The sequence below is a fragment of the Aulostomus chinensis genome, chromosome 4 (genome assembly GCF_037954235.1).
Source record: "Aulostomus chinensis isolate RoL2024-O1b breed Wild chromosome 4, RoL_Achi_v1.0, whole genome shotgun sequence".
In the NCBI taxonomy this organism is placed as follows: domain Eukaryota; kingdom Metazoa; phylum Chordata; class Actinopteri; order Syngnathiformes; family Aulostomidae; genus Aulostomus; species Aulostomus chinensis.
Genome location: NC_141323.1, coordinates 20,495,900 through 20,640,078, shown reverse-complemented (window position 1 = coordinate 20,640,078; position 144,179 = coordinate 20,495,900). Strand labels below are relative to the sequence as shown.

At 42.2% G+C, this 144,179-nt stretch overlaps 4 protein-coding genes and 1 long non-coding RNA gene across 12 annotated transcripts in view; 1 reads left to right on the top strand and 4 right to left on the bottom strand.

Annotated features, from left to right (window-relative positions):
* The window catches only part of LOC147262968 (uncharacterized), a 355,221-nt gene extending 338,890 nt beyond the window's left edge, over positions 1 to 16,331 (bottom strand). Inside the window, exons 1-4 of one of the 2 annotated variants that reach the window (XR_015112609.1) lie at positions 16,115 to 16,331; positions 13,962 to 14,074; positions 13,073 to 13,221; positions 11,870 to 12,214 (exon numbers count right to left, since the gene is read on the bottom strand). This is a non-coding gene — a long non-coding RNA (uncharacterized LOC147262968). Of the gene's footprint in view, positions 1 to 11,869; positions 12,215 to 13,072; positions 13,222 to 13,961; positions 14,075 to 15,787; positions 15,812 to 16,114 lie in introns of those variants that run through there. The other variant, XR_015112610.1, reaches the window with a different exon arrangement.
* Positions 16,332 to 28,871: 12,540 nt separating this feature from the next.
* On the bottom strand, positions 28,872 to 33,381 carry LOC147262967 (short transmembrane mitochondrial protein 1). Its single transcript, XM_086202302.1, has 3 exons — positions 33,224 to 33,381; positions 32,900 to 32,953; positions 28,872 to 30,433 (listed from the first exon to the last, which is right to left on the bottom strand). Exons 1-3 carry the CDS (start codon positions 33,236 to 33,238, stop codon positions 30,362 to 30,364), a joined length of 141 nt encoding a protein of 46 aa, XP_086058428.1. The 5' UTR covers positions 33,239 to 33,381; the 3' UTR covers positions 28,872 to 30,361.
* Positions 33,382 to 33,484: 103 nt separating this feature from the next.
* On the top strand, positions 33,485 to 44,881 carry LOC147262966 (dynamin-1-like protein). Of its 2 annotated transcripts, XM_086202300.1 has the most exons (19): positions 33,485 to 33,723; positions 34,115 to 34,256; positions 34,505 to 34,551; positions 34,637 to 34,708; positions 37,510 to 37,596; positions 37,972 to 38,134; positions 38,246 to 38,366; positions 39,197 to 39,328; positions 39,656 to 39,862; positions 40,048 to 40,168; positions 40,291 to 40,446; positions 41,081 to 41,170; positions 41,281 to 41,373; positions 42,274 to 42,327; positions 42,444 to 42,515; positions 43,067 to 43,198; positions 43,282 to 43,391; positions 43,838 to 43,997; positions 44,085 to 44,881. In XM_086202300.1, exons 1-19 carry the CDS (start codon positions 33,622 to 33,624, stop codon positions 44,139 to 44,141), a joined length of 2,118 nt encoding a protein of 705 aa, XP_086058426.1. In that variant the 5' UTR covers positions 33,485 to 33,621; the 3' UTR covers positions 44,142 to 44,881. The 2 variants fall into 2 exon arrangements, with proteins under 2 accessions (XP_086058426.1, XP_086058427.1); XM_086202301.1 differs by lacking the exon at positions 42,444 to 42,515 and having other exon boundaries at positions 33,486 to 33,723.
* A 45-nt stretch (positions 44,882 to 44,926) lies between these two features.
* On the bottom strand, positions 44,927 to 79,005 carry LOC147262965 (troponin T, fast skeletal muscle isoforms-like). 2 transcript variants are annotated; one of them, XM_086202298.1, is made up of 15 exons: positions 78,626 to 79,005; positions 69,233 to 69,283; positions 68,769 to 69,115; positions 67,001 to 67,063; positions 66,547 to 66,567; positions 64,982 to 65,044; positions 64,655 to 64,676; positions 64,502 to 64,562; positions 62,736 to 62,852; positions 62,565 to 62,642; positions 50,827 to 50,940; positions 50,629 to 50,741; positions 50,446 to 50,536; positions 46,644 to 46,681; positions 44,927 to 45,079 (listed from the first exon to the last, which is right to left on the bottom strand). In XM_086202298.1, exons 3-15 carry the CDS (start codon positions 68,941 to 68,943, stop codon positions 45,040 to 45,042), a joined length of 996 nt encoding a protein of 331 aa, XP_086058424.1. In that variant the 5' UTR covers positions 68,944 to 69,115; positions 69,233 to 69,283; positions 78,626 to 79,005; the 3' UTR covers positions 44,927 to 45,039. The 2 variants fall into 2 exon arrangements, with proteins under 2 accessions (XP_086058424.1, XP_086058425.1); XM_086202299.1 differs by lacking the exon at positions 66,547 to 66,567 and having other exon boundaries at positions 78,626 to 79,004.
* A 3,194-nt stretch (positions 79,006 to 82,199) lies between these two features.
* cald1a (caldesmon 1a) lies at positions 82,200 to 138,437 on the bottom strand. 5 transcript variants are annotated; one of them, XR_015112509.1, is made up of 18 exons: positions 138,280 to 138,437; positions 113,286 to 113,371; positions 105,444 to 105,578; positions 102,786 to 103,212; positions 102,672 to 102,704; positions 102,480 to 102,584; positions 102,089 to 102,112; positions 100,601 to 100,713; positions 99,034 to 99,301; positions 97,032 to 97,169; positions 93,275 to 93,318; positions 92,987 to 93,062; positions 92,209 to 92,349; positions 91,907 to 92,002; positions 89,585 to 89,653; positions 89,355 to 89,406; positions 88,329 to 88,365; positions 82,200 to 84,192 (listed from the first exon to the last, which is right to left on the bottom strand). XR_015112509.1 is itself a non-coding variant. In XM_086202293.1 (17 exons), the coding sequence occupies exons 2-17, from the start codon at positions 113,360 to 113,362 to the stop codon at positions 84,179 to 84,181; spliced, it is 1,797 nt and encodes a 598-aa protein (XP_086058419.1). In that variant the 5' UTR covers positions 113,363 to 113,371; positions 138,280 to 138,437; the 3' UTR covers positions 82,200 to 84,178. The 5 variants fall into 5 exon arrangements, 4 of the variants coding, with proteins under 4 accessions (XP_086058419.1, XP_086058420.1, XP_086058422.1 ...); XM_086202293.1 differs by lacking the exon at positions 89,355 to 89,406; XM_086202294.1 differs by lacking the exons at positions 89,355 to 89,406; positions 102,089 to 102,112 and having other exon boundaries at positions 82,201 to 84,192.
* Positions 138,438 to 144,179: the final 5,742 nt, after the last annotated feature.

The following is a 144,179-nucleotide window of genomic DNA, read 5'->3' as shown; positions in this document are numbered from 1 at the left end:
CGGAGAAGGAGTGGAGCCTCACCTGGGATTGCATATGTGGCACGGCGTCCTGCCTCCGCACAATATGCTCAACCACAACTTTCTGAATATCCGGGGGGTTCAGGTCACTTAATGAAATGGATGGAGCTCTCCTTCCATTAGTGAGAGGGACAGAGTCGGTGGCACCATTGCTGCTTGGTGGGACATCTGGAGAGGGAGTGTGAGGCTGAAGCTCTTTGGGAGCAGGGGGAGACAAGACAGTGGTCTCAACATGTGGAGGAGGGAAACTTTCACTCGTGGGTTGCATGGTCTCAACGTCCTCCCCAATCTGAGTCATCATCTCTTTCAACACTTCTTCATATTCTTTGCCACTCATTTTAGCGAGCTGCTTGAGCTCAGCTAAGTAGGTCTTGGTCACACTACCTCCAACTTTGGTAGCATACACGCTACTGAGTGCCTTCACTTCATAGACAACAGTAGGGTCACCTTGCACTACGCACCTGTACGGTAACTGTGGTTCTAAGGCTTCCAACGCAGAACCGCTGGAATACTCAACGATCAGGTTTTGGTACAATTCGGATCGAGAATCATCAACGGAGAGGATCCTTTCAACTTTACCATACTCTTTCAGAAAACCAATGATCTGCTCATCTTGCTCAGTTACCTCAAGTATGCCACTAACAATAACTGCATTGAGAATTTTGACACCAGACTTTTGTATAAAATCCATACTGACTATTACCTCAATGTTGATGCTCAATTAAAATGGCCCCTGGCTAGCTCGCCAATTCTGTAACCACCTTAACAGGATCAAAGTGAGCTACAGTAATTTAAGAAATGTTTCTATCTCTGACAACGATCAAAAGATTCCAAACTTGTGAGAAGCCACGATGGAAGAGCAACAACAAGGAGTGACACAGATGTAAATTGAGCAATAGCTCATGTATTAATTTTGCAATACACCCTGTTGTACAGATTGTATGAAACAAAATAAAAAAACAAACAACCTAGTGTGCACACTTAATAAACAAAACAAACACTTCGTTGGGGCCCATAAAGTTCTGTGGTAGATGCGTGTGTGTTGTATCTGTTTGATGTCGACTCGTCCTCTCCGAGATCCGCTCCGCAGGCATATCCCACTGCTCAGATGACTTGGATCCTCAGTCGTTCCGTCCACCTTTTAAAACCTGACCGTTGGTCTGTCTGCCTGTATAAGGCTGAGATCGCAGTTCCTGAGCCCCGCCGCGGCTCTCCGCGTGGTGCTTGATTAGCCTCTCCCTGTCCGCCAGTCCTGAGTGCCGGACGTCCGTCCGGAGAGCAGTCCGCCCTCTCCTTCGCTCACAGATGAACACCGGTCCTTTCTCACTCTCGTTCGCTTTCCGCGTTTTTCCCGGACTTGTGGCCGCTCCACTTGTCGTGCCGAGGTCGGAAAAAGTGCGCCCGTGGTCTGCCTTCACCATGCAGACCCAGCACAGTTTCTGATTGGCCGCTCGGACTGAGATCTCGCGTGCGCTGCGCGATGCGTTCAAGTGTGGTGGGATTTCCACACTTCCCCGATGCAACCTGTGATTCTCTCTCAGTATTGTTAACCAGGTTACACCAGTTTTTAAAATCCCACATTTCTAAATCAGAGACCTCAACTGGAATCTCTGGTTTACACAAGTGAACTTGTGATGGGAGGGTTGTCAGTTCAATCATCAGGAGAGGAAGGAAGAAGGAGTGTAAATGAATCTGATAGGCTATTATTGGGGTTAAACTCTGTGAGCTTTTATTTTCTTAAGGCCTTTTTTAGTAGAGGCTCCTAACATGTAGGAATCATTCAAAACTTTGAAGCGCCAAGTTGGAATGAGAACAAGGTCTTCTGTCATTGATCTGTTTGATGCCATGTTCTGTGTTTTGGGTGGGTTTTTTGTATCTGTGTGTTGAGGTAAAGGCTATGCTGACATCAGTCAAGTCAAGTCACTTTTATTTGTATTGAGCCAAATCACTACAAAAGTTATCTCATGACACTTAATAAGTAGAGCAGGTCCAGTACCAAACTTCTTCATTGAATCTACACCCAACAATTCTCCATCAGCAGGCACAAAAGCAGTGACAAAAGCCTTCCTTTTAACAGGCAGGAACGTCGAGCAGATCCAGGCTCAACAGGAACGGCCTTCTGCTTTGAATAGCAGGGGGAAAGAGAGCAGGAGAGCGGGACAAGACAGAAAAGGGAGGAAGACAGATAAACAGAAGGAAAGAGAGGGACAGAGATAAAGACAGAGAAAGTGGAAGAGACTGATGGACAGATTGGGACGGGGACTAAAAAGAGTTCTGTGGAAATACAACTTGATGTTCGGCTTCAATTCCATACGACAGGACGAGGTTGAGGGTGTGACTGAGACAGTGAGTGGGCTCACCTGCAGACTGATGGAAACCAATGGAGTCTAAAACCATGAGCTTTGGTCACATCTGTTTCTCAGTCTTGTTAGCTTCTCTACCTCATCACATGAGCACACTATGGGTGAACATGACTAATTTTTGTGATTCATTGTTTTGTAGATTGTTCATGTTGCACATCTGACGTTTAAAATTTGTGTTTTTATTAAGAACTGATTTCATTTCATTTATCTGTCTTTTAGCTCTGAAGGGTTTTTTCTGAAGACAAGAATGAAACAGAGAGACAGTAAATTATGTTAAAATACAACTGAAAGCTGAACAGATTAAAAAGCTACTGGAAACATCAGTACACTTCACCTTTGTCTCACCAGGATTGAGCTACAAGCAGCACTGCTGCCTCCCTCACTACCACCACCATGGGGCCCTTGAGCAAGGCCCTCAGTGGCTGTACTGAGCAGCTTGTTTTATGTTTTTGTGAACATTATCAGTGATGCTGCAAATGTGAGTCACTCAGGGAGTTTCCTCTGGTTAAATAAAGGTTAAAAAACCGAATATCATCATTGTCAAATAACAGAGGAATATTTGTGTTCATGTAAACAGCCAAAGTCAACTTGTCCTGGATCTCAGTCACATGACTGTTAGTGTCAATGATGTTACCTGAGCAGGTGATTTCCTGGATGGTGAAACCAGGAGAGTTCCATGATCTCACACACTCCTTCAGTGTTGATGGAGACTGAACACACTCAGAGTTGATGAACCACATGAGTCGTTCTGAGGACTTGTCTCTCTGCTGTGTTGAGACAGCAGAACCACAGTCCAGCCGTCTACATATCACAGCTGTTTCCTTCAGGGTCCAGGACCCGTCTGTCTTTGCTGCTCTCCACTCTCCCAGGTGTTTCACCTCCAGTCTACCAGCACAGTGGTTTGCTCCTCCCACCAACCTGACATCATCAGCATCTGAGCAGAGACAAGAGGATCATTAATACATGAATATGTAACAGGACGGAGGTGGACCTGAACCAAAGCTCCACCTGAGCAGAGACAAGAGGATCATGAATACAAGAATATGCAAAAGGACGGAGGTGGACCTGAACCAAAGCTCCACCTGAGCAGAGACAAGAGCATCATTAATACATGAATATGCAACAGGACGGAGGAGGACATGAACCAAAGCTCCACCTGAGCAGATGAGTCCAACTGATTTGCCAGGTGAGCAGGTGTTTCCAGACCCTGAGCGTCCACAGTCCAGGAGGGAAGATTCATGGCCCTCACACAGGAACACCTGAGTCCAGAATGGAGACTCTGCTGGTCCAAAAAGTCCCCCCTTTTGGACTGAAGGTGTCCCACATCTCAGCTCTCCACACAGCACCTCTGCATCCTGCATGTCAAAGTCCTCTTCACACACCGAGGACCATAGCTGGTTAGATTTCACCTCCAGTCTTCCAGAGCAAAGGTCCGACCCGTCCACCAGCCTGACAGACTCTGAAAAAGACAACAAGAGGCAGATTCATGATGAGAATGAATTCATGTTAACATGAACTCACCTGTTCATGCCTCTGACATGTTAACTAGCAAACCCTGGAAATGAGACAGGAAAACACAGATTTCCAAGGAATTTAACCTGAGAGTGAGAAGGAAAATATAGAATTGCAAGGAATTTATCCTCTTTGAAATAATTCATGTGATTATTGAAGCTGGGAATCATGATTCCTGCTCGTTCCTCCCTAAACCATCTAATATCCCACATGTGGATACCAGAGAACACAACTGGAATCTCTAGTTTACGTTATCATCACCACCATTTTCAGATCCTAGCAGTGGCAGCCTAAAGCAGTGATTCTCAAACTGTGGAAAACCCAAATATCTTTTGGAAAGTTAAACAAGTCAAAATTGTTTTGAAACAATGAATACTATCGAAAAAATAGCAAACAATTTTGAAAGAAAATACGTATCTATATCAATCAAGGATGGTTCCAAGTCTGCTTTCAGACAGGAGGTGGAGCAGCTGGTCCACTGGGGCAGTCTGAACCACCTGGAGCTGAACCTGCTCAAGAATGTGGAGATGACAGTGGACTTCAGGAGAAGCCCACCCACACTCTCCCCCCTCACCATCCTCAACAACACAGTGTCTCCTGAGGACATGTTCAAGTTTCCGGGAACAACAATCTCCCAGAACCTGAAGTCCACCTCCAAAATGGACACTGTCCAGAAAAAAAGCTCAGCAGAGGTTGGACTTCCTGTGACAGCTCAGGAAGTTGAACCTGCCACAGGAGCTGCTGATCATCTTCTATACTGCAGTCATTCAGTCTGTCCTGTTCACAGCCATCACTCTGGTTTGGATCGGCCACCAAACAAGACAGGATCAGACAGCAACTAACAATCGGGTCAGCAGAGAGAATCATGGGGGCCGACCTACCTGTCATCCAGGACCTTTATCGGTCCAGGGTCAGGAAACGGACAGGCACCATCTCTGCTGACCCATCACACCCCAGTCACAAACTGTTTGATCCCCTCCCCTCTGGAAGATGCTACAGAGCCCTGGATGCTGAGACCACCAGGCTAAAAACAGTTTCTACCCTCAGGCTTTCAGTCTGATGAACGGGAAATAGTCAGAGTGTCAGGAAATAAAAACAAACATCTGCTACACCAGTAGCTCAATAGCAGGTGATCTGACAGGAGGGAACTGCAAATCACTACAATGGTGATGAAGGAAAAGTCGGCCCTGGCGTTGTTCAGTGTGAAAACCCTGGAAGAGATCGTCATGAGGCCACAGCTCCTGGAGGAGCTGAATGATTCCCAACTCCTGTGTTGTCCTGAGGATGAACTCACGTCACTGCTGCTCGCCTCCACAGAAGAACCAGAGCCAGCGTTTCCCTGATTGATGCTAAGATACATTCTGATGTGTGTGATTCTACAACTGTCTGGTGTGCATCTCAGTCAAACAGCAACAGTGTGTTGGCCTACCTGTGCTGGACCCTGAGCAGCACACACTGGGTCTTCTATTGGAACCTGTGCTCAGTGTGTATTGCTATTAAAGATGATTCCAACAGAGGCTCCAGCTGACTGCTGCATCAGAGCACTGATACCAAAGACACTGCCCAGCTCCTTACTTTCAAATATTCTCAAACACTATTCATAATATAATTTACTGTATTTCATCAGGGATCAATGCATCATTTATAGCAGTAATTGGCAACAAGTGGATCTTTTCACTGGAACCTCAGAGTTCACCAGATTGACACACACACTTGAAAACAAGTTCAGATTCATAAAATATTCCAGTGTTTCGTGTTTCTCTATGGTTGTCTGATGGTTGGCCTCTGACTCACTCTGACTCTGAGAAAACATGCTGTCCACCTCTGATGCAGCTGAACAGAGGCGCTATGACACTGTTCCATGGTCATCATGGAGGTACTTGCTTCAAGAGTTAGACAACCACTGGCCTGAAGGACAGAGAAGTGAACTTGAAACTAAAAGGTTGTTGGTTCAATCCTAAGGACTGGTAGGAGGAAGCAGCCACACTCATTAACACCACCAAGATGCCCTCGAGCAAGGCTCTCAGAGGTGGTACTGAGCAGCTGCTGTTCTATGACTGTGAATGTGATCAGGGTGCTCCTGCAAATGTGAGTCACTCTCAGTGAGTTTCCTTGGACTAAATAAAGGCAAAAAATAAAAACACTGGAGTTTTGTGAATATTTGTGTGCATGTTAAAAAAACAAAGTCACTTGTACTGGATCACAGTAACATGACTGCATTACTGTGTACCAAATCACATACTTCCATACTGCATATGTAAAATTTTCAAACTGAGTATTCTAAGCAAAGTATGTACTCAATCGCGCAGTGCGTGTGTTTCGAGGGTGCAGTGCTGTCCCAAACCACATCCTGCCATGCGGTGCACTCTTCAGAAATGATGACGTGATGTCTTCTTCTTCTACACAGATTTGTGACTGGCGAGCACCGCATCAGCATCAGCTAATTACCACCTCCTTTTGCCTGTGCTTGTTTGTCAATTTCTGAAGCAGTAAAAAAGCAAAATGGAGGGTCATCGCACATTGTTACACCACAATAGGCACCAACAACACGATGTCCTCCTTCTACTGGCTGAAGAAGCAACGGTCTGTAGAGTTTAATTGTGTGATTTATTTAGCACAACATTTTGGTGACAAGTGATTTTATCTTTTCAAACCCGTGTCCACACAGAATTTCCTACTTGTCCCTGTTATTTCATGTAAAGATGACTCTATACAAGTCAGTGTTGGCCGACTCTCACCACAGCAAGTGTCCACAGTTGCACACTCAAAATCTTAACTGATTGGAGTACGTCATCCGGGAACTTTTGCTTTCTCAATTTTTGAAAACTATCCATACATTTTTCCATTTTGAGTTGAGTAGACTTAAAATTTTAAGTATGAAGCACAGAAGTATGCAATTGAGGAGTCTTCTGGCGAGATGGTTAAAAAAAAATTGTTATGTTATTGTCAGAAAAAGAGGAATATTTGTGTTCATGTAAACAGCCAAAGTCAACTTGTCCTGGATCTCAGTCACATGACTGTTAGTGTCAATAATGTTACCTGAGCAGGTGATTTCCTGGATGGTGGAACCAGGAGAGTTCCATGATCTCACACACTCCTTCAGTGTTGATGTAGACTGAACACACTCAGATTTGATGAACCACATGAGTCGTTCTGAGGACTCGTCTCTCTCCTGTGTTGAGACAGCAGAACCACAGTCCAGCCATCTACATATCACAGCTGTTTCCTTCAGGCTCCAGGACCCGTCTGTCTCTGCTGCTCTCCACTCTCCCAGGCGTTTCACCTCCAGTCGACCAGCACAGTGGTTTGCTCCTCCCACCAACCTGACATCATCAGCATCTGAGCAGAGACAAGAGGATCATTAATACATGAATATGTAACAGGACAGAGGAGGACCTGAACCAAAGCTCCACCTGAGCAGAGACAAGAGGATCATTAATACATGAATATGCAACAGGACGGAGGAGGACCTGAACCACAGCTCCACCTGAGCAGATGAGTCCAACTGATCTGCCAGGTGAGCAGGTGTTTCCAGACCCTGAGCGTCCACAGTCCAGGAGGGAAGATTCATGGCCCTCACACTGGAACACCTGAGCCCAGAATGGAGACTCTGCTGGTCCAAAAAGTCCAACCTCTAATTGGCTTTCCTGGATGAGTTTTACATTTTACTTTCTACTGCTCACTGCAGGTCCAGTCAAGTGAGAGCACTTTTCCTTCACCTGCCTCAGCATTTTGGGACTCAAAAGTACTGCAATTGGAGGAGGGTGGAGCCGACAGGGAGGGAGAAGAAAATGTGCTTAAGAAGCAGCTAAATACATAAAAACTGATGCTACATTTCCAGGCAGCACCTCTGGTTTGAAGTAAACATACTAGCTTTCTTTATATGTGATCTAACCTCATGTACACAGCAAGTTAATGGTGTGATTCTCATGACACTCCTGCCTTAACTGTATAATACAACATTATTCCACATTTATACTTGGATTCATCTGCACGTTCCAGTTGATTTGCACTTCTGGTTGGATGCTAGCTGCATGTCAGTACTTGTACTCTGAACAATGACAAATTTGAATCTATAATTGATGTTTAATATACATCATCGAGGCTATTTGTACATATTCAGTGGAAAATGTTTTTATTGCACCAGGTGAACAAGTGCACCTCCTAAAATTACGAGTGTATATTAGGCCTGTCACAGTAACACGTTATGTTAGTTGATGTATCCCATCAATTTCGTACCTCTTATCTTGTTAAGGGTGCCGGGGGACTGGAGCCTATCACAGCAGCCTTCCTGTGAGAGGCCAGGTTCAACCTGGACAGGTCACCAATCCGTCACAGGGCCAACACATAGAGACAGACAACCATTCACACTCACAGTCACACCTACAGTCAATTTAGAGTATCAATCAGCCTCGTCCCCTCTTGATGTCTTTGGACTGTGGGAGGAAGCTGGAGTACCAGAGAGAACCCACACAGACACAGGGAGAACATGCAGACTCCACACAGAAAGATCCTGTGCTCAAGTTTGGGCTCAAACCTGGAACCTTTTCGCTGTGAGGCAACAGTGCTGACCACTGCACAACCATGTCTCCCAGGATATATTATCCAAGAATTATTTTGATTTATGATATGATTATTGACATTTTAACAATTTTACCACTTCAATAATTATGTACCACCTAATAAATCAAGTGCACACTTTATCTTTGTTCCTGTCATGACTTGAGCTTGGACGAGAACCCAAAGCCACGACTCCCAGGCAAGGTGCCAGATGAAGAAAGTTTATTACTAAAGTACAAATCAAAACCACTCTTATGAGGAAAAAAGCCTAAACTACAAAAACTCAAACTCACTCTACAGAGGAGAACCTGACTAGACAAAGTAACAAAGAAACTCAAAGTTAGATCAGGTAAGGAGCATGGCATGGAAAACAAAACCTGACTAGACAAAGATTCAACAAAAACACAAACTTGATGAGGCATTAAATGACGTAGCACGTTTGGAACTGACGGAAAAGACAAACTGAAACTGAAATTCCAGACTGGAGTACCAAGACTCTGAGAGGGTCATATTCACTCAGACCTGGATCAACAACTGTGTCATGATGAGTTTCCAGGACCTTTTCAATTACGGTGCTATGAGCCAACTTAAAGGAAATAGAAGGGAGCTGTGCCCCCCCTCCCCCCTCCCTCAGTGGAGGAGGAGAGGAGCAGGAGACCTGTCACAGGAGAGGAGAGGTGCTGGTGACCAGTAAACCTGCCTCAGTGGTCTTTTCTGGTGTCAAATGCTCACACGTACACACAATTATCACAGTTACTGAGGACAGAAAAATGATGGAGGTCGTACTGGAGAAGAGTTCAAACTGGAGCCAGGAGGCAACGACCATTCCATCATCCATCTTCCAGCATTCCCCTCCAGCACTCACTATCACCCAGAAGTCCATCCTGTTAGACTGGAAACCTCCAAACAACCTCAACATCCTACAGTGGAAGAAGCTGCTGATGAGCAGAAATCCCTGGAAAAATGTCTGCATCCATCAACCATGAAACCACCAACTTCAGTAAAACCTGGTCCACTACCATCAATAAATGAACCTGACCTCCAACCCTCAAAGTGACATTGAACACACAAACACCCAACACATTCAACACACACACACACACACACACACACACACACACACACACACACACACACACACACACACACACACGAGCTCCATTCACCCTTTATTCTTTTTAAAATGCCTTTATTTGTTCATACATTTATTGTTTTCATTACAATATCATAATTATATTATATTTGATATTATTGTTGCTGTATTAGAAACATTTCTACTGATCGTGGTGATAACAACAAAAGCATTGAAAAGGATACCATTGATTCTGAATAATACAGAATTACTGCATGATGAAATTATTATTATTGTTATTATTATTAATACTCTCACTCAATCAATATTTTGTTCTATTTTATTATTAATAATGTATCATTTCAGACATTATAACTATGTTCTGGTCTCTTTCTCCTCGTCCACTTGCTTGTTTATATATTTTTTGACAGTAGAAATGCTACAAATCCTGTTTGATGAATCACTACAAGTGGAGGAGGAAAAAATAGGAACAGCAAACCAGAGATGAACAATTTATCCTCATTCACCATTATTATTACCAAACACAAGTTATTAATGAAATGTGACACTTCTCTCTCATTATTATTATTATTATTATCATTATTATTATTATCACTGTTTTTGTGGCATCACTGTTTTCTGGTTCTCATCACTACTCTTGCTATTATTGTTCTGGCATTTACAATGTTGTTAATGATGACATCACCTTTATATTAATATCACAACTATGGTTATTGTTTTTCTTATTATGGTGATAGTCATTAATTACATATTTCTACTCTTTGTCTCCTATGTGTTTGTTTATTCTTTGCTGTACAAAATGATTGTGGAATTATATTTTATTGATATTTCTGTATGATAGAAACCAGAGGTTCTCAATTACAAATGTTAAAAGGCCTTAAAGTAGGATTTATTTCTCTACCCATTCATTTATTCTATTTCTTTTTTCAATGATCTTCTTCAGATGTCATTCATCAGCCTACCATGATAGATATTCATCATTCATTATTAATATGATTTAGATACAAAGATAATGAACACAACACACACACCATCAATTTACACACAACACTGACACAATATCATTCTCTCATTATTAATGAATTATTGATTTGTTGAAATTATTTTTAGTTTATTTCTTTTTTATTCATTTTATTTTATTTAATATTCAATATTAATTTGTATTTCATTCAATAATCAAAAAATATATTCATAATTATTGATTATTATAATTTTGACCAAATCGCTCCTCAATGCACAACATTGGCAAAAAAGTCTTTTCTGGTTCTGACCCCCCCTCCCCACACACACACGCACACACACACACACACACACACACACAATTTCTGCAAATGTGGCTTCAGTTTCTTTGATTCTAGTTTCTTATTTCATGGTTCAGTTGTTGACACTCGGTCTTTTCTCAGCGTTCCTGTTATCTTGTCTCTCCTGCTTCATGTAAATTAAAAGAATATTTTTCAAGTTGATCTGAAACTAAGCTGAGACTAGTTAGACTGTGGAGGACCGACACTCTCTGGGTTTAGCAGCAGCTCAGCCACCTCATGTGATTGAACTACTGTGTTTGTACCAGCACACTACAACTGGAGAACAGTCCATTTATTTGACTTCTTGACATACGGAACACAGAACATCAGAGCAGTTGAGGGCCGACTGGAGCAAACAGTGAGGGAGTCAATCCAGAAATGCAGCTGCTGCCTCCAGGACATGAGCCAGTTGATTTGAGCCGTTTCAAACACACGTCTATCTGAACCATGCAGATCAACAACACCTCCAACAGGAAGCCTACCTGAGCTCCACAGCACCAGCAGCACCAGCAGCACCAGCAGCACCCTGCCATCCATGTCCAGTGTCAAGCTCCTCCGATCGTCTGCTACTAGTTTCTTCACTCTTATTTCCTCATCAGGACTCTTAAGTGCAGCTTTTCATGTCCGTGTCAACAGCTCCTGATGTGCTGAAGTGATACAAAGATAAAGCTGAGGGTCGGACACGTCATCCACATCAGAGTTGCGACACTCATGATCTTCTGATCAGATGAGCAGTTTCCTCTCCTTCACTGCTGCAGACGCATCAGATTGTCAGCACCACATCTCCTGTTTCCTGATGTAAAACAACACCTACTTCATAAAACAAGCCTGACCAACTTAACACATTTCATGTCAACTGCATTTAACAACACAGAGATGTTTTGTTAAATCCTACTAGAGGTGAATCTCATCCATGATTCTCCAGACATTTTTTAGGACCTCTGACAGTTTCAGCATCTGAGGAGGCAGACGACAGCGTGTCTGAAACAGAGGGTTTCAAAGTGAAGTCCTCAGATAAATTAGCTGAGTTTCACTGGACTGCTAACGAAGGTCAGAGGAGAGAGAGAGAGAGAGAGAGAGAGAGAGAGAGAGAGAGAGAGAACAAGCAGTGTACATAAGAATGAAATTTCATTCCAGAGGCAAAAACACAACACTGCACAACAAAACAGTGAACCCTCCTGAGCTCAGGATGAAAGCAAGCTTTTCCCAGGCATTTCATAAAAGTAAAATCTGACAAAATCTCTGATCTGACTTTTAAATCCATTTATTAAAATGACACTTTTACTGACTTCAGGTGATTTCCTTGCTGTCGTTACTTCTCATTTTTAGGGAGTTTCTTGATCGTCACTCAGGACTTCATCCCCCATCTTTGTGAAGGAAACAGGAAAAAAAGACTGAAAACTGACACACATTCCTGGAATATTAATCACAAACCTGCCAGAGGAATCATGAATAGAACAGACAGGAAAAAAGTTAATTCACTTTAATGATAGTTCTGAGTGTCAACTCACTGATCCTGGATCAGATTTGAGTTTAAAGGATAAAAGCAACTGGACTTGCTTGAATGTCTTGAAGAGGCTTCATCATCCAGGTACTTCTTATCTTGTAGTAACTGCAGTACTTCAACCTTTAACTTGGTCATGTTCACACATTGTCACCACATATTTCAAAGCAGGGAAACTGAACTGGTGATTTCAGGCCTGTTAAAAGAACCCTGCAAGTGAATGTGTTGGTCAGACCAGCAGATTGAGGGCCAAGTGTTTCCATGTATTTCTGTGTGAGAAGCAGCGTTGCACCACAGGCTTGTATTTTTGTGTCAAATCTACAAATCTTTGTTCAGCCGTAGAAGCAGGAGGAAGGGGAGGACATTGGGTGAAAGTGAGAGTCAGAGGCTGATAGAGAGCAGGGGGGAGGCCGGTGGAGACAAACCACTATCATGAGACGTTTATCAGCACAGACGTGCAGCATTTAGAGAGACGACCAGATAGAAACCTGTTTTTGCTCTTAACTTGCTTTTGCTGGTCTACAATGTTAGAGAGAAGAGAGAGAAATCCACAACACTGGACCGGGCTGATACCAGCGGAACCAGAGCTCCGCTCCTCCAGCCTAAAATTAACTTGAGGTCACTCGGTGCATTTTGCTGCTTCCTAACTTGATCTTTTGAAACACATCAGCTTCATCAGGAGAGTGAACAAGAAATGAAATGGTCTCCCTACAAGAGTCACCTTCAAGCTGCTGAGGCAACATGGCTGCTGATCTCTGGTCCTTTTGCTTGAAGCACCGTTGCTTCCTTGACCGGCTGTTTTACTGCACTCCTGGACTTTGTCTGATAGAACAGAAATATTCAGCCCCCTTTTCCATCATAGAAGCGCTCCTGTTAAAGTTCAACAAAAATACAAAGGACAACAGTGAAACAAAAACACTGATAAAGAAGAAGGTTTACTATTTTTGAATTTGTGTCCCATCCTATGAATCCAACTCATTGTCAAACTGGCATTTTCATTGACTGATGGTTTTAATGACTGTTATTTTGTATTTTCATATCTGCTTTGATGACCGAGTTGAACATTGTAGCAGACTTAAAAATATGAATCAAGGTACTACAGCATTACATCACATTACATTAGACAGTAACAAAGTTATCAAACCAAATATTACAATATTGACAACTCCAGTTTTTCAGAGGGAACTCTTAAATATTCAGTCTTGTAAAGTAAAACCCCAAAGTTCTAGAATGTAAAACTGCTGACATCATCATCTCCAGGTTTTTCAATCTACTTGAAGACAAAGTGATGAGGTTTGTGTGAGTGGAGATGGTGTTGAATGATCTAAAGGAGACAAATCTAGAAACAGACATGTTTGTGAAACTCCATTTTTATGGCTGCGTCCATTTTGTTATTTTTCCACAAAGTAGTTCAAATCATTGAGAGTTCATTTTCAGTCTTTCAAGTAACCTGTATTTAATAACTGAACATGTTACAGAAATGTGACCCAACTCTGTCACTGCAGTCCAGATTTCATTAACATGTCAAGTTAAGCTGCATCAGAGAAAATGTGTTTCTGACTGTTTGTTCACAGCAAAGCTTCATAATGACCCCTGCCTTCATCACCTACGTCTGGATTGGCCTCCAGGAGTTCAAGGAGGACGTCTTCCTCCACTGCTGCCTCAGTCTCATCAAAAATGTCAAGTTCAGCTGCGCTGGGAATCCACAACTGTTTTTTTTTAACTACAGGAAGAAAGCATTTAACAAGATAAAGCTGGATTAAGTTTCAAAATGTTTCAAATGAAGAACTGCTTCAAGCAGCCTTCAATATGCTAGATAAGCTAATATCTAAATTTATATGGCAGAATAAGAGACCAAGGGTGAGACTTAAAATGCTCACTCTTGGGAAAAATAGGGGTGGACTCAGCCTCCCCAATATAAAATACTATTTTTGGGCAGCGCAACTAACAGCAGTGGTGGCTTGGATTAATAATGACATGGAGACAGGATGGGTAAACATAGAGCAGAATTCACTGCCAACTATACCTCTATCCACTTTAGTGTTCCTGAGCAAGCAATTTCAGAACAGGTTGGAAATCAAAAATATGTGGGTGAAACACACTTTAAAAGTATGGTCGACAGTCCAAAAGAGAATTAGAGGGAAAGCCGTCCTTTCACGGGCTATGCAGATTGCTGGAAATCCGGATTTCCCCCCCTCAACAACGGATATCACTTTTAAGAGATGGGCAGACAGAGATTTAAGGGTCATTGATCAGTTGTTTTGTGACAATGTTCTACAGCCATTCTCATATCTCCAAGACAAATTCTTTTTACCCCAAAGTGATATGTTCCGTTATTTCCAGACTAGGCATTATATCACAAGTCATAAAGATTGGAATACAATTAAGATAGCTCCATCAAACATAGAAACTTACTTCATTAATATAACTAAACATAAACTACCCAATAAGAAGCATGTGTCCCATCTATATAGAAAGCTGTTATTGGATACACCAGATAATACTTTTCATATCAGGGCTAAGTGGGAACTGGAGTTGAATATTATAATTGAGGATGGAGAGTGGGAAACAATATGCAACGGTTGTCATAGGGGTATAAATAGTAATATACGGAAGGAATTTGATTGGAAGATGAAGATAAGGTTCTTTAAGACGCCTCTAGTGGTCTCCAGATTTGTAGACAACCCAGCAGCAATGTACTGCTGGAGAGAATGTGGAACTATTGGGGACCACTCACATATATTTTGGGACTGTCCAATCTTGTTTCCATTTTGGAAAGGGATAAAAGGAGAGATAGACAAAATTTTGGGAATTGATCTACTATTCACCCCAAGTCAGTTTCTTTTTGACTTAACTCCGGAAAGTGTGTATACCAGAGATCAAAAGTATCTTTTACACATACTCTTGATGATTGCTCGGAAAATTGTGACCATAAACTGGATGAACATACAACCACCCTCAGTTACACAATGGAAACAGAGGCTAAGGGAGGTTCATGAGATGGAGGCTTTAACTGCTCAGCTACAATTAAGGTCTGATGTTTTTGTGAGGAGATGGCTACCTGTAGCAAGATATCTCTCCAACTGAGAGGAACCCCATATCACGTAGTACTGCCTCAGCTATCCATGTATGTACTTATTTTATCTATGTATTTTTTTCTCACTTGCATTTTTTTATTTCCAGAGCCCCAGTATGGTGTTGATTTGTTTTTGTCTTTTTTTTTCTCTTTTCTTGTACTACCATGTCCTACATATATTGTGAAACTGTCAAGGATTGTTCTGTATTGTGTCTTTTTCATGTTTAACAAAAATAAAGTTAAAAAAAAGAAAAAAAAAAGAACTGCTTCAGCAGCTTTTAATCCCCACAATAAATGCAAAATGTACCATTGCAGTAACTTGTTCACAGTTACATCATGAATTTGCATCTTGTCCATTACCAATATTAGTGGATAATAAAAAACTTTCTCATTCAAGTTGAAACCTGCAAGAGGCAGCAGACAAGGTCAAATTATTTTGACACATGAAACTAAACAACAATAAGGTGCATACTGCCCTCTACTGACTAAAGCTGATAATGCTACTATGAACTCTCAGGAAAAGAGAAGCACAAATTAAACAAAATAATACAGGACATTCACCCCCCCCCCCACCCCCTCCAAAAAAAAGAAATTCAACAAAAAATGTCCTTAAATAGTGAAGTTTCATCAAACCTTGTGTCTGTATGTTGTGATAGTATTTTATACACAAAATGAGAGTAAACTCACCTCCATGTTTGATGCAGTACAGAAAAAGAACGTAGTTCCCTTTATTCTCCTGCCATTAAAGTTCATAAACTAGCAAGAATGTTAGGTAGCATTAGCATTAACTTCAGCTAAAGTCTACCAGCTTCAGGTGCCTTTAACAATCGCCTTCCTCGCTACTTAAGGCTTTATACGCGGCGTATATAAAGTTTTAGAACCTGTAGAAGTTTATATACTTCGTTTTTTTCTTTTTAAACCGAATATTCCAGGCACTGCGTTTTCCTCTGGACACCGCGAATCTTAGAAAACAGCGCGTGAAGATGGAGAGTGAAACTCAGCTCAGAGTTCCTGCGCGTGACTGCTGAAATAGCCCCGCCCCCTGAGCTGCACTGAGGCGGTAGAACAACACCCGAATTAACACCATGGAACTACAAACCATTTAAACCTGCTTTGAAGTCATTCAAAAAGACATTTTCTGACCCTTGACGTCACGCAGCCCCCCCTCCACGTCCAAATCTCATCAAACTAGTCTCAGTCGTTTGGGCTGTCAAAAGAAACGTTGGGGCGACTTTGTTTTTAAAGTTATTCTATATTTGAAAAGATATTTATATTTTTACAAAAGACAGTACTTTAACTTGAACTTACCTTGTTTCATGATATGAACTTCATTGTAAACAGCTCAGTGATGGCTTCATATTTAATAGAAGTAACCAATGTTTAATATCATTTATTGTGAAGCAATGAGTGAAAGTGGAGTGTTGAAATTGTCTGACAGGAATCTTTATGAGATCCTTGTTTCTGTGGGGAACATATAGTAGGAGGTACGTAAACAGTCTGCACTGTCTGTCAACTGTTGAGAAAGTAGTGCTTTATTACTCCTGGTGCTCTGCAACAAACCTCATCTGTCAGAGGTGAGACACCAGCACCCAATATTACACATTTCTTTGCTAAAGCACAAGATTGCACGTTAAATGGTTAAAATAGAACAATGTCTGAAACTGTCATTCACCTTAAATGTGGGCATCATTATAACCATATACAGGACACAGAGCATGGAAGAAAAGATGAGGACAAGTCTCTGCTACAGTCAGTGGGAATTCATCAGGAATAAATTTGTTTTCAGATAAAACAAGGACAACAGCTGTTATAATGATGGTCACATGATTTAAAAGATTAAAAACAACTCTCTGTATCAATGTGAGATAGAGTTACATAAATGAATAGAACATTACTCACTGACTGAAAATTGAAAAAGCACCAGACTTTGGTCCAGAGCTTGGTTCTAACGTAACTTGACAGCACTTTTTTGTCCGCTTTTCTTTCTTCTTCTTGCAATCAACACTGCCCAGAGTTGATTTGAGGAAATAACACTCACACATTTGATGAAGTTTGGTCAGACGGTGCAGACACACACAAGTTGAAACTTGTAAAGTATTTGAGACAGAAAATGACAGAAAGCTGTAGCTGTGTTCTGGTTCTGCGTGTGAACACTTCGGCCCCTAAAGGTAGCGTCTGCTCCTGCTGACTCAGGGCAACATTGAAGAATGTGGATGCCCCTGATAGAGGAGCAGGTCATGATGATGCCAGATGAACTTGCTGAGCAGAACAGTTTCCAGTCCCACTTGTCTGGCTTGTTGGCAGTGGATTGGTGGAGAGAGCAGCCCTGGTTCTTCAATGAGCAACCATGACCTCATGCACACTGAGCTGATGGTATCTGATGGTATCTGATGGTATCTGATGGTATCTGATGGTATCTGATGGTATCTGGTGGTATCTGATGGTATCTGATGGTATCTGATGGTATCTGGTGGTATCTGATGGTATCTGGTGGTATCTGATGGTATCTGATGGTATCTGATGGTATCTGATGGTATCTGGTGATATCTGGTGGTATCTGATGGTATCTGATGGTATCTGATGGTATCTGGTGGTATCTGATGGTATCTGGTGGTATCTGATGGTATCTGATGGTATCTGATGGTATCTGATGGTATCTGGTGGTATCTGATGGTATCTGATGGTATCTGATGGTATCTGGTGGTATCTGATGGTATCTGATGCTGACTACTTCATTGACATGTGGTCAAAATGTCTTGTGTTTCCTGAAATTAACTGAGTGCTGCTCAGTAAAGTAGACATGACTTGAGATTCTATTCCTGGTTGGTCCATTTCAACATTCTTATCCTTCCTAGCATTGGAGATAAAGTATCAGTCAGGGCTGTACTTGATTAGTACTGCATATAGTACACATCAGTCACTGCCATTACACAGTGGAATGGAAGTTGAAATACTGTTTACCAGCAAGCTGAAAACTGTTGTGGTATTTGACAATTCTATTGTTTCTGAATGAAAATCATGTGAAGGAGAATCATGGAGACATCCTAAAAATGGCTGAGGTCTGCTGAGCTGCAGCAGGTCTCAATGCATTTCTTTGTAGACACAAATTGTCTTTGATCTCTCAGTGAGACAAAGACATAGAAGCTCAAACCTCAGCCTCCAGGAGGCCGTGATCCTATAGTGGTCAGTACTCTGTGTTGTGGCTGCAGCAACCCTGGTTTGAATCCGGGTCACGGCAGCAACATGAATACTGACTAGTATTTGTTGTTAAACTGGACAGTTTGTCTGTTGAAGCTCTCTCAGACACTCCTTTATTCATCCTACCTTCAGGCCCAGCAGCATCATAGTGAATGTGTCTGACTAGGATGATCAGTTGTTTTTAAGATGGCGCTGTTCTTTTCTTTCTCAGTCTGATGAAGAGCTTGTGTGCAGCAAACGTCTCTCACTCTGATCTCTTCATGCTGTAGAACATGGAAGCCCTGGCCTGACGACCTCAGTCAGTAGAGCATGAGACTCTTAATCTCAGGGTGGTGGCTTCAAGCCCCACGTTTACATTCATCTTCAAATCTCTTAGCGTGTTCTCTGTAGGAATTAAATTAACAGATACTGTAGATTAGAAGTATTAGTCTCAGAAAGCATTTTGTCAATCACGTGAGCCTCTGTGACCATCTCCTGACCTCAAGGAACAAATGTACCACAGTACCAGACAGGATGAATTGGCGGAAGTGAGGAGCAGCTGATGAACAGGTGATACAGTCGTTGCTGGGATGGGGAAACCATCTGCCCTTTGTTGTTGAATGGTATAAAGGTTGAGACATTGTAAAGATCGGCAGAGAACACTCAGCAGTCTTCTCTCCATGCTGCATGTATTAAAGAGACTCGATTCATCACACCGAGTCTGTAATTCTTCAGAGAATTAGCAACTCTCAATGATCTACAAGGAGAATTTCCCTTACATCTCTCACTTAAACCAGCTGTGGCAGCTTTCATCGTGTGATTTATTTTGAAATATAAATATGGAACAGAACCATTGGAATAAGATGTCAGGACATTTGAAGGAATGTAAATCTCCTGTTGAAATGTTGCAGTGTGCAGCTGAGGCTCTCTGGCAGTGGCACAAGGAGCCACAATGACAGAACCTGGACCCTCCTGGAGGAGAACCACAGGTGAGGGCCTTCTTGGCTCCAGATTGATGGAAATCAAGTGTCTGAGGCTGTCAGCAGCCATGAAGTTGATCTGGTTGGGCACTGGTATTTTTTCTTGCTGCAGCTCAGGAGTGATTCAGGAGAAGAGTTTCAGAACAGCCAAGGTTGGGACTGGAATTTTCAAATTTCCCCTGGAACCAGACAACCTTGGAGGTAAAACCTCCAATCATAGCCACTCAGATGCAGCAGCAGAAAGAAGCTGTCATCTACCCTGACAGTCAGAGCATCAAGTCAAGAAAACATCAACCATCTTGTAGTTCCAAACCTTCACCTGTCAGATTCAGCTACTTTTTATTGTGGGACTTGAAATTTGAACACAATGAAATTTGGACAAGGAGTTTTCCTTCAAGTCCAAACATCATCGTCCAGCCTCCAACCAGAGGTCCATCAGTTATCATGGGAGCCACATGTGGAGTCTGGGTTCTTTTCTAGAATGTGACGGCAATGACAGTCCTGCCAAGTGACTTCACTGACATGAATGGATGACTTCAGTCACATGACTGGATGACTTCAGTCACCTGACTGGATGACAGTGTAGATTCCAATGTAGAGGTTGGGGAAATAGTCTCTGAGAATCCAGCTTGAACCAACGCCCTCCTTGTTCTTCAAAAACCCAAACAGCGACCATCAGTCTCCCTCCAATCCTGTACTTGGGTTCAATGTTGCTGTTCCATTTTGCAGCAGTAGGTGTCGCTGTGATCCCAGGTTCAGTTCAAGAGTCCCAACTCCAGCTCATGTTGGTGACCTCAGTGGCAGGGGAAAATGGCGCTTCAGTGGATCATGTGGATCAACTCATGTCTGTCCTCACTGCTCCACAGGTCTGTCAAATGTTCTGTAAAATAGTTTGACCACAGCAGAGATGCTAGATTAGGAGTTGATGGGAGTTGTTGCAGATACCAGTGTCCAAAGTCCAGGCTTGGATTTATTACAGTTTTCGGGTGTCTATTCCCCACACACAACTGCAGTCCCCATAGCCCCACCCTTCCCACGACAATGCTTCTTCCTCTTGCTTCTTCAACTCTGTCACATTTTTGCTTAAACGAGTCATAAAAATAATAATTTAATGAAACGGATAAAATCAATTTTGAGAGGAAAGCAGACAAAGGAACAGACATATTCTTTTGTTCATTCTTCCCCGATAATGAAGGCACTTTGAATGATTCATGTATTCCATTATTTGTTTCTCAGTAACGTTCTTCTTTTTAGTTGTACGTTGTATGCAGGAGGACAGTCGGAGTGATGTCAGTTACTACATCCTCCAGACACTTGTCGTCCATGGTGCTGTTGAGGATCCAGTCCATGTCTCCATCTTTGTCGAAGGCCATGAGATTTTGCCAGGGTGCAACAGTACTGCGAAAGCCTGCTCACTGCTCACGGGACTGATTCATGCCCTTTACCTGGCATACCCTCCCACTTTGCACTCCACTTTTGAGGTCTTCCAAAAACTCTTGCTGGAGCTGGATGAATTTAAACTGTCCCCAAAAGTAAACACCTGGAAGTTTAAGTTACTTTCCTAAATGCATGTCTTGACTTTGTCATCCGAGAGGAGAAAAATGCGGCATCATGCATGGACCAAAAAAGACCAAGAATCAGCACTAAGTTCCAGTTCTTCTTGGTTTACTAGTGGGAAGTTGCCTGTCATAAATGTTTTCTCATTTTTGGTCAAATAAGGTATCTGTTAGAGTAAAGATGTTATTCTTCATCCATAATGTTAGACACCTTAAGCTGTTCATTTTTTATTTCATTTCATTCATGTTTTAATTGCATTCTTAAAAGTGCACTAGTCTAGAGGACTGGTTTAAATGTTGAAATTGCACTGTTTCAGAGTGAAGGTTTGTTCGATTTCAATTGCGTATTTGAGAAGTGACTTTGTTACCAGATCTATGTTGGATGCGGTGTAAAATGTGTAGTACTGTGTATTTGCTGTCCCCAGTCATACCAAACTTTAAGTGGTATGATGCAAATCTGGATATTTTTCTTTAAAAAAATATACTTCATCTTATTTTAAATACAGTACCTTCTGCTGAAGATAGATCTTTAATTTACTGTCACTTTTTCTATCAATGCAGTACCTGTACATTCTTTTTTTTCTCCATTTAAATAGGAGTATATACAAGCTTAAGAGGCTGTTTGTATCCTATCCTCCCCAAGTTGTTTTGAGCATGTTTGTGTGTTAAACGTTCCTGGATATCTGAGTATTATATTTCTGTAATGAATGTTGAGACTCTGTTTCAGAGGGTTGCAAGTTTTTCGCTGGATAGTATTGGGACATCTGCACAATCTAATGCTATTGAAAGTGTCCCTAATATTTTGCCACAATAGTGTATATTGGATGTGGTGTATACTGTGTAATACTGTCTGTTTGTTCTTCCAGCCCCCAGGTGGGGTTCACCCTGGGGACCTCCATCACAGGGCCAACACATAGAGACAGACAACCATTCACACTCACAGTCACACCTACAGTCAATTTAGAGTATCAATCAGCCTCGTCCCCTCTTGATGTCTTTGGACTGTGGGAGGAAGCTGGAGTACCAGAGAGAACCCACACAGGAACAGGGAGAACATGCAGACTCCACACTGAAAGATCCCGTGCTGGAGCTGTGACTCGAACCCTGAACCTTCTTGCTGTGAGGCGACAGTGCTGACCACTGCACCACCGTGCCGCCTTCTGATTGTTCAGTTTATGTCAGTCATGGCTATGTTAAATTTGTAGCTGCCCCATAAAAGATTGGGCGTTTCAGTCCACTACAGTAGTGGATTTACTGTGACGGTACTTAAACACGTTAATTGCATTGTAATTTAGTCGTGTGATATGTGATAAATATGCATTAAATGCATAGAGTAAATTCATTCGGTAACATTTATCAAAAGAAAACTGGCAATGATAACGTAATTTTAGTGAGTAATGTGATGCAATGCAAGCAAGTAAATTAAAAAAAAATTGATATTGCAGCATTAAATTTTACTTAAACCATTTGAGTGATAATGATCTCTCTCATTAATTATAACTAATAAGTGAGATTGTTATCAGAATGTTAGCATCTACAGTTCTGTCAACTCAGAATATCGGAGACATGACAGGAGATCACTGCCATGACTGACTTGCATTTCTTTACTTGTCAATAAGTGAGATATTTATCAGCACACGCAGCACGACATGCACCAATGCAAAATAGCAGCGTAGAGCAGTGTGAGGGAATCCACGATCACCGGCAGGTTTGGAAGGGCTGGACTACTACGTGAAGAGAACAGCACAATATCAGCAGTAACTTCGCCTCGCGGTGGTGCAGTGGTCAGCATTGTTGCCTCACAGCAAGAAGGTTCCAGGTTCCAGTCCCGGCTCGGGCACGGGGATCTTCCCGTGTGAGTCTCCATGTTCTCCCCGTGCCTGTGTGGGTTCTCTCTGGTACTCCAGCTTCCTCCCACAGTCCAAAGACATCAAGAGGGGACGAGGCTGATTGATACTCTAAATTGACTGTAGGTATGAATGTGAGTGTGAATGGTTGTCTGTCTCTATGTGTTGGCCCTGTGATGGACTGGTGACCTGTCCAGGGTGAACCCCACCTCTCACCCGTTGACGCTGGGATAGGCTCCAGCCCCCCCCCCCCCCCGCGACCCTTAATGTAGGAATAAGCGGAAGAAGATGGATGGATGGAACTTTGCCTTGAGATGAGGTGACATTGAGAGTGACACTGAAAAGGTGTGACGGAGATGTTCTGAGACTCTTCAAGCCCCCCCCCCCCCCCCGCGACCCTTAACAGGAACAAGAGGAAGACGATGGATGGATGTCAGTCAGAGAGCGCTGTGAACCGTTGTACGACTCCACAGGATTTCTCTGTCAACCCAAAAACCTGACCTGCATTTACATCACAGGTTTAGTTACTATTCTGCTTATCTTATTTCTGAATGCAATGCAGTCAGTTATATGCTCTCTTTAAAGTTGTACCACATTATCCCAGATAATAACATCTTAATAACACCGGATGTATTTTCTCAACATTATGACAAGCATGTTATTTTCTAGGCTCAACATCTCAATTCAATCTTGATGACATTAGAATTCTTTTGTTCCAACAGAATACAATCATTATATGAACAAATTAAGAATATTAAACATGAAACTGTGAATGAACCTGTTCCAGCTTAACCCATATTTAAATAAGAATACGGCACACTGCTTACTAACATTTAATAACATGACCTTAAATGTGTATTTTCCCTTTATTTTACCCTTTCAAGTAGTGGTTATCTCACCATGTAGGGAGAACAAGTTTTTAACAAGTTCTTCATTATAACATGAAATCATTTGTACAACATACTATTTTTTTTAAATCAATATTACTGCACTCAAAGAAATAGAACATAAGATATAATAAAATAATGTCAACCGGTCCCACAAAACTGTTTTATTTGAATTTGAAGAATGTTGGATGACCAAAATTTCAGCAAATACTTTTCATGTACTACTACATCCTATACTTGTGTTGAATTTGCATAGTGCTATTATAGTGAATCTACTCGACATTATTAGGTCGAATTTATTAATCATTACGTTGAATTTATTAAATGTCATTGCATTAAATGTACCTGACACTGTTACACTTAATTTACCAATCATCATTATGTGGAATATACTATGAACCTTTTAAAGCCTACACCTTCCTCAGCTGCATAGGGCAGGATATCAGTGGCAATCATTTCCATGATTAGTTTGTCAATCCTCCTCATCAGGGGTCCACTCTGTGGTCCTATCAAACGCTTGTGCGAGCGTGGGCTGAGTCTGGGACAACCCTGTCTGTGCCTCCTTGCACTGTGAATTCAGATGCAGATACACCTCACTGTGTTTGGTTCGAAAGGTGTTGCCATAGGTTTGTCGTGTTTTTTTTCCCCCTTCCTCTGTGTGGTTGATCCCCGCCTTACAGAAGCAGCACGAATATTACGAACTGCTTCACCAGAAGCATCCTTGGTGAAGTGGAACCACGCCTTGAATCCTACACCTACACCTTGCTACGCTCACTTTCCTTTGACCTCTGTAGAAAAGAGAGCGAGAGAGAACAGTGAGACACAAGACATTAAATATGCATTGTTTAAAATTATCTGTATAGTTACATGGGCCATTTTCGAACTAGTAGCCTACATTTAGCATTTTCCTTAGCTGTGTTTCTGTTTACATGGCTTACACTACACCCCTGGCTATTTATTTATTTATTCTCTTATTGTTATTCAGACTGTAGCTGTGAGTCTGGGACTATTTTGTCAACCTCCCACACTCACACACATGATCGTCTACGAACAGCCTAAAGAAATATAATAAAAAAAATAAATAAAAATAAACCTAACTTGTGTCATAATTTCAATATCAACTCCACTCTAAGGCGTATCAGTTTATTTCACAAACTTGTTTATTTACCTCTGAGGCGGACACAGTCTCCTCCGTGAGCCCCTGCCGCTGCCTGCCCCACTCCAGGCACTCTGCTGTGCTTTGAGGTGGTTAGTGAGTTTGACATGAAGTTGGTGCACCCTCCACTGGACAAATAGAGTAATGTCGGGTAGGGGGATCCTTTCAAAGTGAAACCATGTCTTATTCCCTGCATTTTATTCCTGAAAAAAATCGGTGATTATCGGCCAGTTTAGGCCGATTACCGATTATTCTCAAACGAGTTGTAATTGACCGATTTCCTCTGCCGGCTGATGAAACAGTCGGGCCCTAATCTATGCAATGACAGGAGATCATTGACATGACTGGATTCCATTCCTTTGCTAATTTATAAGTGAGATCATTATCAGAATGTTAGCATTTAAAGTTCTGTCAATTCAGAATATCTGCTCGTCCCTTCCGAGATGGCAGCCTCTGTCTCTGTGTTGTGTTTGGATCAGTGAGAATTATTCGCTTTCATAGTTTTTTTTTTTGGTGCCTCGTGGTCTTTTAAACTCTTAAAACTGCTCCTTTTTTATCCCTGAAGTTCGTCAATCGATCAAACTACGGGATTCTTCAGCTGATCTCTGCCTGCTTCTGCCTTCCTGCAGCTCACCTGCTGCCGGGCGTCTCACCTCGTCCGTCCTGACCTGCCCACTCTCTGTCTGCCTGCCTGCTCGTCTGCCTGCTTGCTGGTGCTTGGACCAGGTACCCCCCATAGCCACTACATCCCTCTCCCCTTTGCCTCTGCTCTCTCTCTCTCTCTCTCTCTTGCGCGCGCACACACACACACACACACACACACACACACACACACACACACACACACACACACACACACACACCACATTAACTTTTCGTTTTCCCAGACACATCGCTGGACTGTACAACGTGGATGATGCGGTTCGCTGTTGCGCTGCTTATTACTCTGACTTTGCTGAACTGTGGGTTTAGCGGCCGTCGTTGGATGAGTGTGTCCGAGGAGGCGCACTCCCCACCGCTCGTCCCTGGTCCACAAACTGGCGTCTTGCGTGGCGTTATGGAAGCTCCAAATCAACTTGTGACTTTTCCCACAGCGCAACTGTCTACTATCGGAATATGTCAGTGTGCACTCCATTCTATGCTCTGACTAAAATGGCTAAACTACGTAGCATGATAGTGTTGACGCTGTTGCTATCTGGTAATGTTCTACCGAACCCTGGTCCTGACGTGATTCAGACGCCTTCTGATTTCAATGCGAGATCTGGCTTCAGTATCATTCTCTTAAATGTCCGTAGTCTTTTGCCAAAAATAGATTTTGTTAGAATTTGGGCACAGACAACTGATGCTGATGTAATTCTACTTTCTGAGACTTGGTTAAACAAATCTATATGTGATTCTGATATTTCAGTCCATGGTTACAACCGAAGTGGTATTGATCGTCCTAAACGTGGTGGTGGCATTGCTACCTATATTTAATCGAAATATCCCACAAAAGTCACAATCAATACCAAAACAGCAAGAAAAGATTGCTTTACAAATTGAATTTTCTAAAGGGTGCAATATCACAGTTGTTGGGTGCTATAGGCCTCCCTCTGCTGTTAAGGAAACTCTTTGTTCAGTATCAGATTTTCTCTCCAGAATAGCTGACACTGAACCGGGATTGGTTGGTGACCTTAACCGGGATTGGTTATCTCCTGCCTCGGACGAAATTAAATCGCATTGTAATTCAATGAACGTGACGCAATTATTAAACTCCCCTACTCGTCCAAACCCAAAATGTCCTCAGAAATCGACACGAACTGACCTGTTTTTGACGAGTAAGCCACAAAAATACACCGTGACTGGCATTTTTGCAAATGACATGAGCGACCATTGCGTTATTGGGGTTGTCATGGATACAAAAATTCCTAAATCGAAACCTCGTTATTTTACTAAATGCGACACAAAGCACTTTTGCGTCCTGGGATTCTGGCATGACCTGTATCTAAGTGATTGGAGCAGGGTCTCCCTCATACCTGACGTTGAATTCGCTTGGAGTCTCTTTCAGGATGCGTTCCTGTCTATCATTGATAAACACGCTCCCTACAGGAAATATAGGGTCAAGGGTAGGGACAATCGGTGGTTTTCTCATGAGTTGTCAAATCTTATACGTGAAAGAAAAAGCAACTTGGGCCAAAGCAAGGAAGATTAATTCTGACGCTCTATGGGCCAGATTCAGATGTCTAAGGAACGAATGTACTGCCTTAGTAAAAAAGGCCAAATCTAGTTTTTATCTTGCCCTCACAGCAGAAAGTTTAAGTAATCCACGGAAATTTTTTGAAATAACCTGACCTTCTCTCCTCAGTGACCCTTTGTATAGCCCCGCCTCCCCCTGCCTCCTTGCTTCGACTCTTATCTCCTTCTGGCCTTGTTTCACTGTTTGTTTTTTTTCTCTGTACCACGTCGCTTTGTTCGTTCTTGTCTGATTTTGTGTTATTTTGCTTGTTTTAGATGTTGCCATTTTGGCCAGGTCTCGCTCGAAAAAAGAGACCAACTGATCTCAAGTGACTACCTGGTAAAATAAAGGCTAAATAAATAAATAAATATCTGTGACTTGACAGGAGATCAGTGACATGACTGGATTCCATTTCTTTGCTAATTTAAAAGTGATTTCATTATCAATATCTTATAATAAATCAAACTCATATGTGTTACTAACATTTTCTCTTCTGGATCCTTCGGGCTCCCCTCATCCCAGATCCCAGGTGCTGCAGAAGGAGCCTACAGACCTGAAGAGGCTCAAGCTGCCACCCGTAGCTCCACCTGCTCACGTCCCCGTCTGTCCATCAGTCTCTCCCCTTTCTCTCTCTCTTTATCTCTGTCCCTCTCTTTCCTTCTGCATATCTGTCTTCCTCCATTATCTGTCTTTGTCTCTGCCCCGCTCTCCTGCTCTTTCCCCCCCCAACTGGCCAAAGCAGAAGGCCGTCTCTGGGGCTCCCATGCCCTGGGTGCCTCCCCCAATTTTAACTACATTCTAGTCATCCTCATCATCACCTCTACACTCCCACGCACAACACGCACCCTGCACCCATGTTGGGATGGGGGGCAACTGGGGCGGGGATTGGGTCCATTGCTACTCCTGTTGCTAACTGTACCACGGCAGGCCTGGAGGCCTGACCTGTGTTCTCAGGATGGGTGGTCTGCTTCCCAATATGGTGGTTGGGCTGGGGTTGGTCGCAGGCCTTGCCGTTGTGCAGTGGACCCCTTGCTGGCGGTTTTACTTGGCCTGAGGTGCCCTGGACTACATCCGCATCTATGGAGCGCTCAGCCCCTGTATGGGTGGAGGAAGATGAGGGTATGATTAATAAATCATACCCAATCCTGGAAGCGGGTGCCTTTGGCTCACCCCGGCGGACGGGCTTGGGTCTCTCAAGTGAGTGGGGGGGTCCCTTTCCTAACCTTCTAAAGCCGCTGAGCCCGTGCGTTCTGCTCATCTAAGCGCGTTCTCATCAGACAGTCTGACGCTGCCGGTGAACGCCTCGCCGCTGCACTGCTTGGAAGGTGTGGTAAGTGCAGACAAAGCAAGTGACGAAACAGTGGCCTATCTGGTAGACAAAGAAATCCTGGTGCATAGATGGACTCCTGCTGTGACTGATGCTGACTCTAGTGTCTATCAGATTGTTGTGCCTTTTGAGTATTGGCAACATGTGATGTCAATTGCTCATGAAAGTCAACGCTCAGGTCATTTGGGGATAAAAAAAAAAACCTACTGGTTGATCCTAAAACATTTCTTCTGGCCTGGATGAAATGTTATCTTTAAGAAAATACCCACGGACACACAAACTGAAAGCTTCACAGTCGATGGAAGGCACTCGCTGCTTTATTTCTTCTTTTCATCCTGCATGAAATGCAATTCTAAAAAAAAAGAAAAAAGAGCCTTTTTTTTGATGACCCATGAATTTGCAATACATTTTCACACACTGGGTGGTTAATTTATGTCGGACAAAGTGCCAGATATGATATGAATCCTTTTTTTAAATTTGGAGTTAGGTGTCTTGCTAATGACAGAGATGTTCCTGGGGTCCATATTGGAGATCTTAGAGAACTGAGGGCTTCTCTATGGTGTTAAGTTCACTTGAACATAGTTCTATTCTAGTGATGTGAGCCCAGCAACTGTGGAGAATGTCTATGAGGCCTCCCTCAAGGGCCTGAGCCCCAAAGGGGCAAAAACCCTATGACATCCATTGTTTCTTTCTTCTGTCTTTCTTGCTCTTCCATTTTAGACCTTAATTTGACGCCCTAGACATGCTCAAAAACTCACCAAATTTTGCACAGACATCAGGTCCGGTGAAAAATTCGATAAAATGTAAAAAATAACCCCCTAAGAACCAAAATGTTCTCCACAGCGCCACCTAGGTATCTAAAGAGGGGTGCTGCAGCCCGTAGGAATGTCATAGAGACATTGAAACTAAACTCAGTTGTCTCATCAAGAGATACCAATCATACGCTGACACCCCTGACCTCCAACAGGAAGTCCACAATATTCACATGAAAGTATGACTTTGCACCAAATTTTTGACCCCGAACAAACGCTACCTCCTCTTAGGGCATTCATGGTATCACCTTCAGACTTGAACACATGACTTATGACACTACTGAACAAAAGTTGGTAAAAACTTTGTAATAACTCAATCAGTTTAGATTCTATAAGCCCCGAAGGTTGCCGTGCCACATTGCACCTTGCAATTTAAACCAATGGGGAGGCCGTCTCTGGACATCTACTCTGTGTCAAACTGAGGCTTCTGACATTTAAACTATAAGTCTGACCACTTTCCAACCCGTTTCAATGGATTCGGGACAAATTGTCCGACTAAAGTGTAAATTCTCATGTAAGATTTGCAGCTTTAATTATGTGTGATGCTTGTTCTTCCACATATTCATACAGGAGCAGTGGGACAAGATGCAGCGGAAAATTAATAGTTTAAAAGACTTTCAGTTTATTATCAGGAACTGCTGTTGTGCGGAACAATCCAACAAATTGTGCGACCAATGTGGAGATGAATATCCTGGGCAAGTTAAAAAACATTATAGAAAAGGCTAGTAATGTGATACTTGACTTGAGAGTGCAAGGTTCATATTCGTCCAATCTAAACCCTCTTATGAAAAAGGCCACACCGAGAACATGCCTACAAAAGTAAGAGGAAAAAACAAATGCCGTCCTAGGAACTGTAAATATTCTCAAATATTTTATATGATCAGTAATTTCATCAAATGTACACATTTTTTTTTTAACTCTAAATAAATAGCTTTTCTGTAGAGTCTGTTATTTCTTGCGACTTGGTGACACTCTGCTCACTCTGGGGGCTTCTTCTTGGCCTCCACATCTTTCTTGAAGGCTTCGATTTTCTTGGCTATGTTGGGAACCTAAAAAGGGACAAGGTGGATTAGTACAATCTGGTACACTTAGCTATACTAATACTGTGTACCATGATGATAGCACCATGATGATAGTCATGAAGTTTATACGAGTTCAATTTTGTTGTGCGGGGCTGTCAAGTTTTGAACAGAGTTCAAAGTGAGCTTTTGATAGCGGCGGTGGGAGTTTTGGCGGGGACGGTGGCCTCATCTGATAAAGAACAGAAATTCTTACAAACACATTTATTGTATTCTTAATGAAGAGGGGAGTGTGTGTGTGTGCATCTGTAAGCGATCAGTGTTTTTGGATAAAATATAAGGAAACAGCCTGGGTAAATGGTTTCAAGATGCAGAAGACCTGCCTATTATTAATAGGCGCAAATTTCCTAACAAAACAGGGGCCAGAAGAGCTGCTGAAATGAGCTAGCAGTCATTTAACCGTCAACTAACATACCAGCTGCCTCTACACACACTGTATATTCACTAGCAATCAATGACAACTGACTGTATCGTAGGATATGGTTAAGGGGCTGAAAGGAAAATCCCACCCCTTGAGTTCAGAAGGCCCTCCCTACGACGCGCCAGCTAATCGAATAACATTTAGCTACTGAACAGCCAATCATAACATAGCATTGCTGTATTTGAGCAACATTTAGATATTCCGTTACAGTCTATAGAGTCTATCCCAGCGTCTACAGGCGAGAGGTGGGGTTCACCCTGGACAGGTCACCAGTCCATCGCAGGGCCAACACATAGAGACAGACAACCATTCACACTCACAGTCACACCTACAGTCAATTTAGAGTATCAATCAGCCTCGTCCTCTCTTGATGTCTTTGGACTGTGGGAGGAAGCCGGGGTACCAGAGTGAACCCAAGGAACCCGGAACCTTCTTGCTGTGAGGCGACAGTGCTAACCACTGCACCACCGTGCCACCTGAGAGCAATCATAATCATGCTTAATACTTCAATGTTGTTGAAACGGGGGCTTTACTGACCTCTCGAAATTCAGTGTAAGGAGCGGGGCGTCTGTCTTTCAGGTGTTTTGTCAAGTTGCTAGTGCTACTTGACTTTGTCACCATTGTCTTATAGCAGTGCCTGCAAACAGGCCTGTTGATATCTATGACCTCCCCCTGACTGTTTGCCACATGAGCGAAATACTTCAATACCGCGCTTTTGCTTTTGATATTTGATGAAAAGTGGTCACGAAGGTCCAGCAGCAGCACTCGCCATGTTTCGCCAGCTCTGTCCTACACACACTGAGCTTCTATTAAGGGGAGGAGCAAAGAGGTAGTCTGTGTGTGTGGCGGTGCTGAGTGAAGCTGTGCGTCAACTGCAGGCTAAGATGGCACCGTTGGTATCGATACTTTTCAAATGAGTATCTTATCCAAATACTAATTTTTAGTATCAAATACTATATGGGTATCAGTACTTTTGACAACCCTCATAACTATAGATATTCATGGCAATTTTTTCTTCCACAGTCAAACAAAGCGAAGAAGGAGCTCAAATTACCATCAACCCATGCATAATCAGGATCCTCTTAGTAGTAGAGCAAAATGATGGATGCTGCTTTTTTGTTTTTGTTTTTTTTGCAGGGTTCTACCTCCGGTCCCCACTTCAACATAGTAAGTTGCTATGACACACCTTCACACTGGTTGTCAACCAAAATAAAACCGACAGCAGGAGAAGACGACATACGCGCTAAGTGCCAAGGGACAACATTCTGTTGTTGCATTCTTACTCAACGACCCTTCATTCAATCAACTTCAAAATTAGCGTGTCCATTTCTGGTGCCTTGAACAAGTGCAGTGACAAGTTTGAAGTCTTGGGTCTAAGGGGGGTGGGAGATAACAGTCAAAACTAGAAAATCCCCCCCAGGGAATTTTGAGATGGGCCTGTGACCTGGCGCATCCACCTCATGGTGCAATCACAGAACAATGGCAGACATCACTTTTAATAAGCCTGTAATGCTTGCGGTCTTCATAGGTCGTACTTCAGGCATCACCCGACCAAAAACCCATAATGGGCATTAACATGCAAACACTCAGCAACGCAAGTGGTGAAGGGGCGAGGTCTTGTGTCCTGCATCAAATGCAAAGTACACAAATTAATGTACAGCATTAGAAAGGGAAGAGCTGCTGGGACCTTCTGCTGTTCAAAATTCTGTCTGTGAGGTTGAAATGGCGTTATGTTTGATTGTATGGCTCCGATGAAAAGGTTCAGAGAAAATACTAGAGGAATTGCAGCCTCTCTGTCACTCTAGCAACACGTGCATTTAATTTGTACATCTCATGAAATGTTTCAGGACCTAATGTGCGTGCCAAATTTGGTGTGTTGGGGGAAAGAAAGAAAGAAAGACAAAGAGAGAAAGAATAAAGACAGGAAGAACAGATCCAATTCGGTCTTCGCCTCCTTTAGGGCTCAGGCCCTAATTCCATTGTTTGACACACATCAATACATCTGAAAAACTCACATCGTAATTTTGGGCGAGGTACATCCCCACCACATTACCCAAGGTGAATCCAGCCTGGAACACAAACGAATGGAATTTAGGGCTGACATAAAGACAAATGGGTAGCTGATACCGGTCGTTCTTAAGGGAATGTTTATTCCCGAGACATTTGATCGATAGCAAAATTCATCATGAAGCGTTTGGGTGGTTTACAGTGAAGTTTGACTGTTCCGACTAAGCCCTAAAATTTGTTCGAATTTATGCTGCCAGCGAGGTATAATGCTAATGCTCAGCTGGCTTCACCGACAGACAAATTGAATACGACAAATGTCAATTTTAACTCACCAGAAACTGCAGCATGGTGACGAAGCCTCGGCAGCAGAAAATTAACTCGGTGACATAAACTCAGTACGTAAAATTAAAGGTGAAAGTTTGCGAATCAACCGAGCTTGCTACACTTCCCTGAAACAGTTCGGACTTGTCATCAACATTGCAAGTGCGCATGCGCCAGATTATCCGCGAGGAACTGCTCTATCGCGTTATTTCCAGAGCACATCGAGTGTAGTGCTGACATTAACATAACCTGCAGTCGTCCCCGTTAAAGAACTACAACTCCCAGCGGCGTGATAGACCTCGAGCGTTCAACGTGTGTCGTTGCAATGGTGGTGCCTTTGGGACGTTGAATGACTTTGGCTCCATCAGAATAATAGCTGCTGGATTGAATTTGATCACAAACCGCTACCATGGAGGCTCTCATTCCTGTTATAAACAAGCTCCAGGATGTGTTCAACACAGTCGGCGCGGATATTATTCAGCTACCCCAGATAGCAGTGGTGGGGACGCAGGTAAAGAGCTCGAATGGGTCTTGATGCTCGATGTAAATAACCTTGCTTTATTGCAGTGAATCGAAAAATAACGAGAAAATGTATGAGTGCGTATAGCTTGCAGACGATGGTATTACGTTTTTATTCATCCAGATTTATACAAACAGTCGGCAAATCTTTTAAAAATAGAAATCCTTGTGTATATATACACTGAAGCGTGCCTAGCAGTAATACAATCTTTTTTGAAAATCTTTAATTAGGCCTATCTAATAACTCCATTTCAACTAAACCAGTTAATTGCTATGGTTACAAGAATAAAATAAAAATTAAGGGTCCCAGCATTAATCCACCTGGCGAGGTGGTCAAAGCTAATGTGTGAAAATGTGCAATTATTTGTATTGTGTGACTCCAGAGCAGTGGGAAGAGCTCTGTGCTGGAGAGCCTGGTGGGCCGAGACCTGTTACCCCGTGGGACTGGCATTGTAACCAGGCGACCTCTCATCCTGCAGCTTGTCCACATAGATCCGGGAGATACAAGGAAAAATGAAGATGGTGGTAGGCACCACAAACCTTTGTACAGATGAATTGTGCTCATCTACTAGACTTGGTGTTCTAGTTTTGCTCTGCCCTCACTATAACACTGTTGTTCACGCTGCTTTATTTCCCAGATATAATATTATCGTCCATGTGTGGTCGGGCTTTAATATGAGCCATGACCCTCCTTCTCAGATTAGTCGTCACTGCTGTTTTCTTCCTTTGAGAGCACAGAGAGGTGACCTGAAAAGTTTTCTCCTGTTGCACAGGAAGAGAAGGTGAAGAGTGGGGAAAGTTTCTGCACACCAAAACCAAGGTAAGAATTTGTATGATACGCGTTATTTAATGTAAGTCACAATAATGGTCCTTCGGCATGCTTAGATGTTGTTGTTTTTTTCCAGATCTACACAGACTTTGACGAAATAAGGCAAGAAATTGAAACTGAAACAGAGCGAGTGTCAGGGAATAACAAGGTGAGCGTTTCCCACTGAGGGATAAAGAATATCTTAAGAGGGAATTCAGAGCTAAATGTAAACATCGAATCGTTACGTATTTACAAGTTAGTGCAGCTTGTGGTGTAATGTCTTCTGTTTTCCTTTTCCCAGTTAGAAGTGTGGCTGTAAATTTCAGACTAGCAGCGGACAAACGAAGGCTTAGTGACTAACATGCTATATACAGAGAGTTGAAATTCATAATTCCACATTCTAATTCTGTGGCGGTGTGGCCTGGAGGTAGAGTGGCTGTCTAGCAACCGAAGGGTCGCTGGTTTGATTCACATTTCCTCTGGTGACCATGGCGGAGTATCCTGGAGTAAAACACTAAACCTCCAATTGTTCCTTATGCTCCTGTGACAAGGGCGGCGCAGTGGTGCAGTGGTCAGCGCTGTCGCCGCAACATCAAGGTTCTGGGTTCAAGTCCCGGCTCGGGCGTGGGATCTTTGTGTGTGGAGTGTGCGTGGGTTCTCTCTGTGCCTGCGTGGGTTCTCTCGGGGTACTCCAGGTGTCCAAAGACATGTAATTGGGGACGAGGCTGATTGATACTCAAGAGCAGTGGTTCTCAAACTTTTTTCAGTGATGAACCCCCTTTGAAATATTTCTTTGTCAGGTACCCCCTGACGCGCGCAAAACATTTTTTTGGTAGAAAATAAAGAGGTAAAGTGCTGTGCCATCAGTGTCAGATTTATTAAAGTTAAACAACTAATAGCAATGATTTGCTAGCGTTGGCTAATTGCTCCCCGCAAAAAAACCCCACAGTGCCTTGGGTGCCTACTTGCGGTACTTCGTCAGCTCTGGTTTCGCCTTCCTTTTCTCGAGTTTCTCTGTATTTTCAGCCGCATTGCTGCTGCTCTTTAGCCACATCTCCATCGTTGCAGTGCGTCGTCATGGCAACGGCAGGTTATTGACAAGTGACACTGGATCAATGGGTCAAACTAACTTGGTTTTGGGAGAGTCTGTTTTTTTTTAAGGATATTAAAATTGAATGCTGAATATAAAATTCAGTGTATGAACATACATTTGTATTTTATCAAACTTTTTCTAATATAACTATTTCTCAAGACTTAATTATTATTAGGATTACTGCTTTTTTAAAAATATATATATTTTTGTAAAGCTTCACGTACCCCCTGGAGTACCTCCACGTACCCCCAGGGGTACACGTACCCCCATTTGAGAACCAGTGCTCTAAATTGACTGTAGGCGTGGCTGTAAATATTTTGGCCCTGCGATAGACTGGCGACCTGTCCAGGGTGAACCCCGCCTCTCGCCCGTAGACGCCCAAAGTCAGCTGGGATAGGCTCCCATTGAAATGTATTAGTTGAATCTAAAGAAGACTTATGCAGGATAACACAACGATCCTCTTCTAAATCCAGTAACAGAAAAATCAGCTTTTACCCCTTTAGGATTGCATTGGGGTATTCTGAGAGGTATTTTTACTATTTAGTCATCTCTTGACAAGATATTTTGATTCCATAAACCTCAATGGTTAAAATAAACAAAGAAGAATTGTACTGAGGGGTGGCATCGCTCTGAGGTAGCGTGGTTCAATCCTCACTCCCCCTGGTGACCATGTGGAATATTCCTTGAGATCGATTGCTCCTTAGGGCTCTGCGATGGACCGGTGACCTGTCCAGGGTGTAGACTTCAGCACTCCCATACACACACACACACACACACACACAGCCCTTACTGTACAAGCGATATAGAAAATAAATGAATTGATGGAAGGGAGAGTGTACTGTGGCAAAATGAGTTCAAACTTGGGATGTAAACCCCTCATTTTGATGAAACACAATTTATTAATTAAGTTGTACGTATCCCCTACACACACACACACACACACACACACACACACACACGGATTACTCATGAGCTGTGTCCTTGCGGACAACAAATGACTGCAAAACATAGTTTCAATTCATTTCATTCATTTTCTTCCGCTTATTCCTTTCTAGTAAGGGTCGCGGGGGGCTGGAGCCTATCCCAGCTGACATTGGTTGAGGGGCGGGGTTCTTCCTGGACGTGTCACCAGTCCATCGCAGGGCCAACATAGAGACAGACAACCATTCACACTCACAGTCACACCTACGGTCAATTTAGAGTATCTATCAGCCTCGTCCTCTCTTGATGTCTTTGGACTGTGGGAGGAAGCTGGAGTACCAGAGAGAACCCACACAGGAACAGGGAGAACATGCAGACTCCACACAGAAAGATCCTGTGCTGGAGCCAGGACTCAAACCCAGAACCTTCTTGCTGTGAGGCGACAGTGCTGACCACTGCACCACCGTGCAGCCTCAATTCATTTCACTTCAGTAAAATTATCTTTGCCTTTTGCTGTGGATGTTTTCTTGTTGTACTCAATCCCTTAAGATCAGCGCGGCTGGCTGACTTGAGTGTCTATCTCTGAATGCATTGTTCGTATGTCAGTCTTCAGTTTGGTCGGCTGCTTGTACTGTAAAGCACTTTGTATTTCAGTTTATTTGGATGAAAGGGTGCTACCGCACCATTCTTGGACGCTGACAAAGTTAAAGACTCGATTGTAACATCAATCATACAAACAGGCCATAAACTGAACCTGACGGACTCCCAACAACAGCAGCAGCGACGGCGGCACCGAGGGAATTGAAATATTTCTCTAAATAATGTCATTCCCGTCGACGGGCGATAGTGTGATAAAACCTTAACAAAAAAAAAACTAAAGATTAGTTTTGAGCAAATTCTTTTCAAACGGCTGACAAACACACCGTGCGTGTTTGTTGTCTCTCGTCCCTCTGCAGGGGATCAGCGATGAACCCATCCATCTGAAAATATTTTCCCCTCACGTTGTTAATCTCACACTGGTGGATCTGCCGGGAATCACGAAGGTAACCCACACTGTCCTTCCATCATCCCGAGATGAGCCTTTGATTCTCTCACCTCTGATGAGGTCTGTCATATAGCACTTAAAAGAACCAGCTAGCGTTAGAAACAAAAAAAAAACAACCAGATTTGCCGGATATTCCCGGCCGATGGGGCTCGTATCTGAATTTGGTCAATGTTTTTATGTCGCTGGTGACCGTGGGGGATTATTGACTTGATCTCGATGCATTTAAACAATCCTCCGTTAAGCGCGCTTTAATCGCGGCTTCATTAGCCCCCCCTCCTTTGTTTGACTCACTGAAATCCCTGAGTGTTGTTGTGACAAGGAACAGAAGGGAAAGATGATGCGTCTTTACTTTGACTGGTCTTGTTTCCTTCAGGTGCCCGTGGGTGATCAGCCCAAGGACATCGAGGTTCAGATCAGAGACCTAATTCTCAAACACATCTCCAACCCCAACTGTATTATCTTAGCCGTCACCGCAGCTAACACAGACATGGCCACTTCAGAGGCCCTCAAGGTGGCCCGGGAGGTCGACCCCGACGGTAAAAGAGTCTGAGAACGTTCTAGGCGTATTTCACAAAATCCGGTGTGACAAAAACTATTGGTAGATGACGCGGGTGCGCGGTTGTTAAGACGCACTTCATCGTCACCAGGGAGGAGGACGTTGGCTGTGGTGACCAAGCTGGACCTGATGGATGCCGGCACGGACGCCATGGATGTGTTGATGGGACGGGTCATTCCTGTGAAACTAGGCCTCATCGGAGTCGTCAACAGGTCTGCGTTAATTCTATTCACAGTGCGCGCTGTCATGTAATTGTAACGCTAGCAGTGACAAGTGTGCATGAATACATCTTTAATACCGGATGAAAAGGCTGACGTGTAACACGTAGCATGTACTGTGTAGTACAACGCTCTCTGCTCTCATCACTCATTCACTCAGTCAACCAGCCAATCAGAGGGAGGTTTTTTTTTCCCGCCAATGGGATCCGCTGCCAATTCAACGCGAACCTTTAGCTGCTGAAAACATTAGGATATTGTTCAGTCAAAGGATGGCTTACCAAAACTCCAAAAGTACTTGAAAGTATGTGAAAGCCCAACTGAGATTCACTGCGCTTTTAAAGTAAATTTTATCGGCTTGTTGTTTTGCCTTAGCAGGGCTGTATTTCCTTCTTTGGGTTTTATTCCTGCCCGACCTCACCGATGCAAACAACCCAAACAACAAAAACATGGAAATACAGGCAGTTACCACGACACGTCTAGAGGCCCAGAAGAGACGACTGAGCCGGATTCATTTTTTTATGTCTATATTTTTCATTAAGAAGCATGTGCCAAGCCATGGAAGCTAACATCTACAGGACACGCTAAGGAGTTTCGTTTTAAAAGCTTAAGATGACCGAGCCATTAGAATTAAGGCATTTTGAGGGTTTCAGATGCAGTACCTTGGGGTTTCCTCGCATTTTTGTGACGAACTAAACTTCCGTTCATCGACATCAGATTATTAAAAAGGGGTAGTTCCATGCCGTGCTATTTGACGAAAACAACGATGTACATAAATCTATCTCCTGCCGATCGCTGAATCATGAATATTTTACTTGAACTTTTAGAAGCCAGCTGGACATCAACAACAAAAAGTCTGTCGCTGATGCGATTCGTGACGAATACGCTTTCCTGCAGAAGAAATATCCGTCTCTGGCCAACAGAAATGGAACCAAATACCTGGCCAGAACCCTCAACAGGTACAAGTATTCACCACCATCACGACATATGAAAGCCTCCTTATCCTACTGTTGTAAATTACTTTAAGATACAGTAAACTACTTTGCAGCAGGTGCTTTGACAGTAGAAAGAAGAGAAATATATGTAAAAGGAAAAAATAAGATGTGATTGATTATCAAAACATGTTACGATGATGACGTGTGTGTGACAGAGTGTGTGCCGTGTCAACAAAGTCGACGTCAGTACCTGCTTAGCTAATACAAAATGACATTTTGCTTGACAAAACCCCAAATTTGACATATCTGCATGATCACATGACCCGTTGCCCTTTACGATCATAACGCCAGGTTACTGATGCATCACATCCGGGACTGTCTTCCTGAGCTCAAGACGCGCATCAATGTCCTGGCAGCCCAGTACCAGTCTCTGCTCAGCAGCTACGGCGAACCGGTGGATGACCAGAGTGCCACCTTGCTCCAGCTCATCACGAAGTTCGCGACGGAGTATTGCAACACCATTGAGGGCACGGCGAAGTACATCGAGACGGCAGAACTGTGAGTTTCAGCGCGTAGCTACGTGGCGGTAGTCTTGAGCCCGCGACATTCAGCTGGCGTCATCGTTTTGCTGCGATGCAGCTTGCGAGTTTAGGCACGCACAGCTCCTGTGAGGGAGAAGCTGACAGGAGGCTGCGCCAGAGGGTTCAGATTGCAGCTCATATTCCCCTGCCATTCTCCTCCAGGTGCGGCGGAGCTAGAATTTGTTACATATTCCATGAGACCTTTGGCAGAACGTTGGAGTCTGTGGATCCCCTGGGAGGTCTCAGCACCATAGATATTCTGACAGCCATAAGGAACGCAACGGTAAGTCATTAATGGGATCCAACATTGTCACCGTGATCTTGAGTCACTTTTATCTCATGCTCACTGAACCTGAATTGTTAACCTGAACACCCCCCCCCCCCACACACACACACACACACCAGGGCCCGCGTCCATCTCTGTTTGTGCCTGAGGTTTCCTTTGAGCTGTTGGTGAAGAAGCAGGTTAAACGCCTGGAGGAGCCCAGTTTACGCTGTGTGGAGCTGGTCCACGAGGAGATGCAGAGGATCATCCAGCACTGCAGCAACTACAGCACACAGGTTTCTCCGCTCTGCTTACATGTCCTTTGGTGCTCCATGCCGTGTGGATGTGCAGAAGGATTCATTACGACGACGGAGGATTGGGGCCACAGTAAAAAAAAAAAAAACGACGCAAAAAAAACGGAAACTTCAACATTAAAGTAGTAAAACTACGAGTTTAATCTCGTACGTTTACGAGAAAAATGTCGTAATTTTATAAACTCGTAAAATTAGGAGATTTAAATCGTAAAATGTTTGAGAAAAAGTCATAAATGCACGAGAAAAAAGTCGTAATTTTATAAACTCGTAAATTTACGAGATTAAACTCGTAACTTCAGGAGAAAAAACTCGTAGTTTTACGACTTTAACCTCGAAGTTTCCGTGTTTTTTTGTTGTTGCTGTTGTTTTTTTACTGTGGCCCTAACCCTCTGTCGTATATTACTACCTCAGTTAGTAAACGTTTCTTATTTTTTTCATTTTTCTGTCAGCATGATTATGCGTAAATATACTGCTCTCTTGCTCCACAGAAATACGACACACTAGGGTCCGATCATTGCTGCTTGTAGCTTCATGAGGGTCCAAGGATGAAAGTTCTAAGGACCGAAAGTCTGCCTTGCTCAGAGGGTTCTCTGGTTGATGTCGTTTTGTCTTACAGGAGCTGCAGAGGTTCCCTAAGCTGCATGAGGCCATAGTGGAAGTGGTCACCTCCCTCCTGAGGAAGAGGCTGCCCATCACTAATGAAATGGTACCCTCACATTCATCTCCCTTTTTCGCGTTCATCATCTTATGTTCATCTCTTTTGGGAGAACTTCATTGGAATACAATGTCTGAAGTAGTCCTCTTTTCCCGTTGCAGGTCCATAACTTGGTTGCTATTGAGCTGGCCTACATCAACACAAAGCATCCGGACTTTGCAGACGCCTGTGGGGTCATGAATAATAATATAGAGGTTGGTACCCACCGCATATTACTGTAAAATAAAGAGAGTTTTGTTGCTGAATTGACAGGATATTTACAGTGTATATTCTCGCATATGATTCATAACGGGGATTTGATTGAGCTCATAAAATGTTGAATTCCACTGCATCTTGATGTATGGACACGTAAATGCTGGTGTTTTCTAAAAGCGGTGCAAAACAAGAAATAATTATAAATAGACTAAATAATTACATAGGTATTGTTCAGTGCAGTGGTCAGCACTGTGGCCTCACAGCAAGAAGGTTCCAGATTCGAGCCCCAGCTGTGTGAGTCTCCATGTTCTCCCTGTTCCTGTGTGGGTTCTCTCTGGTACTCCAGCTTCCTCCCACAGTCCAAAGACATCAAGAGGGGACGAGGCTGATTGATACTCTAAATTGACTGTAGGTGTGACTGTGAGTGTGAATGGTTGTCTGTCTGTATGTGTTGGCCCTGTGATGGACTGGTGACCCGTCCAGGGTGAACCCCGCCTCTACGTACCATAAACAAAGCTTACAGCGCTCGACGAGGCAATGCCTAAATTAAGTGCTCTTTAAAAGTGCTAAATTAAAAGTGCCTGTAACACCGTGGTAGGCCTAAAGGTGCAGTAACGTCTGTTTAAAATATAACCAGCCTACCAGAAACCGCCAGTCACACCGTTGTATCAGCTGCAGGGTTCAAAGCAGGGGAAAAAGTAGCGGCTTACAGTCCGGAAATTACTGTACTCATAATTTCAAAATTAAAGTCGAAATGATGTCACAATCATTACGCTTTTGTCTGTGTACCCTGGGGTACAGCATTTTTTTCATTGTCCGTCATCATTTGATTTCCAGTCCTTTATTCCTAGACTTTCAAGTCCTACTGGTTTTTGTTTCAAGTGTTTTTGTGCTTATAGGAGCAAAGAAGGAACAGGATGCGGGAGCTGCCCACCGCTGTGCCCAGGGATAAGGTAACAGAACTCTCTGCCGACACGTCACGTCAACTGCAACCTCCTTCCCTGTTTTCCCCTCTCTCAGTACTTCTTTTTCCTGTCTCTCTACATTCCTGCTCTCATATTCCTGCTAGTCTGTCGGCAAAGGCTCGGCTGTGGTTTCTGGCGAGCCCCATGCGTCTGGAGCAGACGTGGAAGGTGCCAAGGTGGGCACATAGGCAGCTTGCTGGCTGCGGGACCGGTGCGGGGAATGGAGTGGATGAAGTGGCATGGTTTGCTGGCATGCTCTCCGATCTTTGTCCGCTGACATCATGCACCTCCTCAGTTTGTGTGCACTAACGAGCATTGTGTTTCCTCCGGTTTCTCATTTCCAAAGCTGGTCCACCTGTCTGCCAGAAACCGACCTCTCCAGCCCGTCTGTTTTCGTCTCTGTTTTCCTGTCGTTTTTCTGCTTCACTTTTACTACGTGCTGTCTAGCTACTGTGCATCAGCAGTTTACAATTTCCATGAGCAGAGGAAGGGCGGTCCTCTTAGGTCGCTCATATAATAAATATGCTGCATTACTCATATCTAACCTCCTTATAATTACCCTGAATATCCTGATTGTACCGCATTACCCAGCCCCCCCAGCTCTCCTTTCCCTACGAACCTGAAGCAAACGCTGCTCTCCTCTTGGTGCTCTGGCTGGTTTAATAAAGCTTCAGAACTCTTCATGTTCTAGTAATTTTGCTTGGTCGGTCATGTTTCTGCTCTCCAGGCTGCAGCAGGAGGGCCTCAGGGTGAACAGGACGGCACAGGGACCTGGAGGGGGATGCTGAAGAGAGGAGAGGAAGCCCCTGGCTCAGGACCCGGGAGCCCCCTTAAAGGAGCTGTCAACCTACTTGATGTGGTAGATCATCTTTCGCATATCAGTGTGACCTGTTTTTGTTTTATCGAGGCGACGATCATAATGTTGTCTGTCCTTACCTGAAGCCGGTGCCGGTTGCCAGGAAGCTGTCGTCCCGTGAGCAGCGGGACTGTGAGGTTATCGAGCGTCTCATCAAGTCGTATTTCCTTATTGTCCGCAAGAACATTCAGGACAGGTTGGGGGCTTTTTCTTTTATTGTGAATACGAATTACCTGTTGTTTATTCTTCTGTCTCAGGAGATTGAATGTCATAATGGACCGGACATGATCACTTTTGCTGTACTGAGAGCAGGCAGCACTTGGAAAAGGGAGTCAGTATTAATAACTATGACCTCCACATGATTGAAATCCTGAGGCTGTACCTCAAGTGAAAATTGAGTAATAGCTCGATAGACAAAAAAAACAGTAAACAGACATTCTCAACTAACACCCTAGTTTTTTTCTTCCACCATTACTGAGTCCTGCTCGACCCTCTGGTGCTCATCATACCTCTTATTTAACATAAATAAATATGTGGCCCCAGAGCCCCTTGGTTTGGGGGCCAACACAACAGCCAGGCCTTCTTGCTGCCTTGTTCTTACCCATCTGTTCAGCTCGGTTCCTCCCCTTCTGTCTGCCACAGTGTGCCAAAGGCGGTGATGCACTTCCTGGTGAACCACGTGAAGGACAGTCTTCAGAGTGAGCTGGTTGGCCAGCTGTATAAATCCGGCCTCCTCAATGACCTGCTGACTGAGTCAGAGGATATGGCCCAGCGGCGCAAGGAGGCTGCCGACATGCTACAGGTAGAAGAGTCCCACCCCCGAGGGTCTGACTCATACCCCTTAAGAAATGGAAATTCACACCAATTTATTTATGTTTTTGCTCCACAGGCCTTGCAGAAAGCCAGCCAGGTGATTGCTGAAATCAGGGAAACCCATCTGTGGTGAAATATCAACAAACTCTTCACGCCTAATGGAACAACACTCGATGCCTACGTCCGAACTTTGATTTACTGGATTTGAACTGTCGGGGGTACCTGCCCAAATGCAAGTGTCCTATTAGCTCATGGCTACCTGAAAGTCAGCGTAGTTTCATTTCAAACTGCTGCCATAAAAATGCTCGGTGTGGAAACACACACAGCATCATTTCCGATACTGTTAAACGTGAGGCTTTAGAGGCGGCTTTTAGAGCAAATTACTTATCATTTCTGACAGAAAGCGGTCAACCGGCAGGAGGGCGGACTTCAGCACAACATGAAAATTAACATTTTGATGCCCTATTGGCAGCTCCACAAGCAATCCCGCAAATATTTCGGCTTAAGGCTACATCGTGCGAAAGCAATTACCCACCCTTTGAGCTGTCATGTCAGAAATCGTAGGGCCTCAAACGTTAGAACATAGTAGCACTTGCTTCTGAATTTAGATGGATTCCTACCCTGGCATGATCCCATGTACATAGACCATCGCTTTAAAGTATGCACTATTTTCTTCACAGAAGGTCCAGACACTGTAAAGCCGAACCTTTATTTATTAATGTGTTATTAAACTGTGTGGGTACTGTCATGAGCACTGTTCATCTAACTGTTTACATATCACAGCTTTCATGTGGAATTTACGGTGTTCTCTGTGTATGTTTCCCATAAGAGAAAATAAAGAGGCATTGTATTGCCACCTGATGATTTCGGGCTCATTTGCATAGAGTTTACAAAGAGGCAATGACACATACAGGCATCAAACATCTCTTTATTGATTGTGTGGACGATTTGCCGTTGCAGCTCTTTGAAGCGTAAGCGCGACTGCTCATTTTTCCACCGTATCCCTGAGGACGAGCCGCTGATGATCCTGTTTATCTCACCCTGCCCTTGGCCTTGCCCCTTCCTTTGGCACTGTTGGGTTAGAGACAACGAGACAATTTTAGTTCAGTATGTATGTGTGCTTTTACGGATTGTGGGCGGCATGGCTCAGAGGTAGAGTGGCTGTCTGGCAACTGAAGGGTCGCTAGTTCGATCCGCACCTCCCCCCCGCCCCACGTGACCATGTCGAAGTGTCCTTGAGCAAGATATCAAACCCATACTTGCTCCTGATGAGTAGGGTGGCACTTTGCATGGCAGCCTCCACCATCAGTGTGTGAGTGTGTGTGTGAATGAGAGGACACTGTAAGGCGCTTTGTGTGCCCGCTAAGGTAGAGAGGCTAAAAAATTAGTCTATTTACCATAAACATGGGGACATTTACATTTCTTTTAGGCTACAAAATTGATCTCAACCTGGTTTAAAAAAAAAAAAAAAGACAAAACCTTTATTTTATTCTTTTTTTCTCCTGCTTTTTGTGTCATGTCCTGCATGGTGGTTATTAAAAGCTGCCCCTTTACTCAGACATTATTGTCTTGAGGAGCAAATAAAGAGGTTATCTGTAATGTAGCACAAATTAAACATCACTTCAAACTCTAAAGTTACTTTAAAATAAGTTATTGCTTTTCCTGGATCCATGCATTGATACTTCAAATAAAAAAAAAAAAGAGAGATTTTCTTTTTTAAATTTCTGAGGTCCAGACTTCTACTTAGCTGCTTCTTCAGTGAGCTCCTTATATGCTGTTTACATGGATAAAATATAAGACACTAGAGTCGGTGACATCATCCATTCAACCAACTTCCTGCCCAATTTTCCAGATTTTCATAAATGTTGCCATGAAGAAGTAGAACAAGTATGTTCGCATTATAACCAGTACAGTTATCAATATAAAAATGGCTCCCCCCCCCCCCCCACAACGCATATGTGCTAACAATCCTTCAGAAAAGTGCAACAGAAATCAAAGAGGGTGAGCTTGGAGGGAGGGATGAACCAATCCTGAGTCATCATGCTGTGAGGGGTGTTGACACATGACACGCGGTAAATGGGAGACAATGAAGACGGAGTTCTTTCAGCTACAATCTTACCTTTGTACTCATTCACCAATGAAGTCTGACTCACCCTGTTCATCTACCAGACATTTAACTTTAAAAGAACATAGGAACTTACCGGTTGGTATAAAGTCAACAGATGTTTTGCCACTTAACTTTTCAAAACAATGTCCATGGCTGAGACTAACAGGTGAAAATCATTATTTTTACTTGTTTGCAACCATAGGAAATTGGTTATGTTTGTGCCTGCGATAGTCTGGGCTTACAGCTCACTTGGTGAAGACTGGAGAAACGTTACGTACTTTGTATGTGGTAAGATGATGGGACTTAAAAGACCTTGGATGTAGGAGGCAATACTACACCAAAATAAAAAAAAATGTAATTAATGAAAGAAACTATCAGCTCGTTGAAGAGAGCCAGGAAAGGGTTCTCAAGACTCTTTAAGTGAAGAATAAAATGAGATGGAGCCATTTCCCCATTAAAAGCAAGCTTAATGATATATTAGCTGTTTTCATGAAAATAAAAACATTCTCCTCAACGGTGATGACTTACCTCTGGTGGACCTGAACACGAGCCAGGAGCTGATTGATCTGCGGGGGACAAACATGGAGGATCGGCTAAGCACAGACACCAGAGGTACCAAAGAGTGGACTTTGCAGTCCTGAAGAGGGACTCTGAAGGCCGGGTTCGAGCTGATAATTCATGTTGATGTGTTGGGCTTGGTAGGGTATGTCCAAGCGGTTTTCAGGCAAGAGGCAGGGTTCACCCTGGACAGGTCGCCAGTCCATCGCAGGACCAACACATAGAGACAGACAACCATTCACACTCACAGTCACACCTACGGTCAATTTAGAGTATCAATCAGCCTCGTCCTCTCTTGATGTCTTTGGACTGTGGGAGGAAGCTGGAGTACCAGAGAGAACCCACACAGGAACAGGGAGAACATGCAGACTCCACACAGAAAGATCCTGTGCCCGAGCCGGGATTAGAACCCGGAACCTTCCTGCTGTGAGGCGACAGCAGCTAACCACTGCACCACAGTGCCGCCTTTACACGGGACGATCCTCGTCCCAAATTAAGGCCATTCCTGGTACTGACTGCAGCCTAATAACCATCAGACGAAGCCCTGTGAAGGAAGGGCTTAAAAAAAACATCTTCAAAGGCCACGTCTCTTTTAACGCCACAAAAATGCCCGTTTGGACTTTGCAAGGGAGCACCAAACATGGGACATTCAAAGGTGGAAGAAAGTCATATTCTCTGACAAGAAAAAACTGACCCTTGATTGTCCTGATGGCTTCCAATGCATGGCATGACAAGGAGATGCCACCTGAGATGTTTTCTACGCGGCACAATGGAGGGGGCGCCATCATGATCTGTGGTGCTTTTTCCTTCAATGGAACAATGGAGCTCCAGGTTGTGCAAGGGAGTCAAACAGCAGCTGGCTATGTGGAGATGTTGCAGCGGGCATCCCTCATGACCGAAGGCCCTCGTCTGTGTGGTAAATGACTGGGTTTTTCAGCAGGACAACGCTACAATTCACAATGCCCGTCTGACCAAGAAGTTTTTTTCCAGGAGAATAACATCACTCTTTTGGACCATCCTGCATGTTCCCCTGATCTAAATTCTATTGAGAACATTTGGGGATGGATGGCAAGGGACGTTTACAAAAATAGACATCAGTTCCAGACCGTGGATGCCCTTCATGAAGCTATCTTCACCACTTGGAGCAACATTGCCACTAGGCTTTTGGAAACAATTGCATCAAGCATGTCAAAATGAATTTTTGAAGTGATCAACAATAACGGTGAAGCTACTCATTACTGAGTCAGTTTTAGGAGGTTTTGGGTTTTGTTTTTTTTTGAGCTGTGGTCTTAAACTTTTGATCAGCTGATGAACAGCCTCTTTCAGTTAAATTGTTGTTTTCAATAAAATGCCTGCTCAAAACTTTTGGTCACTTATTCCCATTTCTTCTTTTTTTAATTTTGAAGCTCTACTTAGAACCTTCTTGAGTTCCAACAGTGCAAAATGTAAATTCTTGAAATTTTTTAACTGGTCTTAAGATTTTGATCAGGAGTGTATTACATGCTAAAATGATGGTCACCCTTTACAAACATTGAACTTGCTGACCTGGACACATATCAAATACATAATTACTAAAATAAGTTTGTGGTAAGTTTTAGTTTTTTAAGTAAAACACTCATATAGAAGGTAACAGCGATATATCTGTGAGAGTCATGATCTTTGATTTTTCAAGTGCTGTAACTATGATCCAGTCTTAGCTGTTATGTGAAAAGAACAGGAGGATGCAGGTGGTCCTGTGTTTCAAGGTCCATGTTGTCCTGCAGACCACAGCACGTGCATCTGCAGAGCAGTGACTCCAGTGCAGTCCCGAGCAGCATGGCCTTGTTCCTTTCCCTTGTAAGGCAGACATCCAAGCCAAGCCACGTGGAGGCTGTATACAAGGGTCAGACCTGACTTTATTTCTTAAGGAGGCTGAGCTCTATAACAACCAACCCCCCAAACCCACTCCATGCCTTGGAAGTGACTTAACACTTTTAGTCACAGGCTGATAGCAGCAAGGTGCAAGACTGAGCATGGCAGGAAGGTCTTACTACTGGCTGGTCATCCGACTGTTTAATGTATCATAATCATTACTGTACGTACAGTGCAGACCTACTGCTTTTCACCAATTATTACGAGTTAATTTTGAATGTCTACATATTTCATTATGGACAGGTATGAATTTGAACATTGCTTGCATGTATGTGTGATATCTTGTCTGAGAATGTTAATGTAGCTGTCGTTGTTCCAAATAAGCAGCAATATCAATTCAAGAATGTCTTATCCGTCTTATCTGTTGTGATGGCTAGCTGTTTCTTTCCAACATGACTGGAAGAAATTTGGCATTAAAAAGTCATATTAAATCAGCAAAAAAAAACAACAACCTGTAAATGACGGTATAAAATATGTATCTGTACTCTGTGCAGGCCAGTCAAGTTCATCCACACCAGACTCTGCCATCCATGTCTTTATGGGCCTTGCTTTGTGCACTGGTGTACAGTCATGTTGGAAGAGGAAGGGGCCGGCTCCAAACTGTTCCCATAAAGTTGGGAGCATGGAATTGTCCAAAATGTCTTGGTATGCTGAAGCATTCAGAGTTCCTTTCACTGGAACTAAGGGGCCAAGCCCAGCTCCTGAAAAACAACCCCACACCATAATCCCCCCCACCACCAAACTTTACAGTACATTTGGCACAATGCAGTCAGACAAGTACCGTTCTCCTGGCAACCGCCAAACCCAGACTCTTCCATCAGATTGCCAGATGGAGAAGCGTGATTCGTCACTCCAGAGGATGCGCCTCCACCGCTCTAGAGTCCAGTGGCGGCGTGCTTTACACCACTGCATCCGAGGCTTTGCATTGCACCTGGTGATGTATGGCTTGGATGCAGCTGCTCGACCATGGAAACCCATTCCATGAAGCTCTCTGCGCACTGTTGTTGAGCTAATCTGAATTAGTGTTATTTGTGTCCTGTCTATCAATAATACCTGGCATCTATTTGTCAGTCATGAGGTCACATAAAGTAGATATTCACCCCCTTGATTACTTTTGATTAATAGTATGTTTATATTTTAACATTCTTTGTTTGGAGGCTCACTGCTCCTATTGCAATGGCCCAAACCTGTTTGGAATTGGGTAAAGTTTCCATCTGACCTTTGAACTTGTGAGTGATACACTCCTCTCATCTGACTGTGTGTCGGGAAGGAAAAGAGATAGACGCTTGACATTGTTTTTTTTCCCTTCCTCTGAAAGAGACATCCCACGGTCTGATTGCAGGAACATACATACCAGTCTGAATGCCTGATTTGTTTAACTCCTGGATTGACCACATTCATGTGACTGCAGGCATCTCCACACACACACTCACATGCTGCTTGTATCTTAGCGGTCAGGTCACCCTGCTTGGTCTCATGCTGCCTGTGAACTCGCACACTGGCAGCAAAAACTACACAACAACCAAAGGCTCACACTTGTCTTTAACAGTTACTCACAACTTCTGCTGCTCAGTGATTCGGGTTTGGAGCACATTCATCTGCAAGTCAAGCCACATTCATTATAGACAGGTGCCAACAGGCCTTCCCGTCACTTGCCAGCATGTTTTTTTTTTAAAATGATGACTTCTTAAACGATATAGTGCATACGACTCTCATTTCGATCCACAGAAAAATGAGGCTGCAACTCAGTTACTTAGGCAGATGTGTTTCAACATGTCACATAAATGCTTGTACAAAAAAAGGCTTTTGTACCATTTAACAGGACAATTGGCACACGGACATCTTGAGGCGCAGTACCTACATCATATTTCTGTCTCTTCAGTTTCTCACTGAGTTCAAACTTCTCAGCTTCCAGCGTCATCAGCCACTGCCACAGCTCGTTGGCCTTCTCCCTTTTCAGAAAAACACAGCAGGAATTCAGAAACTAAAAAATGTGTCTGTAAGAGCTGTGGGCAATGACTACACCCTGTTATTCCCGCCTTACTTTAGTTTGTCCTCATTGAGATGGTCAATGTTCAGGGGCTTCTTCCTGTCTGCCAGGATCTTCCTTTTTTTTTCTCTCTCCGTCTGCTTCTTTGCTCCCCTCTTGCCATCTTGCTGGATGTGAAAAAGCAATATATTGCATGACAGAGAAATCAGAGAAACATTACTCGTATGCTTGTGTTTGTGTGTGATGACTAACTCTTTGCTGGACACCACCATACTGCTGAGTCATGTTTGTTAGAGCCTTCTTCTTTTTGGCGTCTTCATCCTGCTTCTTACGGGCCTCCTCCAGCTCCCTCCTCTCCTTCTCCTCCTGTAGTACATTGTACACCGTCATTAAGAACAGAGATACACCACCTCCTGGCCTTCTTTCTCCCACCTGCTTAGCCAGTATTAAAGGCAACATCGTCATCCAGTTTTCTTGATTACTACTGTTAAATAACACTGTATATACATTATGTATATCGCTATTTGGACTTGCTACTTTGTAATGTTGTGGAGTGCAGGAGCAAAATTCGTTTATAGGTAATGATTAATATGATCAAAGAGGATTATCAATTATTCTTAAAATTAATAAAGCTTATTTATCAAAATTAATAATAAACAGGGCACCACTGGAGAGTCCGGACCAATAACCAAAGTGTGAATGCAGTTTCAAAAGGTGTTCATCCAGAAAAGTCAATATTTGGGAAATGTTGATATTTCTAGAGTGCTCAATAAAGGAGTGGAAGTCGGCATTTACTCCATCAACCTGCTTTTATCACAATGTACAAGCAAAAACACAAGGTAACCTCTCTTTAAAATACAACAGGATTTCTTAATATTAGCAAAATCAATCTCCAATTGTCATCACTTCTATCCGCTAAATACTATCATATGCTACAAGTACTAACAGATCACACGCAAATATATGTGTATGTGTGCATGAGTGTGCGCATGCTTGTGTGTGTGCCCGAGGAGAGGCGGAGCAAAATGGAGGGCGTGACTCATCACAGTCATGTCACGTTAAGGTCAGCCAGAAGGGGGGCTGCAGAGTGTAATGGCGGCTCCCCTGGAACACATGACTGTAACAAAAGGGGAACAACTGAGCGGGAGATTCAAACTCCCAGATGCTCAGATGTGTGCATGTGTGTGAGAATGCGTGTGTATGTGTGTGTTAGTGGAAAGAAAGGTAGAGATGTTCAGCAGCAGTGCTCTGACGATCGTGGTCGAGGAGCAGTATTTCTCTGTGTTACACAGAAACTCGCTCGGCTCAGCTGATGAGCGGTGTGAGTCTGGACCGTTAACTAACACAGCAAGTACTGATCTCGACTGCGAGTGCTGAGCAATAAAGTTTGATCTGTTGCAGACAGATCAAATCACAGTTCACTCAAGTATGGCAGCACAAAAAACAATAATAAATAAGAAAGAAAAAAGAAATAATAATTTCAGAATACTGTTCACAGCAGCAGCAGACTGTATATGGTCCATGTAACGACAAAGAAAACAGTACAAAACACACTTTAATCATTAAAATCTGCCCAGTGCTACAAGCTTCTTACTCTTGCAGGTGAAGCGATTAGTTTATCTCTCCATGGTGTCCTTTGTGCAGGTGAGGTGGTGTTGGTTAGTGGCTATCCGCAGCTACCATGTCTTCCCAGCGAGACGGCTAGTCTCCGGTGAGGCATCTAATTCCGGCGCACAGCAGGGAATTAGGGCATTGACTTTGAAAGAAGCGAAGTCCTTGTTATCCTCCTTCTTGAAACTACCAGGTTACACATCCACAGGCATCCAAGTGAGAGGATCAATCCGTGGTCTCAGGCCAGGCTATATTGTGTTTTCTTCAACACCCACAGAGAGTGGAAATCAGCTCATACAAATCTGTAGACCTAGAAGTTACTCCCTGTATACAGAAACCTCTTAGACTGGAGCGTTCATCATGTGGGACAAGGCCTTGCCTTAAAAGATGCTGTTGTTGGTACTTCTATCGGCAACGGGTACACTGTTGGTACTAAAGGTCCACGCCAAAAGCAGTGAGTTCCTGGAGTTTCTGTTCTGATATAACTTTAGGTGATGTCACAGTTTGGGACTGGCTGTAGCAGATTTTCACCAATGGAAGCCATGGATTTTGGGGGAGAGCCACTGATGAGCTGGCACTTGCGCATGTTGGGGGTGTCGCTCAGCTGGCTCATTGTCTTCTCCAGCTGGCAACACGTGGTTCTTTAGGCTTTGGATGTGCATGTTGCCCCAGAGACAGTCTATTGTTTAAGTGTAGGTCTCTTTGTAGTCTGTTAGTCAAGTCAAGTCCTCAATTTTATTTATATTGCACCAAATCACAACAAAAGTTATCTCATGACACTTTACAAGTAGAGCAGGTCCAGTACTACACTCTTTCAATGAATCTACACCAACAATTCTCCAACAGCAAGCACATCCTGCAACAGTGGTGACAAAAACCTTCCTTTTAACAGGCAGGAACATCGAGCAGATCCAGGTTCAATGGGGACGGCCTTCTGCTTTGACCGATTGGAGGGAAAGAGAGCAGGAGAGCAGGGCAGAGACAAAGACAGATAATGGAGTAAGACAGATATGCAGAAGGAAAGAGAGGGACAGAGATAAAGAGAGAGAGAGAAAGGATGAGAGACTGATGGGACAGACGGAGATGTAAGCAGGTGGAGCTACGGGTGGCAGCTTGAGCCTCTTCAGGTCTGCAGCCTCCTCCAGCAGCACCTGGGATCTGGGATGCTGGGAGCCCGAAGGCTCTGGAGAAGTAGTTGTGATTTTGAGTTATATAAAATTGACTTGACAACCCAACCTGGTCGACCTATCACTTCCCCTCTGCAACCAGGTAGCAGAGAGAAGCAAATTAGGAGGAAAAAGTGACAAGGACACAGACAAACAGGAAGCAAGCATAGGTTGATAAACCTCACACAATCACTACTGGTGGTAGCATCCACCCAAACATTTTTCAAACCTTTGATGTGATGAATATTCAACCAATAAAACTGGAGAAACTCTGGTTTGGTCATAGCAAAGAGTTTACGTAAACCAAAGAATTTTGATTGGTGTAAAATAGACACCAGAAACAGTTGTAGCATCCTCCTAGACCCAAGAAAAACATTAGCTCTTTTTTGTGACAGGAAGAGGACAGCATTCAATGACCTCATTTTTTTCCTGTACTGAGCAATCTTCACTCTTCCCAACCAGCCAACCTAAACACATCACATTCACCCTGCAAACTTTCACTTGGTAAGATCAACTGTAGGACGTGCCTCGGCCAAACTCCAGTTGCCCCCATGTGCCTGAACAAACCACAATGCCATCTAAATAGTACACCCATCCAAATCTCCCCAAAACCCATGTCATGAGCAGCTGAGGTTGTCAGCACATTAAGTGAACCAAAGAGCAGTAGTAGGGGGTGACTTCCTCCTGAAGTCTATCACCATCTCCTTCGTCTTGCTGGCGTTGATCTGCAGGGCACTGACCTCACGCCAGTCGACAAAGTCCCTAATGACCCCCTTGTGTTCCTGGTTGTTCCCGTCCGATACGCATCCAATGATGGCCATGTCATCCGAGAACTTATGTAGGTGGCAGCGGTCCGAGTTATGTCTGAAGTCTGAACTTTACAGATTGAACTGAAAGGGTGAGAGGACTGTGCCCTACGGCGCCCCCATGCTGAAGAATACCACAACAGACACACAGTTCTGGAGCCTCACGTATTGCGGTCTGTTGGGGAGGTAGTCAATGGTCCATGTGGTCAGCTGCTCATCCACTGCCTCCAGCTTCCCTCTCAGCATTGCAGGCTGGATGGTGTTGAAGGCACTAGAGAAGTCAAAGAACATGATCCTAACAGTGCTCCCCACCTGCTCCAGGTGAGAGGGATCAGTGTAGCAGGTAGATGACTGTGTCATCCACCCTGATGTCTGGTCGGTAAGCAACTGCAGGGGGTCAGGCGCTGAGCTCACCAGTGGGTGGAGGTGGTGCAGGATGAGCCTCTCCATGGCCTTCATCAGGTGCCAAGTCAGGGCAACAGGTCTGAAGTGGTTTGGCTCCCTGGGGTGAGCGATCCTTGGCACTGGAACCATGAAGGAAGTCTTCCACAGTTCAGGAGCCCTCTCCAGACTCAGGCTCTGGTAATAGATGTGCAGGACCAACAAACAGAGCTGGTCTGCATAGTCCCTGAGCAGTCTGGGGCTGATTCCATCCGGACCTGCCGTCTTCCTGGTCTTGGTCCTCCTGAGCTAACTCCTCACCTGATCAGCTGTGAGGCAGAGGCTGAGCTGGGCTGGGGGAGGGGAGGGGATGTGGCTGGCTTTGTTGTGGGTGGATATATGTTTGGATGTGTGGATGGGGGTGAAACAGGGTGGTGTTAGGAGAGTGCAGGTAGCGACAGCACTGCACCAGGAGAGGGAGGGGGAACAGCATGCGGAGGGAGTTTGATGGAAGCTGGGGGGTAGCTGGGGGGTAAGGTGTTAAGTGACCCTGAGTCAAATCTGTTGAAAACAGGTTCAGGTCATTAGCCCACCCCCAGTCAGCAGAGGTTGTGGCTCCTCCGTTGTCCTCAAATGTCCAGAAATTTTGTTCATGTTCCCCCAGACTTCTCAGACTTTGCTCTGCTGAAGCTGTTTCCTCCTGAAACTCTCATTGCCCCCCTGGATCTTATGTTTTAAGAACTTTTCGCACCCTTCTCTGCTCCTCTTTGTTTCCGGATCTGAAAGCCCTCTACTTCTCATTCAGCAGGGCCTTCAGCTCCAGGGTCACCTACGGTTTATTGTCGGACAAACACCGCACCTTCTTGGTTGGCACTGTGTTCTCCACACAGAAATTAATGTAGTCCATTATGCAGTGGGTGAGGGCATCGATGTCCTCACCATGGGGCCTGCAGAGTTCCTGCCAGTCTGTGCATTCAAAGCTGTCTGTCAGGGCCTCACTGCCGTCCTCAGACTACATCCTTATCACCTTGGTGATTCCTCCTGGTGGGGGGTTTCCTCGTCACCATGGGGGTGGAGGTGGGGTGAAGGATTACCAGGTTGTGTTCTGAGTGGCCAAGCGGGGGGAGCGGTGATGAGCTGTAAGCCTCCTTTGTGTTGGCAAACAGCAAATCCAAGGTTTTATTGACTCTTGTGTGGCAGTCAACAGACTGGGTGAAGTTGGGAAGAGTAGTGGAGAGTGAGGCACGATTGAAATCCCCAGAGATAATGATAAGGAACTGTGGATTTGCCATCTGCAGCTGAGAGACAGTGGTGTGAACATCCTCGCAGGCTGCCATAGCATAGGCTGAGGGCAGGATGTAAACAGTCACCACAATAACAGGTGAAAACTCCCGAGCCAGGTGGTATGTGTTGAGCTTTGCAGCTGCTTCTGCGTTGAACTCGGAGAGGGAGTTGACAGAGGCGTTGTTCCTTTAGCTCACTTGAGCATATTTATTAGACGTTACATCGATCTGTACAACCTTCTTCTTCGGCGGCGTTCACGTAAAAAAAAAAAAAACAGGACAGGCACACAACCCAAGACTGAACTTGGCGGGCTCTCCGCTCCGCATCGCAACTGCGACCCACAGTGGTGAAAACAGTACACTGCACTTCAATATCCAAACACATCACACCTCTCACTGCAAACCACGTACACCAAAATTATGTTTCTTCACAGTATGGCCGAACGCTAACCGCTAACAGTTCAATGTCTTTGGTACAGCGCTGCTCCCTCACAGTGATGTGTCCTCGGTTACATCATCTCTCATTCACGTGCATCACCAATCCCCAACCTCTCCTCTTACCGCTCTCCCTCGCGCTCCGGTTCACTCTCACCAGTCGAAAGCCATCCTAAGTTATGACGGAGAGACAAGTCTCAGTGAACAGCAGGAGGCTGCTCAGCTGGTACGCCCACTGCAGTCTGGTTAGTGCTGTCAGCTCTTCCATCTTGTTGGGTAAAGATCTTACGTTACCCATGAGAATAGATGGAATGCTCGGTTTGTACCTTCTCCTCACGGTACTTCGCTCAAGCTCTGCAGCTCCTTCTCCGACGCCGTAATTCCTTTGGAATATCAGGTCGCTTCTCTGCGAGTACCCTCCCATTGCTCCACGCTACCAGCTGATCCCAGTTGTAAACAATGGGGCTCACAGCTTCCGCAGATGTGGTGGCGAAAAGTCCCAAAAAGAGTAGAAGACATGCTGCCACTCTTACTAAACTTAGCAGGTCCATAGTAATAACAAAGACAAACAATAACACGACCCAGAGAGTTGGGAAAAGATCTTAAAACAGAAAAAAACGCAAGAAAACCTTGGCTTGACTGGGAGCTGTGGCAACAGGCTGCCTACTGTGGCGCCATCTTTACCTGATAATCCTCCACCCCAGCTACCTCACTCTGAGGGGCATAAACCAGACACCCTTCCACCTGAACACATCAGACAGGCACGATCTGGGGGAGACTGCTCAGCATTAGAAGAACCAGAGACACAATTGTAGTAAGGTTATAAAAAGGTTCACATAGCAAAGCTAAATTGTTTATCTGAGTTCATGATGGTGATGATATAATTTGATCCTGACAGCTGCTTGTCCTGACACTTGCTATTAGGACCAGAACATTTAGCCTGAAATAGCAAGGTGACGGGGTCCTTGGCTCTCTGATCCCCAGACATGAAATCTGGTTTTTGGGACATGGCATGTCACCTTTCTGACAGGGAAAGAGCCGGACCCGGTGGAAGAGGTCGAGCATTACCAGCTAGATGTAGTTGGCCTCACCTCGATACGTAGCTCCGGATGTGGAACCCAAGTTCTTAAGAGGGGTTGGACTCTCTCCTTCACTGGAGTCGCTCTGGGTTAGAGGCGGAGGGCTGGGGTGGGCTTTTTGATAGCCCCCAGACTCTCTCTGTATGTTGGGGTTTACCCCGGTGGGTGAAAGGGTTGCTTCCCTGTGCCTTTGGGTTGGGGTACGGGTCCTGAATGTTGTCTGTGCTTGTGCGCCAAACAGCAGTTGAGAATACCCATCCTTTTTTGGAGTCCCTGAGAAGGGTGCTGGATGGCGCTCCGACCAGGGACTTCATTGTCCTACTGAGGGACTTGAATGAATGAATGAAGGCTTTATTTCGAAAATGAGAATACAAAAAAACCCCCAAAAAACCCAAATCAAAATAGTTAAGACAACAAAAACAATGTTAATGTAACAAGTTCGAAAAGGAGTAGGAAGAAGCAGATGCTTATTTAATCATGCCCCTTCTCCTTTCTCAGTAATAATAATCATCAGTTGATTTCAACGCCCTGTCTGTACACATACTCACAAATTACAGAAGGTATTTAAATGTATGTACCAACACCTCATGAATATACATATTTACGTATGTACATATTTACAGACAAAAGAAAATAAATAATGTAAATAAACAAGTGAATAAATGATCTGTGTAAACACCTGGTGATCATCAAAACCCTTCATTCTCCCTGTACCCTGCGAAAACCATGTTTTTGTACCGCTTTTTGAACTGGGTCATGGTTGGATATTGCTTGAGCTCCACACCCAACCACACCTTCACTCCACATACAGAAATAGAAAACTTTTTTAATGTTGTGTCGACACGAAGATGTTTTAGATTGTACTCCCCCACTCAATTTATAATCCCCATCTCTGTTAAAAAAACATTTTTGAACATTTTCAGGAAGCAGATTGTTTATTGCTTTGTACATAATTGATGCTGTTTGAAAGTGAACCAGATCAGTGAATTTTAATATGTTTGACTTTAAGAATAATGAATTTATATGATCTTTGTAACCGGCATTATGAATTATCCTTACGGCTCTTTTTATGCAGTAGTGATAGTGATTGTAGTATACATTTAAAAGTATAGGCGGTGGTGGTGCAGTGGTTAGCACTGTCCCCGTCGCCTCACAGCAAGAAAGTTCAGGGTTCAAGTCCCAGCTCAGCCACGGGATCTTTCTGTGGGGAGTTTGCATGTTCTCCCTGTGCCTGCGTGGGTTCTCTCCGGGTACTCTGGCTTCTTCCCACCGTCCAAAGACATGCAATTGGGGACTCGGCTAATTGGATACTCCGTAATTGACCGTAGGTGTGACTGTGAGTGTGAATGGTTGTCTGTCTCTATGTGTTGGCCCTGGGATGGACTGGCGACCTGTCCAGGTTGTACCCTGCCTCTCCCCTGTAGCCGCTGGGATAGGCTCCAGCGCCCCCACAACCCTTAACAGGAATAAGCGGAAGAAAATTTATAAGTATTGCCCAAAACCTCTGCACAGTAATTTAAATATGGTAAAACCAGTGAACAGTGGAGAATGTGGAGTGATTTGTGGTCCAGAATGTGTTATGCCTTGCTGAGTACTGAGATGCTTCTTGACAGTTTATTTTGTACACGTTTTGAGTGAAATTTCCAGTTTATTTTGTCATCTATTATTACACCAATAAACTTACTTTCATAAACTCTTTAATATCCACACCTTCTACTTGCACTTGAGTATCCCTTTTACAATTACCAAACAACAAGATTTTAGTTGACCTAAATTTAATGATAACTTGTTTCTGTCAAACCATCTCTTTAATTTGCATATTTCTGCAGTGATAGTCTTCAGAAGCTCGTTTAAATCCCCCCAGAACAAAAATATTTGTGTCATCAGCAAACAATACTATTTTTAATTATTGATACCTTACAAATATAATTTATATAAAGGATAAACATTTTTGGACCCAGTACTGACCCCTGGAGTACACCACAAGCAATGTCCAAGCATGACGATGTATACTCTCCCAACTTCACAAATTGTTTCCTTCTTACCCGCTAGCTAGTTTGCCAACTAGCTCTGTTCTTTCAGGCTGTGTCCCCAAAAAATCAGCTTCTTAAACCAGGTAAAGTTCAAATCGAGGGTGTCAACAGATAGTCCAAAGGCCGTAATCCAAAATCAGTCGTCACAAAACACAAAATAGTCCAAAACCGAGCACAAAGCAATTACCAAACACACACACGCCAACAAACAAGAAAACCCCAGGTGTTAGGTCTTCTCATCCATCCACACTCAATGCTCACGTAGGAAATGACAGCGTGACTTGGAGGGGCGTGATAGGAAGGAACAACAGGCCTGACCTGAACTCGAGTGGTGTGCAGTTATTGGACTTCTGTGCAAGTCGCAGTTTGTCCATAACTAGCATCATGTTTGAACATAAGGATGTCCATCGGTGCATGTGGCACAGGACATCCTAGGTCATAGGTCTGTGATCGATTTTATAGTCATAACATCTGACCTACGACCGCATGTTCTCTACTGCTGAAGAGAGGAGCTGAGCTGTCAACTGATCACAATCTGGTGATGAGTTGGATCAGGTGGTAGAGGAAGACGCAGACATTGAGTCAGAATGGACCATGTTTCACTCTGCTGTTGTCAAGGTGGCTGCTGGGAGCTGCGGCTCTAAGGCTGCTGGGGCCAGTCGCCGCGGTAATCCCGAACCCGCCGGTGGACACCAGAGATGAGGGGTAGCCATCAGGCTGAAAAAGGAGGCCTTCAGGGCATGGCTGGTCTGTGGGCCTCCAGAGGCAGCCAAATCGGTACCAGCAGGCCAAGTGGTGTGTGGCCGTGGTGGCCGCCAAGGCAAAAACTCAGGTGTGGGAGGAGTTCGGTGAGGCCATGGAGAATGACTATCAGTTGGCTCTGAAAAGGTGTCCAATCTCTGGGATAGAAGTCGCCCAACCAGTCCACATGTGTTTTGTGGATTTGGAGAGGGCTTCCCAGGAGCACCCTGTGGGGGGGTACTCCGGGAGTATGGAGTGGATGGCCCTTTACAAAGGCAGTCTGGTTCGCGTTGCCGGCAGTAAGTTGGACTTGTTCCCAGTGAGGGCTGGACTCTGCCAAGTCTGCCCTTTTGTCACTGGTTCTATTCATACACTTAAGTACAGAATTTCTAGGCACAGCCAGGTGGTGGAGGGGGTCGAGTTTGGTGGCGGGAGGATATCGTCTCTGCTATTTGCGGATGATGTGGTCCTCTTAGCTCAATCAAGCCATCACCTCCAGCTCTTGTTGAGACAGTTCACAGCCAAATGTGAAGCGGCTGGGAGGAGAATCAGCACATCCAAGTATGAGGCCATGGTCCTCAGCTAAAAAAGGGTGGCCTGCCTACTACAGGTCGGGGGGAGGTCCTTCCTCAGGTGGAGGAGTTTAAGTATCTTGGGTTCTTGTTCACGAGTGAGGTTAGGATGGAGCAGGAGACTGACAAGCAGATTGGGGCGGCATCCGCAGTGATATAGGTGCTAAACCAGTCCATTGTAGTAAAGAGGGAGCTTAGCCAAAAGGCGAGGCTCTCGATTTACCGGTCAATCTACGTTCCAACCCTCACCTTTGGTCATGAGCTTTGGGTAATGACAGAAAGAACAAGATCATGAATACAAGCGGCTGAAATGAGTTTCCTCTGCAAGGTGGCTGGGTTCTCCCTTAGAGATAAGATGAGAAGCTCAATCATTAGGGAGGGGCTCAGAGTAGAGCTGCTGCTGCTCCATGTCGAGAGCAGTTGGTTGAGGTGGTTCGGGAATCTGGTGAGGATAGGTGGGAGGAGGCCTCTGGGCCGAACCAGGACACGCTAGAGGGATTATATCTCTTGGCTGCCCGGGGAACACCTCAGGATTCCCCTGGAAGAGCTGCTGGAAGTGGCTGGGGAGAGGACAGTCTGGGCTTCCTTGCTGAGGCTGCTGCCCCAGCGACCTGGACGAACTGGATAAGCAGAGGACAACGACAACGACAACAACAAAGACAAAGACGGCGAGGTGACAATGCACACCAATGGTAATACCCGCACTGAAAAGACGGCATTCCACACTTTGATCAAACAGGTTTTCATCTTTCCTTGAGCTGGAGACAAAATCTTTTTGGAAAATGTACCAACTGCACACAGCCAATGACGGAAGCCATTCACTTAAACCAGGAGGTTTGTTGGTGGTTGAGAGTCTTTCAGCTTATCAGATAAAAAATAAAATAAAAAGAATTTGCAGTGCAATGTATTGTCAAACACCAAAATGTGAGGGCTGACTCCAGTGTGACTTAACAAGCTGCCAGCAACTATCAGGGTAAACCTTCCTCCCAATCACCATCCATTTATATACAATGGGCCCACAATAATGAATTCAGTCTTGAACACAAGGAAAATTGCTGCTTGTATGAGGTAAACACATTTTTTCAACTTTCCGCGAAGATATGTATGACTTTTTTGCAATGAAAACGTGGGAATTATGAAATCATACAAGCCCTGCAACTTCCACTGTCCACTGGACCAGAGGCTGGAGAGAAATGAAAGTGGTGGTCAAAGGTCCAAGATGAAAGTCACTGTATCACCTCACATGGTCGTGATATCTCAGAAACCCATTCGGGAGGAATTTCCCCAAGTTTTCTCTAACATCACAAACCTCTTGCATGTATACTGTTTACCTGTGGTTGCATGTTGAAAAATAAAATAAAAACCAAACATCTGATTAAAATGTGATCACCAAAGAAAAATGCCCCCCCCCCCCCAAAAAAGTTAAATCAGACTCAAGGATGGACTGAAAAAATGTTGGTTGTTAAAGGTCCAGGTCACTGCCATCTCACATGACTGTGATATCTCAGTAATGCCCAGTGTTTGAATTTTTGTTCTGTTTGTTTTTTTTCAAATTTACCATGAAGTCCATTGGTACTGCAGGACTCAAGAAATTTGGTGGTCAAATGTCACGCCACTATGACAGGCTAACTTTGCAGAGGGAAAACAACCTCTCTAGTTTTGTATATATTTCAGATCATAACTAATAAGTTTGTATCAAATGTTGATGTTTGGGGGATTATATCAGTCTCTTTGTGTAGCCAGAGGAAAGTAACACCAGTATATACTTAAGCCCCTCACCCTTAATAGTAAATAAGGTGGAACAACAGTGTGAAGGACTTTCCATAGGGCCATTTCCTGGAAAAAAAAACAACAACAAAAAAACAGGATGAGCAGGAACTCACAGCAACACGAGCCTGTCTCTCCTTCTCCAGCTCAGCACGAATTCTGTGCTGCTCAGCCCTCTCAGCACGGCGTTTCTCCTGTTCATCCACACACACAAAAACAAGTGTCACTGTATGCTGCAGGTTGACGCATCCCTCCTGTCATTGGGAATACTCTCCTGGAACACTTACAATCCTGTTTACGAGAGCAATGAGCTCCTCCTCGTCCTTCTTCCTCTGGATGAAGTGAGCCTGGATGAGGGACTGCAGCTCAGTCAGATCTTTCTCCTGGCGCTTTCTATGGATGTCCTGCAGTCATGTTTGCATGAGCACATTTATGAGAGCGGCTTCCCACAGCCGAAACAAGATATAGGCTTGTCTCTCTTAACTGGAGATCCAAACAAAAACCCTACACCACTGGAGCTAGATATAAAAGGTTGGCAAATTTTATGCATGTAAACAAACACCAGCTGATCACGCTTCAATTGCAAATTCATTCAATTAGTCATGCGCTCAATATTCCACTATGACTTTGTGTTTTGCCCTTATTCCATCCATCCATCCATCGTCATCTTCCGCTTATTCCTACACATTAAGGGTCGCGGGGGGGGGGGGGGGGGGCTGGAGCCTATCCCAGCGTCAACGGGCGAGAGGCGGGGTTCACCCTGGACAGGTCGCCAGTCCATTGCAGGGCCGACATAGAGAGACGAACTACCATTCACACTCACATTCATACCAACGGTCAATTTAGAGTATCAATCAGCCTCGTCCCCAATTGCATTTCTTTGGACGGTGGGAGGAAGCCGGAGTACCAGAGAGAACCCACACAGGAACAGGGAGAACATGCAAACTCCACACAGAAAGATCCCGTGCCCAAGCTGGGACTTGAACCTGGAACCTTCTTGCTGTGAGGCCACAGTGCTGACCACTGCACCACCGTGCAGCCGCCCTTATTCCAAAAGTGAAAAAAAATCTTTAGACTCAGCTTGGTAAATGACTGGAGAAAATAAATATTCCATTCATAAATCTGTTTATATGCAGCCATGCAAAACCATGCTAGCTGGCTTGTCATAAAGACAAATGCTGGAACAAGATCGCTGTTGTTTTGCTCCAATCTGGTTAAGTGCTGCACACTACGTCAATTTTTCTAATTTGCAATCATGGCAGAAAATCAAGATGTGATAAATCTTGTTTTACTGTTTCCTTCCTTCATCACGATATTTTATGAAGTAAACATTAGCAACACTAATGAATGGTATCGACACGGTGCTACTGACAGTATTTTGGCCTGTCATTTAGAGACAATAACTCTACACTTTTTGTAAATCTTAACTTGGTCACATTCAAAGACTCTTTTGTCAGCATTTATATAGTCTAGGAGTTTAACAGGAAGACATTATAATTCCTAATTGCACCAAGTTTGAAAGTCATCTCTGCTTCACTCCGAGCAGGTGTTTTACTCCTGCAGCCCCCATTGATTGCTTTTTAGTTTGATCTGTATACACGTACTGAGTAAAATGGAAGACAAAAATCTTGCTGTGTCTATCAGATTACTTTATCCAATAAACGCCATTAATCTATAAAGAATACTGGACTTCTGTTTACATGACTACTTGAATAGTCTTTTAACTGAAAAAAAAAAATTGCCTATCAGTATGTGTGGACACACACTCATGGCCCTGCGACCGACGAGCGATCTGTCAAGGGTGTACACCGCATCTCGCCCAATGTCAGCTGAGATAGGCTCCAGCCCCCACGCGACAGGATAAGTGGTAGAAAATGGATGGGTGGCTGGACACAATAAAATTGCTGCCTTACAGGCTGAGCATCACAACAGGACAAGAGGTATAGAAAATGGATGGGTGGGTGGATGGATGGATGGATGGATGGATGGACCCTCTCACTTTTGTAATGATAATGTAATGTCAGTGTCTAGATGAAGCCTGTGTGTCACTTACATCAAAATCCACTTTTTCTCCCTCGGGTATCTTTGGCACAGCTACAGGTGGAGCAAACACCCTTAAATACAAAAATATTTGACAAAATGACAAACTGATGAGTCATGTGAACTGTGTCATGTGAACTGATTCAATTCCAAGGAAAGCACTTACTTCGGTTTGGGTTTAGAGTCATCTGTCACATCAAAAAGAGTGGATAAAAAAATCAACATGGCACATGACAATGATGCACATTTTTCATCATTGTTTTAAGTTCAGTTTCAAGACATTTTTGCTCGGATTTGGTTGCTTCCAACCATTTTTTCAAGCCTGTCAAACGGACTGAAGAGTGTTCACTGACTCTGTGTAAGTGAGGTGAGAAAGTGACTTCCAAAGCCCTTGTAAAGTTGTCAGTGTCACAAATGAGTCTGTGAGCTCAAACCTTTCAGCTCACCTTCTTCAGAATGATATTGGCACTCACACAGGGTATGTTCGAATTACCTTCTACTTCAGGTGTGGCCTCCTCTTTGGGTGCAACCTCTTCTTCGGGTACAGCCTCTTCTTCTACATAATAAATACAGAAAAAAAATACTCTGTTATTTTTCAGACAGTGATATGCAAAACAAAGTAACAAACACCCCAGTGGCTCTAAAATCACCGTCAAAAACACATCGTGCAAACTCTTCTTCGGTGTCTCCGTGACATGCATATCACCACCTTCTTCAATGAATTTTGTGAGGCATTTTTTGACAGTTTTTTTGTTGTTGCCTAAAACAACTCCCTGTTATGTTGTGTTTTTTTTTTTTTTTCTCAAAAACTTGAAAAAAATGACAAAGGTGATTATTTTAAGAGGGCGATGACATGGAATGTAGTGGATAAATGACAACATGGCACATGACAATGATGCCCATTTTTCATCATTGTTTTAAGTTCATTTTCAAGATATTTTTGCTCGGATGCTGAACGGTTTGATCTTCAACGAAAGGCCCACTTTGCCTTCAGCTGCTGACAAGTGAAAAACAACAACTCACTTTTGGAACAGTAGAAGACAGACAAAAGCACCACACACTGACACACATACTGTGTAAGTCAATTATTATGGGACCAAATCATTTCCCACTCAGTGTTCAACAGGTTTTCAATACAACATGGTGGTCATAATAGAAAGAGCTTACGTAAAAGCATGCTTGAATTCAGTGTGCTTAGGTTAAGGATCAGCTTTCTTAACGGTCTCTTAAAATCTGGTTTACAAATACCACATAACCTCCGGAAGCACATGAGCATGCGATATGCAGCTTCCTGGGCCGATGAGATAAGCTCACACAATGTTTTATTAGTATCTTCCAGTATCTCATCTATGGACAGACAATCCCAGAGGTGAAAGCATGACCTTTCACCCTGCAGGAATGGCAAAGGTACAACACCTAGTGAGAGCTAATTTCTTGACTAGGCGCAGTGATTTGACCCAGAGCCTCAAAAGCCTCTTTGTAACTTCAGGCACCAAAGTCCAATGTTTGATGACAACAAGTGCATGTGTGGCCATCTTTCTAAGAAAATGATGAAGGGGATTACTGGTGAAAAAGCCGACATCCTGCGCCTTATCTGTTTGATGACTTTTGACGGGGGTGAGCTAACGCTTCCCATCGACTGATTCATTGTGGAAAGTACACTAACGGTCAGCTGGTCTCAGCTCCATTATGAACTCACAAAGAAAAGAATGTTAACTACCTTTTTTTTTGGCTCTAGGGAGGATGGCAAAAGACTGACACGCCCCCCCCCCCCCCCCAAAATGGCATGTTCCGGTTGGTATGGAAATTCTTCTTAAGAATTGCTTATTTAGAAATGAGTGTAGATGAACTGCAAAGACTGAGCATTACCTTTTTCTGCAGGCTTTTTGCCAAGGTTATTTGATCAAATAACAGTAATTAGGATCGATGCACGTAAAGGAGGAAAGCTAGTTATTGTTCATTCAGTTCCGACAAGTAAATGGGTGCTTTTAGCTGACATGCTGCAAATTAAAATGTTTTAGGACAAAGTGAAGCGTGCAGCAGGAAATTCATGATTACCTTCTTCTGCAAAAGGAGGCACTGATATGAGAAAGTGAAGAAAACGCGATCAAAGCTGTTCCAACAGGTCAGTGGACCACATTTTACTTGACAACTTCAACTTCTAACACAATTACAATACATGTATATGTTTATGTGTTCCTCCTGTTTTTTATTCATGAAACCCATGTCTATCATCATTATCCACAATGTCGCTATCTAGCTTTACAAAGAAATACATCAAGTACTCCCCCAGCATACGGCTGTTTAGTAAAATCTAACCTTTCCAACCATTTTTTCAAGCCTGTCAAACGGACTGAAGAGTGTTCACTGACTCTGTGTAAGTGAGGTGAGAAAGTGACTTCCAAAGCCCTTGTAAAGTTGTCAGTGTCACAAATGAGTCTGTGAGCTCAAACCTTTCAGCTCACCTTCTTCAGAATGATATTGGCACTCACACAGGGTATGTTCGAATTACCTTCTACTTCAGGTGTGGCCTCCTCTTTGGGTGCAACCTCTTCTTCGGGTACAGCCTCTTCTTCTACATAATAAATACAGAAAAAAAATACTCAGTTATTTTTCAGACAGTGATATGCAAAACAAAGTAACAAACACCCCATTGGCTCTAAAATCACCGTCAAAAACACATCGTGCAAACTCTTCTTCGGTGTCTCCGTGACATGCATATCACCACCTTCTTCAATGAATTTTGTGAGGCATTTTTTTGACCTTTTTTTTTTTTTTTTTTGCCTAAAACAACTCCTTGTTGTTATGTTGTGTTTTTTTTTTTTTTTTTCTCAAAAACTTGAAAAAAATGACATAGGTGATTATTTTAAGAGGGCGATGACATGGAATGTAGTGGATAAATGAGACTCTGGCTTACAAATCGAGCCTGGATTTGGTTCAAATCTGAAACTGTCTCTTGGGACACGTCGAAAGCAGCGCTATTGTCTGACATTCATTCTGATCAAAGTTAATATAAAATAATTTAAAAGAAAAACTGTCCTTTCCTGGTGTTTTATTGTTGTAGTAGATTAGATTCTGGTTTGAAAATGTAGAGACAGATCATGACGTCCACACAAGCAGTTTCCAGGATTAATCAATAGATTGTGTAAAAGAAGTGGACATGGCCACGTCTTACAAATGAATTGAATTCAACCTGTAGTGCTTCTAATGCCCAGCAGGGGTCGACTTCTTTAGTTGTATTAGGATCCCAGAATGATCCGATTTCTCTTTCGATTTAGTATCTCAGCAAAAAATTTCTTTACACGTTTATGGTCTCAGTCACAATTGTTTCAAGTTTTCTTCAAATTTGTAATTATACTCCAATTAAGAGTAAAACAGAGGACACAGCAGGGTTTGCTTTAGCGTCGCAACCAAGAGAGGTGTGTTCGGATCAAATCTGTCACACTTTTGCTCAAGGAAGACGAAGCAAATAAATGTAAGTATTTTGCTCTTCTCATCTAGCAGGGGTGAGATGAATGGGGGCTTAACTTCTATGTAGATATCAGCAATGCTTCTTTTCTCGTTGACCCTGTACCCCCAGGAGTCCAGGGTATATTTTAGAAAGGATACTATCTCGTGGTATAAAGTTCTGTGAATTTCACAGCCACCTCCACGAAATGTATCCAGATAACTTTTCACAATCTTCATCTATTAACACCATCGCATATAAAGGATCCACATGCAATTAGTCTGAACACACGGCTTTAGAACAATGACCACAGTGGGTTTTCAGTTTACAAAAAGGTAACTGTGGCATTTGTGGCCCTTAATAGTATTTTGTTCGAATTCTTAGTAACTATTAATGATGCCCCCCCCTAAACTCAGTGGTTCAAATCATCACTAAATTGAGTCAACCGAGAATCTTCAAGTCAAGTTCCGATTAAGGTGAAAATGTAGGCGTTAGATTGAGCAAAGATTGCCCATTATTGAGTATTTAATCTCTGCTAATGCCTATTTTTAATGCCGCGAACAGTGTTTGACTAAAAATTCCCATGACTTGAAAAGCCAAATTCAATCTTAGTGTTCTTCTTGGGACAAATGGCAAATTTGAAAATGAATCAAATCTTGACTCGGCAGACTGCCGCTTCCACCTGTGTGAGGATTGCGGAATACAGATTAGTGAATAAAGTGCTTAAAGTTGTATGGAAAACCATCCATCCATTGCATTCTGCTTATTCCTGTTAAGGGTCGCGGGGGGGGGGGGGGCTGGAGCCTATCCTGGTGGGAAGAAGCCAGAGTACCTGGAGAGAACCCACGCAGGCAGGGGTGAACATGCAGACTCCACACAGAAAGATCCCGTGCCCGAGCCGGGACTCGAACCCAGAAACTTTTCGCTGCGAAGTGCCAGTGCTGACCACTGCACCACCTTGTATGGAAAGCATTTGCATAAAATGTAACAGCGATCTTACATATCATCAAAAATGACAACACATTTTTTATCACCGGCCAGAGACACACATGCTAAAATCCTACCCCTCATGCTGGGTTTCTTCTTCTGAGAGACATAATTGGGCCAGACAACTTACAGCACAGTAGCTTGAAAGTGATGTTTTCAGAAAAAACATCTAGTCTTTGCTCACCTTCCTCCCTATGAAGACGAGAGCACAAGAAAAGATGCAAGGGATCAGTCTGAAGCGTCATATCGTTTCACGGGAATCATGTAGAAATGCCTCTGAAATGTCATGTAGGAAGGTGGGCTACTTACTGCATCTCCTCTAGAATTTCCAGTTCTTCTGACATCTTGGACTGCTTCGACCTGAGTGGGAGGGATGATGAAGTGAGATGCTTGACAATAAAAAAAAGACTAGATGCTAAAATATGACTTTTACTTATTCAGTTCATCAGTTGCCTCACTGTACTTTTGGACTGCTGTAATGTGAATTTGATACATAAATAGATAGTAGATAGAAGATAGATAGATGATAGATAGAAAAATGATTGATGATGGATAGATAGATGGATGACAGATGATAGATAGATAGATAGATGATAGATAGATGATAGACAGACAGATGATAGACAGATAGATGATTGATGATAGATAGACAGATGATAGATAGATAGATGATAGATAGATAGATGATAGATAGACAGACAGATGATAGACAGATAGATGATTGATGGTACATAGACAGATGATAGATAGATGATAGGTAGATGATAGATAGAAAGATGATAGATAGATGATAGATAGAAAGATGATAGACAAATAGATGATAGATGGATGATAGATAGATGATAGATAGATGGATAGATAGATAGATAGATGATAGATAGACAGACAGATGATAGACAGATAGATGATTGATGATAGATAGACAGATGATAGATAGATAGATAGATGATAGACAGATGATAGATAGATGATAGATAGATGATAGACAGAGATAGATAGATGATAGGTAGATGATAGATGATAGATAGATAGACAGATAGATGATAGATAGATGATAGGTAGATGATAGATGATAGATAGATGATAGATAGAAAGATGATAGATAGATGATAGATAGAAAGATGATAGACAAATAGATGATAGATGGATGATAGATAGATGATAGATAGATGATAGACAGATAGATGATAGATAGATGATAGATAGTTGATAGAAAGATAGACAGACGATAGATAGATGATAGATAGATAGATGATAGCTAGATCGCCAGATAGATGATAGATAGATGATAGATAGATAGACAGATAGATAGATGATTGATAGATGATAGCTAGATAGGCAGATAGATGATAGACTGATAGATGATAGATAGATGATAGATAGATAAGATGATAGATAGATAGACGGATAGATGATAGATAGATGATAGACAGATAGATGATAGATAGATAGACGGATAGATGAGAGATAGATGAGAGATAGATGATAGATAGATAGATGATAGATAGATAGATGATAGACAGATAGATGATAAATAGATAGATAGATAGATAAATAGATGATAGATAGATGATAGGTAGATGATAGATGATAGATAGATGATAGATAGAAAGATGATAGATAGATGATAGATAGAAAGATGATAGATAGATGATAGATAGAAAGATGATAGACAAATAGATGATAGATGGATGATAGATAGATGATAGATAGATGATAGACAGATAGATGATAGATAGATGATAGATAGTTGATAGAAAGATAGACAGACGATAGATAGATGATAGATAGATAGATGATAGCTAGATCGGCAGATAGATGATAGATAGATGATAGATAGATAGACAGATAGATAGATGATTGATAGATGATAGCTAGATAGGCAGATAGATGATAGACTGATAGATGATAGATAGATGATAGATAGATAGATGATAGATAGATAGACGGATAGATGATAGATAGATGATAGACAGATAGATGATAGATAGATAGACGGATAGATGAGAGATAGATGAGAGATAGATGATAGATAGATAGATGATAGATAGATAGATGATAGACAGATAGATGATAAATAGATAGATAGATAGATAGATAGATGATTGACAGATGGATGATTGATAGATGATAGCTAGATAGATGATAGATAGATGATAGCTAGATAGATGATAGATAGATGATAGATAGATAGATAGATGATAGACAGATAGATGATAGATAGATGATAGATAGACAGATAGATAGATAGACAGATAGATAGATGATAGACAGATAGATGATAGATAGATGATAGAAAGATAGACAGACGATAGATAGATGATAGATAGATAGATAGATGATAGATAGATGATAGATAGATAGACGGATAGATGATAGATAGATAGACAGATAGATGATAGATAGATGAGAGATAGACGATAGATAGATAGATAGATAGATGATAGATAGATGAGAGATAGATGATAGATAGATAGACAGATAGATAGATGATAGATAGTTGATAGAAAGATAGACAGACGATAGATGATAGATAGATAGATGATAGCTAGATCGGCAGATAGATGATAGATAGATGATAGACTGATAGATGATAGATAGATGATAGATAGATAGACGGATAGATGATAGATAGATGATAGACAGATAGATGATAGATAGATGATAGACAGATAGATGATAGATAGATAGACGGATAGATGATAGATAGATAGATAGATGATAGATAGATGAGAGATAGATGATAGATAGATAGACAGATAGATAGATGATTGACAGATGATAGCTAGATGGGCAGATAGATGATAGATAGATGATAGACAGATAGATGATAGATAGATAGACAGATAGATAGATGATAGATAGTTGATAGAAAGATAGACAGACGATAGATAGATGATAGATAGATAGATGATAGCTAGATCGGCAGATAGATGATAGATAGATGATAGACTGATAGATGATAGATAGATGATAGATAGATAGATGATAGATAGATAGACGGATAGATGATAGATAGATGATAGACAGATAGATGATAGATAGATGATAGATAGATAGATGATAGATAGATAGACGGATAGATGATAGATAGATGATAGACAGATGATAGATAGATGATAGATAGATAGATGATTGACAGATGGATGATTGATAGATGATAGCTAGATAGATGATAGATAGATGATAGATAGATGATAGACAGATAGACAATAGATAGATGATAGATGGATAGATGATTGACAGATAAATAGATGATTGATAGATGATAGATAGATAGATGATAGATCGATGGTAGATAGATAGATGATAGATGATAGACAGATAGATAGATGATAGATAGATGATAGATAGATTGATAGATAGATGATTGATAGATGATAGCTAGATAGATGATAGATCGATGGTAGATAGATAGATGATAGATAGATGATAGACTGATAGATAGATGATAGATAGATGATAGATAGATGATAGATAGATGATAGACTGATAGATAGATAGATAGATGATAGATAGATGATAGCTAGATAGGTAGATAGATGATAGACAGATAGATGATAGACAGATAGATGATAGATAGATGATAGATAGATAGATGATAGATAGATAGACGGATAGATGATAGATAGATGATAGACAGATGATAGATAGATGAGAGATAGATGATAGATAGATAGATAGATAGATGATTGACAGATGGATGATTGATAGATGATAGCTAGATAGATGATAGATAGATGATAGATAGATGATAGATAGATGATAGATAGATAGATGATAGATAGATAGACGATAGATGGATAGATGATTGACAGATAGATAGATGATTGATAGATGATAGCTAGATAGATGATACATCGATGGTAGATAGATAGATGATAGATAGATGATAGACAGATAGATAGATGATAGATAGATGATAGATAGATTGATAGATAGATGATTGATAGATGATAGCTAGATAGATGATAGATCGATGGTAGATAGATAGATAGATGATAGATAGATGATAGACTGATAGATAGATGATAGATAGATGACAGATAGATGATAGACTGATAGATGATAGATAGATAGATAGATGATAGATAGATGATAGATAGATGATAGCTAGATAGGTAGATAGATAGACAGATAGATGATAGACAGATAGATGATAGACAGATAGATGATAGATGGATAGATGACAGATAGATAGATGATAGACAGATAGATGATAGATAGATGATAGACAGATAGATGATAGATGGATAGATGATAGATAGATAGATGATAGACAGATAGATGATAGATGATAGATGGATAGATAATAGACAGATAGATGGATAGATGATAGACAGATAGATGAAAGATGGATAGATGATAGACAGATAGATGGATAGATGATAGACAGATAGATGATAGATGGATAGATGATAGACAGAGATGGATAGATGATAGACAGATAGATGGATAGATGATAGACAGATAGATGATAGATGGATAGATGATCGACAGATAGATGGATAGATGATAGACAGATAGATGATAGATGGATAGATGATAGACAGATAGATGATAGACAGATAGATGGATAGATGATAGACAGATAGATGAAAGATGGATAGATGATAGACAGATAGATGGATAGATGATAGACAGATAGATGATAGATAGATGAGAGATAGATGATAGATAGATAGATGATAGATAGATGATAGATAGTTGATAGAAAGATAGACAGACGATAGATGATAGATAGATAGATGATAGCTAGATCGGCAGATAGATGATAGATAGATGATAGACTGATAGATGATAGATAGATGATAGATAGATAGACGGATAGATGATAGATAGATGATAGACAGATAGATGATAGATAGATGATAGACAGATAGATGATAGATAGATAGACGGATAGATGATAGATAGATAGACAGATAGATGATAGATAGATGAGAGATAGATGATAGATAGATAGATAGATGATAGATAGATGAGAGATAGATGATAGATAGATAGACAGATAGATAGATGATTGACAGATGATAGCTAGATGGGCAGATAGATGATAGATAGATGATAGACAGATAGATGATAGATAGATAGACAGATAGATAGATGATAGATAGTTGATAGAAAGATAGACAGACGATAGATAGATGATAGATAGATAGATGATAGCTAGATCGGCAGATAGATGATAGATAGATGATAGACTGATAGATGATAGATAGATGATAGATAGATAGATGATAGATAGATAGACGGATAGATGATAGATAGATGATAGACAGATAGATGATAGATAGATGATAGATAGATAGATGATAGATAGATAGACGGATAGATGATAGATAGATGATAGACAGATGATAGATAGATGAGAGATAGATGATAGATAGATAGATAGATAGATGATTGACAGATGGATGATTGATAGATGATAGCTAGATAGATGATAGATAGATGATAGATAGATGATAGACAGATAGATGATAGATAGATGATAGATAGATAGACGATAGATAGATGATAGATGGATAGATGATTGACAGATAAATAGATGATTGATAGATGATAGCTAGATAGATGATAGATCGATGGTAGATAGATAGATGATAGATAGATGATAGACAGATAGATAGATGATAGATAGATGATAGATAGATTGATAGATAGATGATTGATAGATGATAGCTAGATAGATGATAGATCGATGGTAGATAGATAGATGATAGATAGATGATAGACTGATAGATAGATGATAGATAGATGATAGATAGATGATAGATAGATGATAGACTGATAGATAGATAGATAGATGATAGATAGATGATAGCTAGATAGGTAGATAGATGATAGACAGATAGATGATAGACAGATAGATGATAGATAGATGATAGATAGATAGATGATAGATAGATAGACGGATAGATGATAGATAGATGATAGACAGATGATAGATAGATGAGAGATAGATGATAGATAGATAGATAGATAGATGATTGACAGATGATAGCTAGATAGATGATAGATAGATGATAGATAGATGATAGATAGATGATAGATAGATAGATGATAGATAGATAGACGATAGATGGATAGATGATTGACAGATAGATAGATGATTGATAGATGATAGCTAGATAGATGATAGATCGATGGTAGATAGATAGATGATAGATAGATGATAGACAGATAGATAGATGATAGATAGATGATAGATAGATTGATAGATAGATGATTGATAGATGATAGCTAGATAGATGATAGATCGATGGTAGATAGATAGATGATAGATAGATGATAGACAGATAGATAGATGATAGATAGATGATAGATAGATTGATAGATAGATGATTGATAGATGATAGCTAGATAGATGATAGATCGATGGTAGATAGATAGATAGATGATAGATAGATGATAGACTGATAGATAGATGATAGATAGATGATAGATAGATGATAGACTGATAGATGATAGATAGATAGATAGATGATAGATAGATGATAGATAGATGATAGCTAGATAGGTAGATAGATGATAGACAGATAGATGATAGACAGATAGATGATAGACAGATAGATGATAGATGGATAGATGACAGATAGATAGATGATAGACAGATAGATGATAGATAGATGATAGACAGATAGATGATAGATGGATAGATGATAGATAGATAGATGATAGACAGATAGATGATAGATGGATAGATAATAGACAGATAGATGGATAGATGATAGACAGATAGATGAAAGATGGATAGATGATAGACAGATAGATGGATAGATGATAGACAGATAGATGATAGATGGATAGATGATAGACAGAGATGGATAGATGATAGACAGATAGATGATAGACAGATAGATGGATAGATGATAGACAGATAGATGATAGATGGATAGATGATAGACAGATAGATGATAGATGGATCGATGATAGACAGAGATGGATAGATGATAGACAGATAGATGATAGACAGATAGATGGATAGATGATAGACAGATAGATGAAAGATGGATAGATGATAGACAGATAGATGGATAGATGATAGACAGATAGATGATAGATGGATAGATGATAGACAGAGATGGATAGATGATAGACAGATAGATGATAGACAGATAGATGGATAGATGATAGACAGATAGATGATAGATGGATAGATGATAGACAGATAGATGGATAGATGATAGACAGATAGATGATAGACAGATAGATGGATAGATGATAGACAGATAGATGATAGATGATAGACAGATAGATGGATAGATGATAGACAGATAGATGATAGATGGATAGATGATAGATAGGCAGATGATAGATAGATAGAACTTTATTGATCCCACAATGGGGACATTTGCGTGTTACCACAGCTCAACTCCAAGAAGGAAAGAAACAGCAATCAAATATATCAAAAAAGAGAGGAAGATTATACACAAAGCTCCATACGTAGAAAACACTTCATACAAGACACCAAAATACACCCATTTTGCAAAAATAGGTGGAGGGTTGTAGGTATGTAGATAGATAATAAATAAATGTGCGTGCGTCAGCTGTAGGTGTGTGTGTACATGTACTATAAATATGTGTACATGTGCGTGTGTGTGTGTGTTTGTGTGGGGGGGGTGCACTGTGTGTGCGTAAGTGACTGCAACAGGTGGAGGTGACGGAGGAGGTAAAAGTGTCCGAGAGACTCCCAGCATCATGAAGTGCTGCAGAGTCTCACTGCTGCTGGGATGAATGAGCTGCCAAAGCGCTCCTTCCTGCAGCGAGGAGGTTCAGTCTCTGGCTGGGGGCTCAGCGCACCCACGGTCTCATGCAGAGGGGGATGGGGGTTGTCCATCATCAGCTTTGCTACCAACCTCCCAGTTGCGGGATCAAAAAGTTTTTATCCTGTTTTTTTCTTTCTTTATAAGAACTACATACACAATTATATTAGAATTTTAATTGTGGACGACAAGCACACCAAAACGAACCTGCACAGGAGCCACACCTCCCCTTTGCCCTCGCTCTCCAACCCCCCAGCCCCTCTGCCTGTATGTTCCCAGTCACCTCTGGTGCAGCGAAGCTGTGAACACCCCCATGGCAAATGAGGTTCCAGTATCTATGTACTGTTTTCTGGATAGTGTCAAGCGACTAAGTACACAATACTGCAGGCAAGAGGACATTCTTGATATTTCATTATCAGCAGAAAGACCCTAAAGAGCATCAGCAGAGATTCGCGTTGCTACACAGCAAATTCTCGGTTGGAACAACTGATGCTACACAAGCAAACCGAAGAGACCTTCATTGTCAATTGTCTTCCTTTTTGCTGCTGCAAGAATATGTAGTGATCTGACGTGACAACATACACTCATAGTTGTACAATCAGTTTGTCTGTGGCTATTTCATCATGCTAATTTCCCGTGTTAGCTCTGTCGGCATGGATTGCTGAGGTGATAACACATTGGATAATGTGGCATTAATAATGCATAATATAATATAATATAATATAATTATAACCCATGTGACAGCCAACAATGGTTGGTAGTCTGTGTCCAGCATTGTGTTTGGATGCCTGTCCACCCATGGCAATCACGTACAGAGCCAGGCTGCTGTAACTTCAGTGAAGCCAGCTCCCACTTCCTCCTGTTTCACTTCAGAATAATACTAAGCCACCCCAAGGTGCCACCAGGGAAATTTCAGGACAATCTCATGAAGAGTTTCAAAATTAAAGCCCTGTGTACAACAGATATACTCAATAATAAATCAGATTGATACTAAAAAATTAACTTTTTCAGCAAACCTGTTTCACTTCAGAATAAATGTACACCACCCCAGGGTACTACTCAGGAAATGTCAGTTCACCCTGGTGTAGAGTTTCAAATTTACAGCCCTATATTTATGACAACTAAGATATAGCTAGACTGAAAGGACAGTGTTTCCACAGACCGATTTCACTCAAGAACAAAATGATAAGCGTGATAGTTTCCTTTTAACATTAATCTGAATTGACACCACACATTTGACATCTGACTGGCCTGAAATGTCCTGGGTAGCATCCTGGGGTGGGGTGCTTTTATTCTGAAATGAAACTGAATGGGGAAACAAGTTTCCTTTTAATATCAATCTGAATTATGATAAAGTATGTATAGGGTGCTTATTTAGAAAATCTACATTGGATTGGCCTGAACTCATCTGGGCGGTATCCTGGGGTGATGTAGTATTATTCTGAAGTGAATAGCAACGTGGAAGAGGACAGTTTCCCTTTCATATGTATCTTGATATCAAAACATCATTCATTATGTAGCCGTTTTACATACGGGGCTTTCATTTTGCAATCCTAATGAATCGGTAATGAGTGATAGGAGAAAGCATTTCAGCAATCACTTTAATATTCTTGATTTTATGAATTCGTGTTTCATTCATGTATTTGCATTCTCATTAATTAACTAATTCATGACTGGCTGAATGAATGTGAAAACATGGGACACCAGAAGATCCCCTTTTTTCTATATTGAAATCCCTTTCTCCTTGCTCTTGTCGTAACGCCTGGTTTATGCATATCGTTTAACACGACTGTGACGTTCGAATCAGGCTGGCTTTACCGCAGTCTGCAGCTGACGGCCCCTTCCCAGCCTGCACGGAGCTGCTAACAGCTAAAGCCTCAGCTTTTAGCCCATACTGCTAAATCATAATATGTGATGACTGTGATTTACTTACTTTTCCAAGAGAAGAAGAGTTAATTTTGAGTCAAACTGGAGTCCTTAGAGATGTCACAGGTCTCCCCACCTTGGAAACGCACGGCTAACATTTACTCTGGTCGTATCCCTGTGTATCTGACGCCTGTTGAGCCGACAACGGTGGTTCTTCTGAGGTAAACTCCGGAGGGGTGTCTTCAGCTGCCCGTTTCGGACTGCTTTGTTCCATCTTGCTCTCCACTTAAACGTTGCTGATTCACGGTCGCTGTTAGTAGTGGGAGGGGCCAACTGGTTGGAAGGGAGGGGGGACGACATTCACATGCACTAACATCAACAAGGCTGGAGAACCTCATACAGATACGGTTGGTAACATCACGTTTTACGCCACTCTTTCACTACATGGCAAACTTATTTTATTCATTGTCTTCCGCTTATTCCTGTAAAGGGTCGCGGAGGGGGGGCGCTATCCCAGCATCTACGGGCGAGAGGCGGGGTTCACCCTGGACAGGTGACCAGGCCGTCACAGGGCCAACACATATTGACAGACAACCATTCACACTCACAGTCACACCTACAGTCAATTTAGAGTATCAATCAGCCTCGTCCCCTCTTGATGTCTTTGGACTGTGGGAGGAAGCTGGAGTACCAGAGAGAACCCACACAGGAACAGGGAGAACATGGAGACTCCACACAGAAAGATCCCGCGCCCGAGCCGGGACTCGAACCCTTCCCAACCTTCTTACTGTGAGGCCACAGCTCTAAGGACTGCAACACCGTGCAGTGCCATTAATTGTGACTGTATGCCATTACACTGAGTAATTTTCTCATAAGTATCATTACCTAACAGGGACGTGACTGGATAGATTCTGGCTGAACATGGGGGGGGGGGTTCTATTTTTGAGAATGATACAGAGTGCTTTTGAAAAAGTGTGGGCCTACACCTTCGAAAAATGTGTTTGGCTCACCTCCCCATAGTCACAGTAAATCACCTGCATTCAGATGCTATTTTGGTCAGCACAGTACGGTCAGCTGCTGGTTGGGGGGATGTTTTGTCTTTCTTTCTTTCTTTTTTTTAAAGGCAATACGACCGCTGAGATTTTCTTTAATCTCCAACACACATCTCATCATAAAAAAGGATTTCATTTACTTAAAACGATAAAGGAGACTAATTTGACACGCTTCCCCTGAACTTCTCCTCGCCCTCCTGTCTGGCAGTTGTTCTCTCCCTACCCACCTTGTTTCAAACTGCCAGCTGCACACTCAGTCCCTTGCTTGAAAATTCCCCGCATGTGGTTTCAGTCCAAAATTGTGCTTCTGTTGAAATGATGCATTCAAACACTGTGGTATTAACTGTTCCTATGTGGTTTTTAGTCCACGCAGCTTCTGTCAAAATACACAGATACAGCCTACATTTCCAGTTGAATACAAGGGGAAAGTGACGAGAGAAAGTGTGCAAAACATGAGGCAGGAATAGGAGAATACCATTTGGTGAAGGAAAAACAGACCAGAAGCCCGTCAGGAATTCAAAGTTTTAGGCCTGTCGTGACTGGGGTTTTCAAAAGTATTTGCTTTAATGCATGCGGTCAGTCCCTGTGTGGGTGAACTAGAGGAATAACACAAAGTTTGGCAGGGGCAAGAATCATGTGGCTCTTAGTTTCAGCGTAGCACTGTGTGAAGACGAAGCCTAGAGCGTGTTATCAGCGCTGCAGTCTCCGGAACGAGCTTGGCACCTTCAGAACACATCGACGAAAAGCAACGATGACCTCATCTGAACCCGTTTGATTCAACATTTTTTTTACTTCATGAGTAACAGCTACTTATTAGGGCAACACTCCGGTTTAGTCCGCTCAAATTTGTACAACACGTATCTAATAGAGACTCCATTAAAAACAGCAACCATGATTCATTGCAGATGCAATTAGAATGCAAAATGCTACTTCCTCCCTGAGTACCCTGGGGTCACCTCACACAGCTCTTACCTGTTCTATATCTGAGGAACAGTGTTCTTAATGTCCACACAAAGACGAGGTCAATCACCCCTCACTCCAAAACGCACACTTAATACAACCTTAACTGTCATGTGACCACATATCTTTTCTATGACTGGTTATCATTTCAGTGACTGGTTATCATTTCTATGACTGACACTTCTATTGTTGGAGGCAGAAGAGGAGTTATAGCTGGAGAGGAATGTTGCCTTCAAGGACTACTCATAATCTGTTTCACTGAAGGCAAGCTTTGCCCTCTTTTTTTGGCTAGAGATAAAATGATTGCAACAACTGCACATAAGTAAAAAGGCGACAATGCAATCGTACATTTTACCGTCAACCTACTTTTTTTTCGTCTCCTATTTTAAGATCAAAACTGAAAACACATTTGTGGTCATTTGATTTGGATACAATCCTTCATGTCATTATTATTTTATTTTATTTTTTGTCAATTTCAAAGTTAAGTATTGGGACATTTTAAACATGCATGTTTCGTCCCCAGACGGCAGTCCCAACAATTTTCTGCACTACACCATCAAATGTTATTTCATCAAATACTTTGGTTGAATATTTTATCCGCAAAATGCACAAGATTCCCATAAGGTCAATTTTAGCTCGTGTTAAGCGTGATTTGGCAAATGTTTTCCATCTATTTCCAAGTGGAAGAACTCTGCAGCGCAGTTTAAAATCTTACAAGTCTTCTTTGACCTCCCCAACGTTTCTCACATCAAAAACCTGTTTCACTACAACGCTCGACATGGGCAATCATTGGCCATCTTTGGTATCCAGGTGGCAACGTAGCTCGTTCGCCATCCTCCTTGTAAACCCCAGCGACAGTTACGCCTACTCAATTGTAACCCTGTTTTTGTTTTCCTAGATTCCTTTTTCCTTATTTTTTTTGGGGGGGGGGGGGGGTGCCTCACACCTTAGAGTTTGACACCTGTAAAACACCACTCCATTTGAGCTTTTTCTTGCCGGTGATGATGTTTAAATTGGCTGTCAAAGCTACGGTAAGTCTGACACAAGAATATCAAGCTGCTCCATTAAAATTGCTTGACCGTGCTTTATTAGTTCGGCTGTTGTTGCATTTGAAAGGTTTTATGTAATCCCAAATATATTCGATTCGATTTTAAACGTTTTTTTTTTAAGACACCCTCTATGATTTCCAAATTTGTAGATGACCCAAATGCAATATGCTGTTGGAGAAAATGCGGAATGGTTGGCGACCATTTGCACATATTTTGGGACTGCCCAGTGATGCTTCCTTTTTGGAAGGAGGTAAAAAAAACGAGATAAATAAAGTTCTGGGAATCGACTTAAAATTCACCCCAAGTCAGTTTCTTCTCGATTTAACTCCTAAAGATATGCACACCAGGGACCAAAAGTATCTGTTACACATACTCTTGATCACCGCTAGGAAAATGGTGACAATAAAATGGATGAATTTACAGCCACCTACAGTGGCACAATGGCAACAGAAGCTGGGGGAGGTGTCTGGAGTGGAGGCTTTAACTGCTCAATTACAATTAAGGTCTGATGTCTTTTTGAGGAGGTGGCTACCCATAACAAGATACCTCTCTAACTGAAGGGAACCCTACACAGTGCTGTAATATCTTAATTGTCCCTTTATTTATTCATTTACTTTTCATTCATTATTATTATTATTCAACTTTCTGGACCCCAGTGTTTTGTCTTGTTTTGTCGAACTGTCATACATACTCTGTGACGCTGGCAAGGAATGTTCTGTGTTGTGTTGTTTTATGTTTAATAAAAATACAGTTCCAAAAAAAAAAAAACAAAGAAAAATGAACTTAACGTCTGAAAATGAACAACCTCGATTACATTGCAGGCTAAATGTACTTTCACAGCCAGCACTTGTGTACGTGACTCACTGACTACTTAAAAACAGGGTATAATAGGATACTGTATGTTGAATTGTCACACATAGTACAGTGTATATTGAAGGAAAAATAACAATATGGAATACCTCAATATCTTTAATGCTGTTGTTGAGTCAAGGGTACAATGTTAAAACATTCATCCAGTTCCCCATCAAACTATAATGGGAGTAAAGGTTAAGTTAAGAGAGACTACAAATAGTGTGATTTGCATAGGCTTGGCGCTACACAAACAAGTGTCTGATCAAACATAGAAATCTCAGAACTTAAAAAAAAAAAAAAAAAAAGACACAAAATGGACATAATGTTGTAAAAAAATAAGAATTCAGCATTAATGTAACCACTGTATTACAAACATAAAGGTTAGGTCAACCTTAAATAATATTTTGGTCGAGGCCCCGCGAATGAAGCCTGGGAATGTGATTGTCTGATTTTGGAGCAGTAGTTTTAATCAATTTAATGCCCTGGTGAACCATTCGTATTATAAAAAGCCTGTGCTTGTGCTCTATAAAAGAGAGTGGGCCATGTCAGGGAAAGAAAATCGGAATGTCAAACAGTTATGAGGTAATCATGTATTGTACCTCAGCTGTCATGAATGTTTTCGTTGTGATGATAAGGCCGGAAAAAAATACATAGAGGCAAATGCATTGTTGAGATATCTTGTTAAAAGCTTAGGCACCCTGACTTTAGTTTGTATGCCCACGATCACAAAGCTATTAATGAGCATAGGAGTGTGCATAGAAGCTGATTTCCTACACCGTTTAAAAAAAAAAAAAAAAAGAAGAAGTTATAAGCAGCAAAGGCATTTTGTGCACCTGCCATAAAGAGGAATGTCTGAAGATTTTAAAGTGATCAAACAGCTATAAAAGCCACATGACAGCTAGTAAACACGTAAAAACATAAATAAAATGGCAAAAAAAAAAAAGGATAATAAGTTGTAATGGCCTTCAATACTCCAATCATCCCAAAAAGTAACTGCCCGCTGGTGAATAGTTTCTGGATACATAAAAAAAGCAAAATGCCTTTTTGTTATGAGTATAAGTGTTATATAAGATAAGGTATGATAGGTCATATTCAAAACATGATAATATATATTACTCAAACCATTGCTACACTATTGGTAAGACATAATAAAAGTGGAATCAGCTAAATTCTAGAAGTGCTTACATTTCTATGTGAGTGGTGGTGAATAAAATAGCAATGTCCTTTAAATATAACTTAAAAAGAGATGGAGAGTGAGCAGTATGAGGGAGAGAATAGATTTAACCCACTTCTTTCTTAGGGTGGTGGACGTCTGAAATCTTTCATTAATCTTCTAACAAAATTGTCCCAATGCAGTAAAACAGATGAATAGAAATTTCAGTCTTTTTTGTTGTTGTTGTTTTTTTTTGTTGTTTTTTTTTTAGCTGGCAGGATTGTAACAAGTACTTAGTTATAACCAATGTCCAAATTTCACAGCGTCTGTTTCTTTTAGAAAGCAAATATCATTGTGCAAAGGCACTAAACATAGTGGCTGTACAAAAACATGCGGTGCTGTTTCGGTACAGTACTCGGACAGAGTATCTCCTGTCCCTCCTTTTCCTCGGGGTCCCTTTTGGGATTGTGGTCATTATTTGGTAACTTAAGACAAAGTCAAAGGATGAGTCTTGGATTGTTGTGGTCCTCAGTTTTAGTAGCTCCTTCAAGATGTTAATGTCCCATACCTGGTGAAAGAAGCACATCAAATATTATATATATACATTTATATATATATATATATATTTGTCAGCTTTACTGGATTTCTGACGCAATGAACACTTCATGGAATACCACCCGTTTAAATTATTTTGTTGAAACGGAGTTAAAACAGAAAATTCATACTGATTTCTTGGTTGCAATTCTTATTATCGAATGAATATCTTTTGAAAGGGTTCGTTTTACTGGGGATGTTTGTTCACAAGGGTTAGTTGTTGCTTGCTCTTTGCTTCTTCTTGACCTTCCGGGCGGCTGAATTCATAAGATTATGCAAGTAACAATCTTGAAGCGAGCCAGTGATCGACAGTGACGAATGGATGGTTCATCCTAACCTGCTTTTGTTTTGTTTGAAAGTGTCTGCCCTTTTTTAAACAGACTGATGTGTACGAACACCTATGGCCAAGAGTGTCCACGCAATCAAGTCCCCAAATTTTGAAAACCTCTTCACAAGACAATAAGAATCAACTTCAAATTAAAGTGTCTTAGACAAAATCCTTGTAAACATCTATTAAAGTAGACATCCCGCACACGTGCCGGGATTTTTCAATGGCTCTTTTCGTCGTGGGTTTGTAAACTGTCAAAATAATTGGATGTACCATCATGAAACATTGTCTCAAGATTTCGAAGAACAACGTTCTAATTATGACTTCACTTGAATAAAGATGGTTAAAAAATACTTCTAAATTCAATACTGTCCCACAAAGCTGATTCCAAACTCGTCAAAATAATTTTGGAAACTATTGACGCTGAACATGTGGACAGTACAAGGTTGCTAACGTGTATGTGGTCCAATGTGGTGTCATGTATCTGTTAAGACTGGAGGCCAATTTCCCGAAACGAATGCAGAGTCAGTTCAAAGCCTCAGTCTCCCTCCTAGTTAGACTGAGATGGTTTTTTAAAATTCCAACATACCAGCAAGTAAAGTGACAAACCAGCCTGGTGGGAATGCTGCCTGTAAAACTTTGAAAGGCAGGACAGCTATCTGAGCCATAAAAGTGGACACACGAGTGGCAGTGCTGAAAGGTTTGAGTTGTGTCGAGGCGGCTGCTGAGGGGGTTTATAGGGGTAAACTGGTGCACCCTCAAGGACGAAGGCCCATTCTGCCTGCTGCAGGAACGAGTGGAGGAGGAGACTGTGCTTGAGCGAGAGCTAAAATAGCCAGCAATGCAACTGTGGCATCCTAAAATGCTGTGGAGGACAAATGACAAACTATAAAAGACCATACGTTGGCTATGATAAGTCCATTTATTGGCTTTGGGAAACGTGGTGGTACACACAGCTGGTAAAATAAGTATTGAACACGTCATCGTTTTTCTCGGTAAATGTACCTCTAAAGGTGCTATCGACACATTGGTTTTCACCAGATGTCGGTAACAATCTGTGCAACCCACACATCAAAGAAATCACTTTAGATGTCCATAAATTAAGTTGTGTGTAATAAAATGGTTATGACGGGGGAAAAAAATGATTGAACGCACTTAAATTTATTTAATACCAAGTACAAAAGCTTTTGTTGGTAATAACTTCAAGGTGCCTCCTGTATGGAGAAACTAGTTGCAGGCGCAGGTGTGATCTTGGCCCATTCTTCCACCCAAACAGTCTTCAAATCCTGAAGGTTTCCTGGGCCTCTTCTATGAACTCTGATCTTTAGTCCTTCCATAGATTTTCTATCGGATTCAAGTCAGGTGATTCCTTTCTCTGAAACCAAGTGAGAGTTTCCTTGGCTGTGTTTGGGATCGTTGTTTTGCCGAAATGTCTTAAGTACATTTCTCCATTCATCCTCCCTTCAATTTTATGAAGTTTGCCAGTGCCGTATGCTGAAAACCAGCCCCACAACACGGTGTTCCCATCTCCAGACGTCACTGTCAGTATGGTGTTGTTTTGGGGTGATGCGCAGTTCCATTTGACCTCCAAACATGGTGTGTATTCTGGCATCCAAAGAGTTCAATTTTGGTCTCATATGACCAGAGTATGTTCTTCCAGTATTTTGCAGCAAACTTTAAGCGAGCATCAACATGTTTTTTCTTCAGCAATGGAGTCTTGCTTGGAAGGCGTGCATACGCAATGGCTGTTGAGTGCATCTTAGTGTTTTCTTTGAAACAATTGTACCTGCTAATTCCGGGTCTTTCTGAAGCTCTCCACCACTGGTCCTTGGCTCTTGGACAACTCTTCTGTTAATTCTTTTAACTCATCTGTCAGAAATCTTGCGAGAAGCACCTGGTCGTGGCCAAACCCTTCTGTGCCAAGCCATCGGTATGGTTTGCAACAATAAGGTTGAGCCAGTCTTGAAAGACCGCTTTGCTTTTGCCCATCAGGAGACGTTTCTTGTATGACACCTTGGCAATGAGACACCTTTTTACAGACCATCAACTGGAACTGAACCAGTTTATATTAACTTGCACTGACAAGGGGCAGGGTTGCTTTCAGCTGGCGTCTTGGCTTTCCATACTTTTTTGCACCTCCATTTCTTCATGTGTTGAATATTTTTTTACTGTGACATGACATTTTTTGACACAACTTAATTTATGGACATCTATCTATGGCTTGATTTCTTTGCATGCGTGGGTTGCATGGGTTATTACCAACATCTGGTGTCAAAATTCATGTCAGTCGCACCTTTAGAAACATATTTATGAAGAAAATTGGTGACGGGTTCAACACTTGTTTTCCATGCTGTAAATGAATCAAGCTCACACAATACAAGTTTCAAAGAAACTCATTTTTTCTTCTCATTGAAAAAAGGTGTAGGATCGGGGCCCTTGACGATGAATCTGTCTCGTCACTACTGACGACCTGCAAATTCCACCACTACTTTGTGATGTGTGTGGCCCTCTGGGAGGCCCTACAGAGATTCTAAAATGAAATTCCAGATCCCTTAAAAGTTTATACAGAAGTGCCATGACGGAACTTAATTCTGCTAAATAACCGCTCGATGAGTATGTGCAAAAACACTGACACTCTTTACACATGCGATCATAAACTGGGTATGTGAACATGTCCTGCTGATGAGCAACATTAATCTGCGATATCCACGTCATCATTTTTAATTCTGCTTTTGTCAACTCTTTGTTTTTAAACCTATTCATTGCTTTTAAATGTTATACGGTCTTTAATTGTTTGTGAAGTTAGCGTGCATACCCCTGGAGGCACCAAATCTCACTGTACAACTCGAAAATGACGATAAAGGCACTGAATGAATCCTACTTCCTTTAAGAGCCCTAACTGTCCTGCAATATGCTGTTCAGGTTGATTTTAAACAAAATAGGGAGTTGCAATTCATAAGCTTGTTTCCATCACAATCCATCAAGGGCACACCTGACTAGTGAGATACAGCGATGCTTCATGTGCTGTGTCTGGCCGAAATCAAAAGCAGGACCAGATGTTATGGGCTGGGTCTCTTCCCTGGTCTGTTGCAGGATGAAAAATATCAACAAAGACGTTTGATGCACTTAATAATGGCCTCGTGTACACGAAAATGTACTTCTGCTTACACAGCTGCGGTCCTCCAATGAGATCCGAGGGACATTTGCAGTTCTTGAATGCAGTGACCACTTGTGGCCCAGACCAGCTCTGAATGCGGTCCACATGACTGGATCTCAACGGGTTCTGGACTTGCACTTGGACTTGTCCACTCAGGATGCATCTTAGTACCACATTTGAAAGGGAGCATCCTCCTATTTGCGGGAATTTTGTCCAAATCTGTCTTTGGTTATAAGACTGAGACGAAGGCCACTTCTTTCACCGTGCCATATTTTTGGAGTGACCACTACAGATATTCCATCATTATAAATCTTTCGTCTGGGTCAGGGTATACAAGGTGTGCAACATAGTGTGTTTATTTCAGTGCTGTTATTTCAGCAAAACAATGAGTGTGGGTTCAGTAAATCCGATTTTTTTTGTTTTTTTTAGTTTCTAACACCCAGAAAAATGAAGAAAAAAAAAAAAAGGTTGTGGTCATAAAAAAGATTTGAAAAGTTGACATATTGGAGCCACAAGTACATCCAAAAACATCAACTGCTGACCCATTTCTGTGTTTCCTTGAACACGTACTCAGAAGCTCTGAAGTTGCGATCGAAAATGTTTCTGGTGTGCTGGCAACACTCACCGTTGGTGACTGATTTGGTGTCCACACTGCCTGCAACCTACAAGATACGAAGAGAGGAAGGTCAAGGACAGTCAACACATGCAGAACCGCCCCTCTAATTGATCACCTTCCCCTGAAAAGAAGCCTGAACTCATCAAGCTTTGTTCTCATTCTACTTGCCTTCTCTGACATCACGGCATCGTTAGCTAATAACGAACTGCTACCTGTCCTGCCCACACCTCATTTTATGTCAGTGCTGACCGCCACCTGGTGCCCTCCGACTCCATGACTCACTTTGGTGTCCCACAGCCTCTGGTCTGCCCAGCAACTGTTGGCTGCAGGAATGCACCATAACCATGCTAGCAATGAGGTAAAAAAACAAAGTGGGTAGGTGGAACATCCTCTTTTTTCCCTTTTGCTAAGCAGCTATAAAAACACACCCTTATTTGAATTTTAAAATTCCACAAGACCAGGTTTAGCCCGATGTAAGGAGTTCATGATTCAGTGCTGTCAAACTGCCACAGTGCAATTTAGCAAGGCACCTTTCTTTCCACAGTAAACCGTCTCCATTAAAAGCAATGAAAAGCACAGTTGAACTGGAATAGTGATTTGTGGTTGCTGAAAGCCAGTCAGAAGAAGTGAAACAGTCAACAGTGAGAAGCGTTCAGCCGGCGTTGGACAAAAGGCAGACTGTTAAAGCATTTACAATGCAGAATTTGCACTGAACTGGAATCTTTTGGATTTTTTTTTTTTTTTTTTTTTTTGGTACAGTTGGCTTTAAAAAAAATGTTAATACAGTCAACAGCATAATTCTGATAGGTTCAAGTTGCTGCTCTTAAATGAAACGTTTCAAACTTCAAAAGGACGAGACTTTGCATGTAAAGGAGTCCCCGAACAGACATGCAAATCACACATTTGTCAAATTAAACTCCCATGAGTGTGATTATGATGCAGCTTTGCCAGTGACAGAGTGAAAAGAACAGCAGTGTGACAGCAAAGCGTGAGGTCATTTTGTGATAAGAGCTTTGAGAATCGATTCTCTTTTACCTCTCCAGGATTATTCCAGATCTAATGCTGGGGCGAACTAGCTATGAGAGTTCTTAAAAACAAAAACAAACACAAGTTACTCCCATCATTGAGATACTTTTGAATGACAACTGGGAACCAAAAAGGATAGGCTCCAAACAACGAAGACAAAAAGAAATGGGATTTATCGTACGGAGGCGTTTCACCTGGATTACTCCTTGTGTTGTGTGAATAACTTCAATCTAACCTACTTTGGTTGGAGAGGTGCCCTTGTTTTCCCATAGACTTCTCTTGTTGGTGACATCAACAGGCTTCAGGTCCTAGTAGAGAGACAAACAGAGCCATAAGAGACATCATAACCGCAATGCTAAGCATTCGGGGGTTAATTCAGAAATAGTCACCATGCTGTAGCAGAGAAAAGGAACGAGAGAGGTTGACGGATAAGGAGCAAATGTCGACCGAGCAGAAAGTTTCAGGGTACCATAGCAACCAACAGCCTTTTTTCGGCCCAAACCCTCCCCACTTCCAGTCTGACACAAAGGCACACTTGCTACCGAATCCCTGAAGGTTTCAACAACTTTTGGGACAAACTCCATTATCTGAAGTAAAAAAAAAAAAAGGTTCAACATTTCCCTACCAAACGGAAAGTTCACGAAAAAAGTTTTCTTTTTTTGCCATTTATGCAAAAAACACTACCTTGTATCTCATATTTTTACAAGCTGCTTGATTTTGGCCATTCCATCTATTGTAAAATGCACTCTTACGTCTTTCTTCCGTCTCTAATAGAGCCTCACACAACTGTACTTTCAACAGAACATCTTAACTGCTGACATGAACACACATTTAACATTTTACAGACACACTTAAAGGCCTTATTTCATTTTCATTTTATCATACAACATGTTTGTAGCTGTATGACTTTGTTGCAGGCTACAACGGACAAATGTTGGTTTCTCAGTTTTAAACTGCTTGGGGAAGAAAATAACATAAGATCGGTGTCAGAGTTAATGTTTTGTTCTGCATGTGAAGAGCAAAAAAAACCGCTAGGAAAAGGTGGGAAAAAAGCAGAATTTATAAGTTGTGATACAATCAAAACACACATATGTAAAAAATGATTTGTCATTTCTTTTTTGATGCTATTAAAAACTTCTCCGAAATTCCGAGAAACATTCCAGTTTCGGAGTCCTGGAATTTGATTGCTCAGGTTTTACAGGGTTTACAGAGAGTTGAAATGAGTATTAAAAGAAAAGATTTGAGGTATTTTACAACTTATTTCCGCACTTTATACGATCATCTCTTGACAGGGATGAATGAGTATCATGGAAGGGGGCAGGGTTTATGAAATGGAGTTGAAGGGAGTCCATTTTTAAGAAAGGATTTATTAATACAGCAATTTTCAGTTTTTCAATCTTCAAGTTTAACTTAACTTTTGAAATATTCCCATCAGACTTTTGGAAATATTCAATATTTCAACATTTGTCTGTGTTATCTATTTGAAAAAAAAGAATTGGCTGCCATGGTTTATTTTTAGTTAACCTGGTGGCTAGACTGGCTAGTAGCTACCTCATATATTCAGTATCAAGCTAAAAAAAGGCTACCAAAGAAGGCCACTTGCTGCACTTAAACTCTCCATTGTTCACTTTACTTTTCAAAAGCTTGCAAGCTACAATTCGCACTCAGTTTCAATAAACGAAACTAATTTTCTCACCACATCTTTGATTCCTTTTGTCCAGCATTTGCAAGCTGCCGGTCAGAGCCATATGTTGTGTCATTGTTGCTTTCAGTTCAATGAATTCAATCCAAGTCAATGGAACAATCACAAGATGTCACCAAAATCACTTTGTCCCTTTGATATCATTCATAAAAGGATGTGAGTGTATCGAATCGTATCGTGAGCTGAATATCGTGATATATATCACAAGATTAGCGTACCGCTACAGCCCTGCGTGCTAGCAGAGCTTATGATAAAATGCACAGATGTCTCAAAACTGGTGCCGTCTAACTTATCCACATGTTATTACAGTTTTAATAATGAACGTTGATGTTCATTTGAAAATGTTATTCTCATAAAGCCCAGCAGGTGGTGCCAGGCAGATCACAGCTCTCAAACATCTGAGAGGACAAAGTAACCAATTTTTGCATCGATCCATCCATCCCTCCATTCCATTTTCTACCGCTTATCCTGTTAAGGGTTGCTGGGGGGCTGCAGCCTATCCCTGCTGCCTTCAGGCAAGAGGTGGGGCACACACTGGACAGGTCAATTGTTGCCTCATTTGAAATTATTATAAAACACCTGCAGATTTTAAAAACACTGCATGAGTGACACCACAGCAGGTTCTTAAAAGGTTGAATAGATTATTATGTAAAATTGCTGTAAGACCAGTATTCAAATAGGTGACATCTTGGGTTTATTTTATTCTCTTCTTCTACAAGCATAGACAGCAGATGTGTAGATCCTGAGATCCTGAGGAAATAGAGCCCCTGAAGAGTCTTATCAAAATAAAAGCAGGCAGAGCTGTAAAAAAACCTGAACTCTAACAGTTATGACAGGGGTCGCTACACAGATAACCTACCGTCGGCTTTGCTCCCGGCACTTTGCCGCTCTCGGGAGTTTTATTCAGCCAGTCGTTGATGCGACCTGCCACACCTGTCTTCATCACAGCTGCTTCCTGTGTGGACGAGGTCAAAGGTGAAGCTAGTCTAGTTGTCACAGGCAATGAGCCTAACTAGGAAGTGCCAGTGAATTGGACTCTTTCCTCTTATTATACTGTACTTACATGTACACACGCACGCACACACACACACACACACACACACACCTTTACCTACAGTGAACAAGTTTACACAAGTTTCATCAAAATTACCCCTCTAGTACCTTGAATGTGCTCCCGCCACCTCCGGGTGAGCTGAACACACTGCCTTTCTCCCACATGCTCTTGATGTTTCGTATGCTGTCAGTGACCATGGGTAGGTCCACTGCTCCAGAGCGAGGGGACCTAGACTCCCTGTTCTCCCTCTGCAACGGCAACACATTGGGTTTAATTTTTTTTTTTAAAGAAAAACATACGTGACCTTGGTGGCAATACAATGTATCTGATATGTTTCCAGAGAGCTTTTAGAAATATGACTTTTTTGCTTTGGGTATGCAGATGAACAGCAAGTTAAAAAAAAAAAACAAATAGCTGGGCTATTTTTAGATTCATAATCAGGTTTTCAGCATGTCAAGACTGGAACTGAAGTCTTCAAACAGAGAGACAAGATTTCCTTGAAACAGATTTCTGGGATGCAAGTCAAGGCCTTTCTTGATGCAGGCAAATCAGATTTGTCTTAAATCAAATCTTTATCTGTCCATACTGCTTTTTGCAGGTGATTAGATGAGATTTGTTGTGACACTCTGCAAATGCTATGCGAGTGCCCAGAACATCCAGAATGAGAGGCATCTGTAGTAATCAGACCTCAACTCCTAAACCTGTTGGATCAATGCGCATGATCAGATTTCTTGTGATTTTTGGCTGTTCAGACTGTGAAAGTCAAACTGAATATAATCCAGATATGCTGACCTGTGGACAGGCAGTCTGAACAAGGCCTTACAGGTTACTCTTGTTTCCTTTACCTTGTTATTTGGGCATCTCTATGGTAAATGTGACGCTAACCTGAGCAGCTGAGGTGTACTGCTCCAGCCTGTTGTCGATCTTGGACACCACAGGAGAATGAGACATCTTTACTGTGCTGCCGGGGGAATGGATTTAGTATAAGAGCAGAGAACACAAGAAAAAAAAAGGCAAACACTTACAAACCCAATTTGGTATTATAGCTTCAACCCTGGGTTACGGTCATGCTACTTAGCAAAACAGGAGTCAGAGTTACAAGCTCCGGAAGAGCTTTTTTTTACAGAGACAAAACATGAACTGGGGGATTTTTTTTTTATTTTTTTTTTTTACCTTTTTTGTGCTGACTTGTTCAGAAATTCTGCCCTCTCTCCAATCTGCAGAGAAACGTCACAAGAGCTCTGGGTCAATAAATATTGCACATGAATAATGTACATCACTGGAACACATTTCATCCCTCAGGAATCTTGACATGTCCCATGTCTCTATCACTGATGTGTAGCGGGGAAGAGGAATGTGTTTATAAAATACCCACAGCTGCATTTGAATATGAATGATTTTGCTGGGTGGCATGGTGGTGCAGTGGTTAATTGATTATCGATGAACCCATAATGATTTACAGCAGAATCATCCTTCCATCCATCCATCCATCCATTTTCTTCCGCTTATTCCTGTTAAGGGCCGCAGGGGGGCTGGAGCCTATCGCTGCGGCGTTCAGGCGAGAGGCGGGGTTCACCCTAGACAGGTCCCCAGTCCATCACAGGGCCAACACATAGAGACAAACAACATAGAGACAAACAACCATTCACACTCACACTCACACCTACGGTCAATTTAGAGTATCAATCAGCCTCGTCCCCTCTTGATGTCTTTGGACTGTGGGAGGAAGCTGGAGTACCAGAGAGAACCCACACAGGAACAGGGAGAACATGGAGACTCCACACAGAAAGATCCTGTGCTGGAGCTGTGACTCGAACCCTGAACCTTCAGGATGTGAGGCAACAGTGCAAACCACTGCACCACCGTGCAGCCATCAATTAACATATGAACGCAAATCACTTTGTAGATTTTTTTTCATATTTTTTTTTTTCATAAATTCAATGCGACACACACACACGTCTCATCCTTGGACTTTGGGAATCTGAGAGGATGATTTATCTCAATATGCAATATAGGAAAAGGCTAAAAGGGGCATGATGCATGTGTTTCTTAGATGCTCATTAAGAAATTAAATATAAAAGAAATACAGAAGAAAACAAAAAAGCCCTCTTCGACTCCTGATGATAAAAAAACAACTTGTAATCGCTTGATGCCCAACGTGGAAGTTCCGGAAAATACGGGAAATGACGGGAAATTCCCCACTCAGGCCATCTGAATGCTTTAACAGTTATCCTGTTAACTCGTATCTTCTTCCTGCCAGACACTCCTTCCCTATGTTCCTCTCTCCTAAAGGACATTATCCACACCAACGGAAGGGTTACTACTGATGGGATGTAGGCAATTCCTTTTACAGTGTATCCCACTGGGTGGTGATCGCCGACAGTGAAGCATATTTCTTTACCGTAACTCAAACAGCAACTGAAATATTTGTGGAACAAAAACATTTAACATTCCTGCAAGAAATGGTTGAAGCCAACAGCTAAAAAAAAGCAGTGAATACTGAATTTCAATAATCGAGCCAGAATCAAAACTCTTGATGAAAAGTCAGGCTGCTCTATATTGACAGGTAATTAAGTAAATGATCGCTGTTAATAATTCGAAATTGCTTTTAAACCACATACATTTTTATGGTTGTAATACAACTAAAAAGAATTATTTGCCAAAAGTGCCAAAAACAAACCTTTAAAACAATGGACTGAAGAGAAAGCCAAAGTCTATCATTTAGTAATTCGTTAAAAAAAATAAATAAACAGGCCACAAGTGAGTGGTGCAGTAACAGGCAGTAAGCTTTGCATACAGTCTGAAAAAGTTTCAATTTGTTCATGTAATTGGGCAAACCTCAGTTTTAACACACACACACACACACACACACACACACACACACACACACACACACACACGAAGTCTACGATCTCACTAAGATGGGGGCAGTACCACTCTTAGCTGTCATTTATGAGATATCTCCCCCGGCTGAAAGTCCCTTTAAATTTCCAGAGTGTGGGGGTCGGCTCCTAGCAATGCTGCAAACAGGTACCGTAAATTCCGGACGATAGAGCGCACCGTTATGTAAGCCGCAGATGCTTATTTTAGGGGAAAAAATCAACTTTGTACACGTATAAGCCGCACCTGTAAATAAGCCGCGGTGCACGGTGGAAACACCTCGGCCGCCCGTTCTCTGCGTGTTGACCCAGTCTTCCGATTGTTTCAAGTCCGGGCCATCTGCTATTATGACCTCTGAAAGCTTTTGTCGTCTTTTTGCATTGGGTCAGTTCGTCATGTTGCCACCTCCAGCGTCTCACCATCGATTCGTTTACGCCAAACTTACGTGCTGCAGCTCTATTTCCATCTTTAACCGCCAGATTGATTGCCTTTAACTTGAAAGCTGCATCATAAGCATTCCTTCTTCTGCTCTCCATCTTGAGGGTGAGTACAAATGACTGAAAATATCGTGTGACGCTCTTTTTACACTGCATGGACTGGACGGTCCAAGTACAGTACTTAGAGAAATTACCATAACATTTAGCTAAGAATTTCCCTAAGTACGGTACTTGGAGCTACCATCAGGAACAATAGGGAATTACTGCCCGCTGCCGCTGCCCGCCACACCCCAGGGTGAAGGTAAAATCCTCGTATAAGACGCACCGGAGTATAAGCCGCAGGGCACGAAGCGTCGAAAAAAAGTTGCGGCTTATAGTCCAGAATTTACGGTATTCATATTTGAGGGGATAAAACACTGCAGCCATTTGATTCAATTTCTATTATGTGTGTCAGCAGAATTTAAAAATTGGCACGTAACGGACTCCTGGTTCATCCGGTCTCTCATCGTTTACGAAAAGTCCCTCAACTCAGGCAGAGAGCACTTAATGAAGAGAGCTCAACCACATGATAGAGCAGATACAGGTCTCCTAATATTTGGAATTACTCGTGGAATTTGGCCGTTCCAGGTGCTGACGGCAAGGCTCGGCAGGATGTGAGAACGAGCAAAAATGTACAAGATAGGCAGTTGGCTTCTTAGTTATCGTTGTTTGGAGGAATTACACGTGCTGTGTTGCACTCAACAATGACAGTGCTCGTGTGTGAGAATGCTGAGAATAAGTGAGGAGACAAATTGGTTTCTCACCAAGGTCAAAAAGTTAAGTGTGAAACTGTCATCACTTTGGCTACGCAATGCAAGGCTAAGGGGTCAACCAACCTTTTTTCAGAAAACAATTAAGTTGTAAATTACACAGATTTAGCTTCGGCACCTACCAAGTGTCTTTCTTTTCTCTGAAGCCTAACTTAACTAAACCACTGGTATGCTTTTGAGCGTTATTTAACATTTTAAATTGAATGCGCCACTCATTCAATATGAGATGCGATTTATTCTGTTCTTACGCCCCAAACATGAACATTTTCCCTCTTTCAAGTGACATGACAGTTAATTTCAATTTAAGATTTTTTTTTTTTGGAAATAGAAACTTAAGGATGTAAAATCAGAACACAGGAGAGCTGTCCTTGTGCGAGCATATCGTCCATGGCTCAGGGGTAGAGTGGCCGTCTAGCAACCGAAGGGTCGCTGGTTCGATCCTCGACCCTGGTGACCATGTCGAAGTGTCCTCGAGCAAGATACTAGTGAATTATGAGCGCGACTGTTTGGCATCCAAATTTTTCTGCTTTGCCTTTTCCACACACACAAAACAAACAATATCTACACTGTAGGAAAGTGTGTTCATCTGTTTGAACACAAGATACAATTTGCATTTTTGGTTACTTAGCTTTGCACACAGAATTAATTGGGTTTATTATGTTCCAAGTTTACAAAACGTCAACTTTACATGTTTGCAAATCCATGGCAGAATATTTCTCACTGAGGGATCCGAATTGGGGGGGGGGGGGTTCTGCTGATGTCATTATATATCTATAATATACAAATATGTCACGTTGGACAAACCTTCAGAGAGGAACCACGAGGGCTGACACATTTGAATGGTTTGTCCTCCCCATCCACAACATCATCCACCTTGTGTCTCTTCTCAGCTGCCTCTGCTCTCCTCCTCTCAATCTCCTCCTTCATCTTCCTCTTCTCCTCCTGACAAAGAGAGACGTTTCGACAGTTTAGCAGATGGAAATCCGAAAGAAATTAAGTAGTAGAGTCTATGATGTTGATGGTTAAGGTAGACATTTTTAAGTTTTCTGTCAGCTATGGCCATCGCAGGGCCAGCACACAGAGACAGACAACCATTCAGTCTCACAGTCACACCTACAGTCAATTTAGAGTATCAATCAGCCTCGTCCCCTCTTGATGTCTTTGGACTGTGGGAGGAAGCTGGAGTACCAGAGAGAACCCACACAGGAACAGGGAGAACATGCAGACTCCACATAGAAAGATCCTGTTCTGGAGCCGGGACTCGAACCCGGAACCCTCTTGCTGTGAGGCGACAGTGCTGACCACTGCACCACCGTGCCATAAGAAATTTCCATTTTTCTTAGAAGGATTTTCAAATCCACAATTAAGCAATGCACTTTTACCTATACATGCAGAGCGTGTAAAATGTACCTAAGTGGTAATTTGTCTCGCAAACAGCAATCAAAACTAAAAACAACAAAAATATAATCCATACTATATATATATATATATATATATATATATATATATATATATATATATATATATATATATATATATATATATATATATATATATATATATATATATATATATATATATATATATATATACACACACACACACACACAAATAAGCAAGAGTACACGGCATCAGCAACAATATTTTCCATTTTGAACACATCCTGCTAAGGGTCGTGGGGGGTGGAGCCTATCCCAGCAGCCTTGGGGGAGAGGCTGGGTTCACCCTGGACAAGCCCATCACAGGGGCAACACATTTAGACAGACAATCATTCACACTCCTATGTTCAATTCCAGTATTAGCCAAGTCTTCTCTTGCATGTCTTTGGACTGTGGGAGGAAGTCAAAGTACCCATGTGGGTACACAGAAAGATCCCGTGCCCGAGCTGGGGCTCGAACCCGGAACCTTCTTGCTGTGAGGCGGTAGTCCTAACCACTGCACCACCGTGCCGCTATTGTATCTATTGTTGCATTTTATTGCACTGTATCCATTTCTTACTTTTTATATTGCATTGTTGTACAGAGTCATAACAAACTTTGCTGCACAGTGTTTGTATTCTGCAATGACAATAAAGGCTTATTCGATTTGACTCTATTATTAAGTTTAACATTAATCCGAAATTTTCATTACTTCATTTCACAAGCAGGGTTTTATTGTCGTCCCTGCAGCGGGAAACCATGATTTTTCGAATCCTTTTTACCCATGTGAATATAACAAAATTCTCCTAAATTCTACGTATGAATTATTCATCAGAGACAATGAGCATATCAACACTCATCAATGAATCTTAATCTGAACCACCAATCTATCTGTGAAAGGGTTATTTGATGCGCAGATTTACGGCTTGCTCAATAAAGATCGGGCTCAATTCAATAACCATCCCCGACACGACAGGAAATCAGCAAACGGGTTTTTGTCACTCCACTTCGTCCCTCTGATGAAGCAGGTCAGGGACAAATTCAATTACTTGGAGTCGTTTCTAATTTGCAATGGTAAAAATAAGAGGCCTTATTAGCAGCACCTAAGAGGAAAACAGGGGCACACAGACGGGCTGTCACGTTTCGACCTAAATTCATCAACGATGGCCTCTTGAACTGCATTCATAAACGACTCCAGTGCAAGCAGTGACTGATGTATGCAGAGCTGTCCTCTACATTGGCTCACCCAAGATTCATGTTCATGCCAGGTCCAAACAGGTTAGGTGAGAAATTGCAACAAACATACATATCAAATAGATACAAGCTGGAATAGAACAGAACCGAAGCAGAACTTATCAGAAGAAAAATAAAACCCCTCTCTTTTCTACCTCCTCTCTCGCTTTCCTCTCTGCCTCCTCCATTTTTTTCTGCCGATCCTCCTCCTCCAGCACTTTCCTCCTCTCCTCCCTCTTCCTCTTTAGTTCCTCCAGCTCAGCTTCAGCCTCCTGCTGCTTTTGCCTCATCCTCTCAAACTCTTCGCTCTCTGCATCGTCACGGCGGCGCTTTAGCTCCTCAAGCTTGCGTTCCGCCTCAAGGCGGGCAGCATCGTCTTGGTCGTCACCGACGGACACCTCAGGGGAGCGCATGCTTCCCCGACTGTGACACACACACAAACAATGGTGAGAGCGTGCATACACTGCAATTGCTGGTGACATACTGAAAGGGGGACGATACAAAACAAGTTGGCAGAAAGGTATTGACATTCGATGCAAGCCGAATATTTATCACATGCTAAAATGATTTCCCTCTTGTATGAATAAATACACACACATACGCAAAAGAACATCTGCACATCCTCACAAAAACCACGGCCTTCACAATAATTACGTGCCCCACATCTTAAGTGTCACGTTTGTCTTTCGCACTGATGATTTTATCTGCGAGCCAATTAAAAAACACTGAAAAAAAACAACCCTAAATAACTTTGCATGGATATAAATAAGATTCTGATTTGCTGACAAATTGTTTTATTGATGCTTTGGCGGTACTTACCTGGTTTTATACATCCAGTACAAAAAAAAAAAACCCAAGAAGTGTCAGTGACCTCACTAAGTTCCTGCCTGATTGAACTACCTCTTTTCAGCAAATGGAAACACTTTGGAGGGCTGATATAAATACAAAAATTCTTTATATTTGTCAGAATAAATGAGATTTCGTCCCCATAATTTTGTGTTTGCAATCTTTTAGAGGGAATGTGCATTTTCTCCTCACTTTTAGTTATCTTAATTAGGAAAAGAACCACGGTTTGTAGGTGACAGGTAGCCTGATCTTTTCAGCTGACATTTCTATCAAGATCAGACAACCATTCCCACTCGCATTCACGCCTACGGTCAATTTAGAGTATCGATCAGCATCGTCCTCTCTTGGTGTCTTTGGACTGTGGGAGGAAGCTGGAGTACCAGAGAGAACCCACACAGGAACAGGGAGAACATGCAGACTCCACACAGAAAGATCCTGTGCCCGAGCCGGGACTCGAACCTGGAACCTTCTTGCTGTGAGGCGACAGTGCTGACCACTGCACCACCGTGCAGCCCCAATAAGGTTTCTTCTTTATCAAAACATCACTGTTAAATTAGTTGCATTTAGCTGCCTGTCACAGTTCTCTCTAGCATTTGATATTTGCTGAAGCGTTAGGATATTTGAATGATAACACATTAGACGTTCGTACAGATGTTGAAGATCCAGAGAGGCGTATCTTTTGTGAAGGGTAGGAACACATACAGACAGTAATTCTGGTTTTCTAGGCAACAACCGACAGCAGACGGAGCTATCACAGAAAGGAATTCTCTTGGGTTACCGGTTTTCATTTAATTGCACATCTGGTCTCCTCAATTTGGCCCTTCAATAAAACAACCAGGGGGCGACTTTGTGTGCGTATGTGTTGTGTCCGTGTACCTGATTGTCCTCTCAGGTTTCCTGTGTTGTTTGGGAGTCCCTTCCTCATGCAGCCCTCCATTTTGCTTCATCTGCTCCTCCCACTCCTCCCGGGCTCCGCCTCTCTCACTCAACTGCAGTCACACATACAAATAGTGAACAAACATCCTGACAATGCTGCTGAACGGATATCTATGTGATGTCACATCACAGGATGTCACCAATAGGGAGAGAAAGACAGGGTGCACGACTCCAAATAAAACATCACACAGTGGCTGCTCCAGGAGCGCTGGTGATGATATCTTACACGTGATTGTACTGGGAGAGTCTCCAGTCCTTTTGTTGAGGACAATTATTAACCTCCAACACAGAACACAGATCTATTTCGCTTTTGATTTTATTTAGCGCCGTTCATGCTTTTAAACAACTACGCAGCGGTCTGGAGAAGCACTAAAGGTGTATTTGTGCATTTGAGAAAAGCTCGAGTGGGTTTTGTAACGCCATTTTTTTTTTTTTACCACAAGCGGCGATGGCGAAACCATGAAACATGAAGGAATATAATCTCTAACGTGAGCTCTGGGATCCCGAGCAGGTCGCCGAGGCTAAGGCAACCCACCTAACAAGGGCAAGCCCAGCCATCCTACAAATACTTATCTATGTAGCTGCCATCCAATTCTTTACTTCACTACAAATAAGTGATGATATTCGTTGAGGCTTGGAAGATAAACTGAAAATTCGACCTTCCACATCATCCTGGAAATGTTTATTTTCCATCTCTTCGCACACCGTCATTATTCGTGATGTGTCAATCGACAGACCCAAGCCTTGTTTGGGTATCTCTGATGCCAGCCTGAACCAATTCAAGAGAGAGACTATTGGAATCTACATTATTCATCAGACATCCCTTACACTGCGTGGAGTTCCACAACGTTTTATTCTTGAACTTAAGTTAACCTTCAGACGCTCCCTTCAGCAGACATGGCAAATACCTGTACGTGTGCTGTGGAGGTAAATCCGCCAGATTGTGTGTTGATTGCGACGTGCTTGTTTTGAAAGCTGCGAATGGCGCTTTGAAAATGATCCAGAAGGACTTGAAAATGTGTCAAGTCCAAATCTAAAAGTGCCGACTGTGTGGCACGAAAGCTTTGTAAATGTATTCAAACTGAGTTAAGTGGCTTAAAATTCTAAACTGATTCAACTGCTGCAGCGAAACAAAGGGAGGAACCTATCGTTTATGAAGCTGTTGACTACTACAACTCTGTTCATTATGCTTCTCAACTTCTACAATCCGCTTAAACTCTCGACTGGTAGTCAGCATGCAGGAAACAATGGATGGCGGATTACAATACCCACTTATAGCAAAGCTCTAGCACATATTTGGAGCAGAATCAGAAAAATAGTAAAGCGTGGGAGGTCTCAAAGCTTAGGGAAAAACATGCAGAAGACAACAGTGACCACACTGTGGGGAATAGTATTGAACTTGATCAAAAACCTGGCCACGTGGCTTACCAGCTTGCAGCGGCGCAAACCACACTGTGACAACAATGGCAGATATATGTGAGAAATTTCAGCGTCTGGCCCTAGCATCCATTACAAAAACGTTGTGATTTTTTTCGTGTTTTAGTTTTGCAAGTTTTTTTTTTGGTTGTTTTTTTTTTTTTTTTTTTTTTTTACGCAAGTCCACACATCAAGCCACTGAAATTAGTGAGATTAAGAGTGATTTTTTTTTTTTTTTTGGACCTGTGCGTCACACCTCAAGTGAAATTCTTACCACATATCAGGTACCTCATTGTCCTGTGAGTGCGGTACCTCAGGTACCTCATTGTCCACTTCACTGCCATGTCTAAGAATCAAGGACTTGTTCACTGATGTGTTAGCAACAAAATCATCCTCAAGATACCTCTTCAGGCTCCTCTGCTGCTACTGCATCCTCCTCAGCCTCTAAATTTGCTGACTTGACCTGATTTGAACTGACTACTGAATGTGATTCTTCTTCTGCAAGCTCCTATGACAAAGGATTACAGCAATTTTTTTTCAAAGAAGGAACAAAGGCCAATTCAAGGATGTGCAATGCAAAAACCCATGAACATACCTTTATTTGTATATTAAGCTCTTCGGCTGATTCCTATGGAAACATCAAATTTTCATAGACTGTCGCTTACTGAAGTAAAGTGGAGAAAAACCGTACAATAAACCGTTGCATCACCTGTTCTCTATAGTAAGACCTTCTTGGCTTCTCCTCCACTTTCTCCTCCTCTTCATCTACTCCCTCCCGTGCTTCCTTTCCAATCTGAGGAGCAGCCTCCTCTTCCTCTCTGGTTTCCTCTTGCTCCCTCTCCTCTCTTCTCAAGGTATAAGTTGCTGTCTTCTCTTCTTCTTCCTCATTGTCACGGTAACGACCTCTACGCCATGAGGAGGGCCTCTCTTCTTCCTCCACATTATTTTTCTCAGTAGCAGCATTGTTGTTGCCCTCAATGTCAGCTGCATCCAACTGCCTCTGTCTCTCCAGCGCCTCCTTCATACGTCTCTGTCTTCTCTCCTCTCGCTTGGCCATGCGATCCAATAGGGCTTGGTCATCCTCTTCTGCACCGCCTCCTCCGTAGGAGCTGCTCACAGACACCGTTTCTGTCGCACTGTGATGAGAGAAAATGAAGTCATTTCAGTGTGGTCTTGTTAGCTAAAGATATCCGTCTCTGTGGGAACAGAATATTAACAGGATGGCGAAACTGTGGAAATATTAGAAAGGAATTTCTTCCAAAATTTAAAACAATAAAACCCTCAAATTCAAATATCTGAGAGAAAGAGAGGACTCACTAAACATAAATAAGTCTCCCTGACAGTGTCAAGATTGGTGTGCATGACTTTGCACAGTGTCTAATTAAGAGGTCAGTAAGGTAAGAGGCAGGTGGACAAACAGCGTCATAAAAGTCTCCGGTAAAACGATTTGCTAAGTGTCTCTCCGTGCTGCCGAAAAATAAATGCAGCCTACAACAGTTTGTACATGGCGGCGAAGCATTATCCTAATTTGCTCCGCTCTTTTCTAGTCTGGTAGCATCCAGCTGCCTGAGTGAGTGTACTATTAAGCTGGGGCGCTGTAACGTTACCGTGACATCAGTCATGGTGCCGTGAGCGACTCCCTTAAACAGTTTAGCAAGGTCGTTAATATTTTAGCTGGGTTATTCTTCTTTTCTTTTACCCGCTAACCTATAACGTCACGCTCGTCTGATAATGTCAGTGACGCGTGACGGACACAATGAGTTTCCCATTTCCAGTGATGCGCCTCCTTAAGTTATGTTTGATTCCATAAACTAGTTGTTATAAACTTACCACTGAGGCAAACCGCTAAGTTTTAGTATGCATGCACTGTTGGCTTTAGGTACAGTACTTTACTGTCACGCTGTGAGGTTGCTGTGGAGCGTGACATGAGAGGATCCTCTACTGGACACACAAGGACATCATTTCGAAGAAAAACACCATATTAACAGCTTCTTATTAGTGAAAATTAAAAGTTAAAATCAGCGTCAATTGGCCAACTTTTGCCCGAATACCGATTATGCTCCAATGGCTATACTTGGCCGATTAAATCAGCCTGCCGATTATTCGGTCGGGCCACAAAACTTATTGGAATGGAATATATTTGATCCCTCATGTTATGATATTTTAGAGCCCTAAAATGGAAGATGCAAAGTAAATCAAAAATAATAACCATTTAAAACAAAACAAAAAAATCCCAACGTCGGCACCAGCATTTTCATATCTGACCCGAGCAGGCCACTGGTACCAAAAGATGCTCAAAAGTATGCAAATACTCAAGCAAAGCTTCGAAAATCTGTGCGGTGCCTGCAATGTTATTGTCAGCTTTTTCACATGTATGGAGAAAAAAAAAGAAGCATTTTTGTGGCGACAAACTGCTAAATGTAAGCATTTGGCTGTATTGACAGGTACTCGCCACAGAAATGTGTTCAAATAAATCATTGGTGAAGACTGAAAATAAACAGCGAGTCTGGAAAGAACTATTGGATTCTGGTCGTGATTCTTGTCATTCTAGATGAATACACTCCAGACAGCAGCTGACCTCCTACCACAATGTAAAAAAAACCCCACCAGAATTAATCATACAACTTTCTTCCATCTTTGTATGAATTGCGCTGTACCCAACAGTCTGTCAAATATTATCCTTGCATCTGCTCAATCAAAAAACAGTTAGTGAGGGCCAGGTTCTCCCTCAGCATCCTCCTGTACAATCCTTCTGTTGTTCCCCAGGCCCAGGATGCATCTCTGAGCTCATCGAGAAACAAACGTCAACGTCCACAAAGCAAAGGCGGCGTCTCGAATGTCAGAACGACCCGCCACTTTCGCTGCGGCCAAGACAATTGATCTCACAGGGTGAAACTGCAAAGTTAAGTTTTACTGCTTTGTTCCCTTGGCGATGTTTCTGATGGATAGGTATGACATCATGAGTTGGCTGCCATACCGACAGCTGCACTTGGTTAGTGAACCGTTGTTCACTTATTGGCTTAAATATCAAAAAGCAGCTGTAGTGAATTTCATCAGCCAACACCTGACCATACTAAAAAAATAAAATGGAGAAAACCGCTCTCTTGTTGTGTTCAAGATTCTAAATTATCATTTAACACAAATTTTGGTTTTTTTTGCGGCTTCTGTGTCGTCATACGAAAAACTTGCCACCTCCTCCATTTGATAAAACACACAAATTCACATTGTAAAACATAGATTGTGAAAAAAAACAAGGGTCAGGCAGTCAGTTGAGATGGTTAGGTTTAGATTTAGGGGGCTGGGGAATGAATTACATCAATGGAAGTCCTCAAAAAGATATAAGTACATGGATGGATGAACCCATTACCTGTGGCTGCTGTTGGTCAGACTGTCCAACTGCCCACTGGGGTCCTCACTATCCCTGCTCCTCAGCCTCTCTTGGCGAGCCCTGCGCCTCCTTTCACGGGCCGCCTCCTCCTCATCATCGTCGTTCTTTGACAATCTGATGGAAAAGACAAACAACATTTTGAGATTTACTTCTTTTCATTATTTTAGCCCAGCAGTTACAGACTTCAAAGACAGGGCTGTAATCGTGACTAAATGCCTTATCAAGCTGAGCTGTCAGTGGTTCAACAACTTATATTTTGACTGTGCTGATAAAAAGTCAGTCTGGATACACGGCTGGCTAAATGTGAGATAGCAAAAGGAGAAAAAACAAAAACAAACAAAAACACATAACAGCTCCAGTCTCGTAACTGTTAAGATAGTGTGTCAAGTTTGTTTGTGTCCTTGAAACAACTGCCTACCTTCCTGCCTTCCTAGATATCCGTCACTTCCTATCCAATGGCCATACGCCAGAGTCGTATTCATTTTCGAATAAAACTATGACAAGAAACTGAGTAACTGCCAAAAATGATGTTTTCACCCATTTGTTGGCTGGTGTTAGCGGGATTACGCAAATACCACAGAGACAAGGGAAGACCCATTATTTTCTGGGGCAAATACAACACAAAATGGAATAATGGACTTTTTTTTTTTGTGCATAATCCAGCTAACACAAATACAAAAAAGGGGTGAAAAATGGGTTGTGGTGATGTATTCAGCCCCTCTCATTACTTCGTTATGTACTGAAAAATGTGTTCTCTGATCAAAGACTGTTTTCTGCGTTTTGTTAAATATCAGCCATTCGTTGCTTTCACCAATTGTTGCAATAGAAATGTGTTTGTTTATGTCAGGGCAGGCCAGTGTGAGACAAAGGCGGCGTATTCATTCATCTCACGCAAAAAAAGATGGATGTTTATCCAGAACTCCTGCTTAAATCCCTCCTACAAATTTTTTTTCCCCCATGTTAAAAGTAGACTGAAAATTTAAATGGTCAGAGTACAGGGCAGTTTCAAAAAAAGAAGCTTTTTTTCCCCCTCTGTAATATGGCGCTGCCCCAAAAATGTAATGGGTTGTTCCTTGGCCCATGCCTGTGCTAAAATTGTTGTTGCCTGGAGAGCTACTGTATGTCGATTGATAGAACAAGAAACTGAGACAATTGACAACTGAGACGGGCCCAAAATAGAGAGGTTTGACAGAAGAGGCGACGCGGCGAAAAACATGTCGCCCTAGACCAGTTATCTAACACTGCTAACACCTCAGGACTGAAAATGCAGCATCAAACCAGTTCCTGAACTGCTTTGTTTCCGGACAATTTCATTCAGTTCCCTGCTTGATCTGTGTTTCACCGGCTGACCTTCACACTCCCACTGCTAACCACATGCCTAGCTACCTGACATCATGGTACAGCCTTTGAGGTCAGCCGGTGAAGCATGCGTACTATTGCATGTTAATTGCTACGTGTGTGGTTAGCCCAGCTTAAGCTGTTGGAGTTTATGTGAGGGTTAGCTTTACAGCTTGTGAATAATGATTTCCCTCTTCATTTCCTTCCCTTCTGCTGGTCCCCTGCCTCCCTGTCTCCTGATTCTTTCTGTCAGACGAGGAATTTTGTCATAACAGAACCAATTAATCTGCAAACGCCCAGACTCATGAGAAGCTGACATCAGGCAGAGTGTAGAAAATATGTCGAATCTGGACGAGCTTTTCAATTTTAACTAACAGTTTTCAACAGGTTGTTTTTTTTTTTTTTTTAATAATTTAAGAATAACTTTAATTTGAATTGCTCTCCACTAGTAAATGCATTAATCTGTCTTTAACATGTTTCCACAAACCAAAAAGTCACGACTGCCTTAACTCCCAGAGGAACGCACTGTCCCAGAGACGGCACCAAATGTCATGAGAAAGGGAAAAACGACAAACAGCTAAAAATGGAATGAAAGAGTCCTTGGTGGCAGTGACATCAACTTCAGGGTTAAAATTCCAGAGGAGGAGAGAAGAACAAGCTCCTAAAAGCTGAATTAGCATTCCTGTCAATCACAGGCTACACACACACACACACACACACACACACACACACTGTTTTAATATCCCGCTCCTTACCTAGGCCCCAAACTCTATCAGCATACTGACACAGAAATATGAGAAGAGGCGGAGGGGGGAGTGGGTAGGAGAAAAAAAGGAGTGAAAAAGAACTGAAAAAGCGAGGACAGAAGTACAACGAAAAACTAGAACGGAAAGGGTGTGTACGTTGCACAATGTGGAAAAAAGGAGTATTCTGCCGATTTGATCATAGATGACACGTTCTCTTACACAGGATGTGCAGCCTCAGCTACAAGTTTCAGGTGTCTGCCAATAGGAACTATACTTGTAAAGCTATTTTTTTCAGGCAGATGGTGTGTAAGGAAACAAACTGCGTGCTTTTATTCGTCCTCATATTCTTGCGTTCGAAGATTTTTTCACACGTTACATGTTGCAGACAGCGAAGGAGCAAAGACACAAAAGGCACAGCAATCCGTTCGTCTCTTGGGGAGAACTTTGCCTAAATATTTTGTTTAACAGCAAAATATCTCAAAAATGTGAAGTGAAAACAATTTGGCATAAGCCCATGAGAATAGACTAGCTCACCCCTCCAAGAGAGAGAGGGATGGAGGCGAGAGAGAGAGAGAGAGAGAAGATAGAAAGAGGGAGACAAGCGAAGGAAGGGATGTAGAGGGAAGGAGGGAGGGGGTTTGTACCGTCAGAAATCCTGACCCATTCCCACGCTGGCCTCTCTGAGATATTACCCTGCTCTTTGCTGGCTTCAAGGATAAACAATGTTAGCTGTGATGGTGTTCCCCTTGACATGATTTGTCCTCTTTATTCACCTCACAGACCGAGCAGCCGCACACAAAACATTCAAACCAAATCTGTCACTTTTCAAAGTTCAGAAAAAGTTCTATCCAAGTTGTTGATATCAAAAATCCACTCTTCTTGTCCAAATGATGGTTTAAGATGTAGGACCAGGTCACGTTTGGAGTGGCCCATTCAACCAAGGTGTGGGGGGGGAGGCGTGTTTGGTGTGGGTTAATCACAGAGGATGGGTGTTCTCTCCTCAGTCCTTCCTGGTGGTGCAGGTGGAGGTCAAGAAGAGCAGACAAGGAGAAACAACGGAGGAGGAGGTGAAAGATGAGCGCCATGAGGAGAAGCAATAGGAGAAGGTGGGATTTATAAGAGCTGGAGGATGACAGGAAGTAGAAGGAGAAGGAGGAGGAAGTGGCATGACATGGAGACACAGGAGGGACATCGTAGATGAAGTCATCTTTCTAAAGTTGACACTGGGAATGCCATTTTAGATTTCATGTGGCCTTCATATGTCACTCTGCCAAAGCAGCAAAGTTTAGCTGCAGCAGACTGAGCTGCCCTCGTCATACGGAAAGGTGAAACTATAAAGCACAGAAAATAGAAATACATTTCAGCTTGCTTTCAACGCGTACATTATAAACGGCGTAAATCTATCGAATCAATTTCCTATGAACTAAATCTCTAATTTCTACCCGTTACAGTTTTATGTATTTTTAGTCCAAAATGTCATATAATTCATCATTTTTAGCATCCAAAGAACTGTCTTTTAACACGTTTATTGCGATGGTCCTTCGATGAACTTTGAGCGACTTAGGAGCTGCACAGTCCTGTAACAATGGGGTCTCTAGCATCTATCACAGTTTGGAATCGTCAAACTTCACAAATGCGGAGCAGTAAGAAAAACAATGATCTCCTACTATAGATCGAAATAAATCAAGCAAACACACACCCACGATGCTACTTTAGGCATAAAGATGTGTGCGGATGCCACTAAATTAACTCAGGTGCAACGAATCAATGCTTTTTTACCTCCTCATTTCTGGTCACATGGCACGTTCTGCTCCTGAAATACCTAAAATACTGCGGAACTTAAACACGGATTTCCATCAACATATCAACTTAGTCGTAACGAAGCACAGACCCTTTCACAAGATCGACTGAGAAGCTTCCGCGTTCACGCTCTCTCTCTCTCTCTCTCTCTCTCGCAGTGTCTACTCAAAACAAGCTTGATTGGCAGTGTGAGAGCAAGCAATTTCTGGCTCAGTATCCACACCAGACACAACTGTAGCGCTGTTGTCAAACCAGCCATCCCTGAAATTGTAACCTTTATGGTCAAATAGAACAGAGATCACACATCTTAAAGACTCCTTGGAACCCAAGCCCAAAAAAAAAAAGCTATTTCACACTCCTAACACTCCTGAAGGCTAACTTCCTTAGCATGAACCCGGATCAACGTTCCTTAGATTGCAGACACAAACTGGTTGGCTAGGTTACCACTTCCATGCTCTGATGTGCCACGGGATCACCGATAGACAGAATGAAGCTTGGAGTGAAACCATGGCTTCTGTGACTCACAATCAGTTCTTGGTACAAAAATGATTTAAAGACTCAGTGGACCAGCTTTTGCCTTTGTGTGTGGGACTGATTGAGAAATTGATGAACAGAAACATTAATAAGTTGAAAATTGAAGGAGAGGCGGCACGGTGGTGCAGTGGTCAGCACTGTCGCCTCAAAGCAAGAAGGTTCTAGGTTTGAGCCCCGGCTCCAGCACAGGATCTTTCTGTGTGAGTCTGCATGTTCTCCCTGTTCCTGTGTGGGTTCTCTCTGGTACTCCAGCTTCCTCCCACAATCCAAAGACATCAAGAGGGGACGAGGCTGATTGATACTCTAAATTGACTGTAGGTGTGGCTGTGAGTGTGAATGGTTGTCTGTCTCTGTGTGTTGGCCCTGCAATGGACTGGAGGTCTATCCAGGGTGAACCCCGCCTCTCGCCTGAAGGCTGCTGGGATAGGCTCCAGCCCCCCCCCCCCCCGCGACCCTTAACAGGATAAGCGGTGGAAAATGGATGGATGTCTCTAATTGAAGCACATTGTGTAACTCCTGGGATCTACGAAAAAACAGGGAAGGCTTCACTGTTCTCTCTGCACACAACACACACACACACACACACACACACGCACGTACGTACGCACGCACACCTCACTGTCCCAGCAAGACGGAAACAGCTCATGGAGACCTGGCCAGTAAAGACTTATAATAGACAGGAATTTATTATGTAGCTCCACACCCTCTCTTTTCACTCTTCATCTTCAGTATGCTCCCTGATGGTTGAATGGAGGAAGGCCAATGAGTCATGTGGTTTTGACTCGTCCAAATGGGCATGGAAATATTGTAGAGTATTTTAATATATTGGCAGAAATGCAGACAATGTATAGAATCTTTTTAATAACAATAAGAACTTATCAACAACAGGAGCAGCACCTGCCAGCTGAAATGATTGCTGCTCAGACCAAGTAAACAGTCAGGTACAAAATCCCAGCAAGCTAAAAATGTGAATATCAAAGGTGCTTTACTCTTCAGACACTTTCAAAGTCTTCTTCAGTTTCACCGTCGGCTCGTCAGTTTATCTTTTTTTTGGCTCTTCTTCGTCTGTATTTTCTGCCAAATTCCATCTTCACTAGCAAAACTGCAAAAATAATTCTAGTGTGTGTGCGCGCGTGTGTGTGTGTGTGTGTTTGTAAGGGAAAGCAGAAGCATTCACCTTCAGTTAAATTAGGTAGAAGTTAGTTCAGATTTCATCGAAGGCAATCAGGCATAGATGATGGCAACAGGTAAACACCAAAACACGGCAGCAGATGCAAAGTAGAGATGCAACGATACCAGTTTTGTCTTCCCAAATATCAGACATTTCAACCTAGAATCAACTATTACTGGTGCTGGGTACTCCATCCCAAAGGAGAACATTCTAGAACAGAACTTTTTCTTATGAAGCATCAAAAGGGTACATATTAGCTACAGTACATGAAAGCATATCTTTCTGTTTTAACATCTACAGCTAACATAGACCACAAACATTTCATAGCCTATGCCCATTGACTGAAGAAATTGAACAGTTATTTGTATCCGACATATGCTTTTCTTTTTAAAATATTGCAATTGCACAAGGCTGAAACCTGACTGTTGGCAAATTCAAACAATTTCCAAGACTCTAACTAAAAGATATCTGGGAGAAAACATCAATAAAATAAATTAAAAACATGGCAACTGGCAAATGAAACATTTCTCCCGTTATAAAGATCGAGACCTGCCAATGCCATCATCTTGCTGAACAGGTGGCAAATACAGTTCTACGATGGAGAAAACTGGAGTGAGTAATGTCGAAGCACTAAATCAAGAGAAAGGGAGATTTATTCTTCCCAAAACTCCTTTAACACTTCCCTTATTTCAAGTTCTTACGCAGGAACACCAACATGTTCACTTTGCTAGGTTTCAAGCAGGAGTGCTGACATGTAGCGACATTCCCTGATGCGCTGAAGAGCCTCTGGGAGGGCGAACGAGTGGCTGCGAGTCGCGGTCGCTAAACTCACAGAAATGGACGGTTGCTCAATCCTTTGACGTCATGCGGACTCGGTGTTGTCGGCTGTTTGCCGCCTAGGCTGTCTTTGAATTGTTTGTGCAGTTCTTTGTGGTGGTGTTTCAGGTGTTGATGAAGATTAGCCGTGTTTCCCTCGTAGTTGCCACGACCGCCCCACAGGTTTTACACCGTACCCGGGGTTGAACGACGTTATCTCGTTTGAACCCCAAATAGCTCCACATGAGTGAGGGGCTATTTTTTTTCCCACCACCAGGTCCACCTCATTTTCCTCGCGCTCGCTAGTTTTCTCTGCGTCCTCGTCTTCAGCCGTCATCCACGTAACGCGCCTGCCCTCGGCTCCGCTTGCTTGCTCGTGTCGGCTATCACCACACGCCTTATGTAGCTGACACCACCCCATCAATTAATGCCATGGGCCGAACGCGCGGCTAATTTAACAACATCGCACGTGATTGGTTTATTTTCGTAGCATGTGAAAATGAACCTCTCATCGTGGAAACACGACTTTTACGATGTGTTAATCGCACATTTTGATATCGCGATGACGATTGAAATCCGATTAATCGCCCAGCCCTAGCGTGCACTCTGTTTACCATTTACTCTCACACACTATTTTCACTTGTTCATCGTGAAGGCAAATGCCTCTCACATTTTTTTCGCGTAAAAACCTATCAGAGAGGAAAGTCGATGCATTCAGCAATATATGTATTCAGGTCTTCAGCAACACATAAACAGGCTGTAATAAAACTCTACTAAGAAATACATCGAACAGGCAAGTGACCGTGCCAGTTTCTGCATGTGAGGCTTTTGTGAAAAGGCCTATGAAATGCGTAAGTTCACTCTGCAACAGGTTTTTACAATAAAAAAAAAACAACAACTTTTGACTAGTTTGATTACTAAACTTTTCATGTTATGATTCAATCTAATGTTGAAATGAATTTAAGTCTGATCAGTTCCTTCCACTGCATCAAGGGAAGGCCATTGGTGAGAGAAAATTAAAAAGAGGGGGAGGCCATGACTGAACATTCCAACTTAAAGGTCATCTCATTCCTTATCTGAACGCTTATCGACCTTTTCTTTCTCCGAGCCTGGGCCAGGGAAGCCAGTATTCGCTGAACTATGTTTTTAAAGACCCAGAAAAGGCCCTGAGCTATTAAAGCAACACTGGCTCACTCCTGTTCCAACTTGGCATGAACATCAGAGGAGGTGCGCATTGCACTGACAACCACAGCTTTATTACACAACACCGGCGAATTCTTCATGAAGTAATCGCTGAATCAGTGCCCCCTCAGGATGCAGTTACAAATGAGGGAGGCCAGACTTTTGAATCACTTTTTGGGGACACCTGAAACACATGTCCGCAAATGTCACTTTGAGACAAGCAAATGGTCTTACCGTTCAGCCTCCAGGCGCATCTCTTCCCGCTTCTGCCTTCTCAGCTCCCGGCGCCGCTCAAAGTCCATTTCCTCCATAGTTGTGCCCTTAAACATCAAACCCAGATATGTTCATTTCCGCCTTTCAAGAAGGACAAATGAGTAGAAAAAAAATATCACTTAAGTGTTCCAAGAGTGTAAAAAAAGCTAAAACTCTTATGCCACATCACAGTTGTGCTTTGCCCCAGCGACGTGTGCCTACCGCAGTGACCTTCGACCAAATACATTTTTTGATTGTCCTTGAGTTCGAGAATAAATTTGTACTATATTTGAAGAATACATTCGTGCATATCTCACTACATTACTGAGACATCATCAAAAAAGCTTTCAGTTGATCCTAGTGTCCCAGTGAACATTTGTGTCCAGAAATTTCCTCAAGGTATTCAAGAGACGTTACGCTCAAATACGAATAACTTGTTAAATGTCAAATGCATGAAAGTTTACAGACTTATTCAAATTTAAACTGTCACTATCAAGCTAGGACTCAAGAACTCAACGGTAACATTTAAAAATCATTTATAGAGAGGGACAGGGGACATCATTTGAAAGGTAACTGCAACTTTGAAAAGGGTTATGTTGGTCATCTTAGAAGTGCATTTCATTCTATGGAGTAACTGTGCGGAATGGGCTAGAAGATCATTTGAAGGAAAGCAGAAATATTACTCTTTTTATAAAAAATATCGAAAGAAATAATTGCAAATTACCAAAAAAAACAGGAAAGGGAAGGTGACCATTGTCAAACGTCTGCATTCTAAGCTGAAGTTTTCTTTTCTTTCGTATAACATTGCAGATACTGATGTTCATTCATTTTGTGTCGCTCCATTGTTAAGAATGGAGACTTACTGGCAATGTGGATATTCACCATTATGTAATTTCTCACTTGGAAGTGATGGATAGGGGTAAGGCATGATAGGCTTAGGTGTCATCCTACGCCTTTTTGATCAGTGGTACCTATACTTTCTGTTGTTTGTCTTTTTATTTTTTGTATTTTCTTTTAAATCATGTTCGAAACAAAGACTCATTCATTCATTCATTCATGTTAGACGACAATGACCTTGATCATTGATAATCACTTTTTTTTTTTTTTTGCTTTACACTTGAGTCCTTACGGAAATTTGAGCCAAATTGGAGCAAGCCTCGAAATGCATTTCAGAGGTATTGTGTTAACAAAAATGGCACAGACTGATGGATGGACATCCTGAAAAAAAAAAAAAAAGGCGACTCCAGTCTAAGTTTGTCTTTGGCACGGAGGGGTAAATAATGTAGCTCACATTTAGATGTCTTGTTTATCTGAGTTCCAAATCTGCCAATCCTTCCACACACAGTTGATCAAAAACATAATCATACTGTGTTTATGAGCTTGGGAACAGTTTGTCGAAATGGAAAAAAATAAGGACATACAAGAAGCCAATTAATTTAAATCAGGTAAAAGCGTTTTCACAAGAAAGCCTATGCTAAGGTGCATGTCTAGTGTCGTCGTCGTCCCCCCCCCCCCCCAATCGACAAAGCCTAATTAAGCATTTGAGGGGAATTACAAAAGTGCATGACAGAAAACAATAAGCAAATTCACATTGGAATTCTTTTTCAGAGCAGCCAGGTCTATTGCGGTACAGCATGAAATCTAAAATACAAAATGTTGAGTTGTTCAGTTCAGCAGGACAAACAGGAGACTGTGATAGTCACACCTTGAGCTATCTGTCAATGTGCTTCACACCATACCAGATCGTCACAACTCCAAGGAGAGATTCTACCACGAGTCTCCCACAGTCTGGCCTCAGCTGATAAATGAGGCTAATGCCTGCTTCTTCTCCTCAGTTGGCCCTCCTTTTTTTCCCTCAGTGACCTCCTTCCTTCTCTCCCTCATTCTTATTCCTGCCTTCTCTCCCTATCTCATCTGTTAAATCTTCCTGTGTTGTTTACCAAAATGTCAGTAGCCTTCCAGCGCAGGACTTTCCTCTTGGGCCTTACTTGCTGTGTACAGTCTTATCCAGGAGGGGCCAAAGAAGGCCTTTTCATACAGACATCCCCAAGTATGCATGCGCACAAGCTCATGAGGAAGACAACAATTAAAGACATCTACAGTAATCACAAACCTCTAGATGGCAGCAACGTTAAGGAAACACAGCTAGTGGCTACAGCTACATGTACATATATACACACATATAACTTACACAGCTGTTGCTTATCATAGGGGCTGATAAGTGGAAAGAACCTCAGGATAAGATTCATATCATTATACAAGGCTTACAGTACAATTTCATCATGACACGAAATATTTTTTTTCTGAAATTATGAATATAATATATTTCGAATTGATTTTTAATTTAATATTCACAAAAAAATAATCACTAAAATTACAAAAAAAGTACAACGTATGACCACTGATGCATCATCAAAGGCAGCATAGACTGAATACATTCTCAGATTGTTCATATTCATGGGAGCAAGAATGAAATAATAAATTACAATGAATTGCATAATAAATGAGACACAGAGGAAACCTGTAGCTTCCAAAGAGATGTGTAAATGTTGTGGATAACCGTGAAGGGACCACCCATACTTGGTCAAATGTAGAAGAGGCAGAATGAGATGAAATCTGGGAGAGGAAATTCCATTAAGTTGAAGTCATCTGTCCATTTATTCCACAATTTACTGCATCTGAATCCTGCATCCATCCATCAACCCCACCCACCCTCCCTTCATAGCCACCCTGTCCCCCAGGCTCTGTCTGCCACAGCCTTCCACAATGGATATAATGACACATTTACCAGTCAAATTAGTACCTGTCGAGACCCTGGCACAGAACTTGGGAGTCTAAGTTTCAGCCTCTTAAAAAAGCCCTAAAAACCAACTTGATATTAACCTGACAGCCACTGGGATTACACCTCTTTATAAAGCCTCTATCTCCTTACAAAGTATTGAATTCTTGAATTAAAAAGGACCATCACAACGAACCCCTATTGGCCATATAGGCACAACGAATATTAAGGAACAGTCTGGGAGTTGAAGGAAAAGCATGGCGAAGCAGCAAATATATTTTTGGCTCTGGTGAAGTGTTCCAAATGCTAGCATAGCATTTTATGAGGAGTTTTATTGGTCAGACGTGTATCCGTGATACTAGCAATGATCCCTTCAAAACCTCTGGACAAGCACATGAATCACCACATTATGGCAATGGAGCTACGGTATGAGTGGAATATTCTTATTCAGGGACTCAATCATGTACCAGTTAAAAACTGGTTTGAATTTTTTTGTTTGTTGATGAAGTAATGAGAGTATAAACAAGTAATAACTATATAATATAGCCTGTGTTGTTAGCTTGACAGCTGTGAGCTTGGGAAATAATATAACAACGATGACTTGTTATTGTTGGTATTAACATGGCTGGAACTGTCATACCTAGCCTACACTTAATAAATACATTCATGATAATTAGAGACGGGCAGCACGGTGGTGCAGTGGTCAGCACTGTCCCCTCACAGCAAGAAGGTTCCGGGTTGGAGTCCCAGCTCGGGCACGGGATCTTTCTGTGTGGAGTCTGCATGTTCTCCCTGTGTCTGTGTGGGTTCTCTCTGGTAGTCCGGCTTCCTCCCACAGTCCAAAGACATCAAGAGGGGACGAGGCTGATTGATACTCTAAATTGACTGTAGGTATGAATGTGAGTGTGAATGGTTGTCTGTCTGTATGTGTTGGCCCTGCAATGGACCACCATCCATGCATCCATTTTCTTCCGCTTATTCCTGTTAAAGGTCACGGTGGGGGGGGTGGGGGGGTGGAGCCTATCCCAGCGGCTTTTGGGTGTGGGGCGAGGTTCACCCTGGACAGACAACCTTTCACACTCATAGCGGTACCTACGGTCAATTTAGAGTATCAATCAGCCTCGTCCCCAATTGCATGTCTTTGGACTGTGGGAGGAAGCTGGAGTACCAGAGAGAACCCACACAGACACGGGGAGAACATGGAGACTCCACACAGAAAGATCCCGCGCCTGAGCCGGGGCTCGAACTTGGAACCTTCTTGCTGTGAGGCCACAGTGCTGACCACTGCACCACCGTGCCGCCTTATATATCTATGTGATAACACCAAAATGTGTTGCAAGTGCAATTTTCAGTATTTTGTTGAATGTTCTGCTTTAAGCAAGCTAAAATGGTTCTTTAAAAACTGTAAAATATCCCGTACATACATCAATAACCTATGAAGAAGTTACGTGTCAAAATGCACGCTCATGCTATGTGCTTTATATACAAATCTACCAGCATCATAAGAACCCAGTGTTAGTCAGACTCCATTGTCTAATCTCACTTTTATTTCCTTTGTCTCTTCCCCTATTTTCACTGTCTTTCTCTAGGCCAATGGTACAGCAGCTTAGCCAACAGCTGCATCCAGTGTTCAGATAAAATATGAAGATCCTATTATACATAAGGCACTATTCATGGTTGGGATTACACACGCCCTTACTATTCCAGCATCAGTCTGCCACAGAGTGAATATCAAACAAAATACCTGCAATTGTCAAAGCTGACTTCTTCAGCTATGTCTATATTCTGTGCAACACAGGAGGTGGCCAAATGCATCAGAGCTAAACTCAATCTCAATACCATCTGCTTTCCACTTACCCTCGCTCTCTCTTCCAAAAGGCATTTTTGAGAGTGTGGCTTCGGCTTGAATGAGGAAAAATTTCGCAGAGGATGAGGAGATATTCCTAGGTAAACCAGAGAAGCTAAAGCCACTGCAGTGCATAAAATGCCAGAGTTTTTGAGGTAAAGGAATTGTTCCAAACTCCATTGCCTCAGATGCAATGTCATTAGAGACTTAAGATCTGGTGACGATCATAACTAAAACCACCCGTATTCTTACTTTAGCTGCCAGGTACAACCTAGCAAGACGGAAATTGGTTTTTAAAGAGAGAATACCTTAAGGTTAAAAAGTAATACCAGATATCACTTATGACTGCATCAGCTTGTGATGAGTTGACGTTACCAGAGGGAATGTTGCATTTAAGGATGAATTTTAAAAAGTTTGCATTGCCATTTTTTTTTTACCTCATCAAACAATGTTGGTGAAAAAAGGTGGCATACTGTATATCTAAGGGAAAGATTATGTTGACTGAGCACAAAAATGCTTTCCGAAATTTTTTTGTTTTGTTTTAAACTAGTCTTGAATACTTGTGTTTTGCTCCCAGTTTCTCAATCCAGGTAATCTGTTAAAGTGGAAAAAAAAAGTAGTTTTAGCTAATCTGACAAAAAGTGCTGGCTTCTTTACAATCAGTTTGATCATTTTGCATTTGTTGGCCCATCACACAGATTAGGTAGTGATCGGCTATGATTAATTGATTTTTTTTTTATCATCGCCGATCAAAAAGATGGCAAAAGCAGTAAAAAATGGGGGCTTAAATACTCAAAGGATCCTCACATAAACTTTTACCCTCAGGACCCTGTCTTGCATTTGTATAATTGGCTTTTACATGGATTAAAAAGGAAAATGTAGCTCGATACTTTCTGCGTTGCGGGGATTTTTTTCCTCGATGTAGCATTCTTGAATCCTCCGTTTTACTTTTCGCTGAGAGAAAGATAAGTTCACTAAATGTTGTCATGCATTCAGACGATGTCACACTATTCTTTCACGATGAAATTCTCAGTCCAACACATGGATGATAGTCTAAGGGGTTCCTGTCAGGTTAGATATTAAGGCCTTGTGACCTTTTTCTTGGAGGGGGGGGGGGGGGGGGCTGAAAACACCTGCGTTTCACCAGCAAAACCCTTCAGGCTGAGCGAATGTTTCTATGTTCTTAGACCTCACACTTGAAGCTAAGTCACACTTAATGTGCAATAAAAACTTTACCCCAACAATGATATGATCTATAACCTTCCAGCTTTTCATCGCAGGTTTTGTTGAGGGGTTGCACCATTGAACAGCAAACATTTTGTCCATCTTTATTACTTTTGAAGAAAAAAAACCCCATCTCTGTAATGTCAGCTTTGGCATGTCTCAGAACTTCAATTGAGGGACTTTAAAGTTAACAAAAGAGAAGTTGAAATAGCACTGGCTGAAACAGTGAGCTTTAAAAGCCAAAACACCAAAGGGACATTTGCATTAATACTTGGTTTCCTATTGCCCATATCATAAACAATAGTGTAAGAGGGTGACTTCTCCTGTAGTCTTTGAATTTTAAAAGCCTTGTGTTCCTTTAAAAAAGATGCAGCTCCCACAATCGGGGAAAAATTGGTGAAGACGCATTCCAAAAAGTACAAGTCCCACACAAAATAAGGATGTTTGTACTGCATCAAAAGGCTACTGCTCACTGGCGCTGCTCCATATGACCAAATATGGAAGGAAAAAATGCTGCCTTTTCCCGTAACCAAACTGGGTAAAAGGAAAAAAAAAGAAGGAAGGTTTTCTTGCATGCTGTATGCACTGCAAGATAGAGCTCTCACACTCACAACACAGTGAGCACAGCCTTGGCTTTGTCTCAACACAACATGACATACGGTGATGCTGGATATACCGTAAAACACATATACATGCCTGCAAAACTCAGGAATCACGTAAGAATGATCATGTCATTGCAAACATTTCATTTTTAATCACACAAACAGCTTTCTCCACTTTCACACAAGAGATCTTGTCTCAGCACTGCACTTTGAGCCCCCTAGAATGGTACATTCCTCTTGATGAAAAAGCAGCGTTCACAAATGCCACAACCCTCTGCTCAAGTTCCCCTCAAGAACACCCCTTCTTGCTATACGAAACAACTCTGACATTCTCCTGCCACTGTTGAACTACAAAAAAAAAAAAAAAAAAAGTCTGCAGGCCTGTCATTTCACAAGAGACTTATCACATTTTCTGGAACATTCTTTGTATTTGAGAGCTGCTAGATATAGAGCACAACTGCTGCAAGAAATAAAAGTGCATTTAGTACACAAGACAGAATTACCTAAATGGGCTCCAGCTTCTGTTTTTACAACAGAACCCTTGTATTCCCTTTTAAAGAAAAAGTTCCACATTTTGGGAGATATGCTTACTCCCTCTTTTGCTAGGAAATTGATTAAGTTCAAATGGGCATGAAGATACAGCCAACAGACTATTCAGTTCATTATTTATTAGCTTGAACCAAGAGCAATGACCCTGTCCAAAGGAAAAAAAACAACAACAACAAAAGTCAACATCTCCAATGTCAAAAGCGTTATATCTTGTTTCATTTGAACAAAAGCAAATATTTAATATCTACAAATTGCTGCTGGATACTGATGCAACCTTTCTTTGACAAGTTTGCCAGGTATGCTAAGCTAAGCTGCTGCCTTTGTCTCACATTACACAAACGTGAGAATGGTCTCTCACAACTTGAAATGAACATTTTTCCAGAGTGTAAAACTGTGAAATGAAAGTCTCCCTTAGTTGATAGCATATTTATAATAAATTGCCATACTGAAAAGTTTTGTGAGCTTCAAGGTGCTATTGTCTGAGTTGCTGTATCATCCAGCCAATTAGTTAGTTAGTAACTGCACAGCTATAAACAGTGGGGAACAAGGTGAGACAATTGCAACTCCCACCATCTTCTCCCGTTTGATCAAAATCCCAGCAGTTTTTGTTTGAAGCCCTGCTGCAGGTCTAAGGGCTATTAAGTCAGACAAACTCGGAGGTGCAGACATACAAACGTCCATTATCTACCGCTTGTCCTGTTAGGGGTCGCGGGGAGGCTGGAGCCTACCCCAACAGCCCTCAGGTGAGAGGCAGGGTTCACCCTGGACGGGATGCCAGTCCGTCGCAGGGTAAACACATACAGACAATCATTCACACTCAGAACCACGCCTTCAGTCAATTTAAAGTATTCAATTAACCTGGTTCCCTCTTGTATGTCTTTGGACTCTGGGAGGAAGCCAGAGTACCCATGCAGGCACAGGGAGAACATGGAGACTCTACACAGAAAAACCCATACTTGAGCCGGGGCTCGAACCTGGAACCTTCTTGCTGTGAGGCGACAGTGCTGACCACTGCACCACCGTGCCGCCCTGAGGTGCAGACAGAATGATGTAATTTGAAATGCTGCACAAGGATCATATTTCTGTATTGATATGAGTGGCCAAAAGCATAAACTCCTCAAAGAAAGTTCGGAAATCGTTGGATTATTTCTCTGCTTTAATTATACCAACTGGTATTGTATTTTAAATTACTGGAAAGCCTGATGAGTTACCTTTACAACAAGGTACAACTTGTAAGGATTGTGCATTCGTGGAATGAGCAACCCAGCTAAATGTGTGGCCAACGTCCCCCCAAAAAATTGCCCAAATCCCCTGCAATTCGCTTTATGCACCTCGTCACAAACTGAAACCAAAACGAGGCTTGGAATACAGAAGGATGACACCCTGGTACTGTTAGCCAATCAGAGGCAGAGTAGGGCGGGTTGTCGAGCTGGGCTTTGCTCAGTACAGGTAGGGAAAGAAATTATGTGACCAGTGAGGAAGATACCTTTGAGCCTCGTTTCGGTTCTCGAAATGGTCGCAGGGTGAAAAAGGCGGTTCTTCTGTCGTTATTCACTCTCGTTTTGAGTTGCTTGGTGGATTCGATGATTGCACTCTTTCACGGGAACCAACACACTGTCAGGGACCTCAGTAGCGTGTGGAAGATCCATACCCAGCCACAACAGCTTGGCACCTCCTTCTCATGCTGGTCACCAACCTAGCCACATTTTGCTCGGGGATGGAATCCCATTCCTCAACTCTAGCACATACAGCACTCCCAAGCTGATGCCACAAGTGTTCAATTGGGTTGACTTTGTCGATGTCATTTGATGACAATTGGTATTAAATAAATCAAGTTTTTTGATCAATCTTAGTTTTGCACAGCTGCCAAGACTCTATGTCGTGACTTATGGCCAAAAAGAAAGTATTTTATCAAACTAACAATCTTCATTTATGCTTTTAGTACACATGGCACGATTTATTATTCTGGCACATTTTGAAGCTGACTCAGCACCTCTAAATCGTACACCATATAACAAGTGAGGTGGAAGCCAAAAAGAATGGTAGTGAGCTACATACCGTAGGCTCCAGCAGCATTAGACTAAGTTTAAAACAATGAGATAAAAAAAACCATACACAATTTAAAAGTGAGCCCGGTATACTTGAGCTTTGCCTTTCATGCCGTTCTCTGCATCTTTGCATCAAAAAAACACACTAAATGCTTTAAAATGAAACAAGTTATCAGAGGCTCAGAGGTAGAGTGGCCATCTAGCAACTGAAGGGTCGCTGGTTCAATCCCCCCCAGTGACCACGTTGAAATATCATTGAGCAAGATAGGGAAGCCCTGATTGCTCCTAATGGCCCTGTGACCGACAGGCAACCTGTCCAGGGTGAACCCCGCCTCTCCCCAGAATAATGAATAAGTGGTATAGAATGGATGGATGGATGAAACCAGTTCTCATTCAAAAAATTTAAACGGTGGATATCAATTAATATATACAATGACTGGACCAAAATGCTACTCATTTTAGCCCCCTGCCACTGGTGCTGCAGCTCAAAATCAGCTTACCTGCTCGCTCTTGCGACAGCACCCCCCAGACATAATACGTATACAGTATGTCAAATAATTCAGTTAATAAACAACCTTGCTGTACTTATAGTGTGACAGTAACACACTGTTACCTATGTCAACAAGTACAATAATATCTTCCTTTTAATCATCTCTGTCAGCTGCCTGCAGTGTCAGGGGTGTGGATGCTTCATTTTCTTGTTTCAATAAATGGGACTGCTGATTATGAACAAGGACAAAATCATGTACTCCAGCAGTTGCTCGGGGTACACCGTGACATATTCAGTCTTTTCAACATCCATCCATCCATCATCATCTTCCGCTTATTCCTACACATTAAGGGTCGCGGGGGGGCTGGAGCCTATCCCAGCGTCAACGGGCGAGAGGCGGGGTACACCCTGGACAGGTCGCCAGTTCTTTTCAACATGATTTTTCATAAGTAATGACAGACAGCTGATGAGTAAGGATAAATAAGTGTAATATTGATGCACATCCCTGGAAAGCCATCTTAACAACATAATAAATTGTTTTAAAACCTAATTTCGAACCAGGAGGAAACATTGCCAATAAACTGCTAACGTTGTACATTGTTATAGAATGATATAATGTGGATAAAGCCTATCATTGGAAGCCAAAAAAGGTCTTAAGGACTGAATGAAAGAACACGCCACATATATTTTTCTTGCTTTCAGTTCCAGGGGGCAAAAACCTCATATTTTGTGCATAAAAGCTCAGGAGAAGTCCGTTTCCTCAATAGAACATCCATCAGCTACTATTGAGCTAACCAGAGACACTAGCGGAACCAGATCAGTAAATTTTACTCGAAGGACTGCCACTGCCACAGCTAAAGAGCACAAATTGATAATTAAAAAAAAAAAAAAAAAGCAGAGTTGGATGGGAAAGTGTCAAACCAGAATGGAACAGAGCGTTAAAAACCGTCAAATCAGTGAAAGCTGTTTCTTTCTTTCTTTCTTTCTTATGTCTATTATAACCAGGTAACTAAATGTGAGAATAACTGCAAAGCAAGCCAGCACCTCTGGCTGCGTTGAACTGTGAGCTAGAATCAGAACTTCAATCATTTTCATGATTTTAAGTCACAAGAGATGGCAATGGAGGCTCAGTTGCTAACATGTAAAGCATACATGATTAGCATGATCCGCAACAGCCTACAGCCTCTGGTGTACGACATGCTGGAAACATTCTATGGAACATAAAAAACTCATTTCTCATAAAGCTTGAGAGGTTCCTGATGTGTTTTTCCTTATGCCTTCCCCCTGAAAAAAGAAAAGAAAATGAACATTTGTGACATGCTTCCTATAAAATTTTCCTCCACGGCCAGGGAAAAATTAAGGGTAAAAATAAGAAGTGAGTTATGTGGCTGACTCAAGCCACACGGAGCAAGAACATCTTCCCATCATACCTTACATGGAAACATACATGAGTGTAGAGTGAGGCTGAAAAGCATGATGCAATGCTCCCACACAGAGAGAAAGCCTATTAAAAACATGTCAGCTGAGAAAAAACCTGGACTTCAGTTTTAGAGAGAGAGAGAGAGAGAGAGAGAGAGAGGGGAGGACATTAAGGAGCAGGTTGGTTGTGGGTGGGGTGGTAGATAAGTGAGATGACTAGACAAAGATCTATTGCTCACAGTGGAAGACTGATCCCACAACAGTGCTTTCAGTTTGGTTTTATCGATGATGAAGGGTGAAAAAGCACATGCGACCTACAAAAACACCAAAATAACGACAACATAGGGCCTTTCTGCTGAAGAAGCTGTTGCCTCTCTCTCTCTCTCTCTCTCTCTCTCTCTCACTCTCTCTCTCTGAGCCTTTGTGTGACCCCGACATGTTTTCTGGGAATCGGTGTCAGTTCAGGTTGTTCATTGGTGGTGTGCTGGGACTCTCAAGCCTGCCAAGTACTGGCATGGACATGGTGATATAATGTGTATCACAATACATGTGTCAAAATATGATTTGAACATGATATATTGTGATAGGATCGGATACAATCAATATTGAGACGCTCTACTTTTTTTAAAAATATATTTCAAAATACAATAAAATATAAGCCAAATACGACTTTCTGACGACCACCCGGGCACTCTCATAATACGTACATCACATTATATTGATAACTCAAAAGGACAAACTGGGTCAACTTTCATCCAAAATTTCAATTCAAGTTTATGAGAAGGATATTTGCAAAGTTGAACACTTACACATTGGTAGTGAAGTAGTGAGCCTTGAACTAAATTTAGATCCTGCTCTTTACAGGTGAAATGAAGGTGGTTCCTCCCACGGTTGAAAAGAAGCTTCTAAGTGGATAGTGGACTAAAAAAAGCGGCACGTTCTCAGAGAAATCCTTATCCTTCAAGATTTGCGACTGCGTTGAGAGAATTCCCTTCTCCACAAAAAACCATTTCAAGATCACTCTGACTGTGGTGAAACAGTTTTCCCGACCTGGAATTTACCCAAAAATCCTTAGCAATGACGGATTCAGTGGGATGGGATTCAATAGCATTTCTATCAAATTCAGTTCATATCACACCTTCCACCTATCCACCATCAACCGTTTGTCTTGTTTCCTGTTAACCACTATTCTAGTTCTGTTTGTGGTACCGTTGAACAGTACTGGCTTATTAAAAAGAGGTCCTCTTAATATTTTGCCAATCATTTTCATATAAATGTTAAGGAACAGAATTAACTGAGTCATCCCCATTTTGAGTCTAAAGCCTGATACCTGCCATCCTGTTTATTTCTTGTCACCTCCATATTGTCACTATCTAATAAAAGAATGCCAAATCCCAAAAGGCTCTGGAATTTGGATGGATTAAAAAAAATTTTTTTTAAAAAATCCATCCATCCATTGTCTTCCGCTTATTCTTACATTAAGGGTTGCGGGGGGGGGGGGGGGGGGGGCTGGAGCCTATCCCAGCGTCAACAGGCGAGAGGCGGGGTTCACCCTGGACAGGTCGCCAGTCCATCACAGGGCCAACACATACAGAGACAGACAACCATTCACACTCACATTCACACCTACAGTCAATTTAGAGTATCAATCAGCCTCGTCCCCTCTTGATGTCTTTGGACTGTGGGAGGAAGCTGGAGTACCAGAGAGAACCCACGCAGGAACAGGGAGAACATGCAGACTCCACACAGAAAGAGGGACTCGAACCCGGAACCTTCTTGCTGTGAGGCGACAGTGCTAACCACTGAACCACCGTGCAGCCAAAGAAAAAAAAAGAAAAGAAAAAAAAGATATATATTTTGTGGGATGAACGATTCATTTCACACAACTCCCATTCTTTAAGGGTAAGGCAGACAAAATGGGGACACAAACAAGCCCAGGAAGACAACACTGCAAGGTTCAAGAGGAAGGAGGAGTCTCACAGAAAAAGGCAGAGCACAGCCCTTCATGGAGGACTGCAGAAGTCAGCAGAGAAAGCGGTGGGGTACCCTAGTCCTAATATAATCTCAGATTCCAGTCCACCCACACTGGTTCATAGATATGGTGCTGGAAATGAGAAATAAGAAATATGAAGATTTTTCTTTTGGACAAAGACAAACACAAGCAAACAACATCCTTGTGCAGAACTTAGCTCAAAAACAAACAAACAAGATGATATGAAGCATTAGCATTGGTTTTGAGTCAGTGGACACACAATGTCAGGACACTGACAGAGCTCTTCTTTCCATTCAAGAAATACAGTCCAGTCCATTCAAATCTAAAAATCCTTTCAAGAATCAAAACAACCAAAGTTCACTGGCTTTACCAGGTCTCATTTTCACGCATGGCTGTTAGTACTGGTGAGGTGGCCAGCAGGAGAGGGTAATGCTTCATCTTATGCCCTGCACACATTTCAGATGCGGTTTCTGTCGATCTAGGGACTACAGTGACCACCAGTAATTCTTCTAGAGACCTTTCTGTCTGTAAATTTCCAGAACTACATCTTCAGCAGAGTTTGCCCATGTCTGCCTAGTCCTTCTCTCTGTCTGTGCTCTTGGAATCCATTGCAAGAAATTCCAGGAAACCCTAGAGCTTCATGAGACATAACAAAGCTCCCCCTCCTCCTCTGTCTTTGTTTCTGTCTCTCTAGATTATAGTACTTTGCTCCGTCTGACTTCTGCAGTTCTGGTAGCTTTGCTGCTCACGCTAAGTAAAAAGTGACCCAGTCAGGGGCAGATTGACTGACATATTATTTTAAAGAGTGTATACCCGCACTAATTCTTGTCCACAGTCAATTAAGACCATGGAAGACCCAATGATCGTTGAATGCCATTAGCATGAAGTGGAATTTACCAGTAAATTGAGGATAAAATCCAGCTTTAGAGGTTGATACATGTGTAGTATTTAAGCCTCCTAATTCCTAAATTTATTAGAATAACACGTATCTCAGACAGCCATGAAATTGTGAATAATTGGGCGGTGCTCTTAAGAGGCTCCTCTGGTTGCACTGTTGAGTTTTCTACAGGCCATTTTTAAGCTGATAGCATAACTGGAAATGAGATTTGGTTCACAAAGCAGCAGAGCTAAAGGGAAATAAATCCAAAACCACAGCCATCCCCCCTGGCGCTTATCTGTCCATGGGGATTCCCCCATTTCCTCTTGTTTAAAACTGCTGCCCCCACCTGGGTAAATGCTGCTCTCAAACACAGGGATCCATGTCCATGCCATGTCGTACACACATGAAGGTGCCGAAATGTATACCTACCACTACCCACCTTGTGTTTATGTTGAAAGCTTGATTGACTGGTATTTTATGTCTGCCTGTGGGGAGCCCTTTTGCAATTTGGCTTGGCCGGTGTACTATTAATGGTCATTAAGTCTAACCTGCACTAATAGGGGCCCATTTTCCAAGGTGGTCTCCCAGGTGGCTGTCACAAGAGTTAGTGGAACTGTGGAGTTCATGGCCTGAATAAACCACACTTAGACCGATGGAAAAAAAGAAAGAAAAAAAAAACAGCTGGGAAGCAAGCCAGACTTCAGCATGCATGCACAGACTCTTTGATAACAGACACACATTGTTCTAAAACATAGGTGTCTAGGAGTATTGTTTTTCATTCAGGTAGGTTTAATGACACCAGCCAGAATGGGCACCCTATCACAGCTATGTATCCTAGTGTTGTCATGAAACTGGAACCTCTAACTTTAATACCTTGACATTCAATAATATTTTTGATATACTGTAACTGACAGAACAAAGGGGCATAAAATATATGTTGTTATACAAGTTAAATATAGTCAAACAACAACATGATGACGTATGATTCTGTTGGCTAGCAGTAAACAGAACAATGGGGAAACACTCAAAATGCAAATGTCACTATTAGAGACCCTTTTTCCTTTTTGGGTCAATTATACAATTATCTCATCTTGTGAATTAAATCAGTTCAACAATGTGTGGTTAACTGAGCTCAAGTATTTTCCTCTCAGCTAAAACTCTGCTGTCTAAAAGTCCTCGGGACTTCAACAGATATTAACATATTTTGTTAGCACTTGTTTGTATCATGTACGGGCATGCTTGGGTGCCTTTGAGTAAGAGCATTTCCAAATAGCTCTTTTCTTTGTCCACTAAAGCGCTTGCCACTTATCATTCTAACACTAAAGATAGTGAGACAAATAGACAGATAGGGTGTTAAATAGCTGTCAAAAGAAGACCATGAATCAGCGCAGCTGGTATAAGTGGTATTGATAGTGTGGAAAAAGACAATATTGGTACCACTTAAAAGAGTCCATATCTATCAAAAATTGATATTTTGAATTGAAACCCTCTCCTAGGGAATTGATGGTCTCACTATCTTCAAGTCATAGTGTTTACTTTGTAAAACATTGTGTCATTTATAGGAAAGAGATGCTAATGCAATGTATGCTAAGTGTGCATCTACCTCACGATTGAGCGCCACTCTTGTTCAAATATGGCCATGTCCAGTTGAAAAAGATGAAAATGGCAACTGCAGTGATGCTAATCTTGAGGTTTCAAAATGGGAGTCCATAAATGAATGCTTCCTCCACTCATTTTATACTGTCCTTGATGCCAAGAACTTTCAACAATTAATATTTTTGTAAACATTCCTCTAAAATCAGTGGTTATTACTTTAGTGTACCAATTCACCTTTAAGTAGAAGGAAGCAGTAAAAATAAACAGAGAGGGAAAATGCCAAAACAGCTTGTGACTTAAACAATATTTAAAATCACAGACTTAATTTTTGTTGATATGATATATCATGACATTCAAATGTCATATTTTGACATCGAACTATTCTTAAGTTTTTGCTCTTAGTGCCATTGTGTGACATGTATCAATATTCATCACAAGAGAAGTAGCCTTCAGTCAAAATGCAGGGATAATTAATCCTCGCTTACAACCCCTTCGGGGGTCTCCTTGTACAAAGAAGGGTTGCACTCAGTTGTCTATTCAGAGGATAATCTTATGCATTGTATCACGTGTGGCTGGACATCAGCACTGAAACAGTGCCATAGGCCTCCAACAAGGTTAAACTGCATTAAAGCATGTCGCAGGTATCAGCCTGGAGTTTAATTGGTACCATTTTACTGTCACCTCAGTGGCTATCAAGCTGCTCAATCACAGTAATGAGCCTCCAGTACAGAGCTGCTGTTTATCAAAAAAACCTGACAGGAGTGTTTCTTCCAATCATCGCTGGCAGAACTCTGATGAGGTAAAGAGCTCACCATTGCCAGCCTGGGACCCTGTGGAGAACTGTCTGAAGAAAACTTGGTTAAAATGGGCTTCATAGGCCATATTTTTGTTCTCCTTGTCCCTTTGCTACACCCAGTTAGACAACGGAGAAAAACTTTGACAAATTACCTGATACAAACTGAATGAATCCATGAAAGCAGTCCTAATCTTCAAAAGCCTCGGATAGATGAGAGCATTAAATATTTTGGAGAAATTGTTCATATACATGTCTCAAAGACCTGGGATCTTCACCCACCATGGCGTGGCGTGACCAAGCAGCACCAGTATTTATGTCCCTGCTCTGCCTGCAATACATTCCTGAGCAATTTCAGTGGCTCATATGCAAATGCCTGAATGTGTTCTGACTGGGAGGCGAAAAGAGAACACAATAAATGGACTTCTCAACAATTACCACTATTCCTGACCGCAGCCTGACACAGACCTCAGCCTGTGCTGCTGCCTGACTGTTTAGTTGAATTGATGGATGCAGGCTTAACGGACCAAAAGCTATAAGAAAGCCCTTCATAAAACTAGAGCAGCCTACTACTCGGTACTAATGGGGGAACACAAGAACAACCTCTGGTTCCTCTTCAGTACTGTAGCCAGACTGACAGAGAGGCACAGCTCTATTGAACCAAGTATTCCTGTTTCCCTGGGCAACAAAGATTTCATGGACTTCTTTAATGACAAAATTCTACTTATTAGAGAGAAAACTCTTCTTCTCCAGTCAGGGTTCAGGATTCATCATAGCACAGAAACAACACTTGTCAAAGTTTCCAATGACCTCCTACTGGCATCACATGAGGGACTGGTCTCTGTGCTGGTCTTGTTAGCTCTTAGTGCAGCTTTTGATACCATTGACCACCATATCCTTCTACAGAGACTGGAACATGTCATTGGCATTAAAGGAACCGCACTAAACTGGTTTAGGTCATATTTACTAGGTCAATTTCAGTTCGTACTAACTAATGATAACCCCTCTAAAACCACTACAGTCAATTACAGTGTTCAACAAGGCTCTGTGCTTAGACCAGTCCTCTTCACCTTATACCTGCTTCCTCTCGGTCACATTATTAGGAAACACTCAATTAATTGTCACTGTTATGCAGATGATACGCAGCTGTACTTAGCAATGCATCCACATGAAACAAATCAGCTGACTAAACTGGAGGCCTGTCTAAAGGAGACAAAAAATTGGATGACCCATAATTTCCTTTTATTAAACTCTGATAAAACTGAAGTTATTGTCCTGGGCCCAAACACCTTAGGAACACCTTATCTAATGAGATAGGTACCCTGGATGGCATCACCCTGGCCCCCAGCACGACCGTAAGGAACCTAGGTGTTTTATTTGGTCCTGTCCTTTAACTCCCTCGTTAAACAAGTCTCTACGGCTGATTTCTTTCATTTTCGTAACATTGCTGAGATCAGGCACATCCTGTCTCAAAAAGATGCAGAAAAACTAGTCCATGCCTTTGTCACTTCCAGGCTGGATTACTGCAATTCCCTCCTATCAGGCTGCACCAGTAGGTCCCTAAAGACTCTCCAGCTGGTCCAAAATGCTGCTGCCCACGTGTTGACGAGAACTAGTAGAAGAGACCATGTCTCTCCTGTACTGGCTTCTCTGCATTGGCTCCCTGTCAAATTTAGAAGAGAATTCAAAATTCTCCTTCTAACATACAAAGTCCTCAACAGTCAGGCACCTTCATATTTGGCAGAAGTCATAGTCTCCTATTATCCAGCTAGAACCCTTCGCTCCCAGGATGAAGGGTTACTGGTGGTTCCTAGAGTTCTAAAAGTAGAACGGGAGACAGAGCCTTCAGCTATCAAGCTCCCCTCCTGTGGAACTGTCTCCCAGTTTTGGTCCGGGATGCAGACACCCTCTCGACCTTAAAGAGCAGACTTTACCCTAACCCTAAACTTCTTCTCTGGAGCCTTCGGGCTCACCACATCCCAGATCCCGGGTGCTGCTGGAGGAGGCTACAGACCTGAAGAGGCTCAAGCGGCCACCCGTAGCTCCACCTGCTCACGTCCCTGTCTGTCCATCTTTATCTGTCCCCCTCTTTCCTTCTGTATATCTTCCTCCATTATCTGTCTTTGTCTCTGCCCCACCCTCCTGCTCTTTTTCCCCCCAACCGGTCGAAGGAGAAGGCCGTGTTCATTGAGCCTGGATGTGCTCAACCTTCTTGCCTGATAAAAGGAAGGTTTTCGTCGCCGCTGTTGCAGGATGTGCTTGCTCATGCAGAACTGTTGGGTGTAAATTCATTGAAGGAGTTTGGTACTTGACCATTGCCAAGTATAATCCTTGATATAAGAAACATGGACAGAGTCCAAGTACCAAGGGATGAGAGAGGTTTCAGAAATAGTGTGTGAGTGTGCATGTGTGAATGGGTGAATGAGATGACACTGTAAAGTGCTTTGAGTGCCGCTAAGGTAGACAGGCGCAATATAAAAATGAGTCCATTTAACATTTAAAATTGAGGAAGGTACCCTCCTGAATTAGTGCCAGAAGTGAGTGACAAGCAGTCCACCCCGAACTAATTTTACAGCTGCAGGGCATTTCAACCAGTGAACACTCAGTTCCAGCCTACCAAGGTCCAAACAGCACAGGGATATTTTTCTCACCAAGGGGCTATTGCTATACTTACAGAAATACAATAAAAATAAATAAAGAACTCTGACACAACCAACAACTGTAACAAACTGCCAGTCATGTTAATGTTTTTCTCCATGTTCTGTATCTTTATGTGTCTTTACTACCCCAAAATAAAAATGTTTAAATCACAGTTAAAACATCATGAATTAATCACACACTTGTTCCATATTTTTACTTGCAAGATGAACATGGCCTGTCGGTGTATTTATGTCTGACAGCATTGTATTTTCAGAGTTAAAATAAAACTCAAAAGTTATGTTTTGGAAAAAAACCAAAACCAAAAAGTTCTTCAAAATAATTAAACCTCGTTGCAGTACTGTGAGTTATGGTGATACCCATGTAAGGTTATAGTGATTGTATTGTATGAGGTCAATCCTCACTCTCATTATTACCACATACAAGCCTGATCTTACTAAGCCTCGTTCAAATAAAATTTGCCATCCAAAAGGACCCTTCAGATTCTCTTTCATATTCACCATACACAATTAACAAACTTAGCACCTCTATAACCCAGCTGGCCAATACCTCAGCGATTCCTCGAATGAGCAAGCAGCCCGCTAAATGAATGTAACTACTATATTTTACTAGGTTTTGTGACACACTTGGCTAAAACAGGCAATTTCTATTTTTTTTTCCCACTGGATTTCATTCTGGAAATCATCTCGCCAACCCCATCTAACTCAGGACCCCCCTAAGTTGGGAACCAATGCTACAAATGACTGAAATACTGCCCTGTTTGTTTTCCCCTCATAAAGGCAGTTAACCTTTCTAACCGTGTAAACAAATGGCCTCACCGGTCTCTCTTTCTCTCTCTCACACACACAAGCACGCACACACACACACACGCACGCACGCGCGCGCACACACACACACACACACACACGCATACCACTGGGATTTACATCACCTTATTACCTCCACATTCCCTTAATTGTCCATTAACCTAAAACATGGGACTAAAAGTTGACTTGACAGGCTCTTGATTAGCTGTGTTTGTTTAGCTTTGGGACACTACGGGAGGAAGGCAAAAGTGAGAGGGTGGAGAGGGGAGGGCTTAGGGGAAGAATGGTTAACTAAGAACAAGGGTGGAAATCGTAGAAACCCTTTTCTTTTCGATGGAAGCAAGTATGAACAGGAGAGGAGGAAGTTTGATGTTAAAGAAAAAGGGACAAGGTCAACAGAGAGTTCAGCTGTTCGTAGTGATGTGTAAGGTGCTTTCTCTGCCACAGAGACAAATGTGCATGTCTGAGGTCCTGGTGGGAGGATGCCAAAGGAAAACACAAGGCAATCAGCTAACACAGATATTTCCTGTGCTTATTTTATCAGCTGAGGAGAAGCCCAAGGGCTAAAAGTCCCTCTTGACAATAATTGTGCACTTCTCAGAATAACTCTAAATGGGGAATGAAGGAACTAACATGCATCTTTGTACCATGACATCAGAAGTGCTGCTAACGAGTACTGACCTCACTTACATAATCAATCATCTACTTAAACCCCCTGAAATGTTGACCACGTGGGTCAGGAGAGAGGTTTTACTTTTCAAGTTACAAAGTAAGGCCTCCTTGCCCAGAGTTAAATCATCACGCACGAAAAAAATAACAGCAAAATGGTCTTTACAACTTTGAAACATCAGGCAGAGCCCGGCAACTGACAACGTGCAGATGGAGGACCAGTATGCAAATTAGCAGCACCAACATGACTGAGGTATTCAAAGTCAGATAATGACAATGAGATGTTGATCTCAAGTTCCCCTCCTCACATCGTTGTGTCTTATGCCCAGACTTTCTGCAGGTTTCTTCAGGAATGTTTAAGTATTATTATAAAGGGGTTACACATGACTAACATTTTAAGGGTTCAACCATCTGAAATAGTTCCAACATTTGCATAAGTTACGACTTAAATTTTACACCTGGCTCTTAATAGTCCTCAGTGTGAAATTTGTCATGGTTCATATTTTTAAATCGTTAAGATTTAATATGTCCAATTGTGGGGTATTATTACATTACCCTATTATTGAGTTATTATGTCACGCTGTGATCCACCTGTATCTTGTAGGCTATAATCATCACCCAATCATCATGTTTTGTGCTAGTTTAGTTAGGTTACCTTTTCTTTGTTTTAGATGAGCAATTTTTTTTTATTCATTCGCCTCTTTTTGCTTTAGCATTGCAAAATGATCAAAGAAAAGGAACATGAGAAAAAAACACATTATTTAGAGATGGGATATATTGGAATTGGATGCTGATGTTGTTGTTATTCAAAGATAATCTGACTTCATAAATAAGTTGGAAATCAGAGTGATGGCACTGATCCATCCATCCATCCATTTTCTTCTGCTTATTCTAGTTAAGGGTCACGGGGGGTGGAGTCTATCCCAGCGTCAACAGGCGAGAGGCGGGGTTCACCCTGGACAGGTCACCAGTCCATCACAGGGCCAACACATAGAGACAGACAACCATTCACACTCACAGTCACACCTACAGTCAATTTAGAGTATCAATCAGCCTCGTCCCCTCTTGATGTCTTTAGACTGTGGGAGGAAGCTGGAGTACCAGAGAGAACCCACACAGGAACAGGGAGAACATGCAGACTCCACACAGAAAGAGCCTGGAACCGTCTTGCTGTGAGGCGACAGTGCTAACCACTGCACCACCGTGCCGCCTGGCACTGATCCAGATACTATTCAAGAGTATGTGCTGGACATTTCACTGATGCATCGGATCCATATTACTTCGGAATACATTTAAATTTAATGCAGAAGTGTTAGGTTTTGCCTTATGATGTAACAACAATAAAAACTAAAAGATTCAAGAAAATTGGCTGTGGTATCAAAACCAAATTATGCATCGACAGATCATAATTACACTGGAACTAAACAACTGCACTGATATCTTATGAGAACTGAAAAAAATGGGATTGGTGCATCGCTAACAAATCTTTTATGAATAGAGCTGTTCTCCAATTGGCCAAAGGAAGTGAAAACATCAATTTCTGTGACAATGTTGTGGTTGGTAAGGATCTAATCCTGCAGTACTACAATTAATCTCATCTCAGTGGGGTGCAACCAAATATCAACACAGACTGATCAATTTATCTGGTTTCAGTGTAGCATTTAGTCTGGACTTGTGTGGTGCAATGTGCTGCAGGTACTGTATGAACAAAGGATTGTTACAGTCAGACTTTAAGAGTAGCACTGAAATAAAAGGGAGGGGGCTACTGATCCCAGGAGGATCGATCACTTTGAAATACTTGAATTTGTCACTGTACATGGGTTGACGATTTGAGAACGGTGAATATGTTAAGGGTCAGCAAAGAAGACAAGAAATGAATTGTCAGCGTTCTCCACCACCCAAGAGCACGGTGGTTATCCCCCAACAGAACTGTTCCATGTCACCTCGGTTCCATGACGCCAAGCAACAACTAGTATATAAAGCTAAATTACATAGAGGGACATTTCATGGCCCAAGAGCATTCTACTTTTAAATAACTGGAATTTTGAATGTATATGTCACATGTGCAGAACTCCTAAACTCCAGATTCACCATAATATGCAAGTTAGCCATGTACACGCTGTTTGGCTTGAATCCTTGGTCCCACTCCTGCTGTTGTCTATAGGACGCTAACTCCAAATTTGGTCCAACTTACACCAAGGACACTTTTGATGAAACAGAAAGCACTCCTTTTGCCTAGGGCATAAAACATAGCTAAATGTCAAAAAGCCTGCAGCAGAGGAAATATTCTTGCACTATTTAATTACCAGAAGACACCAAAAATTGGCCCCGGCACCTGCTGTTTAGAAACAGTGTTTGTGTGGACTGATATGTCGGCACGCAGTCCAAACAAATATTGGAGCCCCGTTTAGAAAACCTCAAGAATGACCGGTATATTGGTCAACGTCTATTTTAGAAAAATACCATCACAAATTTGTGCAAGAAATTTGCAGCTGCCAGTTTTCCACTCAATCGAGACCCAGTTTGCCACTTGCTTGGCTGCCTTAGTGGTGGTGGTAAGAAAGTATTGCCTTGCAAGGAAACTCTGGATTCTTGCTTTGGAACTTGATATGCTGCTGGATTATGAATATCTAGGATCAAACTTTAACCAGCCTCCAGTGTGTACTGCTTTCACATGAAGACACGAATGCACTAACATGTGATTACATGTTGATTGTGATGTTAATTGGACACAATGATCATCTGATCCAGCTTAAATTAGAGAGAGAAGGAAGGCAAATGAAGAGTGAGTGAGACGGAGTCAGCAAACATTAACTTCGAAGTAAGCCTTCACCACAATGTGTAGTCCAGAGCCAGAGTCCGGAAATGCATGGCAATGTTCCCTACATCCTGCCTGCCCAGCCCAAACCCTGGCTCTCTCCCAGCGTTACCAAACCCCCTGTTATCATTCTGTGCAATTACCTTGATTCCACTACCCCCGTTTCGTGTCACGCCACTTACAAAATCCCCCTCTTGCTACACTGCAAAGCCCTACATGTACTTTAGTGTGAAGCCCAAAGTTTTCTGTCTATATGCAAGTGTATGCCTGCATGTAAAAACAGAAAATGTCATTCAAAGCTAGGCGAAGCCTACTTATGTGACTCATGAACTTGTGCTCATGTTTAAGTACATAAATAATTATCAAAGAGTGCATATGAAGTTGAAATAGTTGGCTAAATGTAATGACCGAAAAGTCAAGTCTACCACTTTAAGTATTAAAAACCAAACAAATAAATTATAAAAAAGGAGAAATTCACTGTGGAATTGGAATCACAAACATCAACAGCAATTACAATTACAATACGAATTACATTGTAACTCAAGTTAAGCTATCAAAAACTTGCACTCTCGCTAAAAATGTTTCTAGGGTCAAAGTTTAAATGCTCGCTGCACGATCGGCTTGATGTAACACATAAATGGATGTATATTATTGATGCATTTTGAAATGTTATTGCACAGAGAGGGAGCTCTAAAGAAAACCTGCCACCTGCCAAAAGTATTCACACACACACACACACACAAAAGGCACAAATAATACCAGCTCCATGCTGTCAAAACTAATAAAGACATCAGGAAGATGAGGAGGTGTGTATGACAATGACACCTGGCAGGACTGTGAGGCTGCACGGGATAAAAAGCTCAGGAAGCGCTGAACTAGTGAACTGGTACGCGTTGCATTCCTAAGGCTCTTCCACTAATCTGTCATCAGGTTGGGCCACAGCTTTACTAGAAACTCAAGAAAATATCTCTGCCTTTTTTCAAGCACTGCCCAAATGATTTGATACAATTCAAAAACAATTACTACTTTCTGTCTGGCCAGAAAGTAGTAAAAAAAAAAATCTACAGCTGCTCACTAACTCCCCTGTTATATTCCATTTCAAACAAGTACTGTGTAACAAAGGTGAGATCAGAAGACTTGCTGGCTAAGTCGAGTACAGTGGAAGTGAACGAGAGCCTTTTGCCTCTAGGCAGTGAGATTGTAAAAAAAAAAAAAAAAAAAAAATTGATAAAGTGAAACAAAGAGAAGTGGATTCATGTGTGTACCAGTGAAATGGTGCAACTTCATATTCAGTAGATTTGGAATCAGCATGATCAATTTTAATTTTTCAGAGCGTTCAGAGTGTATGGAAGAAGAAGAAAAAAAACAAAAACCAACCCAGCAGCATAGAGCACGATTAAGTACAGGAATACAACATTCTTTTGGGCCCTGGGGATGCGGAGTCGAAGTAAAACTTCAAGCTGTAGTTTCATGTCATGATGAGAAACTACTCTGGCTCGAGTTAACGATCGCCCTCCCTCGCCTCTTTTTCCTTAGTTCGATGGGAATCTGAAAGAGTGAGCGGGCATTACAGGGGTGCACATTTCTTTGTGTAATCCCTCGGTTGACGTAACAGTTATTACACGACTCGACTCGCAGGAAAGCTCCGTTTTCTACTGGCAACGCACAAAGAAAGGAGCAGTCCCGTGAAAACAGACAGCATGATGCGACTTCATCTTCATTTTCATGACACGATCTCGTCCAAATGACGCACATGGACGTCAAAAGTGATCCACGCGCAGGTACTTGGGAGATTTTCGTGCTTACCTGTGGATCCTAACGGGACGTGAGCTCTTGAATCGAGTGTTTAGGCGAGGAAAGGGAGCCAATTCGCAGTCAGTCGGTCCTTCACTTCCCGCAGAAGTAGTGATCAAACCACCAAACAGCCCCAGTCCAAGCTCCTCCCTTTTAAGACATAATCTGCTTTCTCTTGTCCTGCCCCAGTCTCCTCGCTGCTGACGAACGTGGAGCTACGAAAGCTGCTTCGGTCTTTGTGAAATACAAAATAAGTGAAAAAGTATTTGCAAAACTCGTGACATCTAAAGTGAGGGGGTCCTCGATCGTCCTGGGGGGGGGGGCTCCGGAGAAGTACGTGTAAATGTCTCATTGGCTTCGAGCCATGGCATGAGATGACCTAAAAAGCTATTAAAACGAACGTGTTTATAGCTCGTGTTTAAAAGATAAACGGCCCTGTCATTTAGCTCAAAGCTAACAGCTATTATGTTATCAAGGTGGCTGAGCCTATTTACTGGACAGATCATGGAGAGGTGGAACAGAAAGATGTCTTTTATAAACCATCCTTGATCGCTGTAAAGGTAAATAGGCCTCATTCACCAGCATGTTGTCACCACCTAGACATTGTCACCCACACATGCAAGTTGATCAAATGTGTCACTGACACTCAGACTCTCTCTCTCTCTCTCTCTCTCTCTCACACACACACACACACACACACACACGCTCACACCATCATTGTATTTCCATTGCTTTAGGGGACATTGCATTATTAAATCAATGTCCTGGAGACTTACCCTGACCCAGCCCACAACAATTACTTGCCTAACCATAAACTTAACTTTAACCAAGCTCTATCCTTACCCTAAACCCAGTCCAAGTTAACCCCAAAGTTAACCGATGGAGATTAAAGGAAGTTGTACTTTGTCCCCATAAGGAATGCAAGCCTGTAGCATGTTTGTGTGAAAATGTGATTTAAGTCCCCACCACATGAGTAATTCAACGACATACAAGACACAAAACATCCAGAGCGTCACCTGTATTTGGTGCAAATGTTAACACAAATTTAGCAATCTGTGTTTCCAAAAATGTTGTCTTTTGATACGACAATTGACAAATTTTATTTTCAATCACAATATGCCCAGAAATAGCCGACACCTGGGTCAGTACATGCGTACATGCACAACATGAGCAGGGTGCATTGGGATTTTTAAGTTGCCTAAACTGGCTTTGTGGAACACTGGATCGATGGAGTGTCTGTGTGCCACAAATAAACACAGATCAGTCGCGTGTTAGTATTTTACACAGAACACGCTCAGTGACGCTGCTCCATCCATCCATCCATTTTCTACTGCTTATCCTTTTAAGGGTTTGCAGGGGGGCTGGAGCCTATCCCAGTAGCATTTAGGCAAGAGGCGGGGTTCACCCCAGACAGGTCGCCAGTCCATCACAGGGCCAACACATAGAGACAGACAACCATTCAGTCTCACAGTCACACCTACAGTCAATTTAGAGTATCAATCAGCCTCGTCCCCTCTTGATGTCTTTGGACTGTGGGAGGAAGCTGGAGTACCACAGAGAACCCACACAGGCACAGGGAGAGCATGTGAATTCCACATGGAAAGATCCCGTGCTTGAGCCAGTGCTCCAACCTGGAACCTTCTTGCTGTCATGTGACAGTGGTAACCACTGCACCATTGTTCCGCTGGAGCTGCTCCAATTGATGACACTAATTCACAAAGGCAACAACTATCATTACGCTCACATTTTGCTTCATGTACCTCTGGGAATCTAGAATGGAATCTGGGACAAGGGGGGCACGATATTATGACATCAAAAAAAGCTAAACGGCGGCAAACATTATTACCATGCTAAGTTAGGAAGTTAGAAAATTCAGTTCTACTTTACTCAACTCAGCTTTATTCATATATCACTTGAAACAAAGTGCTATGCATAAGTTGGCAAAACAACAGAGACATAAACAATAAAAAAACAACAATGAAACAATGAATAAAATCAGACCATAAAACACTTAAAACAAGAGCAGAGCTTCATGCAGGATTGAAAGCCAAGGAATTAAAAATGGACGGTGGTGCAGTGGTCAGCACTGTGGCCTCGCAGCAAGAAGGTTGTAGGTTCGAGTCCCGGCTCGAGCACAGGATCTTTCTGTGTGGAGTCTGCATGTTCTCCCTGTTCCTGTGTGGGTTCTCTGTGGTACTCCAGCTTCCTCCCACAGTCCAAAGACATCAAGAGGGGACGAGGCTGATTGATACTCTAAATTGACTGTAGGTGTGGCTGTGAGTGTGTGTGTCTGTCTCTATGTGTTGGCCCTGTGATGGACTGGCGACCTGTCCAGGGTGAACCCCGCCTCTTGTCAAGCCATTGGGATAGGCTCCAGCCTTCCTGTGACCCTTAATCAGAACAAGTGGAAGAAAATGGATGGGTGGATGGAATAAAAATGGGTTTTAAAATGAGATTTAAAATAGACATGGAGGAGGCTTATCTGATGTGCAACTGTCACTCATTCCATAATTTAGGAACCGCAACAGAGAAAGCTCTTTCCAATCTAAACTTCTGATTTGACGGCAGTCTCACTGACCTGAGGCACCGAGCAGGATGTAGGTTCAGAGCTCAGAGAGGTAAGGAGGAGCAAGACCATTTCAAGATTTAAAAACAAATAAAAGGATCTCAAAATGGAATCTAGAATGGAATCTGCACAGGCAGCCAATGGATGGAGGCCAGGATGGGTCTTAAGTGCTCCCTCTTACGTACTCCAGTTAAGAGGCAAGGGGCTGCATATTGCACTCACTACAGACGTGTGAGGGAGGACTTGCTAACTCCAAAATAAAGTGCATGACAGTAATCCAGCTGAGATGTGATAAAGGCATGAATTACTGTTTCAAAGTGCTGTTGTGCAAGTAAAGGAACTTTGCCAGCTGCCTAAACTGGAAAAAGCTGGACTTCACAACAGCACTAATTTGCCGATCTAATTTAAAATCACTGTCCATCTTAAAACCTGAGAGACATTTGGCTTTACAATGTCTGCCAAAGGGCCCGTATAAATGGGGGGGGGGGGGGGGTCACAATGGCTGCTGGGGCCAAATACCATAACTTCTGTTTTTTTCTCTTTTAAGTTTTTAATTCAAGGCCATCCAGGCTTTGATGTCTTCAAGACATGACAGAAGTCATGTGAGAGAGAAGGCATTTGTCTTTTTAGCAGCACATATATTTGATTTTTGTCAGCATAACAATGAAAGGAGATGCCATGCTCTCTCAGGATGGAGCCCAGAGGCAGTAAATACAATGAAAAGAGGCAGGGGGCCTAAAATTGACCCTTGTGGAACAGTGGAGCAGAGCCAGACTCCAAATTTCCAAGGCTTACACTAATAATTCTGTCAGACAGATATGATTTGAACCACTCCTGTGCAGTACCACAGACGCCCACTAGGTATAGATATATCACTAAGCAACCAGGGTGTCAAATGCTGCAGTTATGTCCTACAGAATAAGAATTAGATGGTCACCAGAGTCATCAGCCAGAAGGATATCGTTAAAAAGTCTTAATAGAGCTGACTCTGTGCTGTGCAGTTTTAAAGCCAGATTGAAAGAACTCCAGGACAACATGCTCATCCAGAAAAGACTTAAACCAAGCATGAACAACTTTCTCCAAATTTTAAAATTAAAAGGCAGCTTGGAGATGGACCTTAAACTGGCCAGCATGCAGCGATCAAGGTCAGGATCCTTATGTAGGGGCTGCACCACCATCCATCCATCCATCCATTTTCTTCTGCTTATTCCTGTTAAGGGTCGTGGGAGGTGGAGCCTATCCCAGCGGCTACGGGTGAGAGGCGGGGTTCACCCTTGAAAGGTCACCAGTCCATCACAGGGCCAACACATAGAGACAGACAACCATTCACACTGACAGCCACACCTACAGTCAATTTAGAGTATCAATCAGCCTCGTCCCCTCTTGATGTCTTTGGACTGTGGGAGGAAGCTGGAGTACCAGAGAGAACCCACACAGACACAGAGAGAACATGCAAACTCCACACAGAAAGATCCTGTGCCCCATCCAGGACTCAAACCTGGAACCTTCTTGCTGTGAGGCGACAGTACTAACCACTGCACCCCCGTGCCACCAGGCTGCGCCACTTCAAGTTTAAAACTTCAGGGAACAACACCAGAAGACAGACTGCTGTTAGTGATAGCTAAGACCGATTGCCCTATTCCAGGAAAAACCTCCCAAGAAATGAGGAGAGACAATGTCTCAGGGAGAACCTGATGGCTTCATATGGCCAACTAGATCTTCTAAAAATGACAGACACAGGCTCAAACTTACCAAGAGCTTCAGAGGGACAGGGTCAGAAGGGTCAGATTCAGGAGCTGAGAAGAGAGCCCTTGCATTAAGAACAGAGTCATTGATTTTGAATAACACATGCGGGTTGTGACATTTGGACTCAGTGATGTTTGACGGACATTCTCTTTTGGTGTCTTTAATGGTGCTCTGGTGGCAGTGCTAGCAGTCCTTTAGGATTTGGAAGGAAACCTGAAGCTTGTCCTTCTTCCACTTAAGCTAAGCTTTGTGGCAATCCCGTCGAGCTGTGTGCGTTCTGTCATTAAACCAAGGCTCAGATTTAGCTTTGGGTTGCACAGATTTGAATGGAAACACAGAGTCCAGAATGGTTCGCAAGAGGAGTGAAACCAGGAGCTAAGCTCCCCTGTGTTAACAGAGGCCGGACGGACACGGCGCTGATCAAAAACCAAGGAGAACTGACCAGTAGTGCAAGAGTTAAAAATCCTTCATCTCTAGAAAGGAGGCCCAGATTTAACCTCAGGCTATTAGCATCTATTGGGGCTTGGTACCCAATCTCAGTTTAGGGGTGATGATGACATCCCCCCACTGACCTGTCGTCCTGTTTCCCTTTGTTTTAGCATTGCTGTTGTATCTCGTTAAATTCTGGCTGTGGCTGTAGTTTTGGTTACCGATGTTGGAACAATGGGCTAACAGCTGTTTCTTTGTCAGCCTAGATTGCGGGCCGTGAACGATGGCTGTAGTAGACAGTTGGATGGACACGTGACCGTGTATCTCGACAAAATTGACAAGCAGGGGTAGCATCACTAAATATGTAGATATTGTCCTTTATTTAAAGCAGGTATCCATATATTGTATTCCATCAATTTTCAGTCTGCCACTTACAGCTGTTGTCAGGCCTGCAAAGACTAATCTTTGGATTTTAGAATAGTTAGAGCACCAGATGCCGTCAAATCTACTTCCATATAATGCAATACTATATATAACTTCAAAAGATGTGGGTTTAACCTTCACAGAATCGATACGATAGAAGTTTAATGCTGCGCTGAAAAAACTGACTTTTGTGTGTAGTAAATTATATAAAATTGTCTGTAATAATTCCTACATCATAGTATTATATCTGGAGGACTACTAGAAAATTCGAAGTAAAAGGATCAATATTTACACACTCACACGGTTACATTCACACACACTCACGTTACAGACGTGCGGTACAGACACGTTCAAGATGTCTTTGCTAAGAACATTTTTGATTTGTTTTTGTAACAACATTTAGTTTTTTTTTACTGAAAGTAGTTCTAATACAATGATTCTTAAAAATATGTATTTGTGTTGTGATTTTTTTATGTATATGTGTGTGTGTGTGTATATGAATCTGGTATTTATTGAAATAGAAAAAGAACAAATAAGTACAACCAATTAACTGCAAGTGTAAAAAAAAATCGACTTATTTATTGTGAATGAACAGTGAATGTGTAAGATATATTAGATTTAAATAATATTTTTTATCATATTTTTTTAATAGATTACATACCTGCTGCTGGAAAAAAATCATTGATTTTACTTAATTTATGTGATTTAGATTTGACATCCAAACTGAATGTAACAAAATAACATTTAC

What these genes read in the sequence shown, in the direction of transcription:
- LOC147262966 (XM_086202300.1), top strand. Translation starts at nt 33,622, where the DNA reads ATGGAGGCTCTCATTCCTGTTATAAACAAGCTCCAGGATGTGTTCAAC. An exon ending in TCATGAATAATAATATAGAG is followed by an intron (nt 41,374 to 42,273) that starts GTTGGTACCCAC and finishes TTGTGCTTATAG; the next exon opens with GAGCAAAGAAGGAACAGGAT. An exon ending in CCGCTGTGCCCAGGGATAAG is followed by an intron (nt 42,328 to 42,443) that starts GTAACAGAACTC and finishes TATTCCTGCTAG; the next exon opens with TCTGTCGGCAAAGGCTCGGC.
- cald1a (XM_086202293.1), bottom strand. Translation starts at nt 113,362, where the DNA reads ATGGAGGAAATGGACTTTGAGCGGCGCCGGGAGCTGAGAAGGCAGAAG. An exon ending in AAACCTGAGAGGACAATCAG is followed by an intron (nt 99,302 to 100,600) that starts GTACACGGACAC and finishes TGTGTGTCACAG; the next exon opens with TCGGGGAAGCATGCGCTCCC. An exon ending in CTCGTGGTTCCTCTCTGAAG is followed by an intron (nt 93,319 to 97,031) that starts GTTTGTCCAACG and finishes GTTTCTCTGCAG; the next exon opens with ATTGGAGAGAGGGCAGAATT.
- LOC147262965 (XM_086202298.1), bottom strand. Translation starts at nt 68,943, where the DNA reads ATGATATGTAAGATCGCTGTTACATTTTATGCAAATGCTTTCCATACA. An exon ending in GCCTCCTTTTGCAGAAGAAG is followed by an intron (nt 65,045 to 66,546) that starts GTAATCATGAAT and finishes TTTATTATGTAG; the next exon opens with AAGAAGAGGCTGTACCCGAA. An exon ending in GACTCTAAACCCAAACCGAA is followed by an intron (nt 64,563 to 64,654) that starts GTAAGTGCTTTC and finishes TTTGTATTTAAG; the next exon opens with GGTGTTTGCTCCACCTGTAG.
- LOC147262967 (XM_086202302.1), bottom strand. An exon ending in ACCTCGCCCAAAATTACGAT is followed by an intron (nt 30,434 to 32,899) that starts GTGAGTTTTTCA and finishes GTCCCTTTTTAG; the next exon opens with GTTCCCAACATAGCCAAGAA.